This window comes from Amblyomma mixtum, chromosome 3, assembly GCF_055824585.1.
Source record: "Amblyomma mixtum isolate Tamu chromosome 3, ASM5582458v1, whole genome shotgun sequence".
NCBI lineage: Eukaryota > Metazoa > Arthropoda > Arachnida > Ixodida > Ixodidae > Amblyomma > Amblyomma mixtum.
Genome location: NC_143014.1, coordinates 93,912,029 through 94,056,207, shown reverse-complemented (window position 1 = coordinate 94,056,207; position 144,179 = coordinate 93,912,029). Strand labels below are relative to the sequence as shown.

The 144,179-nt window shown below is 45.6% G+C and overlaps 3 protein-coding genes and 1 pseudogene across 5 annotated transcripts; 2 read left to right on the top strand and 2 right to left on the bottom strand.

The window, feature by feature from the left end:
• The first annotated feature begins 15,661 nt into the window (after positions 1-15,661).
• On the top strand, positions 15,662-16,669 carry LOC149350987 (uncharacterized; annotated as a pseudogene).
• A 17,979-nt stretch (positions 16,670-34,648) lies between these two features.
• LOC149350986 (protein BANP-like) lies at positions 34,649-105,605 on the bottom strand. Its single transcript, XM_089580170.1, has 10 exons — positions 105,575-105,605; positions 103,630-103,676; positions 66,670-66,842; positions 60,321-60,499; positions 58,270-58,313; positions 55,448-55,526; positions 51,600-51,763; positions 48,798-48,933; positions 39,869-39,983; positions 34,649-35,191 (listed from the first exon to the last, which is right to left on the bottom strand). The coding sequence occupies exons 2-10, from the start codon at positions 103,670-103,672 to the stop codon at positions 35,030-35,032; spliced, it is 1,095 nt and encodes a 364-aa protein (XP_089436296.1). The 5' UTR covers positions 103,673-103,676; positions 105,575-105,605; the 3' UTR covers positions 34,649-35,029.
• A 5,855-nt stretch (positions 105,606-111,460) lies between these two features.
• Positions 111,461-132,475, bottom strand: LOC149350985 (queuosine 5'-phosphate N-glycosylase/hydrolase). 3 transcript variants are annotated; one of them, XM_089580169.1, is made up of 8 exons: positions 132,178-132,474; positions 132,001-132,101; positions 128,123-128,350; positions 127,397-127,546; positions 125,963-126,086; positions 119,407-119,592; positions 116,813-116,880; positions 111,461-112,260 (listed from the first exon to the last, which is right to left on the bottom strand). In XM_089580169.1, the coding sequence occupies exons 2-8, from the start codon at positions 132,097-132,099 to the stop codon at positions 112,111-112,113; spliced, it is 1,005 nt and encodes a 334-aa protein (XP_089436295.1). In that variant the 5' UTR covers positions 132,100-132,101; positions 132,178-132,474; the 3' UTR covers positions 111,461-112,110. The 3 variants fall into 3 exon arrangements, with proteins under 3 accessions (XP_089436295.1, XP_089436293.1, XP_089436294.1); XM_089580167.1 differs by having other exon boundaries at positions 132,186-132,473; XM_089580168.1 differs by lacking the exon at positions 111,461-112,260 and adding an exon at positions 114,159-115,420 and having other exon boundaries at positions 132,186-132,475.
• A 37-nt stretch (positions 132,476-132,512) lies between these two features.
• On the top strand, positions 132,513-134,457 carry LOC149350984 (uncharacterized). Its single transcript, XM_089580171.1, has one exon. It carries the CDS (start codon positions 132,845-132,847, stop codon positions 133,667-133,669), a length of 825 nt encoding a protein of 274 aa, XP_089436297.1. The 5' UTR covers positions 132,513-132,844; the 3' UTR covers positions 133,670-134,457.
• The last annotated feature ends 9,722 nt before the right edge of the window (positions 134,458-144,179 follow it).

Genomic DNA, 144,179 nt, shown 5'->3' with positions numbered 1-144,179 from the left:
TCCAGCATATAACCAGCCTAACCAATGACAATAAATGAGCAGCGGCTAAAAAAGAAACCAAAATGTATTTTTAAATCAATCAAACGTGAATTAGAAAAGTAAATAAATGAGCAGCGGCTAAAAAAGAAACCAAAATGTATTTTGAAATCAATCAAACGTGAAATAGTAGCAGCTGTGACGTAGATGGTCTTCAGATTCAGCCAGTGAAGTATGTATTAGAGATAATTGCGTCACACTTGGAATACATTATTAATCGAATTTTCTCGTCAGGTATCTTTCCAAAAGGGCTGCAAACCGCTAAAGTAACTGTAATATTCAAGGGTGGAGACAAAAATAATATAGGAAATTACAGGCCGATATCTATACTTTGTCTTTTCGAAATGTATAGAGAAATTAATACATGATCGGATGACCGGTTTTATTAACAAACATGACCTCATAACAGCCTCTCAGTTTGGTTTTACGAAAGGGAAATCTACCGAATCAGCCCTCCTAGCTCAAAAAGAAATAATTTTGGATTCATTTGAAAAACAATTATATACTTTAGGCATCTTTATTGACTTTTCGAAAGCCTTTGACCAATTAAATCACGCTACGCTACTTTCAAAACTTGAACATTATGGATTCCGCGGCGTTTTCTTGCAACTACTTCAAACTTATCTTAACCACCGCCAGCAACAGGTAACCATCAATGGCTTCAAACCTAAAACCTGTTTGCGCAGGCGTCCCGCAAGGCAGCATACTAGGACCTTTACTATTTAACCTGTACATCAATGATATAATCAACATTGACAAAACTGCCACATATATTATTTATGCGGACGACGCGAGCATTTTTTTTACTGGATCCACAGTACCTGAACTACAAGAAAGGGCTAACAAGATGCTTGATAAACTACTCACTTTGAGCACATCTTCATCTTTGAAAATTAATGCGACAAAAACGAAGGCTATTATATTCCGCTCTAAAAACAAACCTCTTGATTTTAGTCCTGTTCTAACACTCGGTTCCAACACATTAGAAATTGTCTCTTCCATAAAAAATCTGGGTGTTATATTTCATGAGAACATGCTCTGGAATAATCATATCAATCATCTCATTGGTAAACTTTCTAGAGTAGTAGGGATCATCTCCAGGGTGCGCTTCTTATTGCCTCAGAAGCCTAAGGTGTTATTATATAATTCATTGTTTTATTCCAATCTAATATACTGTCATTTGGTATGGGGCACGACAACGTTCTCGAACATAATAAAATTAAAAAATCTGCAAAAAAAAGTTCTCCGCATTACTGCCAACGTAGCTTACGATGCCCACACGTCTCCGCTTTTTTCCTCATTAAGAATAACACCTGTCAATGAACTTTATAACACGTTATTAATTCGTCGTTATAAAACCCACCGAAAAAACAAGAACCCATTTTTCGACATTCTAGCTCGCTTAAAGGGCAGCTGCAGCACTTTTTTGAGAATCTCGCGATATTCAAGGATTCAAATCTATATAGGATGTAGGTAAAACATGCCAAGTGTTTTTGCACTAGCATTTAAAATAATGACGTAATCGACGACTGAAATTTGCGCTTCTTCTCAATGCACCAGAGGAGTGCAGAAAAACTCAGCGTGACGTCACGGAAGGTATGATTTCAAATTACCGCTGTCATCAGCCACACCCTGCCCTGACACGTTAGACGCTGCCAAACAACTCTCAGCAGGGTTCGCCTTCGGTGGCGTTGGTTTTTTTTCCTTCAAAGCAGGCGTTTGTCCGTTGGAAATGTACCGATACCTTCGATGACGTCATCATGCGCCCCCCACTTGGCATTGCGTGCTGCGGAGAAGCTTGAAGGGCGTCCGGATTTTAATCGGAGATTACTTCACTATTTCAAGTGCTAGCCCAAAAAGACTTCGCATGCTTTACCTCCCAGTTTCACACATTCGACCCTCTTAAGCTCGTTGATTTCTAAAACCTATGCTGTTTCCCTTTAACCCCCAAAGACAAACCGTACACTACGCGAGCTAATGATGATTGGTACATACCTCGCTCCCGCACTAATTATGGTCGCCAAATGCTTCGAGTTCTGGTTCCCCAAATGCTTAAGAGTACATATAACTTCTGTGGTGCTTAAATGACCGTCTTAAAGAATTTGAATGGATGCATTTGCTGTTTTTTTGTTGTCTTTGTTCTGTTCATTAATAAGCCTGTATAGTGGTCCTATGTAATTATTAACCTTTGCTGCACGCAGATACCACATGATGTTTTTTACTGTTTATTTGTAACTCACCCCACTGATGTAACCACCTCTGCCCTGTACAGGGGGGCACATTCCCCGTCAAGCCTCTTTTTGGCTTTTTGTATGTGCCCACCCAACATCACGATGTTAAAATAAAGCTTGATTTGATTTGATTTGATTTGAAATTAACCATGGCATACCTGGAGTGAAATGAGAAAGCGAGTGCCTGGGGCACGGCTTTGGGAGATTTTTCCTACAGCGGGGTTCTAATGATAAAACATTCAGAAGTACGCACCCTTCACGACGGACATGCTGAAGCCGATGCGAAACATGTGGTGTCCCAGATTGGCTGCAAGGAGGCGCCAAGTATGAGTGGACGTGTGGCAAGAATGGACCGCACACACAGCCCATAATCAGCTTCGCCGAACACACACAGCAGACAAGCCAGACAACCATACCACACACCTCACAAAACTCTATAGACAAGGCGGAAGAATACACCCTTCGCCGCCGTCTACAGACAGACACTCTCGAAACACCACTCCACCAATGGTACCCCTCACTCTATAAACCAGAGTGCCCACACTGTGGAGAAATAGCTACGGCTTTTCACATGGTGTGGGCATGCCAATTCAATCCTGCCATAGACAGACTTCCGAATCCCAATCTGGAGCAGTGGGAGGCCATTCTGCACAGCGAGGACCCCGACCAGCAACGAGGACTGGTTCGCTGGGCCCACGCTGCGGCGCAGGCCAGTGGACTACCGCAATAGGCGGACCATCCAAGGCTCCGGTAATTGCCATTCTTTAAATTAAGTTTTCAATCAATCAATCAATCAATCAATCAATCAATCAATCAATCAATCAATCAATCAATCAATCAATCAATCAATCAATCAATCAATCAATCAATCAATCCTGTTACCTCTATGTAGTACGCTAATAAATCGAATAACGTGTGTCCATTGCTGTTTCCACGCCCGGGAGTTTTGTTTTCCGTATTCTATGAATGCTTTGTTGTTACAACCCAACTGCTTATGTTGGCCGGGGACGTGGAGCTCAACTGTGGGCCGAATAAGAAAAGTAGGCGTAGGGCCCTTTGTCTTATTTCCAGTCCCAGCAATCTGACGATATGTTGACAATGTTACAGACTGTAAACATTCGAACTGAAAAAATGGAAAAGGGCCAGTTGGATTTATAATTCAGTCAGTTGGCGATCTCAAAAAAAAAAAAGGAGGAATTTCAGAAACATCTAGAAAAGAATAACGGAGGTTGAGCACAAAACGGTCGTCCTTGACTCAGTCGCGAAGGAGACGCAGCGCCTCCGCCAGTCGATTGACCAGCTTACAAGTGAAAACGATCAACTGCATGCCCCGTAAGCAGGCTGAGCATGGAGACAGGAAACGGCGAGGCAACCTTCTGTTCTACGGCCTATCAGACACCGAATCAGAGCCCTGGGCTCAGCCAGAAGAAAGACATGGTCAATGTGCTCTCATCCTGCTTGAAAATGCCACCCTCCGGATCGAGAGAGCACACAGGCTCGGCGGGTGTACGCCAAATAAATGCAGGCCAATTACTGCCAAATTCTCATCTTCAAAGATCAAACAGAAAGTGCTCGTCGATAGTTCTAAGCTGAAAGAAAAATAAAAAGTGGTAGTGGTTTAACGTAGTTAAGCGAAGTAGGCGAGCGAAAGCATGCACGTTCTTCTTCAACTGGAGGGGATACTTGCGCGATAGCTTTAGTGGGTTAATGCCCATATATACAGAATTGATCATTCTCTAATTAACATTCATAGATCGCGGCGAGTCCACATATACCACTACCAGCGCAGTGGCACGGCGGTTAAACCAGTTAAACGATGCGCCACTGCACTGGCAGGTGGCTGTTTCTGTCGTGGTAGGGGTTGTGCGACCCATACGAGGGGGTACCCAAAAGAAACCGGACTTATTTTTGTTTGAACTTATTTGTTCACATTTTAAGCACAGACCTTCAACCTCCTTCAAAGTATTCCCCACTTGCAATGATACGCTTTTCGAATCTTTCATTCCATTTTTCAAAACATTGTTTAAATTCATCTTTTGTGATGCTTGACAGTGCCTCCGTCGTTTTTTTCTTCACCTCAGTAACATCTGCGAAACGCTTTCCAGTCACCTATTTTTTCATTCTAGGAAACAAAGAAAGTAGCACGGGGCAAGGTCGGGAGAGTATGAGGGTTGAGAAATAGGGGTCATGCCATTTTTGGTCCAAAATTGTCGTACAGACAGAACTGTGTGAGCAGGGGCATTGCCATGATGGAAAAACCAGTCACCCGACCACCACAAATCTGGCCGCTTCCACCGCCCACTGTTGCCCAATCTTTTCAAAACATCCAAGTAGAAAGCCTGGCTAACTGTCTGACCCTGCGGAACAAATTCTCAATGGACGACTCCTCTCACGTCGTCGAAAAAACAAATCAGCATTGTTTTGAGGTTTGGTTTCACCTGACGAGCTTTCTTGAGGCGAGGTGAATTTGAAGTTTTCCATTGGCATGATTGTTGCTTTGATTCAGGATTCGATTCAGGAACACTTGAGTTGTCCCCATAGCATCGTCCTTGTACGTCTTTCTTAATATTTCAAGAGTTTCCATTCAACTTTTTCCGGGCAAAAATCAAAATTTCACCGGCGCACGCTGTTCACGAAAATCAGCCATTGCAAAAACGACATTCACACAAAACAGTCGTCACTCCAAAACTCTGCCTAAACTAGTCTGACATCCTTCAACGATGGCACTCGGCTTACTGACTCTGGAATGTTCGTTCTATGCGCTCTATATATACGCGGTACCACAGAAGCTTTGCCAACCAAAAAATTTAGTCCGGTTTCTTTTGGGTACCCCCTCGTATGTTGCTCTTCCCGAGCAACTTCTCGCGGTCATCATTGATTTAAATGCCACCTGCCTCCCACTGGCTACAGCTGGCGCGACGCTTCTCCGGACTTACCCGAGCTTCCTCCCATTGGCTGCAGCTTGCGTGACACTCCTCCGAACTAACCCGAGCTTACCCGAGCTAAGTCGGGTAAGCTCGGGTTAGTTCGGAGCACGGGACAAGACAAGATTCTTGCTCGGGGTTGGTACGTGCGGAGTAGTACGTGCTTTCGTACTAAAAATTACGGTTAGTGGCGACTATTCTACTGCGGCTAGACTTGCTAAGAAAAAACTGGTCGATTTTGGCAAAACCCAACCTCTAACCTCCACGCTTTGCTTCAAAAAGTTGTACATAGATGAAAAGTGCTACACCTACAGTCCCTACCCGCCGCGGTCGCTCAGTGGTTAAGCTCGTCTACCGAGCCGGAGTACCCGGGTTCGAAACCGACCATGGTGGTGGTGGTGTAAAACATTTATTTATACTATATATACAGAGGTATTGCTTGGACCGTGCCTGAAGGGCCCGGCCCTCACAATCACTAGGAGGGATCCCTAGTCCGGGACCCCTGTGGCCTCCGCGGCGGCCCGGGCTCTTGTCACCAGGGCTCGTTGGTCCTGGAGAGTTGAGCAGCCGCGCAGGGCAGCCTCCCAGTCCTCTCGGGTGGGGTGGGGTGGGAAAGCAGGATTGTCAGGGCATGTCCACACCATGTGATACGTGTCCGCAAACACTTCCCCACAGTGTGGACACTCGCCCAAAAAGGCCGAATTGAAATGTTTGAGCACTGCCGGGCACAGTACCGTGTTGGTATAGAGGCGAAGTAGCCAACGCTCCTCTGTCTTCTTGAGGCCTTTACAGGGGGGTGGGTATCGGCCGTGAGCGTTTTGATACAGGAGAGAGATCTCCCGAAAAGTAACAGCCGGATTAAAATCAGTAGCCGGATCAGGCGGCGAGAGAGGCGATGCCCGGTGGTGAAGCGCGCGGGCGGTAGTGTCCGCTACCTTATTTCCCTCTATCCCCGCATGTGCTGGGGCCCAGATGATGGTGCGCCGGGTTGGGAAATCCCGGTACTCACATCTGTGTAAAATTTGGAAAGCACGATCTGGAATTTGGCCCTGTTCAAAATTGCGGCAAGCTTCCCTTGAGTCGGTGATAATGACTCGGGACGCTGGATCCGCAGCTGCAAGTGCGATAGCAACTTCCTCCGCGAATGTACTGATGGGGGAACGGAAGGTGAGGCCCTGAACTGGGTTGTTTTGGTGGACAACGGCAGCCGTGTACCAACCCCCACGGTGTGGACCGGCCGCGTCCGTGTAAAATACCCCTGGTCGAGCACCATACTGCTTGGAAATGGCCTCCGCTCGCGCGAGGCGGCGGCCATCATGGGCATCTTTTTGTAATGTTATTGGGGAGGGGGCGAACCTTTAGTGCGAAGCGCCAGGCCTCGGGCATGGATACCCGCTTCTCCTCTTGGGTTGTGTAATTGATGTGGAGGCGGGTCAGTAGGCGGCTACCCGCACGTGTTTTGCTTAACCGCAAGCATTGATTGCTGAGATGAGCCTCGCGCAGCTCCCCAAAGGTGTTCGTCATCCCCAGGCCGAGGAGACGTTGGCTGGATGTTGCAATTGGGAGGTCGAGAGCTCTCTTATAGATTTTTCGGAGAATCACTTCGAAAGCGTTCTCATCGCATTTGCGCAGGTGGAGGTACGGTGCCGAATACAGGATTCAACTGGTTACGAATGCATTGGCCAGACGCAGGGCGTCTTTGCATCGCAACCCCCCTCGTTTGTTTGATACCCGGCGGACCATACGGCCCACCTGATCCCCCACCTTGCGGAGTTTCTTCAGCGTGGTGTCAATCTTGCGGTTCTTTTGTATGTAGAGTCCCAATACTCTGATTTCATCGTGTTCAGGTATCGGGCCACTAAGCAGGGAGAGGGCAATTTTGGTTGTGCACTTTGGATTGGGACGTATGTGCACGAATTCCGATTTTCTCGGGGAGCTCTCAAGGCCGCAGCGGTGTGCATAATTGTCCACAATAGCCGCCGCTTGCTGCAGGTTGGCCTCGATTTCTCCAACCGAACCGTGTGTTGCCCAGAGGGTGATGTCGTCCACGTACAGGGCATGCTGCACACCCGGGACCTCACCCAGCGGGGTAGGGAGCTTCATCATGGCCAGATTGAAGAGAAGAGGCGAGAGGACTGCTCCCTCTGGAGTCCCTCGCACTGTCTTGGAGTCGGATATATGATTGCCGATCTGTGAGGAATTGCTTAATGTATTGGAATGTGTTGTACTCACAGTTCACTTGGGACAGGTGGGAGAGGATGATATCATGCGTAACATTGTCGAAAGCCCCCCGCAAGTCCAATGCGAGGACCACCTTGTCATCGCTAGGATGCTCGACGGGATCAAGAATCTCTCTATGAAGTTGCAGCAGCACATCTTGTGCGGACCGGTGTGGGCGGAACCCGTACATGGTGTCTGCAAAGGCGTTGTGCGTTTCTAGGTAGGTGGATAGTCTGTCACGGACCATGGTCTCCATCAACTTCCCCACACAAGAAGTGAGAGATATGGGCCGGAGGTTGTCAGTGTTGAGAGGTTTGCCTGGTTTGGGTATGAATGTGACGAGAGCCGTCTTCCAATCCACTGGGAGAGGCGTATACCTCCCGTCCAGATGGCATTGAAGTATTCCAGCAGCCGCTCGTAGGCCGGTTCGGGTAGGTTAGCGAGAAGTTTCACAGTTACCTTGTCCCTGCCCGGTGCTGTCCCTAGTTTCATTTTGGCCAGGGCCGCTTTGAGGTCGTGAAGCTGGAACGTTCGATACAGCTCTGCGTTCTCAGAACCTGCATACGAGTACGCCGGACCACGCGAATCCTGGTCTGTGTACAGATATTTTTCTCGGAGCGCGTCAGCCAGTTTGGCTGTGTCTCCGTTGAAATTGCTCGTTGAAGATGTTTTTGTGTTTCGGTGCGGGTTTGGGTCGGATCAATGAGGGCGCGGAAAAGGCGCCACGTGCCACGGCGGCCGCGTTTCGACGAAGGCGAAACGCAAAAGGCGCCCATGTGCTGTGCGATGTCAGAGCACATTAAGATCGCCAGGTGGTCGAAATTATTCCTGAGACCTCGACTACGGCACCTCTTTCTTCTTTAACTCCCACCTTCCTCCCTTTCCTTACGGCGCGGTTCAGGTGTCCACCGAGATATGCGAGACAGATACTGCGCTATTCCTTTCCTCAAAAACCAATTATTAACTACAATCCCTCTGATGATTGCGTGCATGAAATTCGTAGCGTCTTCACGCCACCGGTGGTATGCTCTGATTCCGTGCACGAACTGTCTAATGCCTCCACGCCGCCCGCCGAATCCACCCCTGAATAGCACTGTGCGAGGGACAACGGACTCAAGTTACCGGTCATTAATCCACTTTCGCTTATATTCGCGAATATTCAAAGCATACTTCCAAAACGCGACGTTTACTCGGCTATCGATGCTTGTGACGCCCAACACCATACGCTATGTCTCAGTAAGACATATTGTTACGCTACATAGCCGCGAGGCGAAGACGACGTTGTTTTGATGCTGGGCAGTTGACGACGACGAGGACGTTGCAGCTAGTGCTTGAGGTGACTTGGTTTTGTGTACTTTCTGACTGCGGCCACCAGTTTTATGAGTTTTATGTGCGTCTACTAACCGCGATGCGAGTGCCAGCCAGCCAGTGTGTGTGTGTGTGTGTGGGCGTGTGCGTGCGTGCGTGCGTGCGTGCGTGTGTGTGTGTGTAGACATCCCGTGAAACTCATTGTATTATGCCATCATCAACCTTCATTCGCACTTTCCTTTTCCTCCTCTTCCCTTTCCCCTGTGTGGAGTAGCAGGCCAGGGCCATGCTACCACCGGCCGACCTCTCCACCTTTCCCTCATTAAAATTCCTTTCTCTCTCTCTCTCTCTGACTGCGGCCTGTCGCGCCTGCTGCTGAGCTAACCCTCGTAATATTTGGTGGAGGTTGTGCTGGGTATCACACCAGAACCCTGCCCTGGACCTCCGCAGCGGTCGTCAGCTTAAAGCCATCACTATGCCGTCCAACACACCCCCGGCCGCAGCGTCACCACCAGCGCCAACCGTTGTCGTGGCGCAGTCTCGCGACCCGGGCACCTTTTGTGGCAACGATGACGTCGATCGATGTCAAGGACTGACTCGCCATGTATGAGCGTGTCAGTAAACATAACCGCTGTGACGCAACCCTCATGCTTGCTAACGTGATTTTCTACTTGGCGGGCACGGCGCGTGTCTGGTTTGTGACGCATGAGGGAGACCTAACCTCTTGGGACAACTGTAAACAAAAGCTCCGGGACTTATTTGGCAAGCCAATTGGACGCAAGCTGGGCGCTAAAAAAGACCTTGCTTCTCGAGCTCAGTCGTCTACAGAGTCATACTTCTCCTACATACAGGACGTCCTCGCTCTGTGCCGTGAAGTAGACAGCGCCATGTCAGAGACCGACAAGGTAGGCCACATCCTAAAGGGGATCGCTGATGAGGCTTTCAACCTTCTCCTGTGCAAAGATTGTGCAACGGTCGACTCCGTCCTCCAGGTATGCCGGCAGTTTGAGCAAGCAAAACACCGCCGTTTTGCTTCTCGTTTCGACTGCCTTCCGAACACGGCGGCGACATCCTCCTGCGAAGACCTGCTAACACTGCAACAGCCGTCCCATCCTGCCAATTTGACCCGAATTGTACGCAGAGAACTGGAAGCTATGAATCCCGTCCCTTTCGCCCCTCAGCCGGCCGCCGCTACGATTGCGCTGATCCAGGCCGTCGTTCGCCAGGAGTTTGCGAACGTGGGCCTCAATCCTGGCCTGCCCTCTGCGTTGCCCTGTTCGCCAACCACCACTCCCCTGGTTGCTGCTGCTTCACCGACTCTGACCATCTGCCACGTTACCGCTACCGGAATCCTGCGGACTGGCGCATCTCGGACGATCAACCACCCTGCTTCACCTGTCCGCATGACAGCCACATTTCCCGCCACTCCCGCAGCCGTTGGTTTTCACCACCTCAACTTCGCTCTGCTTACGATCGTCGTGCCGACTACGGACCTAGTTGTAATTATGATCGTCAGGGCGACTATGGACCACGCCAGATGTCTTCCCGTGCTGAGTTTCCACACGCCTTCGACACTCCGACCCCGCGAAGGTTCAGCCGCTCGCCTTCACCTCAGGTCCGCCGCTCCCGTTCACCGCAATTTCAACGCCCGTTCACTCCACCCTTACCTTGTTATCACTGGGAAAACTAACCAATGCAGCTCCCGGAGGTGACGCTGCATTGATGACCCAGCTCGAAAATCCTCTCCTGACCCTCGTTCCTCGCGTCAACCTTCTCGATATCTGCGTGGACGGCGCACCATTTATCGCTCTGGTTGACACTGGCGCCCAAATTTCTGTCTTGAGCTCCTCCTTTCGCTATCGTCTGAAGAAGATTGTGACACCTGCCGTTTCCTCAGCCATTCGTGTCGCCGACGGAAGTGCTGCTGCCGTTGTTGGAGTGTGCACTGCGCGTGTTTGCATTGCCGGTCGTACTCCACCTGTCCTGTTCACTGTCCTCGACGATTGCCCCCATGAAGTGATCCTCGGCATCGACTTTTTAACGACGCACGCGAAGCTTATTGATTGCTGCACTGGCCTTCTTCGTTTTGACTTGCCGCTCTGCTCTGAAAGCGCCGATATCAAGCCGCCCAGCTTACGTGCCGCTGAATTCACTCGCCTGCCGTGCGACGCTGCAGTCTATGTTCCAAAATCCCCGTTTCCCGCCATTCCTGATTGTGCCTACGTCATGTACCCAATCAAGGACGTTGTCCTCCAGCGTAACGTCATCCTTCCACACAGAGTCCTGCCGCACCTACCTTCCGATACTGAACTTCAGTCTATCTCCTCAAGTTTACCCTGTGGCATCGCACTCGCTGAACTGGTTCATTTGGCCGAATGCACAGTTTCTGCTCTCACAGCTGAGCCTAACTCTGGTCTCCATACCCTTCCCCGCTCGGTCGCTTCACGCCCGGATCCTACTTCTGCAATGATCGCGACGGATTTGCCACTGACCACGCCAACGCCCTCCGCGCCCTTTTAGCTTCCTACGTATACAGTGACGTCTTCGATTTCGGGAATCGCTTCTTGGGCAAACTACTGTCGTTACCCATACCATCAATACGGGCGATGCCAGCCACAGAAGGCCCTATCGGGTCTCTCTTCCTTAGCGCCATGTCATCCAGACAGAGGTGGACAAGATGCTGGTGAACAACATTATCCAGCCTTCTAGCAGCCCTTGGGCGTCCCCTGTGGTGTTGGTCAAAAAGAAAGATGGCAGCTGGCGCTTCCGTGTCGACTATCGTCATCTTAATCAAGTAACAAAGAAAGACGTCTATCCTCTCCCGAGAATTGATGACGCCCTCGACTGTCTACATAGCGCCAGCTATTTTTCTTCTATTGATCTCCGTTCAGGCTACTGGCAAATCGCCGTTGACGAACGGGATCGTGAGAAGACTGCCTTTTTCATCCCCGATGGCATTTACCAATTCAAAGTTATGCCTTTCGGCCTCTGCAACGCTCCTGCCACCTTCGAGCGCATGATGGACTCCCTCCTGCTTGGCTTCAAATGGACGACATGCTTGTGCAACCTAGATGACGTTTTCTCCCCCACGTTCGAAAGACAACTACGCCGTCTTGCTACCATCCTTGCTGTCTTCCGTCACGCTGGACTCCAACTGAACTCCAAGAAGTGCACCTTCGGCCAGCGCCAAATTAAGGTCCTCGGCCACTTGGCTGATGCTTCTGGCGTAAAGCCCGACCCTGACAAAGTTCGTGCCGTTCGTGAGTTCCCCACCCCCCGTTCCACAAGCGATGTGCGAAGTTTCGTCGGGCTCTGCTCGTATTTCCGCCGGTTTATCCCAAACTTCGCCGACACGGCCCGTCCCTTACCACCCTCCTGAAGAAGGATGTACCTTTCTCCTGGGGCCTTGACAAAGCTCGCCCCTTCACGGCACTTGCTGCGGCCCTCACTGCTCCACCTGTGCTGGCCCATTTCAACCCATCTGAGCCTACGGAACTTCGCACAGACGCCAGTGGCCATGGTATTGGCGCCATCAGCGCAGCGCCAACACGAACACTTTCGTGTGATTGCCTACGCCAGCCGTCTGCTCTCTCCTCCAGAACTTAACTATTCCATTACGGAGCGGGAGTGCCTTGCACTTGTTTGGGCGTAGACAAAATTCCGCCCCGATTTGTTTGGAAGGCCCTTCGGCGCAGTTACGGACCACCATGCCTTGTGTTGGCGGTCCTCTCTTAAAGAACCTGCAGGCCATCTGGGTCGCTGGGCCTTGCGCTTGCAAGAATACACATTTACTGTTGTCTACAAGCCCGGCCAGCTGCACCAAGACGCTGACTGTTTGTCCCGCCATCCTGTCGATCCTCCTGATTTCTACACCCGTGATACCGACGATTGTGTTCTGTCCGTATCGGACTTTCTATACATCGGTGACGAGCAGCGCCGTGATCCATCTCTGCGCCTCATAGTCGACCGCCTCCGCAGCGACCCTTACGATCCTGCTCTGCGCCTGTTCGTGCTGCATCACGATAATCTCTACCGACGCAATATGCACCCAGATGGCACCGACCTCTTGCTCGTCGTCCCGACCCATCTCCGCTCCACAGTACTTGCCCAACTTCATGACGCTCCTACTGCAGGGCCCCTCGGCGTGTCACGCACGTACGACAGCGTACGCAGGCGGTTCTTCTGGCCCGCCCTGTCCGCGGGTATGTTGCTGCTTTCGATCAATGTCAGCGCCGGAAAACGCCCCCACTTCCGCCTATAGTGGGCAGCTTCAGCCCATCGACAGTCCGATTGACCCATTTTTCCGTGTTAGTCTCGACATCCTTGGTCCTTTCCCCACATCAACTTCTGGGAACAAGTGGATTGCCGTTGCGACCGATTACACTACCGTGTACGCTATCACGCGCGCTACCCCTACAGGTAGCTGTGCCTCCGATGTCGCCGACTTTCTCCTCCATGACGTCGTCCTACTTCATGGCGCTCCTCGTCATCTGCTTACGGGTCACGGCCCCTGCTTTCTTTCTAAAGTGGTCCACGACCTTCTGCGCTCATGCTCCATCCGCCACAAGTTCACGACGGCTTACCATCCTCAGACCAACGGTCTTACTAGCGCCTTAACAGCACCCTGACGGACATGCTATGTATGTCTCAGAGCACCATCGTGACTGGGACGTCAGTTCACCTTTCGTGACGTTCGCCTACAGTTCCACACGCCATGATACCACCGGCTACCCCACCCCCCCCTTCTACCTGCTCTTTGGCCGCGACCCATTGGTATACCCTTTGATAGCTTACTGCCTCATGACCCTTCTACCAGCAGTTACACTTGTGACGCCATTGCCCGTGGTGACGCAGCTTGTCAAATCGCTCTGGATCGTCTCGACGCTTCACAACTCGCTCAAAAACGTAGGTACGACCTTCATCACCGTGACGCCCACTACACTGCCCTTCCGGCTCCCTCGTACTCCTCTGGATCCTTGCGCGCCGTGTGAGCCTGCGTGAGAGGGTGCTGCCTCGTTACGTGGGTCCTTACCACGTCTTGAGACAACTGAGCAATGTGACGCACGAAATCACGCCCCTGCACCCCCACACTCCTCCCGCGGACCCCTCCACACAGTGCACGTCTTAAGCCCTACCATTCAAACCCATCACCTTAGGACGCCAAGGGACTGTGCTTCCTTCCCGCGAGGCGGGGGGGGGGGGGGGGGGGGGGGGGGGGGGTTGTGTTACGGTGCATAGTCGCGAGGTGAAGACGACGTTGTTTCGACGCTGGGCATTTGACGACGACGAGGACGTTGCAGCTAGTGCTTGAGGTATAGTGCCTAGAATATACTGGCTAGTGTGACGACCGCCCGCGCTGCGCTATGGGAGAGGGTGGCGCCGTTTGCAATGAATGCCCACCGACGGCGACAGGAGGCGCTGCTTGTCGGGAGGGTGCGGCCGCAGCAGACGACGCGGCCAGCGCGCCTTTCTTGCAGCAGAGCGCGCGCCTCTCTGCAGCAAGCGGTTGGTCTGCACGTGCGTGATTTCATGGAGTGAGTCGTGGATTTTTGCTTTCCCTTGCCTGTCTATAAACGGCACAGAGAGATGTCGAAGCCAAAGCGGCAGGGCAAAGAAAAGACTTGCTTTGTGCCGCTGTGCAAAAGCGGTTACCGCTCGAACAAAGAGCGCGTTTCTATGTTTACTGCCCCATCTGATGCTATACGGCTTGCAGAATGGGAGAGAAACATCAAAAGGGAAGACAGAAGATTGACGCCAACTGCTGTGGTTTGCGAGAAACATTTTGAGAGCACTTGTATCGAGCGCACGTTCAGTGTCACCGTAAACGGCGTTACCAGTGAGCTCCAGCGTGAGAAACCGCGTTTGAAACCAGACGCCCTGCCTACAATATTTACGGATTATCCGAAACACCTTGTGCCTAAAGTGCCAGCAAAGAGAAAAAATAGAAATTTGTGCGAGCAAGAGCCTCCAGCAAAGCGCCAGAGGCGGGCCCCGTCCGGAGCCTCCGAGTTGTGCTTAGCTGTTGAGAGTGCCGAATCGGTGGACCCGGAAGGATCTGGTTCCGACAACGGAGCTCCTATGATTGAAAAGTGCTCCACACCTTTTGGTCGTGAAGCAGCAAGCGCCGGTGGATCGCAAAATGATGGTGCACAGAGACTGTCAATTACCACCGAGCCTCTGCATCCATTCCACAACATCTGTATTCCAGTGACATGGATGAAAGTGCCGTCTGTGCCAGCGGGTTCATTAGCTTACGCGTATTGTGAAGCTGAAAAAAATAACTTCGCCAACCTTTTCATTGAAAAGATGGTATTGTTCGAAAAGCCTTTGCCTGGTGGGCAATCAGTGGCCACGGTGTACCTTCGGGGAAGAGAGAAGTCTAAACAAATCCTCACAACCTGCCAAGAGGCCGAATGCTTGATCAAGGAGGTTTCCTTAACAACTCTTTGCGGTGGATGCGGCATAAAGCCTTCTTCAGGAACGCACACTTTCTACAGAGACATGATTTTTGCTGAGAAGTGTTCGTTGTCTACGAAGTCTGATGAGGAGTCGTGTGCTTTCTGCAAGTACCAAAGAATTCTGGCTCAAAACCAAGCATGCAGAAAAAGGGAAAAAGGAAGTGTAATTGCTGGGAAATCTGATGAAAAGAGGCAATGCAAGAACATTTCTCGAAATCTGTCAAGAACGAAGAAAAAGTTGGAAAATGCAAAAAAACAAGTGGCTCACATAAAAGGGCAAAATGAGGCTCTTAGTGAAGAAGCATTTGATAAGAAAATTAAGTCTCTTCCCTCAAAGCAGCAGCTGGCTGTCAAGAGTTGTTTCCTCGCTGCGCGACGAAAGTCACAAAATGGCATGCGATACGATGACAAGTGGATCCTGGAATGAATGTTGATGAGGATGCGTAGTCCAAAGTTATATGAGCATCTCCGCAGAGAAGCCATTATGGTTTTACCAGGGCGAACTTGTCTGCAGAAGTACCTGCAGCGTTTCAGGGGTGGTTTTGGCCTCAGTCCTAAGATCTTCAATGCCTTAAATGAAAAGACGAAGACCATGGACGTTTACAGTCGTCATGGGGGCCTCGTCATCGACGAAATAAAGCTATCGGAACACCTGAGTGTGAAATCAGCTGGTGAGTATAGCTTCATTGGATTCGTGGAAGAGTACTTTGTTCATATATAGAAAAATGTGTTCTGATAATCATTACGATATTCCTCAAGTCCCGCAGTGCTTTGTAAACATTCATTTATAAGCTCTACCACGTGTTCCTTTTTTGTTGTTGATATACTCATCATTGATACATATTCTGACCTGTGCTGAGAGATGTCGGCGTTAAACAGCGTGTTCCTTCTTTGCTTTTACAATTAAGGCGATATTGAAGGCTTCGTTGACCTCGGAGATCATACACCTGCTGACCAGAAGAATGTGCTGGCAGACCATGGCATGATTGTGCTGTTTCAGCCATTTACTGGTAAGCTGTTTTTTTTTTTTGGTGCTTCGCAACCTTATGTGTAAAACGCGCATCTCAGAGATAACTTCTGCCTTTCTGCAGGAAACTGGACTCAAATCCTAGGGGTGTTTGCCTCAAAGGGCAATGTGAAAGCGCCAACACTGGCAAAAATCATTCTGGAAACAACTGTTCTTGCGGAAAAAGCTGGTCTGTTCGTGGATTCCATAACCTGCGACGGCGCCAGCTGGAATAGAAGCATGTGGCGGCTGTTTGGAATACATGGTAAGATTGTATAGTTTCACGTAATATACAAAATTATTCTCACAGTGTGGTGATAGCTCAGCTTTAAAGTTGCCTATGTTTAAAAGTTTTGATGATGCACCGATGCTAAGTTTTTCTCTTTTTTTGACAAGGTTCCGCAAGCCACGTTCGAAGCAGCACGAAGCATCCAGTGGATCCAAAGAGGCAACTCTATTTTTTGTCTGATTTCCCACACCTACTGAAGAATGTGAGAAATGGGTTCATTGCAAAAGGGTACCTGACACCAGCTGGACATGTTCGCAGTGGCATTGTACAAGCAGCCTTCGAAGTAGATCGGGAAAATGTTACGCTAAAGGTGATGCCAAGCATAACAAATGCACACATTAAGCCCAACTGCTTTGAGAAAATGAAGGTTGACATCGCATTTCAGCTCTTTAGTGACCAGGTCATCAAAGGACTTTTCATTTATAGAGAACAGGTTGAATCCTCGTATAGGACCGTGCAGCCAACAGTAGATTTTGTAAAAGAAATGAATCGCCTGATTCGTGTGATGACGTCGCGAACAAGCAAGAAGGCACTTCAGCCCGACAGTCCAAACGTGCACTTTCTGAAAGGCTTCCTTGAGTACCTGCAGGAATGGGAGCAGCATGCCAAACCAGCCGGAGGTGGCTTTCTTACGGAAAGCACATCTGCTGGTCTAAGGGTCACCATCAAGAGTACACTTGACTTGTTGTCCTACCTGACGATGACTGTGGGTTTCAAGTATCTCTTAACATCTAGATTAAGCCAGGATAAGCTGGAAAACCTTTTCGGCATAATTAGGCAGTCATCGGGGTGCAACGACCACCCGACAGTTTCACAGTTTCTGATGACTGTCAACTTACTGGCATTCTATAACCTGGCAAAACCCCCTAGAGGAGGAAACTGCACCCCAGACGTAATCAGAGCACTTTTAAGTCCAGATGAGCTGTGTGAAGAAACGAGCAAGCTCCTTTCAGAGAAAATAGATCACCTCCTTGACCGTGGAAATGTCAATGAAGCTGATGATATAGTTCAAGCTGTCGTGTCTAGTGCTGACCATGCATCATACACAGAAAAAAAGAGCAATAGTGCTTTAATCTATTATACTACAGGCTATGTAGCAAGAAAGATTATTGCCAAGAACGGTTGTCCACAGTGTGCAGGCTGCCTTTGTGTAAGCAAATCTGAAGCTAGTGCCGATGTTGCTTCGTATTTTACTAGCCACTTTGACAATGGGGGCCTCGTGTACCCTAGCCAGAACTTGTCAACTGCCGTAAAGGCTATGGAAGACGCCTTTACTTTGTTTTTTAGCAAGAACAAACTCCATGAAGTGAGTCTAGTTGAATTTTTGGGTCAGCTACAGGCAGTGCCTTTTCCAGAACTTGGCTGCCCAGAGCATGAAAAGGCAGTTCTAACAGATGTTGTAAAGTTTTATGCTCTCCTGAGGGTTCGGTTTTTTGTCAAAGGTCTCAACAGGGACAGGGAAGCGCAAAGGCAACGGCAAAAGTTGCTTAAACTGCGCCGCTGCCAGTAAATGCTCCTAGTCTCCATGTAATTCTGCTGTTTCCCTGCGTTTGTTGTTCATTGTAAATAAAAACGAGTGTTGCGCAATTTTGTTGCCTGCGTTGTTCACATACACAAGATATGAAAAACTTAATGTGTTTACTTGTCAGCAAATGTAGAGTACACAGAGAGAACGCATAAATGCAAGCCCATATAACTGCAGCATTTCAAGTGGTTTTTATATAAAAAAAGAGACCATTAAGGTAGTGAAAACATTTATTTAATCATAGGGAGAGGTTTTGGGGGTCGTGACCTGAAGGGTCACGCCCTTACAACCACTAGGTGGGATGCCTAGTCAGGCACCCCATTGGCATTTGCCGCAGCCCGGGCGCGCTGCGTTAAGGCCCTTTGGGCCTCGAGGGTGCAGCAACCGGATAAGGTCGCCTCTCAGTCCTGTCGGGTGGGATTTTGGATAGGGGGTAGGGATGGGTTCAGCTGTCATTATGCAATCGTCGCTAGAATACAAATCCCGTGTTTCCTGTGTGAGCACGGATGTTTGAAACTCGCGAGTTTCAAACATCCGTGCGCGCAACCGAAGTTCGGCGCGCAACCGTGGTTGCGCGCCGGACTTCGTACAAGCTTTCGCAAGATACAACCGTTAAATACGCCGCCACTTGTCAAATGCTCAAAACAAACCCTGAAACTTATAGGCAGATGCATCCGTGACAGCTGAAAGCTGTGGTCTGTTAGAGCTTAATGAAAACAAAAAATTGAGCAGTCCCCTTGCAGCAGTCGCAGAGCGCGGTAGGAGCGCGGCCCGCACCCACCCGCTCTGCAGCGCTCCTCGCGGCGGCCGCCGGCATTCATTGCTCCCGGTGCCAGCCGGGAGGCCGCGGTCGACACACTAGCCAGTATATTCTAGGCACTATAGCTTGAGGTGACTTGGTTTTGTGTGCTTTATGACTGCGGTCTGTCGCTCCTGTTGCTGAGCTAACCCCTATAATAATATTATCTTACTGAAATTCGGCTGTCTGCGAAGATTGACAGCAGTAAATGGTTCGACTGTAAACACACACACACACACACACACACACACACACACACACACACACACACACACACACACACACACACACACACACACACACACACACACACACACACACACACACACACACACACACACACACACACACACACACACACACACACACACACACGCGTACACGCACTCACGCACACGCACAGCACTGGGAACACAGCGGTGGAGGCCTGCTTCTCTGACGCTTTTTTTTTTGTCTTTCTCAATCCATTTTACAAACGCTATTGGGGTTTAACGTCCCAAAGCAACTCAGGCTATGAGGGACGCTGTAGTGAAGGGCTCCGGAAATTTCGACCACCTGGGGTTGTTTAACGTGCACTGACATCGCACAGTACACGGGCCTCTAGAATTTCGCCTCCATCGAAATTTGGCCGCCGCGGCCGGGATCGAACCCGCGTCTTTCGGGCCAGCAGCCGAGCGCCGTAACCACTGAGCCACCGCGGCGGGGCCATTTTACAAACGCTTATAGTGGGCGTTTGCTATCGTCCTGCGTCCTGTTCACCAACCTTTGACGACGACCTTCATGACGTCATCCAAATGACTACAGTCCGGTACCCAAATAATTCTTTAATTTTACTAGGAGACTTCAATTTCCCTAATATTGCGCAGGCTGCATTCCCACTGTAATTTTTTTCCAGTAAAGGCGATAGATTTTTAGTGCGCAGCACTTCTAGCCGCAATCACGGATTTCGCCGATGGCAGTCCGAAGCCTGGGCCGGCTTACACCTCTCTCGGTTTTGAGAAAAGGAAAGGCGCATGGCTAGTTCACTTTGTCGGTGGACACCTCAAGCGCACCACGAACGTCAACTAAAAGCTTGGTAACGCAGTGTTTTAGTCGGCGTTCGTGGCGCGCTTGAGGCGTCCACCGACAAAGTGAACTAGCTATGCACCTTTCTTTTTCTCAAAACCGAGAGAGGTTTTACATCGCGGATAAGATTAGATTGGGAATAAGACTTCTTATTTGCTTCGGGCAAGCCGCCCCTGCTCTCTCGCTCCGTCTGCGTGAACTTGAAGCGCGGAGTGGAAGGAGACGGTGGCGACGCCGCGTCGCGCGTCTCAAGCCCGTTTCACATGCTGCGAGAACGAAAATATTCGTCTTAGCCGATGGGAAGGCGGAGCGGCCTCAGAACGCCGGTGCATTTTGCGTCGCTTATAAAGATATATAGCAGGGCTAAGAAGTGCTAGCGCACCTACTTCGCATTTGATGAACTACGCAAATCGGCTGTAATTATAATTTGCTCAGTGATTTCAACTTGAACCAGCTTTCAATGCAGGCAGCTTGAATTACGTCTACCACTTCTGCATCTTGGATTTAGTACTCACCACTACACCTGAAGGAAAAAGGAGGAGACGGGCCTTTGCTACCGTGCCGTGGGGAGTGGTTTACATCAGCCCTAGCGAACCCGCACCGTGTCTCACCTCTCTGCACACACACATTTCACCCTTAACCCGAACAATGATCCCACTCCTACCCACAGAATGTTACACGAGTACGGTGCATCATATCAAAAATGCTGCGGCGAATGCCCCTCAAAGAACCCAGGCAGCACGCAAGGTCTTCAAAACGCTTATTTTAGAGATAAAATGGATTTTCGACCAAAATAAACGCTTCCAAGAAGTCTTTTACCGTCAGGGTTCGACCTGTCCTAACAATACGCCTAAAAAAAATTGGCAGTGGCTTAGCTCGGCTATGCCAGGATACAAATAGCAAAAGCTAAGGGCATGCGACACAGCTGGCGAAGCGAGCGGAGGCAAGCGCAACGACGAGGCAAGCGGTGTGATGTCACAACGGCGGCGGCGGCTCCGCGGCGAGGCGCGCGGTGTGACGTTATGCCAGATGGCGCGGCGAGCGCGCGGCGTCCGCTAGCTGCGGTTGCTAGGCAACGGCTGAAGGTCGGTCTCTGTGCCTCCTCGGAGCACCGTGCGAGAACACGGGCCTGGGAAGAATTACTTCCAGGCGTATCATTGTGAAGCAAGGTACGGCGAGGGCTGGCGAAGGCGGCAGCAGCCGCGGAGGCATCGGCGCCGGCGTCGAGGGGCCGAGTCTACCCTGGGGTCGCCGGACGACAGAGTGGTGCTGCGCAAGGTCAAGCCGTTGCTGTTAATTGAAGACGGCTGTGTCCTCGACAGAGGCCTCGTGCTTCGGACATCCGGCGGGGGTGTACGAGGACGTTCGTTCACCTGCTGGGAGGCAACGAGCAGAAGACTTGCCGCAGTGATCAAAGTGACACATCAGTGTTTGATTTCTCTGTCTCTACCCCTTCCCATCGACCAAGCTGCGAGAGAGCCCAGCACCGCCCATGCCGTGGGTGGTACCATCAGCGTCCACAACTGCCCATCCGATTGGACAGCGTTCTTCGAACTTTATTCACCATTCAGGGATCTGGGGAATACGAACCTTATTTAACGGGATGTTTTTTTGGTGACCACAGCACTCCCATCTCGACTGTAAATGTGTAAAATAAACCTTCTGTACAGTTTCCTCCTCAATGGAGTTCGTCGTCGTCCTTCGGAGCTGGGATCTGCGGCCCTGAACGACCCACACAACTCTAGGGCCCCTCCGTCCTCAGCAACTGGTTGGCAGCGGTTGGATCGACCATGCGGCATGGTGCTTCTGCGGGTGAGTGCTCGGACTTTGCTTGAGATTTGCCAGGCTTCAAATGTTTGGGTTATAACTTTGAACTGTTGGGAATCGAGGGAAGTTGTTCGATGAGGCGTGTGTGTGTTAACCTCACGACAACAGTTGAACAGCAAAGCCGGGGCTAGGAGCAACAAGCATGGATCTCGTGACATGGCCGGAGGCAGATTTGCTAGCGTTGTGCGAGGAGTTGTGTGCGGTTGTACAGGAAGAGATGGAGAAAGCCGATATTTGTAAATCGCTTAGAAACTGCCGATGAGGAAACAATCATGCTTATGTGGGAACTACTCAAACCCGAGCTGAAGAAAGCAGAGGATAAGCGGAAAAGAGTAGAAGAGCAACGGCTAGCGGCAGAGCAACGGAAGCGTGAAAGAGAGGAACAGGAGCTGGAGTTGAAAAGGTTTCAGCTTACAGTAGAGATACTATGAGTCGCAGTCAAGAATGAGGGATGCAGAATTTGGACAAAAGCGGAGAGTGTGGAATCAGAGTGCCAAGAACATGCACAAGAAGAAGGTAGTTTTAAACGGTGCGAAAAGGCGCAACAGGCAGAGCACAAACGTACACTGGCAAAAGTCGACCAGAGCATTGGCAAGGGAGACTGGGATGTGGATTTCTTGACAGTTTTGAAAGTATCTGTGCGAAGTCTAAATTGGACAATGAGATTTGTAGCTACATGCTTGTGTCCCTTTTGCCGCCTCAGCCTGCTAATGTCGTACTGAGCCTGTCCGATGAGAATATGGATGGCTACGAAACAGTGAAGACAGCTCTATTCCGTCACTTCGGAGCTAGGACAGAGTGCCTAGGCGACCGGATGCGCTCCAATGCTAGAGTGAAGGAACCAATTAGGCGCGCAGCGGCTTCTGTCCAGAGAAAATCCGCTAAGCATCAGATTGTCGCGGAGTGTAAAGATCTCGACGCTGCGAATAAGAATCAGACGCGTAATCGGCCCAGGTGGGAACGAGACGCGAAAACTCTAGAGAAAGGTTCCGAAGACGCCAGAGAGACCGTTGCCGCGCGGGACCGACGCGACGCTAGGATAGAGGGACCAATGCAAGCGTCTGGTCGGAACGAAGGTGCAGCAGGAAAAGGGGAGCAGTTGACACCAGAGCTGAAGGGAAAGACACGCGAAACCTTTGCCGAGCCGGGTCACCGCGTTGACATGAAACGGGGGTCAGTGGATGAGCGCGACACCCCGAGAAAAAAGTTTGCTCGGGCGTCCAAGCGGCACGGGCGTGAAGGGGAAGAAGTAGAGGTGCCCAAATCTACAGGTTCCGAAAGGGAAATTGAGAGTAGCCTTAAAAAGTGTGCACAAAATAGTGCAGAACGGTCCCACCGCAGGGTGGATGGCAAAGATGAGCCAGGCGAGCTCAAAGGCAGTCAGGAAGATGCGAAAACGCAACAAGACAATCCTCAGAGGAATGAGTCGCATAACCTAGAGGCAGGGAAACGTCCGCCGGTCGGTTGCGTGGAGTCAGTGCGTAGCTGCGACGCCAAAGAAATAGTTGCTCGTCAACCCGGAGAAAAGTGCATCCTTAGTGTGTATGGGAAACCTAAAGAGATGGTTGTTGATCCCGAGGTGCACGAGGGAGGCTCGCAGCAAGGAGAAAAGAGCGCACCACTGCCGGAGCAAATAGAAATGAAAATCTCTTGAGTTAGCAGTGCTAACTGGCACTGACGTAAAAAGAGATGGGGTTGTTCCAAAGCCTAAAGGAAAGAACCGCACTGCGTATCAGAGAGTAGGTTCTGATCGTGCGACGCGTGCGGAGAGGTAAGAGAACAAAGCCCACAAAACTTCCAGGAAGTTGTCCTCTAAAGATGAAAATGGCAGTAAGCCCAAAAAAAGGCCGCGACGTGCGAAAATAGCGGAATCGTGTTGTCTTAGGCATGATAGTGAGTCGTCCTCCTAGAAACAGAGCATCGGCTTCTCGAAAAAAGAGATTAAAAGTAGAAGTAAAGAATTCTGACTGCAGAAACACTCAACCGCGCGATTCCTTGAAAATGAGTGGGACGAACCCCCGGCGGAAAAAACGGCGTCGAAAGCCACCACGGCAAGTTTGTGGCGCCAGGCTACAGGCAAGGGAATCTCGTTTGCGTCTGCCGTGCCAGCAGACGGGTCAGAAGGGGGACAGTGCAGCCAGCTCAAAGTGTGAAGGGGGGACAGGCAATAGTACGGTTAGGCACTGCACGCGCTACCTAGGCTTTTATAGTGTCTGGAGAGAGCACAGAAACGGAGACAGGGGTCAGGGAGCGACTTACGCGAGGGGCGACTTCATTCGTCACGCTTCCGCAGCGTGAGGGAAAGTCAGACGGACCCGACCCCTATGGGCGCGGCTGAAATGTTAATCCCTGAACACAAAAGAGAGGGGACTTCTGCTTATCCGTCATCTTTTTTTGTGAGCTTTCCGAACAAGTTGGTTGTGTTGATTGAACACGCGATGAGAGGCTCCAGCTCAGTGAAAGTTTCTGCTGGGTCCTGGAAAGTAAACTGTTGGGACCGAGACTTTCTTTTTAGTTGTTGTGTTTATGATTTTGCGGTATAAAGAAAGGCAGACAACAGTGAAAAGCAAGGTTAGTTCAATTTGTCAAAAGCTTAGATCCCTCTCACATGTGTAGTGAACTGTCACGTTAAGACAGAATGTGATGTTATGGCAAGTCAGGTAATTGAGAATAAATTGTGTCAGGCGAGTGCATTTGCGGTGCGATATTGCACAGGATTTTTTTTTTAAATTGTTAGCCGACAGTGTTAGTAGACTCTGACGGAAAGAAGCCGGCAGAGCATAGTGTACTGGCACGTGGCTTGAATGACAGGGCGAAGAATTATATCTGCATGCTTCAATGTAGTCTCAACTTCGAGATAGCAAGCTTTTCGACAGTGTTTCCTCGGAAAGCTCGTGTAGGACAAGCTGGGCAAAATGTTGAACTTAGACAGATCCTTTTAGTTGAAAGCGGGTATTGGGGTGATTTCAGCTTTGCAGTTTTCATAAAAATTTTAGTTGTGGGTCAAAGCTTTGAGAGACCATGCCTAAATCGTGCTACCTGGCGGTTTGACTTCGGCGGTTATGAGACTGCACGTAGTCTCGCTTTATGACAACGACTATTGCTGTCAACTGCAAGATTTTTATTTTATGCGTTTGACGCATTAGTATAGCATAACAGCCTGGCGGATCTCGGGCGAATTTCTTGCACGGCCTGGGAAGTGGCGCTATGTTGGGTGGTTGGTTTCGACTAATGCCTCCATTGTGCGAGGATTGGGACTCTGTTGTGTGCTCGCAGAGAAAATCAAGGCAGGCATCCCACGCCACAACCCAAGCTCATCTCTCCTCGGCAAGTGATTGTGACCACTGGCCGATCGAGATTCTCCTGGCCACGGAGGAGCTGTTAAGATCGGAGAACACGGGCCTGGGAAGAATAACTTCCAGACGGGAGTCATTGTGAAGCAAGGTACGGCGAGGGCTGGCGAAGGCGGCAGCAGAGGTGGAGGCATCGGCGCCGGCGTCGAGGGGCCGAGTCTACCCTCGGGTCGCCGGACGAGAGTGGCGCAGCGCAAGGTCAAGCCGTTGCTGTTAATTGAAGACGGCTATGTCCTCGACAGAGGCCTCGTGCTTCGGACATCCGGCGGGGGTGTACGAGGACGTTCGTTCACCTGCTGGGAGGCAACGAGCAGAAGACTTGCCGCAGTGATCAAAGTGACACATCAGTGTTTGATTTCTCTGTCTCTACCCCTTTCCATCGACCAAGCTGCGAGAGAGCCCAGCACCGCCCCCTGCCGTGGGTGGTACCACCAGCGTCCACAACTGCCCATCCGATTGGACAGCGTTCTTCGAACTTTACTCCCCAGTCAGGGATCTGGGGAATACGAACCTTATTTAACGGTATGTTTCTTGGTGGCCAGAGCACTCCCATCTCGACTGTAAATATGTAAAATAAACCTTCTGTACAGTTTCCTCTTCAGTGGAGTTCGCCATGGTCCTTCGGAGCCGGGACCTGCGGTGCTGAACGACCCACCCAACTCAAGGGACCCTCCGTCCTCAACAACCGCCACAGCGAAATCGCAAGTTCATGGCCAATGTAGCTTCCGCTACAAAGACTTTAGAACACGGCTCCTCTCTCTGCCCTCTCAAAGGCGTCTTAAAAGAGAATGAAGTTTTGTCGGAAAAGACAGCTTATTTTGGCGCGCTTTTTGGCCCCAGTATGGATATACGGGGCAGAAGACTGGTTCGATGTCAGCCCCATCCAATTTTGGCGGGCTTTTCGGCCTTGTGGTGTGCGGAGTTGAAGGCGGGTTGAGATTTCTGCATAAAGGCGAATCCAATTCTGGCGGGCTGTTTCGGCTCGGCGTTTTTACAAGTGGGCAGTTGCCTGCCTCGACGCTGGCAGGCGGCGGTGGCTCCGCCATCTTGGCGGCCTCCACGATATGCACGCCTGAAACGGAGCGCGCTCTCTTCAGAATAGCTGCACCAAGCCCGATTCATGATGTGCAGGTCTCATATCGTGGTGCTAAATTTAAGGGGCGCCTGTGTTCGCACGTAACCCTTGCCGCAAATATGCCGTGTTTCAGCAGCGCATCCCTCGTCGCTCGTCCGGCTTCTCCGCTGCACGGCGGCCACTGCTTGTGCCAATTCGGTGCTCTCTCTTGAAAAAGGCCAGTTCTGCACATGCTTTGCACGTGTTGGCCTGCCTGCAAATCTGTATGAGCAGACGCGTGCTTTTTCCCGTGCGCTTGAACGCTGACGAGCTTCAGAGGATAAGGAAAATGTACAGGGCCGATAGAAAGAAATGCGAACAGCGCGGCACCCATGCTGCGCAGTTGGAGCTTCTATACCTCTACACTATCATAATGGCTTTTGGCGAGGACCTCGAGATTGTGCAGTGGAACTGCCGAAATCTGTGCCAAAATAACACCCCCCTCCACCAGTATCTACTCGCCCGCCCATCTCTGCCCCATTTTCTCCTTCTCCAGGAGACCCGGACGGCCCGCACTGTCCCAGGCTACCGCGCCTACCATGCCACTACGGCCACACCACTTGCGTCTATTTATGTACGTAGCGACGTGCTCGTGGAGCCGCTTGATATCCCCTCCGTCCTTCTTAAATATTTAGTTGGTGTGGTCTATTACCACCCTTCTTCCCGCGTCTCACTCGCCCTTTTGTCTTTCTACAACCCCCCTGTCACCTCCTCTTTATTTCCCGCCCTGGGCAGGTTCCTTCACTCTCTTCCTTCTAACTCCCATCTGCCTCACAGCGCCCCACGACACCCGATCTCACTTTCTCTCGGGGTTCACTTTCATTTCACTGGCAAGTGACAGCCGAAACTCTTCTCAGTGACCACTTTCTTGTCCATATTTCCACCTCTCTTTCCCACATCCCTCGATGTCATCCGGTCACTCATACTGACTGGCACGCCTTCCGCGCTAATCTCGCCTCTGACTCCTTTCAATCCTACGACGACTGGACGTCGCGCATCACTGCAGCGCTCACGTCCAGTAGCCGTCGTGTTCGCTCTTGTCACCCAGTCCCAGACCCAGATCCTCACCTACTCCGTTTATGGCGTCGCCGTAAACGTCTTCAACGCTCCTTCCGCTGCCAACCCCACAATGCCCAACTTTCCTCCCGGATCACTGCTCTGCGGGCCGAGATCGTCGCCCACTGCGCCTCACTCGAGCACTCTCGTTAGAGTGCTCTTTGTGACCGTCTTGACTCTGCATTGCACTCGCGATCCACATGGTCTCTCTGCAAATCCCTCCTTGGCACTAAGCCTGCCCTTGCTCCCACTCTAGCTAAAGCCCTCACTCAAGGGACTCCCTCCGATGTTTTTGATCAGCTCGCTTCTCTCTATCTCCCGCCCCCTCTGGCACCCTCCTACCCGGTGTAGTGCGGTGGACCTAACCCCGATCTGGACCAATCCTTCACTCTCCGGGAGCTCGAATCGGCTCTCGCTGCTAATGCTACACGCTCGGCTCCCGGTGAGGATGCCATTACATACACCACACTTCGCAACCTTCCTGACTGCGCCAAAGAATTCCTCCTTAAAACCTACAATGAGGCATGGGACAGCGGCTGCCTGCCCAGCTCCTGGACCTCCTCCCTCATTTCTATGATTCCAAAGCCGGGCAAGCCTCCCTTTCTCTCTAACCTCCGCCCAATCTCCCTGACATCATGTGTTGGTAAGACCCTTGAGCGAATGGCCCTGACTCGCCTCTCTAATTTTCTCGAGACGAGGGAGTTCTTCCCTCATTCTCTCATCGGCTTCCTACGCCGCGTCTGTGCACAGGACATGTTTCTGGTTCTCCAGCACACGTTTCTGTCACCTACCCCCACTCAAATTCACGCACTTGTGACCGTCGATGTTCGCAAGGCCTTCGACGGTGTTTGCCACGACCACATCCTTTCCCAACTCGCCTCCATAGACTGTGGCTCCCGCATGTACTGTTATATCCGCTCATTCCTCTCTAAACGTGTCGCTCGCTTAAGAGTCGACACCTATCTGTCCGACCCCCACAACCTCACCCGAGGCACTCCTCAAGGTGCTGTTCTCTCTCCTACCCTTTTCAATCTTGCTATGGCCCCTCTCGCCTCCCAGCTAGCTGAAATTCCCGACCTGCATCATATATTTTACGCCGATGACATCACTCTCTGGTGTTCGTCTGGCTCTCCCGGTCACGTACAGGACACCCTGCAACGTGGCCTAGATCTCATCGACTCCTTTCTCACCACTGCTGGCCTCTATCATGCTCCTGAAAAATCCGAGCTCCTTCTTCTCAACCATTCCTCATACCACCGCTCACACAACCACTTCGTCTCTTTCCACCTTTCTGGCTCTCCCATTCCTGTCGTCACGCAGTGCAAAGTTCTTGGCTTTCCTTTGCATGCAGCCAAGAACGTGCAAGCCCTCCACCACGCTGTCACCACCTGCCACTCCGTAACTCACCTCCTGTGGCGCGTAGTCACTCGGCGCTCAGGTCTCCACGAGGCTCATGCGTGCCGAGTTGCCCACGCGCTGGCCCTCAACAAGGTCTTGTACTTTGCACCCTACGTTTCCTTCAATCAGACTCAACTTAACGCTCTTGAGACTGCCCTTGTGGGCCTCTACAAGGCAGCTCTCAACCTCCCTATCACTACCTCTACTGCCAAGATCTTTGCAACAGGCCTCTTTCATCCTCTCCGTTCTCTGCTCTCTCTCCATCATGACTCGCAGCTTGCCCGGCTTTCCCTTACCCGTCAGGGTCAGTGGTTACTGACTCAAGCGGGTATCTCGCCCATTCCCTGCGCCCCGTTTACCTCTCCTATTCCCACCCCGGCTCCCAATCTTCGGATCCTCCCCCTTCCGTCCAACATGTCCCCCGTTCTGCACGCCGGCCGTCGTCATGCGGCCGCACAGCACCATTCCCCTCTCTTTGATACCCAGGGTGTAGCTTACACGGATGCCTCCTCCGTGGCTCCTCGAGGTTCCTGCGGCTACGCCCTGTACCACCCCCACCTCCCCGCTCCTGAAACTCACACCAGCGGGCCTTTTCTACGCCCTCCGGATGCATTGTCCCTCGAGGTCCTCGCCATTGCGCATGCCCTCCAGTCATTTGCCCTCCTTCCCTCTCTTCGAGAATACACAGTCTATTCAGAATCGCAAGCCGCTATACACCACATACAGAAACGCACCCTAACCCCTTTTCTTCAACAGGAGGTCGAACGAGCGGTCTCCGCATTGCAGCCTTTCATCGTTTTCCTCCGCTGGGTCCCTGGGCATTCAGGGATTGATGGCAATGAGCTGGCCCATCAGCTCGCCCGCGGCACACTTTTCCGGGCACTGTTGATGCCCTGGCCCAAGCCCTCGGAGGACGGTGGGAGACTCACCCTTCGCCGCACCATAAAAGAGGTCTACCTCGAGCTCCCCCTCAACAAACGCCTTTACCCTCCCCCTCATCCATCACTCACAGTGCCGGAGGCTCGCCTTCTTCGGCACGTTCAAATGAATGCAGTCATCACCCCGTCTCGCCTCTTTCTCTATCGCTATCGATCGGACCCTTCCTGTCCCAACTGCCCCTTTATCTATGCGGACCTTGCCCATTGCCTCTTCTATTGCCCGGCTGCTCAGCAGTCGGGTTCCTACCCCCCACCTTCTTTATCCATCACCACCTGGCTCGACTGGCTTGGCGCGGAAGGGGAGGAAGAACAGCGACTTCTGGTCGCCCAGGCGGTCGACATGCTCGGCCTGTAAATTTTGGCCGAATAAAGGTCTGCTACTACTACTATGTTCAATGTACTTGTACCTGGGTGGTAACAAAAAGACGCTAGAGTGGTATATTATTGTATCATGGATGTTTCTAGGGTGTTGCGAGCCAAGTATAACATGATGAAAATGAATTCAAACAGCGCAGCGCGTAGGCGTCGCGCTGTTCGCATTTCTTTCTATCGCGCGACAATGGAGAGAAATTTTTTTTTCGCAGCGCCAACTTGAAAAAAGAACTGCTAGTGGATCATGTCTACTCCGTGGAGCAGATTGTTGACGAAAACGCCGTTAACATAACCGCGAAACGTGTGTCGCAGTAAGACGTGGAATTCGAGGTAAATACTTTTTTTTTTGTCACAGTCATTTTTGCAAAATACTCAATTTTGTTTGGCGGCTGAGCACTTCAGTGCACAAAACTTTGTTGGCCAAATAGTTGGAATTTCGTTACGGTTTTCACTGAATAGTAATGAAAGTAATGCTTATTTGAACATACGCGGGGCTGAAGAGAAAAACGAAAACGCACACAAAATGCGCCCACCAGCTTCTCGCTTATAGCTAACAGCAAAAATGCTCTAGTTTGGTCAATCACTACCACTGAGATAAAAGGTTGGTATATTTATTTTAATGCCATTACAGTGCACGCCCTCACCAAAACAATTTATTTGCAGAGCCATCGCTCCTATGCAAATGCTCATTCATGTTCAAGCAAACATTTTGACTACTTTTATTTTTAGAATTCTTTTACATGTAGTAAAGTAACTTCGGAAATTGAGCCGGGCGTCACATGTCGGAACAATCAGGCGATCACTGACCTTGCCTCACACGCGTCTGCACAATGCAGTTATTGATGTCAGCCTCCAAAATAATTTTTTGCATTACCTGACCGGTGGAGGGCTTTACTGGCAAAAAATAAAAAGTTTCGTTAGCGCGAGCTCTACTGCTAAACACTGCATGCTTAGTGAATTATAACAAAAACTGGTCAGAAATAATATTACACATGCAACATACCAAGCATGTTTACCAACAGAAAAAAGCTTGCTGTCTCTCGTTCTCAACCATTTCATATCCAACAATTCCGGAAAAAAACATTTTTGAACAGGAATAATGAGTGTACGAATGCATTTTTTTCAGATATTGGAAGATTCACTATAAGAATATCTCATCGGCAGGCTTGAATTTTTTTTTACGTTTTTGCTATCGTTAACCACTCGATGCGAGCGACGGAAAAATTTTGCTGCACATCGAAAGGGTGGACTATTACCTTCAAGATTTTGATTACAGTACCTGACAATTTTCCAATATTAAAAATTTTTTCCAAGAATGTAAGACATGTCCATAAAATCTGCAGAATTCCCTGGGAAGCTCTTGGCTGCTAGTGTTCAGAGAACTGACAGCCCCGACACAACAAGTTTCTCCACTCTTTGAACATCGCAGAATTCCAGCCATGATTCACAACGAATGGCAAGACCTCTTTGTGCACCTGCGAGCAGGACGGCACGTGCTCACAATGAAAGAGAGAGTGCCAGGAGTGTGAGCAGCACGGATACCAGTCTAGACGTTGCTGACTCAATATGCTCCGCTGGCGACGTGCCCTGACAGAAGTTCGGAAATGACCGCCAGGGGAGAGGCGGTGCAGGTGCAGTGGGGGCAAACTTTAGGTGCGCTTCCCAATACTCATGTTAAGGACAATGCAGTGAGCTACGGAAAGGAAATGATAGGTGTAATGTTAAGAGAAAGGAAGAGGGCACAGTGGGTCAGGGAATGACATCCTAGTTAATGACATCCTAGTTAACATCAAGACAGAGAAATGGGCTTGGACAGGGCATGTAATGCAAAGGCAAGATAGCCGATGATCCTCAAGGGTAACGGACTGGATTCCAAGAGAATGCAAGCGTAGCAGGGCATGGCAGAAAGTTAGTCAGGTGGATGAGATTAAGAAGTTTGTGGAGACAGGGTGGTCGAAGCTAGCACAGGACAGGGTTAATTGGAGAGATATGGGAGAGCCCTTTAACCCGCAGTGGGCATAGTCCGGCTGATGATGATGAAGAAGAGATGTATAGTCTGTTTCATACTTAGAGGCAAAATGGGAGTGCATGGCTGCCGCGTTTTGCGAACCTCTGCCGCTGACTGCCGGCAAGAATCAGCAGGGAAGGCACATGCACAACAAGCATGGCTGGCCACTCTTTCTGTGCATGTGCCTGGTGTCGTCCATTCTTGCCGGACTTCAGCAGCAGCTGTTCTTGAAATGTGGCAGCCACACACTTCCGGTTTCCCTCTAAGTGTGAAAAAGCCTGCACATGGAAAAGCATGAATAGACTATAGTCGGATACAACTCAAGAACGAAGCGGCAGATGATCTCCAAAGGAGGCCCTCAAGCCAATGGCGTAGATTGATTTTGATGGTACTGTGGTTAATCTGATTAAGTCGTGGTTATCCCCCTTTCAATTACCACTTCCTGCGATTACAAGCTAGCCAGCACAAAGGGATCAATCAGTCAAGGGGAAAAGAATCAGCCAACGCCATTGACTGGAGGGGCTCCTTTGAGGTGCATTTGCGCTTTGTTCTGAAGTTGTATCTGACTGTACTTGAGTGAAAGGGCAAAGAGATACTGCGGTAATGAAGCACAGAGCACTACGGGGGTAACAAGAGGTATGAAGTACTAAGACTACCCATACTACCCTTTGTACTAAGTACTGAAGTACTACTCTTTGGAAAGGAATAACGGTGCCAGGGCTTACTTTTGGGAATGCGGTTTTGTGCCTAAGGATAGAAGTTCAGACAGGCCTAGAAATCAGTTGCAAGTACTTTGCAGCAGTGTCAAACTCAAAGCTCTCTCGTCCAAACAGGGCTACAGGAACATAGCAATTCAACACAACACAAATAACATCATAACAGTGCATAACTATTTTCTAAAAGTTAATACAGTAAATGAATAGGTAGTTCTTGCTGGTGCTTTTCAAATACACTTAGTGTTTACACTGCTCAAATACATAGAGTGAAAACGAAGCGGCAGATGCCCATCAAAGGAGGCACTCCAGCCAATGCATCGACTGCCCCGCCGTGGTGGCGCAGTGGTTAGGGCGCTCGACTGCTGTCCCGAAAGACGCGGGTTCGACCCCGGCTGCAGTGGCCGAATTTCGATGGAGGCGAAATTCTAGAGGCCCGTGTGCTGTGCGATGTCAGTGCACGTTAAAGAACCCCAGGTGGTCGAAATTTCCGGAGCCCTCCACTACGGCGTCTCTCATAGCCTGAGTCGCTTCGGGACGTTAAACCCCAATAAACCAACCAACTAAACCAATGCATTGACTGGTTCTCATGATTTCATACCCAATCCCGTAGCATTAAATCGCAGGCGACTGGCAAGTGCCTCTGTGAAATGGGATTAAGCTTGACATCATGATAATTGGTTGACACCACTGGCTGGAGGGCTGCCTTTGAGGGGCATTTGCTGCTATGTTATTGAGCTCTATTCTTCTAAAGTGCTGCAGGAACTTTATGTGGTGAGAAACGTTCCAATTCCACCTAATGCAACACTTTCGCGTGGTCTTAGGGTATAGTCATATTTTGTTATTAAGAGGTTCTAGCTCAAGGAGATGACACTTGTGAATATGCAGCCTGTTCCTACCCGATTACCAGTTGTAGTATTACAGAATGCGTGTATTTCTAATTTATGCTGAGAAAAATAGCATACCTGACATGTTTAAGAATTATGTATTGTGTTGTATAAATTTGAAACTTTAGCTTCATGTATGCACCCTGTAGTTACAGGAAAAATGTCAGTTACAAATGTTCATTTGAAATAAAATATACGAATTTCCTCCAATTATGTCTGACCCGAGTCTTAGTGCCTAGGACACTGGCATGCATTCAGTTACAGTAATCACATGGCTTACTGTTGATTGAATTTTATGTGCTGAAGCTGTGCTTTGGGCATGAGGACATCAGAGCAGAGAGCTCCGAAAATTGACCACCAGAAATTCTTTAACTTGCACCGACATCACACAGCCTCTCTCAGTAATTGCTTTGTCAGCATGTATATGCAGTTGCTGTGGCTGGGGAATATTACCTGCCACCCTGATCTCAGCAGCCCCGGAGCACCTATAGCTACTGAGTTAGCGTCAGGGGCAATTGCAACTTCCATTAAATAGAATATCAAGGTGGGAATGTGCAATTTCATTCACTCTACTGTTGGTATCTGTATTGAGTCGACCTGTTGGTAACGGGGAGGACACTGGACGTTGAGCACTGCGTTGGCTTGGTGTTCTTTATGCAATTTCACCGTCATATAGAAGTGCAATACTGAGGTTATGAGTAGTTCGATGTGCCATGAAGAAAAAAAAAAAAAACACTGCACAAGCAGTTCACGTCGAATCTGGAAATCCACCACTAAACAAATGCAATGAAGCGGTAGGGCATTTGTCATCATCCAGTTGTCTGCCATAACAAATGGCTGGTGGCACCCTTTATAGGCCAAGAATCTCGCTAATATTCCATCTAGTGCTTTTTTGGTTGTCTGCTTTCTATAGCCCACAGCTACAGAAGTTATGTTTCCCTAGAACTGCTATTACACACACAAAAAGGTTCCTACATGGCTGAAGTTAAAGCACTGACAGCACAGCAGGTGGAAAAAAAAGTTGCGGTTTACTCGTGTAAAATTAAAGTGATACAGGCTACTTGTGAGCATCAGTATACTGTGTAATATTTCTCTGATAGAGTATAAGACAGACTAAAAAATTGCAATGTGGATAATTTATGTACACATATTTACAGCAACAGTAGTAACATACTGAACAACTTACTTCATCACGATTCTTGAAGAACAAAGAAGCACTGATAAATTACTAAAAAGAAACTGGCTGACAGTATCACATGCAAATGATTCACCACTTGCCATTAGGAACACCAGACATCACCACTCGTTTCGATGCCCTGTGGCCTCAGACAACTTCACCAAGAAAGCCGGATTGAGTTCGACATGGTTGAGCACAATGTCTGTAGTTTTGTCTTCTGGCCCAAGTGTTGTAGCAGCAGTGATCAAGTTACCACATGGTAGCTCCCTTGAGCCAGTTCTGGAAGAGGGGCACTTGAAGCTAGGCACTGCTACTTTCAGTACTGTCACGGCTCTAAATCCTCTCCAGGTTCATTGTGCTCAACATCCGTGGCACTGAGAACTTCTGTGCTGGCTAGAATATGTATCTGAGGGCCCTGTTCCATTTGTGCAAGTTGCTCTGCAGTCGCCTGTACGACCTGGATGTCCCCATGCTCAGTGCGGATGATCTGTGTGGGAGATCGTACCAAGAAAGACATTTTGACACAGTGCTATAACAACTCAAACATTTTTAAAAGTAGCACAGCTCTATAATCCTTTTTCTAAGTGGCTTACTTCCAGAACCTGGCAAATGTGGCAAATACAGGTGAAAATTCAAGATAAGTGAAAAGAACACTCAAAGGAGCCAGTGAAAGCAGAGCTATAACTAAGGGTTGGTCTTTTCGTTTTCTATTTTTTGAAAAATCATTGGCCTTTTAGCATGCTACATTAATTTTTTTTTTTTTCAAGGAATATTATTTTCGACAAATTAAATACTGACTTTTCTCAGAGATAGTGATTTTCAAGGTGACTTAATGTAGCAATTCTGTGTGGTCAAAGTCATTTGAAGTCTATCTCGGTATTTTTTTCAACCTGAACAATTTATTTACCAGTAAATAACGTGCAAATGCTAGTACTTGGAGCAGTGCTTCTAGAAAGAATTGCTACCCCCTCATTAAAAGAGTAACTCAAGTTAAATGAGATAGCTGGCAGACAAAAACGTAAGTGGAAGTTTACTTTTAAGAACTAGGTCTACATGTTATTGCTGGGTTGTCATGCTGCATTGAGTGTGAGTGCGGGGCATCACATGGTCTGCGTGTTGATGGCAGTGATGGAACTGCCACTCAATTGTCGCGGTAGCCAACGCATACTTTTTCGTGACGCCCATTCGTGGATACGTGTTCAGTGTCCTACATGCATTTGATTACCCCTAATTAACCGACTAACTGCTCTGAGCAGGCGATGATAGTAAAGGAACAGTGCTTAGCTAGAAGACAGTGAGGAGATGATGCTTCCTGTTATGCAGAGGTGTGCAAGCTAGCAGAGCAATACCTGAAATCACATAACTGCGCTGCTTATCCTACAATACCATCATCCCAACATGCCCCTGGCTACCCTATTTAGTTAGTTTTCAACTTTAAGTCAGTGTAACTCGCATTCAGCAGCCAGCCAACACTTTTCGGTTAAAACCGAATAGTATCGAAAAGTGAGCCTGGCGTAATTTTACCGCTTTTTTTTTTCAGTTTCAACTGAAAAGTCCAACCCCTAGCTATAATGCAGGTGACCACTTACTGACTTTTATGGAATATTAATGCAGGAAAAAAAAAGTGCCGCAGAACAAATACACACACCAGCACCACTGCAATGCATAGCAGTTTAATACACCATATCTCTTTCTAATCTGGCTGATAAACATAATGCTGAAAGAGTAACATCTTTTCACAAAATGTTACATATTATGTGTCACCAAAAGTGAGTTTTCTGTTTACCTCCTGCCCACATTTCTGCTAGACCTGATTACTCTTGCAAAGCTTTTCTTCCATTGATGTGTAAGCTTCGTTTCCTTCCTCACTATTTCTTGTAGCAATTTCATCATGCTACAAACTCCCCGATTCAGTTGTTACCATAACGAAACCTAAAATCTCGTTCTACAGTCATTGATTATTTTGTCAATTTTATGATTTATTCGTTCTGTTGTCAGCGGTCAATGAGCTCCTTGAAGGAGTGGAGACATCTAATTTTTCGGAGAGTGTTTTGCTCTGGAATGGTACATACGACATTAGTAAACACGGATCACCAGGTGAAATTTGTCAGCGCTCAATGAATAATTTGTAACTGAATTTTTTTTCCTCTATAGTTTCAGTTTCGGTTTCAATTGCCAGACAATGGTAGCGACGTAACAAGTGAGCATGAGATCACGCGAGACGCACAAAAACTGCAGTATAACTGCTGCTTTGTCATTTTAATTGATTCGAACTCTTACACTAAACTGCTTCAGAAGCCAGAATGACAGCAAGTAAACAAAGAGCTTTTATATTGCAGTTTTTGTATGCCTCACGTGATTTGGCGCTCACTTGTGATGTCACAACCATCTTTCAACTGCTGAAGCAGAAACTAAATAGAAGGATAAATTAAATTATCAGCTAGATAATGAGCACAGGCAAATTTTGCATGGTGATTCATGTTCAATAATGTCTTATGTAACATTTGAAATACTAAATTCGAACTACACTACGAAAATTTTGCCGTATCAACTTTTAGTTGTTTTTGTTGCCTTATTTATTACATTGTTGCACTAAAAACTGTTCGGCGTCTCGAGTAGTTTTATATTCCCCTTATGTAATACCCTTTGTGTAAATGCCCATCGGGCCTTTAAGGGTATAAAAATAAATAAATAATGACAATGATGAATGATAGCTGGGCTAGCAAGTGGCATAACATGTCAAAATAAACAACACTAATGAGATACCAAGAAACTGGAAGTGCTGCAGGGTATGACTGGCACTAAAAGAGCTGGTGACATCTGGTCACTGGCTGACTACTAGTTATATCGATCTCAGTGGTGTCTGTCTTTGAGAGGCTGTTCAACAGCATTGTATGCGCATGACTCCACAGCTGAGCCAAGAAGGAAAACATCCTCAGGGAGCTTAAGATGGGCTTCGGAGCTTGATGCTGCTTGGATGACACCCTGTTTGTGGTTACCCAGGACTGGAAGACAGCAGCACAAGACAACAGATCCCTCCTGCTAGGCTTCCCAGACATTCCTCAGGCTTATGACTCTAATGCCTACAACACCTTCTGGATATTGTTAAAGAAGCTCTGACAACCAACAAAGTAACTGTGCCTCCTACAAGAAGTGTACAGGGGGAACCTGGAGGTCACACAATGAAATGACGTCAGCTCAGAACTGGCAGAGGTGCGACCAGAAATAAGATAAGCTAGCTGAAGTCCCCCTTACTCTTCATGTCATCTGTGTCTCCAATGACACAGAAACTTGAGACTAGCAGCCAGAATTTCAACCTCACATACATGGAAGATGGGACAACCCTAATGAGACACCTTCTGGCATTCTTTTACATCAAAAACACCGTGATCTTGGACGCTTTTGGACATTTGTTCAGAAGAAGGAAACAAACTTGGCCTTGCTTAAAACCCATGAAAGTCGGCAATTGTGGAAGGACATTGCCCCAGCACTGTCACCACAAAGCGACCTGTGCAACTACAGGGGAACACAGCAGAGTGGGAAAGCACATACACATACTCTGCATCACGCTCACGAGCGGCAGGCGCTTCCTATGTGAGCACGAAACAAGGCTCCAGGCAAGGGCAATGCAACAATGGGCATATCTCGTGCACAAAGCCTTTTGGGCCTTCAGACGTTTTCAGGTTGTTCCTGCACTTTGGAAGCCAGTGGCTTTGAACCACACTGACCTTTGTAAATGCAATGCCATGCCTCTCCTCGCTGACACAACGAGCCCTTGAGCCCACCAACAGGACACCGGACAAACTACCCTGGGCGTACACAGATATGTCCCCAACGTGGCTATCCAGGGTGATGCTGAGTGGTTCACCTTTCAAGACCGTGAGGCCAAAGCCGAACTCTTATTCGAGCGACAATTCAGCACTCAACCCAACTGAGAGAAGGGCACAAATATGTGCACCTCCGTTGCCTATGCACCAAGTGGATTTTAAAATGGACAAGACGTCTCAAAGAGATGCGTGAAGTCCCCAGAGTGGCTCTAACAATGGTCCTCAAATTTACCTAGTGCCTAAAGGTCTTATAACAGAGAACAGAAGTTAAGACATGCAGCCGCGGTGGCTCAGTGGTTATGGTGCTCGGCTGCTGGCCCGAAAGACGTGGGTTCGAATCCAGCCGCAGTGGTCAAATTTCGATGGAGGCGAAATTCTAGAGGCCTATGTACTATGCGATGTTAGTGCACGTTAACGAACCCCAGGTGGTCGAAATTTCCGAAGCCCTTCACTACAGCATCCCTCATGGCCTGAGTTGCTCTGGGACGTCAAACCCACATAAACGAAACCAGAAGTTAAGACAGCGAAGTGGAGACAAGAAGTAGCAAACAAGCCATCCCTGGCCTTGTACTGTACCGAGCAAAGAAAAATCAGAAATGAAAGCATGAAAAACAACACGATAGGAAGTGGCCTCTTATGTGAGATGAGGGCCAGCATACTTAGGACCAGACAGCACCATGCGAAATTATTGCTTGGATTTGATACGAAATGTCACCAATGCCTGACCCCTGAGGAGACCACTTGGCACATTAAACTTGTGCGTTCGCACCTATTGCCACCACCTCTGACCCTAGAAGTCATGATGGATGCTGAAGACATGTTAGTGATGCCACTCAGACTGTGATAGAGTGCGTGTGACATGAATAATGGCAACAATGCCAGCAAGGCGGTTGAGAGAATAAAACAATGCTTTGAGCAATGGTGGTGGGGCTTGCCGAATAAATGTAAATGATGACTGAAACAAGATGAACAATGCACCCACACTGTACGGTGAACATATCCCTTTTGGCCTTGTCCATGCTTGCTGTGATCATAATAGCCATAGATACTGCAGTTTAGGCACCACCAGCACAGACTTAAAGCCCTTGCAGATAAACAAAACGATACCAGTGACTAAAGGGAAGTCTCTGTCTGTACAGAAGAGAGGAGAGAGGCAAGAGGCCTGTACCCACACTTGAAGGCTGACAGTTGTAGTGAAATTCCAGCTTGTAACATTGTGTTTTGGATAGAAAAAAAAGGAAACAAAATCAAAATACAAGACATGCTCCTCTTTACCACTCTGTCTGGTTGGTGCAACAAGATGGCATCCACTAGCATGCAAAGCTGGCTGTTCTCACCTGTGGCTGTAAGCTGGCAATGTCACGCAGGGTATCTTCAGATAGAAGTGCCAGTTGCTCAGTAGAGTCCTCCACAGACTGAGAGCCAAGTGAAGATACACCAGAACTTACCCCTCTGTAAAAAAAAAAGAAAAAAAAAGTACAATGTAGCAGCCAAATATCCACCACATTCCTCTGTCATACTCAACAGCCATTTGGCAGAGTAACATACTGAAATGAAGTCTCCATTCTTGTGCCGAAACAGCTGTGCAAGAGAGTCCAGCACTGCAATGGTCTGTCAGCATGAAGTGTACTGGTTCCAAAGGAATGAAAAAAAAAAAAAAATCAACTAGCTGAAGTTTCAACTCTTAAGTTTCAAATGTTGACTGGGTGTGGTGAGCTTGAAAAAAAAGTTGACCCACACGGTTAAACAGAAAGCCTGAAGACTTCAAGAATGTTTTTTTTTTTTTTACCTATGTACACGATGTGCATGGCAAGGTACTTTTCAGATGGACAAAATTCTCAATCAAAATTCCAAAACTCAGATAACCCAATCTTTTCAGGTGGCATTTTTTGTTTCCAGTGGAAACATATATTTTTCCACATAAATATTATATTGAGTCTTTAATAACGATAATTTGTTAGTTTTCGAGTGCAAAATAAGAGCAGTTAACTTTTTAGAGGGATTTGCAAAATTTTGTACAGTGTCATAATTGATGGAAATAACATCGAAATGGCAAGAATTGTTATGTCAACACCCAAAGGACTGCGAAATCAATTTCTGTTTTAAAGATGCACATTACGCTTGAAATTGTGAAAAAAAAAAATTTTTATTACTGGTGGCAAAATCTGTCTGCATAAAAATTTCGAACAACGTGCTGCCTCGCTCACTGCTCCGCAAAATATTATTTACTGAGTGTGCTACATGGTGTAAAAAAAACATCTTATTCGTGACAATAAGTATGTTAAATTCACCTGAAACAAAGAAATCACTGCTAGGTGCAGCACACACTGAGAAAATACTGCGAGTTTGCTTTGCACACAATTGTGAACAAAGTGCTTTAAAGGGTTAAACCAAGAGCTAATAGAACATTCAAAATGAATGCTTACATTACGTGCCTAGTTGATAAATGAAGCATCAACAGGTGACACCAGCTACTCCAATGTCAAAGCGCAGCTACCCCGACATGCCCGGGACAGCTTCCAGGGTACCCCACTGCCCCTCTCACCCTAATGTGAACTTTGAGCAGATGGCTTTTGTTTCATCAGGTAGACTGGCCAGCTGCTCAGATTGCAAACTTTTCTCTGTCTTTTCATATAACCACATCCATGTAGTGCGGTGAAATATAGAGCCAGTTAATCCCAGTAAAGCAAGTCCAGTGTTTATACTACGGCCTCAGCATGCCGGGTGTTTCACCTAAGATGTTCTAAATTTTTAGAAATAGGATTTTGGAGTTTGAGGAGTGCTTTCTTCAGCATAACATTGCCAGTGGTGTAGCGCATCAGAATGGAGTTATGATGTGCTCACTAGTAGGATGGTTAACTAATATTGAATTTTAACTATTGCTGTTAGTCTCGTTGTTCATTGAGAGGCATGTAGCTCACCATAAGTAATATTCGTATCAGTTTTTAGAATTTCGAAAAAGCAGTTACCCTCAGTGCTGTGGCCCAACAAATTGTGCCTGCATTGTGCCAAAATAAACTTGCTTTCAAGAAACTTGCAGGAAAAGCAACCCCTCCAGTGCATGTAGCTCGATGAAATAGCACAATTTGTTCGGCCACAGGGCCGAAGGTTACTGCATTTTAGAAATTCTAAAAACTGATATGGATATTACTTACAATAGGCTACACACCTCTCAGTAAATATAAGGAGACTAACTGTAAGAGTTATAAAGTTAACAATTCAGAATTAGTTAACCGGCCAACTAGTTATCACGCCTTAGCTGTTTTCTGATGTGATAGACTGCTAACAATGCTACGTCAAAAAAATAAAGCACTCTTCTAACAAAAAAAAAAGCCTATTTTTAAAAACTGTGAAACACCGAGTGTAATAGTTTCATGAAACACTTCATACTTGAACTAAGGTAAACACAACCAAAGCAGAACTTCTTCAGGCAGAAAATTTATGATCCTGAAAATAGTTTTTATTCGTTACAAAAATAACAGTCTGCACGGCAAAATATCTCTTCCAGCAATGTTTTTCCTACGCAATTTTGCCTTGATATAAAGTAGGGGTAGAACTTTTCGGTTTTCAGCAAGTGGAAATTGAACTAATTAGGGAAGTCAGGGGCGTGCTGAGACGGTGGTATCGTCAGATACGCTGCACAGTTGTGCAATTTGAGGCATTTTTCCACTAGTTCACATGCCTATGCAGATTGGGAAGCAACACCTCATCGCTGCTTGCTGGCTAAGCACTGTTTGTTCACTATCATCACCTGCTTAGAGCTGTTAACTGGCTTATAAGTTTTATAAACTGCATGCAGTACGACAACCCAAAGAAAACTTTTCCACCTAGTTCTTAGAAGTAAACTTCCACTTGTACTCTTGTCTGCCGGACATCTTGCCTTACTATTTGATGAAAAAAGCACTTCTTTCTGCACCTCCAAGTGCAAGATTACTGGCAAACGAACTGCCCATGCTGACAAAAATGACGAGATTGACTATGACTTCTGACCGCACAGAATTGACATATTAAATCACCGAATAAAGTCAGTATTTAATTGACAGAAAATAATACTAAAAAAAAACGCATTCTGAAATAAAACCCGAAAAAAGTCCGTCGAATTTCCGAAAAATAAAAACCAAAAAGTCCGACCACTAGCTATAACACACACTATAACGCACCTTGAAATCCTCTCCAATTTAAAGGCACACTGAGGACCACTCCATAATTTTTTTTTTTAGCAAAAATCAAGTGTGTGGCTTTTTGTGGCTACGGTGATGCATGTTTGGTAGAAAATGAAGCATTCATTGCTGAGAAAATTGGATTTAAAACTGAGAAATTTTTTTTTCCCTGCCATTCGATTCAAGATTGCAACATCAATAATGAAAAGGACTCTGAGATCACTGTTTCTAAGTGAATGATGGTGCAGCCTAGCTTCAGAGATCTACAACAAAAAGGTATTGATGTCATGGCAGTTTGTCTGCAAAAATGGCCGGTAGCAGTAATGCCCCTATTCCATTTTTAAGTTCCTGCTAGCTTATAAAATCTCCCATTTCAGTGAAAGTAGCCTCCGCCATTAGAATGCAGTAACCTATCGATACAGGACAACAATTTGCTCTCGGAGTCCTTTTAAATGATTGCAGTGATGTCAGAGCAGTTATTTCATGGAGATCACACTGGTGCAACAGCACAACCTTTAAACAAGAGGGCAAAACTCCTGCCATGAAGGCAACGCAAGAGTTACGCAAGACTGGATGGGAATTGAGCTTACAAACTTACACGCAGCACCACTGTTCATACCAGTGAAAAAAAAACCTTTCTAGCTCATATCACTGAGACAACATGCGTGTTCAATTAATTCTAGCTGAAACAGGCAAGTGCCACACCCAAATGTAGTAATGAACAAAACCCACAGCCGGATGACCCCTCAGTACAAAATTTGAGATAGAACAAAACAGCACTTTGGTTAGAAGAAGCAGCAAGGCTTGCCTCTCTAAACGACGCAACAACTGTTAGAATTATAACTGTTAGTTGATAAAGCCTGAATGAAGTGAAGCATGACGAGATTAATCTTGATGTATGACATGTGCTAGCATAGGCTTTTGAAAAATAAACAGTCGCCAAATGTTACTGACACTTAAAACACACAATTTCTTTACCCTCTACCTTTCTTACTTTATGATTACCATATAATTACAATAACAAAAGCCATACACTTTCTACTTTAGAACAGGTAAATAATGCTCTAAATTTTCCTTATATGCCTTCAGGCTAAAATTAAAGCCTTTCAAAATTCTTCCCATTTTATGTTACCACGTGAAAGGTAAGAAAGCCAATGAAAGGATTACACATGAAAGTAACTTTCACCTTAAGAAATTTTATTTATTTATTTATTTAACAAATAACGCAGGCGCTTACAACAGGCCCTAGTAGGAGGGGCGAGAAGAATACAATATTGCAGAATATGAATTCACTGCAATGACAGCACGAAACATAAGTAACAACTTATTTGCAATGAGACATGTTGAACAGTAACAAGAGATAATTTATACCAATTTGAGACATGACTATGTGTAAGAAGTAATCGATTTGTCAAAAGATTCAATGGTTATAATCACATCAGAAGGCAGCTTGTTCCGTTCCTCAATTGTGCATGGATAAAAAGAGTACTTAAATGCATTTATTTTGGCGTCATATAGAGTTAGAGTTTGAGCATGATGATGCCTCCTTGTATGTCGAGTAGTAAGGGGCATAAGATAAGGTTGAGGACTCACAGAAAATTTGTTGTTTTTGAGCAAAAATAGAAATTTTAGTCTCAATTTTCCTTCATACTTGCAGTGGTTGGATGGCATGTTCTTATTAAAACTGGAGAAGAGACAGTAGAGCGATGTTTTGAAAAGCTGAAATGACTTTTCACCGGACTGGTTCCAGTGCTTCAATATTCTGTTTGGTGTAGGGGTCAGACTGTACAAAAATACTCTAGATTTGGTTGGTTTACTGGTTTATTGGGGTTTAATGTCCCAAAGCGACTCAGGCTATGAGGGACGCCGTAGTGAAGGACTCCAGAAATTTCGACCACCTGGTGTTCTTTGACGTGCACTGACATCGCACAGTACACAGGCTTCAAGAATTTCACCTCCATCGAAATCCATTGCACAGTTTGTTTTTCTAATTCCAAAAATCTAGAGCGCGAATCATTTATCATTTTTTCAATATCAGCCTGCTGCTCCCTAAAAGCTGCTATTTCTGAAGTTAATTTGCTCTGACCTTCGACCAGCTCCTCTAGCGATTCACGACTGCTTACTTTGTCAGGGCCAGGATTCAATTCGACATTGTCACAGAGCAACAATTTGCACACGGAATATACATCAGAGGCAATTTCCAAGCACTTCTGTGGGCACGACAAAACCAAAAGGCACAGATAATCACTCTTTATAGTAGAATAATAGTCACAAACCTGCACAAGGCTGAAGAACAGCCTGTTAAGCAACCTGCTCTTGGTCAAGACGCCATGCCCACTGAAGTGGAATTCTTGCGGGGTGTCTTTTAAGGCTGGATCTGTTGAGGTCACGTGGTGGGTGAAAGGTGGTGCTCCTGACGTGAGGTTGTAGTGCAGATGACTGTGCACCATTGGTGACAATGGTGGCCAAAGATGCGTGTTGACAACAGACGCATCGAAGATGCTCGATGATCTGGGGAGATTGAGCAATACAGCCCGCACAAGGCAGAAGAACAGCTTGTTAAGCAACATGCTTTTCGTCGATGCACCATGCCCACTGAAGTCGAATTCTTGTGGGGTGTCTTTTGAAGCTGGGTCTGTTGAAGTCACGTGGTGGTTGAAAGGTGGTGCTCCTGACGTGAGGTTGTGTAGTGCAGATGACTGTGCACCATCAGCGACAACGGTGGCCAAAGACGTGTGTCGACAGCAGACGCATCGAAGATGCTTGATGATCTGGGAAGACTGAGCAATACAGCGTGCACAAGACAGAAGAACTGCTTGTTAAGCACATGGTCGCTGCACCATGCCCACTGAAGTCGAATTCTTGCGGGACGTCTTTTGAAGCTGGATCTGTTGAGGTCACGTGGTGGTTGAAAGGTGGCGCTCCTGACGTGAAGTTGTCGTGCAGATGACTATGCACCATCGGTGACAACGGTGGCCAAAGACACGTGTCGACAGCAGACGCATCGAAAACGCTTGATGATCCGGGAAGACTGACCAATATAACCTGCACAAAGCAGAGGAGCGGCCTGCTAAGCAACATGTTCTTGGTTGACGCACCGTGCCAATGAGATGTTTAGCTCCAGATGAGACTTCCTCATCTAAAACCTTTCATATGGCTGCAGGCAGCCTTTCTGGCAAGATGCTTTAAGTTAAAAACGAGCTTTCAGCATATGTTTACATTAATAGTCTGAAGACAGATCTTTCAAGTTCTGTTGTCAATCTTTGATTAGACGAAGAGTGCTGTGCACTGAAAATTACATCTTGCTACCCAGCTGCTACAAGCTCGCCGCATAAAATGTCGATTAGCAAGAAAATAGAGATGCATAATGTCCCCTGCTCAGTTTGTCCTTTCAGTGACCACGCTGCTCAGCATTCAAGTATCAACAGTAACACGTTCTGCTGGGCGAGTTGGTTCATCTTGGTAAAGTAAAAGCTTTTAGTGCAAAACGACTAAGAAAGGACGGGGACAGAAACGCTCCTTTGTGTCTGTGTTCTGTCCCCGTCCTTTCTTTTTGTCATTTTGCGCTAAAAGCTTTTACTTTATCAACAGTAAGAACAAAAAAAAAAGGGTAAAAACCGAGCTGTCTGCCTCCAGCTGTCCGCCTCCTGAAGAGGTTAACTGAAATTACATACGTCTTGAAATGAACTGCACGAGAAGAACTATCACTTCAAAAAATTTTTTTGGGTCAGGTCTCTAAGCACCTGCTGCAGGAAGCATGTTCTTTGAGCAATGCTACAGGTTCCTGGGCAGTGCACTGATTGAGCACAAGTAAGATGTACAAAAGTGAGACAAACCGAGGACAAGCAAGAATGTGCACGTCAGTAAGCAAAGAATGGTAGGGCCCTCAGAAATGCATATAAATTTAGTCAATAATTTTCCATGGCCTAGTGGGCTGAGCATCTTCCTCACATGTGGGAGGTACAGGGTTCGATCCCCTGTGCCAGCCAGTACCCACCGGTGATACAATGGGTACAAGCTTTCCCCTGGCCTAGTGCTCAGCTAAACTGGGATGAAATTCTTAGAAAATGGGTCTTTGACCTCATCTTGAGTGAACATAGAGGGCCACAGTGGGCTTTACAGCACAAGGCTGATTTCGGTCCCTCACGGATAAGTTTTCATCAAGAGAGGGGTGAGGTTGACCAAAGGCCCTTTTCCAAGCATTTTTGCCAACGAAGCTAACCATGTATAACACCCCTGTCACATGGTAACCTCAATGCCCATCGAATCAACGGCCATCAAAATTTCCTAAGGCCACCCAGATGCACCATTGCCACATGGCAAATTTTAAAGATCATTGAGTAAGTAATGAGCATGCAATCTTACAGGTGGTACTAAGGGTATGAATGCTGAAAAAAAAAAGAAAAAAAAAGTGAAGCTGAGTAAAACAAGCCAAACATTAGAGTAAGTGCTATTTTAATTAAAACCTTTTTCGGAAAAAGCTATTCAAATACTTCACAGTTCAGCACAGCCTAGAGACGGTGATAGCGGGAGATGATGGGCAGCAATGCGCACTTCTTTTCAGAAGCATTCACTTTTTGCCGGCAAAGCTGCCACAGATCAGTGATCGTCTTTGTTGCTTTCATAGCTACTATTGTTGCAGCATTTGTGGGGCACTTGTTGCACTCGGTTGTAGCAAAGTGCGCCAACAGGCAAAAAGCGGAATTCGGCCGACTAGTGCCAAAAACATTGTGCCTGTCTTCAAGATTATAGACCTCGATACGCCTGCGAAGGTGCTGATGCAGAATGCGGCAGGCGCTACAGAGGATAGACTGCCTGAGACAGCTACAGGGAAGAAGACGAGAGGCCATGTGTGGTGCCCGACGCTCACCACAATTTTCTGCGGTTTGTTGTGCGTTTGTGCGCTCGCCGCCCTCCGGCATGGGCAGACAAACGTGTTTGTGTGTGCGTGCGGCCAGCAAGCGGCCCTACCAGCAGTGGATGCTGCAGACTGTGTAACGGCTCGAAGTGGCGAAAAAAGCCAGCAGCTGGCATCAGACGGGCTGCCAGCAGAGGAGGCAAGGCGTTGGTTGCAGGAGAGTGCTGCCCTGCGAAGGACACCTGATCCCCCTCGACACATCCCCAATGAGGCCATCGTCCTTCCCATCGTAATGGCTGCGGCTTCCTGGGAATTCGGCGTATGCCCTCGGCCGGCTGTGGGAGCAGCGACGGCGAAAAGACCATTGGGAAAGGAGGACCCCAAGAGAGAAGCTGAGAGGCTTTAGAGAAATGCAGTGGTCGCAGAAGAAAACAGACAGAGGAGAGATAAGAGCCGCACGTCGGGAAGAGAGGCAGACGACAGGCAAGCCGATGCAGCCGTGGCCTGCTGGTGCAAGATGAGTGGAGTGAAGGAAGCCCCGACCTGCCGGAGGGACAACAAGCTCTCCTAAAAGCCAGCAGTTAGTGGACCCCAAGTTTCGCCTTCAGGCAGAGAAATAAATAATTTTTTTCCGGGTTACTGCCTTGTTCACTCAATTCTCCTCGCTTCAGCAAAACCCCTAGAGAGCAACAAATTAGGTTGCTTTGTGAGTGACCCCTGACAGGCGGGAACGTCACAAGTGCATAACAGACCTTTTTAAGAAATAAACGCCACATCTGCTTGACTTTGCATATTTAGCTCTAAAATGAGAAGTCCACTTACTACGAACTTCAGATACAATGAACAGTAAGCCCATGTGACCGTCAGGTTTATTATAAGTGGGCTCAACTCTGTACCCCTAAGAAACAGTGTGCTATGAAGGAAATGCCAAACTTACAACACATTTTTTACAGAAAACCACATGCAAATAGTTTTCCAATAAATGACAAAAATGACCTAATAACAATGCAAAGATTCTGTTCATACTTTAAAATGGTATGTTTAGGAATCCACTATGGCTGACTATCACTCACTTTACCACAGGCAAGGTGAGAAGGTAACCGCGCTGCTTATGAAATAAGCCACATTTCAGGGACATCCTGGATTTTCTGTGGGACTGATCTGTTGTTAATCCTCCTGTCTGCAAAATGAATGCATGAAAAGCAAAAGCTCCAGCATAAGATATTTTTAAAAATGTGAAGGTGGTACCTGTCCCGAAAAGCCTTGACTGCAAGGGACATTCCTCGATTCTTGCGTCGAAAGGCCGTGCGGCATTTAGAGTCAATGTTTTGCTTGATCCGGTGCCAGTCTTGGTCAGTGATACTGAAGTGATGCATTAGGTGACCTGCAAAGCCATTTGGCACTTCTCTCACTAAAACAGTCAATTCGGATAGAAGAACATGCAAACAAAATTTGTACACAAAGGTGAAGGCAAAATAGCTGTTCACAGAGTTCAGTGGTTAACAGCAGCAAGACTGCATAGAGGACTCCATACTGAAAAAGTAATTCATTTGGATTACATGTACACTCGGCAGAGGCCCTGTATGTCTATCATAAATGCTTTAAATGCTCTCCATCCCACAGATAGTCTAAAATCAAGAATACTAGCTTCCCAAAGCTGAACACACATGCTCCCAGAAGCAGCACCAGGCCTCTTCTGCTTATACAAACACTAACCATTGTTGACCTAGAAAAATCTAATAGTGGTAGCTTCAAGGACAATGTGCAGAAAACAGACACACACATGCACATGAAAAGAGAAAACAATTGACTTGACTCTTTCGTTACCACGCCACTATGCATCGATCACCAGTGATCAACAGACTCAAAGCAAGATTTCAATGCTACAGGGGCTTCTGAGCATTTTTTGCGCTATCTGGTTTGTTGTTTAGACACACTACTTTAGTTTCATGAGTGGTTTGTAATTTTTCCTACAAGGCAATAATTTTTGAAACGTCCTTGAAGTTGAGGCTCCGGCATAGTGTGCTTGCAGGATGCCATCAGCTGCAGAGACGGCGCGCAATTCTGCTGCATCCACGGCAGATTTTTTAGGAGCTTGAAGCAGCGGTGACTCTGACGATGATATTGCATTGTCAGAATTTGATGCTGATGAAGAAACTGTGCAACCACAGCAAGAAACCTTTCCTCCCATAGGCTTCGTTTCCCATTTCTTGTTTGTTTATTCGCTAATAGAGCCGGTTTATGCATTGCACTGATGTCACGAATGACATGACTGGTTTCTGTAGTGTCTCGACATCCTATAGGTGGGCAAGCTCTACTCGCATCTGCCCAAAAAAGAATAGACTCCAGGGCCAGTGGAAATCAGGCAAAGTTGTTTGCAAAAGCTGCAGATGTCTCCAGACTGGTCCTAAACCAACCGAAACAGCTTCCAAAATAGTTTATTGCAAAACAAAAGCATTTTACAGCATTTTCAAGCAATTTATAGTCAAACATCTTTATAACGAACATGAATATTACGAATTATTGGCTATATCAAACTGTTCCTAAAAATTTTCAACAAATACATGCATTTCGCATTTTTTACTTTATATACTGAACGCGGTTTGCACTGAAACGGGTAAATCGAACTGCCGAGTGCCAAGCTGTGCCCGCTTTGATGGCAGGTGGGCTTTACCTGACTATACGGGTGACTAGTGGTAGAATGACAAGCTTCTTTTGCCTTTCTTTCTTTTGCCAGCAGCGCCACAGGAGATACAGTGGTGAGAACAGCTGGTGGCCAAGCGGTCAGAACCCATTTGCGTCTGTCACACCCATAGATAGTGCCTCGAAACCAGTGACATGGTCGTTTTGTTGCATTTCAGCTGCCATCCTCTGCTGAACAGCAGCCACTCTCTGCAGCGGAGGTGCTGACAATGGTGATATCTTTTGTCCTGGCGCCCAATTTTTTACAAGACACCGCTGTAATGCGAGGAAGCAACCCTGCCTGGCATTGGACCTGCCACCGCCACATGCTGCAGTGCTTTCCGGGGAAGCCAACCAAACTGACGTTTGCCACTCTGTTTTCTGTGGCCTCAGCAATCGCCACGAGCGGCTTCGAAATGGTGCTAGAACTACAGAAACTACAGAAAGGTCTCTTCTAGTTGCTGTCCTTTTGCTGATTAAATTTTGCTTCTCCAGCATGAGTTTCTGAGTTTTATAATACAAATATTCGCTATAAGGAGGCACCACTGCATTACCTATTGTAATTTTGATGTGAGTAGATCATCACAAATGGTATGGTGGATACACTTTTAGTGTTTCTGCAATTTTTTTCTGCTTCTTTAAAAATACTTTTAGCTAAAACTGTTATACAACATCGAAACTAACATTCATGAAGCTATATTTTGATGCATTACATTTTACTCTGAAAATTTTTTACTCGGCGTGGAAAATTTATATTACATACAGTTTGAAAATGACATTTCTTTATGCAGTGTCAGAAAAAATTTATAGCTAGAAAAGTTTTTGAGTTATAAATTCAAACTTTTGGCGGCTTGTTAATAAATAAATTTTAAATATTTTGTACACTTCAAAATGTTTTTAATAATTTTTCTCCAAGACACTGTCAGGTCAATGCATTTTTTTTTCTAAATTTTCAACTTTTTTTGTGTTTGCCGATTTTTTTCACAACAGCCACACCAAGAATTTTTGTTGAAACAAATGTCTTAAGGACGCACATTCTATTCCAGTCATTGTCATGTAAATTTCGCTTTCTTACAGCTTACATACTTTGCAGGAAAAAATTATGTTGAAGACCTATCAAAAACAGTCATTTTTCCCGCGGCAACGAAAGAGTTAAGCACTAACAATTCAAGCTTTGCAAGCATGCAGACCTGGGGTTAGGAGCTGCTTTATTCATTTTTCCTTCTATTGAATATGCAGCGTACAATGAAAGAAACGAAACCACAATAACTTCACCACAACAGCTGTGACTGCAGCCATTCACCAGAAAAGTGCAAAACGCACAATCCAATCTAGCTAGAAAAAAAAAACTATATAAAGAGAACATACATTTTATTGCAAAGATGCGAAGTGGGTCTAGCTGTCGCTTTCCATGACGACCTGTCCCTGAGATGTTGGAGCTTGCCTGAACTTCCCGGTCAAAAAGAAAGTCCAGCAGTGTCAAGGCCATTTTTTCTGGGGTGTTGGATATCCGGTTCACCATTTCCAAATCCCTGTGTACAAAAACTTAATTATTTGCTAAGCTTGAATTTGAGGGCTTAAGTAGCAGCCCAACATATGAAGAGATTCTGGATGCAAAAATCAGCAAATTCATGTGCCGAAAAGAGTACAAACCACACCGTTTTCAGTCACACTGATGTTACATAACAGCCAGATGTTTGCACGGAATGCACAGCACACAGTTACGCTGAACAGAAACAAAAAAAAGTGAGGGTGGGGGTGGGGAAGAAGTTCAGTACCCATGAAGCACGGTGCTACACTGAGAGTCAAACCTTGTCTGCAGGGGTACACTAATATTGTAGATGCTATGATCTACTTTATGACTGGTCATACAGACCAGTGTAAAGAACAAACTGAGCCTCAGGCAAACAGATAGCTCTCCTTCACACAGCAAAGCTCCTCTTATTAGCTGCGACTGTTCTTCAGGGTTACTTATGGCCATGGCCATGAAAGCATAGGCAAACGATACAAATAAATTTTGTTTCAACCATTACCAATTACAGGTACCTCCTTTCAGGAAATGAAGCCAGAGTTTATCATTCCAAGCTTGTGACTGAGTTACAAACCATACAACATACAGCAGAGCCCCGTTTAGAAGACCTAAGCTTCTTTTGACCCCGTGTGAAGCACCAAGCAATAGAAAGATTCAAGTATTTGCACCCTACACAGGACACCACAGACTAGAGAACAACGACAATGAGATACAATGAGAACTAAAACGAGCAATGAGACCACAACACCCAAAGTGAATTTAATAGCTGCAAGTGTTCACAGGACACTTGCCATTACTGAATAGAGGACAAAGATATCTGCAAATGCAGGCTGCATGTTACACAAGGGAATGCAAAGAACATCAACACTGACTTTTAATATGTTGGCTGGTATTTTCACAAGCACAAGCTTTGTTTTCTGGCAGACCTTTAATTATTAACCTCATTTCCTACTCGGTTATTTCCCAAAAAGTGAAGGTATTATTCGTTCCTGTGGTGTGCACTTAACCCAGGAATCCATTAATGAAGTTCTTTCCACAATAAAAGGAATGATTATTGAACTTATAAGTGACCTCCTCCGAGATTATGTCAGAAACCCCACTTCAGTAAACTCAGATATAGTAAAGTGAAACTGCAGTCCCATTTCGGCTCTCATAGACACTGCACATTTTTTTTTTTTATTTTTAATTTACAGTAAAGACATCTTTAATAAAGAAACGGTCACTGTAAAGAGCATCTGGCCATGGTGACATAATTCCCACAGAATGATGACAACGCAGCAAATGTGCAGTCTAGGACATCTTAAAGCCACAGACGTTTAATGTCAAGCTGACTATGAATGTAGAAAGAAGGTGATGCGGGCCGCTGAGAAATGAAACAGTAAAAATACAGTGAGGAGCAGGGAAGAAAGAACACAGCCCTGGGCTGCATGAAGCATAAGGCTAAACTGTCATGAGACTTTGTCCTCATTACTACAACATTCATTTTGCCTATACCAGGCTCTCTGAGCTCGAAGATTCGATAAATTGTGCGCTGCTAAGATGACTAAACGTCTAACAGCATACTGCAGCGAGACCACTCAGTTGCAGGCACTGTGTTACAGAACAAAGCATGCTATATGTACTCCATCAAATACATGCTGAAAACTACAGCAAACCGATTTAATTATTTTATTTATTTATTTGGAATACTGCCAGTCTCTGGTTGAGACCTTAGCAGGTGGGCATCACATTTATCAGAGCTAGAAAAACATCACATTCCTAAAAGCAGCTCTACAAAAGACAACAATAACCTAGACAGCTCATACAGCACAGAAAAATTAAAAAGTAGTTAACAGATTTGCACAAGTAACTTTAAAAAAGACACACAAGTTCAAAAATGTAAACATGACACAACATACTGTCTACTTCATGAAATAGACAGATTGAAGATAAAAGGTTTCTAACTACATCACTAGTGTTTAAAATGCAGTGCCTAGTTCGGAACAATAAGTTGAAAATGAATCAGCATTAGTGATCGATACATCCATGCAGTTCATATTCTTGTTACTAGTGAGAAGAAAGTGTCGCTGTGATATCGATACTGGGTTAGCGAATACGCGTGCTGGTTCTTTAATGCTCGTTTATGTGACAGTGAAATGTACTTTGATGAATCGACCTAATAAAATGATGAATCGACCTAAATAATAAAGGTGTTATTAAGAAGCTGATACAGGAACTTCAGTCACGCGCGCTTTGCCCTACAGATAGTTCTGTTGGTGAGTCTGTTTGTATCTGAATAAACCTCAGTGCTTTACGTTGTATTCTTTCAAATCACCAAGTACTAGTTACAGACTGAGGAAACGAAACTGTGTTGGCATAATCTAGTACAGGTCTAATCAACTGATGTTGGCAGAGCTGCATCTTTGAAACCGTGGCAGATTTGCGAGTTCTGTATACAGGGTGTTTGTAAAGCATTGCCTTAGATTTGAGGAAATACAGTATTTATTTCACAGACCAACATACATGTATATTGAATGAGGACCTTCATAAGGTTTTCCAAATATTTCTGCTCTAAAAATCACACATTTGAAAACAAATACAAAAGTGAAAAGCACAAGGCATACATACGTTTAAAGCATGCACAAAGAACAACAATCTAACACTGACATAGGTCATTTCTACTAATGTGACAGTGCCCTGTATGCAAGTATGAAAGTGCAGGCCCAGGAACACCTCTTAAAGTAAACGCAATGCTGTGTCATACTGCCAAGAAACAACGCTTCATTTAGGCAACCTACACTGAATATAGTAGAGCATTTATATGCACCAAATTATTTGCAGCCGCAAAGTATACAGCCTGTATTTGAGACCTGCACTGCCGTGTTCACAGACCAAAAGCACAAAGAACAAATCTCAAATCCAGCCTGTGTGTGCTTGAAAGAAAAAGTTTCTGTCACAACCAAAAGAGACAAGCAAGTATATGCCCAACAAGCTGAGCACTGTAGTTTTGTAGCTTAGAGAGTGTACAGCACAAGCACTCTGTTAGGTGACTAGCCTCTTGAATTGAAGCTTTATTACGCGGACAGCACTGCAAAAACATGCAAATGCGCTTTGCAGAAGTGATGTATAGCACCAATGGCATGACGGGGAGACACTGTGTATACCATGCTTTGGAATTCCAGCACAGTGGAATTCCAGAGGCAGTGTGCCTCCCACTGTACTGAACGTTTTTCTCCAGCTACCAAAGTGGCTACCACTAGCATCTTTAAGGTGAACAGCCGAGCAATTGCACTGCCACCTCAGGAGGTGGTCCATAGGGCTATATCAAGGACTGTGAAAGAATCGGCAAACTGCGGGACCTCTGTAACATGCGATTCAGTTATGCAAATGTTCTAAACTATTGACACTAACACAGAGGCCAGTTGGTTATACTTTTTTGAAATTTTCTACACTATCTTTTTTCCCATTTTAACTCTCTCTTGTTTCTTCAAGCACATCATACAGCAAGCTAAAAGACATCAGGAAATGGTCTACTGGTCTGGAAGGCACAGCATAGGTGTAGCAACCAATAGAACCTATGCAGCCTAAAACTTGATTCTTGTCCACTAACAGTAATACAGTAATACATTTTACTGCAAACATGAAAAATAAAAGTCAGCCAGATATTTGACAAAATATGCAAAATTGTGCAAAAAAAAAAACTCACGAAGGGGAGATTGGCACCCTAACACGCATTTCTGGGTCCTCTGTATTTCCAAGCCAGGAGCCATTTGGGTAGTCGTCAACTGTAATTCAAGCAAAAATGCAAACACCGGGACTGACCTTTGCAGTAGTGAAAGCGACACTTGACTTTCTGAAGCAGATTTTGGAGACAAAAAAGAACTAGTTTGGAACAGCCATTGGTGTTTTTGGTGCAGACAGCAAAATAATAAAGAGAGCCACGAAGAAACAAAAACACTGCTAAAGTTCGTTGCAAATATCAGTAGCATTTTTTACAAAACACATTGAACACAGCAATGCACGTGAATTTCAAGATATTATTTATATGCTGGCACTGGCTGCTGACAGAGTGCTTGCTGTATGAACTGGGCAACAACTCAGGTGTTCCATTTCAAAAACTTTTCACCTCTACATATGTAATTTTTCTTTCTTTTATATTATGAGGAAAGAAATGCTACCCTTCATCATCTTTTACTCATCAAAGTGCAGCTGAATGCATATTAGTATTTACGTTTATTTCAAATTATTTCGAGGCCCAGAGGCGTGACAGAAAGGGTTGGTACAAAACTAAACATTTTAAAAACATTTGTATGGTAAGACAAAAATTAGCAGCAAGCATGGTATGCAGTAGTTTTGCAGTCATTGGTGTCCAGAACAAGAGCAATAGAGATAATTACAGTTGACACTTCTACTTGGGATAACTGGAATGGTTGAAACTGTCTTCCATTATGACCTGTGAGCAATGGGAGAGGCTTACCAAATGAACATACAGTGACTACATAACCACAGCAGCATCCGTTCCTCACCTTCAACGGTGCAGAAACAGAAGAGACCCTCAGCCACCCTTCACACTCTTGTAATGCATCAAGTGAGAGGTGTCATCCATGGTGGCAGTAATAAAGCACTAATGCGCCCTTTGGGACAACTTTAACCATGTACTGTCCACACTTCTATGTACTGTGCAAATTTCCTGAGACACTCAAGGCTAAACAAATATTATTTTAGACGTCTGCAAGAATAATTCAATATGCAAAATGTAATCTCTGAACGCCAAAATTACAGCTAGAAAATTGTTAATGCACATCTACACATAAAAAACACAAGCTATGTACTTAAAAAATTCAGAAAACAAAACATACCACAATGCTCTTACAAAAACAGCTCCAAATGTCAGAAGTTTCGACTAAGGTCTTTCATACACCCATGTGGAAAACTTTTCCTCAAAGCAAGGAAACAGGCACCTACCATGGGTCCTGCAGATGAAACTAAACCCCACGCCAAGCTTTGTAGCCACCACTGCACTATTACAGTTTGAAATATTAAGCATGAAAATGTCCACTTCTATTTTCTCCTATTTTTTCACAGCAAAATATATACTGATGAACAACTGCTAAAAATTTGAAGAATGCATCAAAATTTACAGTTTTTACAGCTCTAACTAATATCCTTTTTTGAAGGTTTTTGAACCAATACTGCACTGAGTCAATGGCAAATTCAATGCTGCTATATGGGCAGCTCCAGTGGCCATCAAGTCAACAGTCTATTGAGTAAATGGAGAAGTACACAACTCTATAGAGATTCCCAAGGACTTTGAGCAGCAGTAGCATGCACTCTTGAATGTGCAGCACTTGCACATTCATACATGCACATATGCTGCACATATGCAGCATATGTGCACACTGCACATATGCTGAGGAATAAAACCAGAGTAATAGAATCGCTGAAAAATCATGGAACTTTGAAACATACAACCTATTCTGCAGAAAAGAAGACAGGCTGCCCACAAAACACTGCAGCAAGCATAATATCACTGTTGCCAGTGGCACAGAAATGACTGGCACCTGCTTCCTCCAAAGTGCATGAGTGCTATTATAGTTTGCTCAAAACAACAAAATTAATTTCAAGACAACATCAATGTAATGAATACACATTTTGTTTTTAACCTTTTCAGGTAAAACTAGTGGGCTGGTTGTTTGCAAGCTTGCATAATTATTGGCAGCCTCGGTGTGAGATAATAAAATATCTTGACAGCAATCGAGTCTGCGATGTAGAAGTAGCATAATTTCTTTGAGTTTGATCGATATTGAAAATATCAAATGCTTTTCCCTCAACAGCTGTTTGAAAGTGCCTGTGTAACAGGAGTATAAAACATGAATAATCTGAGGCCATCCTCAAACTCAATGCAGTTAGTCTTCTCAACATAGCTGTATGTGTGCATATGTGCACAAGCTTAGTATTTTCAAAGGCATGCTGCCTGAAGAACATGCACAGTCTGATGGCAATTTTCTTTTTGGCTCCAGGCACTTTTCCTTCCCCACTTCCAATAAGAATAACTAAAGAATAACCAATGAACTGCACTCTGACTACAGTGCCTATGCTGTCTGCCAAATTCCAAACAAAATAGACAAAAACAGTGCACTCTTCAAATTGGGCAACACATCACATAGAAACAGCATCTGAAATCACACTAGTTATCATACAGGGAGCAAGTGATAACAACACACTTGGCATCCCTTTTCAGCGGCAGCTTGAAATGACCTCAATATTTATTAAAAGTGGTATTCTAGGTGCACTTTGTTCCATTTGTTGTCTCTATCACGAATGCACAAAAGTCAACACTGCTTTCACATGGACCATGTGTTTGAACTTTTCATCAAAGTGCTTATGCTGAGCTTAGCAAAATGGGATGCGTTTAGTCTGTTCACAACTAGCTATAACTACACTTTTCTAAGAGAAAGTGCACTAAGAAAATTTTTTCTAACCGCACATATTTACAGCTAATATTGTTTGAAAGAAGAAAAAACTCACCTGTTCCACCTGTTGGCGATGGGACACAGACAGTCACAGTGGTTCTATATCAGGAAAAATCAAGCAAGAAGAGCAGATACGTTATTTCAGACCAGAGACGTTACTTCAGGTCAGAGTACAGACCATAGGAATGCATGTAGCAAAAGTTTTCAAAGTAGTTTTCTGACTGCACAGTGCACGTATGAGGTTATCCCTTCATGAAGAAAAACCAAACGCATCACAGAACAGAATGTGCAAGTCAATTCAGAGTCAATGCACTTTTAAAACATCACAATATGAGCACGCCAGAGCTACCCCCGATGGAGGTACGAGGCAGGAGCACAGCAGAAACAGATGTAAACAAAACATTCCAGAATTATTTTCTCATCTCTCAGTGCACCTATGAAGGCAGCAGTTTGTTAACCACAGCAGAGTGCTTTTAACAAGAGCATGAAAAGAAATTCAATGTCATCCTGAAGCTATCTTTTTGAAATGTCACGATAAATGTGTGTTGTGATGCTGGACATACCCTGAACAGATGCTCCGTCTGCTGGGTGTTTCTCTATCGCACAAGCTGGTGGAGTCCAACATGCTGATGCGTGAGCTACATTCGCTCACTAATACAGTCATTCAAACTAGACTGCCTGGACACGAAAAGCAGTTCTCAGACATCAAGATAAGCAAACAAAAGTGAACCGCGTATCTTAGCAGATGATGGCACAGACGATACACCCGGCCACCTCTGGCATCTGCAAGCGCCCCTCATGTTTTCAAACACGGTGTTGGTCTATGTACAACTTGAGTTTGTGAAATAAACTGCAGTTGCAGATTAAAATTGGTCCCATGCATATGTGTTCCTTTAGTGCAAAAGCATCTCTTTTAGTGCGAAAGCCTCCGAGTAGAAAGTGTAACTGGCTCACTGGGTCAGTGGACACCTCAACTGCGCTTAGAGTAGGCAGTGGCGTTCACCTACAAACTGAAGCAGTTATGCGCCTTTGCTTTTCTCAAAACCAGCGGGAGGTTTAGACTCTGCTGATTTTTAGAAAAGGAAAGGCACATAACTGGCTCCCTGGGTCAGCGGACACCTCAATTACGCTTTGAGGTACATGGCGGTGGTGCCCACCTGCAAAAGACCGTGGTTTCGCATTATATTTCGCGCTTAGTAATGCTAAACCGCCAGCAAATTTTTTTTGTCCCATATCTCCTTTTAAACACCAGAAATTATAAATTCAACCGACCAGTTAAAACTAGCCCAAATTCCCACCTAAAAATAAGCAGCATGGCCAAGCATGTGTGTCAATATAACAAGTGCAGAAACAAATGCCCAGAACAGATATGAGTGAATGTACAATGCGTTTTCATGACAAGCAAGCTTTGCCTCTGATGCATTAGTAAGCAACGAAAAATACAACAGCAATCAATCATGAATATGTGTAAACCACACTAGTTTCTTTAAAAAAATATCGTATTAACACCCTAGCACTTCTCCACACATGCATACAGCAACAATTTTATGGCTACAACTGTACGAGATCAGTGAGGTGCATTCTCTGAGATAAAATGCCGCTGATATTGGCATTTTATAATGTCCTAACTGAAAACTAGCTCATCAACGTACTGCTTGAAGACATTGCTGACCAGGTGGGCCTGAACTGTAAGGAACTTGTGGGTTGGGGAGAGGGGGTCCCCACACAGTACTACGGTCACATAGCTCAGGTGGGCCTGGGAATGAGTGGACCTATGGGGACCGGGCTTGGGGTGCAATACAGCTACTCTGGCACTCCTTTGACCCGAGAGAGGGCAAAAAGTCAGAAGTTTCCTTGCAAAGTGCAAGGAAATCTATGAAAACTCCTGGCATCAGTTGAAAATTGAGAGGCTGAAGTCTGCTGCTCTAATCTGCAGAGTGCTATCAGCCATCAAGAGTTTTGTCGCTCAGCTGCCCGACAACCTACGGCAGAGTGCACTGTCAACAGCACGCACACTTGACGCATGTTACAGCTCAGGACATGTCAGTATAAACGCCACTGCGCTGTGGAATAAAACGCCTTTTCTCGCTATTACATTCTTTTCACCTTGTGTCAGATGAAGAAGTGCCACTGCAGCTGGCCGCAGGTGATGGTGTTTGCAGCATTGCTGTCAGATTGATGATCCTGTCACCAATTCTGGTGCAGCGTGCTTGAACAGTGTTTAGCTTGTTGGAGAGGCCATCCAACCTCTGACACAGGTCAGACGTTATCTCTGAGAGTTGTGCCTGCAAGGTCCACGCATGCACAGTTACTCTAAATGAACCATAATATGCACACGCACATATCTACTGCCTAAGCACCTGGCAAACCACAAGGTAAAACAGGGTGCTTGTAAATTTAAACGAAAGGGAAGAAAACTAATTTTGGAGCAGACAATGCAAAATGCCGGAGGGAATTTTTTATTTTTGTCTCACAGTCTCATGCTGGCTGTGAAAACTACCAGCAGCTCAAAAAAAAAAGTGTTACTGCCCAAAGCCAATAAGAAGCTATTTTACTAACATGATCTCTCAAAATATAATGAATACAATGTCTGCTGCCCATGTAAAGGTCATGTGCAAATGGATGTGATACAAGCGCACCGAAGAAAAGCATACTCAGCAAGCAAATGCCATTTGCCTGTTCATATCAATTGAGAACAAGTAAAAGTGACTACCCAAAAGCGTAAAATTCGAGCATTTCACGAGGCAACAAATGAATAAACCCACGTGCCAGTCAACCAACTCCACCTTCCGTAGTATGATGCAACATAAATATGGATCACACTACTTTCCTACATTAAGATTATCTTGCACAGCTATAGTTTTCTTTGCATTAAAATAATGTCTATAACCATATAATGGTCAAGAGACCTAATTCCACATTTTAATAATTTCAATAAAGAACAAACCATTTTCTTTCCAATGACATTTACACAACAATGCATAGGTAAACCAAGCACTAACAAAATCAGGAATTTGTATTGTACAATAAAGCAGTTCACTTGATTGGCCATGCATACAAGTGCCTCATGATAAATATAGAAAACCACTAACTACTTGAGATCACTCTAGGAGGTGCAGGAAAAAAAAAGGACCAATGACAAAATATGTGACAACAGAGACGCTATTGCCAAGCCAAGACTTTATTGTAAAGTAGACGACTAGCCAATAGAGAAAACCACAGAGAAGATAAAACCATAAAAGAAGAGAAAGAGAACCAAAACATTAGACTGACCACTGACCAAAAATTAAAAAAAAACTGAGCTTTAATAGTATGCATGATTGGTGCAAGTGATGAGGGTGTAATGGCATTTTTTTTTTTCTTTTGCTCACATGTTTTTTGTGTTATTTTGCTTGTTGACTTTCTTGTTTTCCTGTGGACTGGTTACCAGCATATTCTGTCTGGTTAACAACAAAACTATTGGCTGGCAGCAGCGCATGTGCTGTCTTTTCTTTCATCCTTGTTCTTTATTTCTCTGCACTGCCTGAGGTGATGTTAGAATATATTCATCTTCATCTGTCTCCTGACAAAAAATTACACCGAAACATGTAGTACAAATCTAAATAAAAAGCTTTCTTTGTCTGATGTTGAAAACTGTTAAAGAATCGTGCTTCTGATGATCCTGGCATATCGCAAAATCCGCAGCTTTCTGACAACGTAGCACATCCATCTAGTAGCATCATTAAACCTTTCCGGCCCAAATTAAAACTGTTAAATATAAAAAATTGATATCCACAGACTAGCACACTTAGCAGGAGGATAATTCTAAAAGATCAGAAAATCCAAGTACTCTCGGTTCTTTATCGGATTTTTTTGCATGATTCCAAATGGAATCAGCAGGACTCAGTGGGTGCGAAATGCTTAGTTTTGTTATTTCATTGCAAGTTCAATGAAATATCAACAGCTTTTAAACTACGCTTGTCTCTGCTGAACAGACGGTGCCACGGTTCTTGACAAGAATATGCGAGAATGACATGACATGCAGCTCGTACCTCTGATGTCATTTTTTCATTGTGTGTGGGCCAGTGTGCGGTCCTATGCAAGAGGAATCCTCGAGCTGGTTGAAAACAAGCACTGATTCTTTTTAGAGATGCCGTGTAAAAGGCAGAGAGACCACGCTGCCAGTATCCACATTTCCAGCATTGAGCTCACAGAATCTACCTTTTGGGACTGACTAAAAATTTGTAGCGCGAAATTCTCAAAGATTGATTTGGTTTGGTTTATTGGTTTTTAACGTCCCAAAGCGACTCAGGCTATGAGGGACGCCGTAGTGAAGGGCTTTGGAAATTTCGACCACCTGGGGTTCTTTAACGTGCGCTGACATCGCACAGTACACGGGCCTCTAGAATTTCGCCTCCATCGAAATTCAGGCGCCGCAGCCGGAGCTTTCTTTTGCATGGTGCGAGAGGGGACATGGCACCAGGCGATGGTGACAGCAAAACGTACACAGTTTCTATATCCCTTTCCTACCTACTAGCATATGCTGGACAGGTGAAAGGCCACTAGCATATGTTGATGGAATGCTAAATGTAGGAACTACTACAAAAACGGTAGGACTTTCACTTTCAATTCAAGGCTGATTGCCTCCAATTTGGTGATTCCAACTGGAACCACTGGGCCTGAAAGGGTGGAGAACAGAGATCAGAGCTTCTGCTGGTCACAATGCCACATTTCTTTCACCAAAAGCAAAAGCAAATGAGACAATAAACGAGGAAATAACTTTAAAGGGGGCCTAAAAACTTTCCGAGAAGAGTACGCACACGGGAATCCCCGCATGTGTTGGCAGCCGGCAATGGGTCTGATTGGGTGGGGTCGGCAGAGAAGCACTGGCTTTTTAGAAAAAAAAAAAAAAAAAAACAAGTGATGGGAGGAGAGGGAAATGCACAAAAGCACTAAAATTCAAGTTTTAACTACAGATAACTCAGCTTTTAACAAACGAATTCAAGAAGTTCTTGCTGGAGGATATTTCTGAAGCGGCGTCCTTTAACATTCCAGGCATACCACAACTTTATAGAGAGCCCCTTTCAGAGCCCCTTTAATACTGATTTTCTTAGCTTTCACTTATTCTGTGATTGCTACCTCTAATCTCATCAGAATTTCACATCGAACAACAGTAGAATGATTCCATCTTTTGCACATGAATTCAGAGACGTCGAGGAGTGCAATAAAGCTCTCAATTTTGTCTTTTAAAAATACTTTCGCATGAAAATTTTTCATGTCATATGCATGTTGGAGTTCAACTTTCATTTTCACGACTACCAGGCATCCGAAAAAAAAAAAAAAAAGAAAACTAACAGGTTTATTGCACAGGACAGCACTTTGTGAACACACTGGCATAAAAAATTTATACACTTTCTCCTTAATTACTTAGTGTCCCGGGAATGACTTTACGAAGGTGTTAATTGCAATCACTCAACAACAATAGCAGCAAGCTTCAAATAAAATGAAATTATGGAATCCGCATAAAAAGTTGTATACACCTGCGCTGAATTTGGTTTGCACAAGTAATAAAAGTAGTTTTAATTGCTGCATACTGCCTTAAAAGCCTTAAAGGGACTCCAAAAACCTCATCACTGCTCTTTCCCGTTTTTCCCATTTCTTTTCTAGCTTAAAGTATGTCGTATTTACTAATATCCCATCAATGCCACCCAAGAATGCCACCACTGGCCAGTCTCCTTGTGTGAGAGGAGAGGACAGCACATCTAAAGCATGTCACCAAGAAAAGGAAGCTGAGATCATTGATACGTCCCCATGTGTTGTCACCATTTTATGCTTTTATCCGTTTTATGCTTTCTCATTGACAAACAATGAAATGCAATGAGCAAGAAAGCAATGAGCCTGGTTTGAACTTTCTTAAACATTAATGTACAAGATCGCAAAAAGATAAGTGGCAGCGCTCTTCAATTTAAGCTAGTGCTCTTATCAACACAGCATTTCCAAAGAGTAGCTCATGCTGTGCACAACAGGTGATGCCACTAGGACTAGCACCACCTCTGGCCTTTTGAGATGCCATTTACAGCTTTGGTGAGCAGTGCAAACAGTCGCTCAGCACCTTGTGTTGCATGCCAAGTGTCAAGCGTGTTTCTAATGGCTGTTTCTGTGCGCTTGTCGATAGCATTTTAAAGCTATGCATAGTGAAGTGGAGGAAAACGTTCCTGTGATAGATTGGCAGCAAATCTGGTGCAGCTGCTCATACACAAGTACTCTGTGGCTCAGACTGTTCATTTTTCTAAGGGCTGCCTTGCATGTGCAGATTTCTGGCAGAATATCTGCAGGTTGCTGTGCCAAAAAATGAATGACAGAATATAAATGCCACGCGCCAACTTAGTTAAGTGCTGGCATTAGCTACGCAAACAACCGGTTATCTTCAGCGCAGTAATGTACTACTGTCTGCACAACTGCACTGTCACACTATTCTGAAAAAAGAATCCTGTCTGGACATTAATGTGAACACATTTATAATGAAGTCATCATGTGGAAAAGGCGGGTCAAGTGCATTCACATTCGATGACACTTGACCTAGTACACTGAATAATCGATGCTTTTAGAATCACACATATGCACGAGACAGTAGGTAAGCGTTGCATTGAAGGATTTTGTATATTTCAGCATATTCCAGCTCACCACACCTGCGGCAGCAGAACTCCAATATACAAATTTTTCACTCTTACTTTATTTAATCAGGGCCCAGCTGTACTCCAAAGGGCACTTAAACTGTAATTTGAGCAATATGCATAATTTTTGTTAAGAAGCGAGAACTTTAACAGAAGATAAAATATGTGGGTGATAAGTGTGTAATCACACTTTGTAAATTTCTTACTGTGCTAAGCAGTGAGAACGTAAGCCTGTACACACTCCTCCTTCTGGCCTAAATACTGACCAATGAAAAGGAATACTGCACTCATAATTTACACAGCTTGACAATGATTTCCACTGTACACTACAAGTGTTAGATGCTGAATTGAAAGAAAAAAAAAAAAAAAAAGGCTTGCACCAGGCTAATAGGACTTCAGACATTCTGGTAGCCATAAATAAGACAAGCCATTCAAATTATCAAGTCAAACTTATTCCAGCACTAACATATACTCTGCACATTCGCACAATACTTCTGTGCAGTCTGCCAGCTCGTTATCCACTGTGAGAGCCGCAATGGCGCCTTGCAAGCGGGTGCCAGCGTGCACAGCAAAACCGGAATGCCTACTACAATGGTGGCACAATCACATGACCAAAGATGGTAGTTCCCATGCTCTTGTGCAGTAAATGTCTGTATCTGAATAGTGTATTTCGTTTTCAAAATGTTGAAATTTACAATAGCCTTCAGTACTTAGCAAATACCAATGTAAGACCGCAGTAGCGGCTGAGAAGGCTGCATTCGATTACCACACTGCCAACCTTTTAAAGAAGTTTAACCTGAAAGTGCTGTTTGAATTAGATGATTCCAGGAAGCACTAAAAAAGCACAATGGAAGAACCAAGCTATTACAGCTGTTTATTTCACCTGAAGGTCCTGAGTGTATAGGCCCTGCATTAAGCGGATTCAGCAGTGAAAACCTATTTTAAGCTATAAATGGGAACAGTTGAATGAACACAGAGGACAAAAAGCTGGCCTGTACTGCTAGGATACCTCATTCTAATGACAAAGAGACCACTCAAAGAGATCACTCTTATTGAAAATGGAGCTTTTATAAGGTAGAAAACACTACAAAATGAAATGCAGGTGTTGCCACCACTGGGCAATTTAGCAAGAATGCATGCATTGACATCGATTTTTGGGTGTGGATTTCAGAGACAAGAGACACCATTCACTTCAGAACGTCAACCACCAGTGCTTTTTGGTAAGGACATCATGAGTTTGAACCGAGTAGCAGGAATATTTTTAAATTCAATTTTTCTAAGCCATAAGTGCATCTTTTGCTGCCAGACAAATGCCAACATAGCTAGAAAGAGCCAGATAATATATTTTACTGACAACAATAACTGGATGGAGTGTCCTCAGTGTACTTTTAAATCAAAAGCTTCAACCGTCTGCAAGAGGTGCTGCAACACAACAGGATGAGTGACAGCTATCACTACATAAAAGTCTCAGCACGCAACTGACTACAGCAACAGTGATAACTAACATACTAAACTAGACCAATATAATAACAATAAAGGCAATTGGTTCTCAGAACCGACAGTGGTTTACATGAATGTTTGTTTCCTCAGGTCCTGGCTATAATAATGTGACATTTCTTATTTTGCTGCCTTATTCTTATTCGTCACTGGGAACATGATGACAGACACATCAGTGTCCTGTATTTATGTTCACAATGATTTGAGCTTTACTAGCTGCTGTCCAAAGCAGAACCTATCCTTTCAAATGAGATGACCTAATGTGTCACCATAACATTAAACCGTCAGACGTGCAAAAGACCTACCGCCAGGTCGTCTTGAGGGGTGCTGCTGGCAAGGCTGGTCTCCTCATCCATGGGCAAGCCAGCCATTTTGGCCAGCAGAAACTGGCCACCTACAACAGGCACCAGCCGAAGCGGCGGGCTGTCTGCCTGTTCTGCCAACGGGTCCACCAGCACAAGCCCTGGCAGACTGTCCCCTGCACCTGTCATACACACCTGTCAGCTCGGCTTGGTTTTTCAACAGTGTATATGCTCTACACATTGGCAACATAGTCTGAGCAAAATCATGCACAAAACTTAAAAAAACCTGTTTCTTAAACGCACTGCAGTACAACTGAATGCCATGCTTTCTGCCTACTAACATCAGGCTCAAAAAGAAAAAAAAAAGAACAGCATGTCAACACATGAAACATGTCTTGCTATTCAGCCATTACAGTATTTATTCGAATCTAGGCCGACAGTTTTTTTTTTTTAAACATGAGATATGAAACTCTTAGGTCTGTTTAGATTTGGGGATTTTGTCGTATCAATAAAATATGATGACAACACACAAAAACGAAAAAAAAAAAGTAGCACGCAGGTGGCATCCCCACAAAACACCAACAGAAGATGGCACTGTAGCCGCTATTATCCGTAGCCTACGCTGATATAAGCACACATGAGCACTGGCTGCACCTCCATGAATGGCTGCCATTTCGACCCCCTTTCCTCTTTGTGTGGTGGCGTGGGCACGTGATAAGGAGGTAAGAGAAAACGAGGATGAGTGAGCAGGTTAGTGGAAATAAGTGGCGTTTGCATGCTGTTCCTACTGTTGTTTTTTTAGTTCCAATATAATCTATGTCGTTCTCAATTGTTTTTTCGGCTAGTTAAAATTCAGTTTTTTTTTTTAATTTTGCCTTCAACTTTCGGGTGTCGGCTTAGAATCGAGGACGACCTAGACTCGAGTAAATACGCTGGCTTATATATTATGCAAGCACGTTCTTTAGAATCTTACAAGTGCAGGGTGAATGTATATGTACAGCACTTCTCAAAAATATACAGACCACCGAATTTGCTTCTAGGTCTTGCTGTGAGACTTGTTTTGCATTGTCAGTATATGGAATATCTTAAAGGTAAGATGAACTTTCGTACTCACGCTTTCAAAGCTTAGAACTTGAAGAAGTGTTAGAGAGCCTCACTACATACCTTAGAAGCAAACCCCTTGGGCTGCATAATTTTGACTAAGGCTCCATTTCATACATAGCAGACAACGCTGCGGAGGCTATGGAAGTTGTGCATCCATGAAGCCATATTACTCCACCACGTATCATTCGCTCTTCTTGAAGCCTCGGTAAGTGCTTAGGCGAAAACTAGGAGTGGCATAAAACGAAGTGGCAGCAATGAAAATCGCGGTAGAAGCTGTGAGGCGCTCAGTGTTCCGGCCCTCTGGCTATAATTTTCACTTAGTATGAGCTACTTTTTAGGCGCGGATAAAGTAAGCATGATTCGCATTACTAGCCGGGTATCCTACTGCCATACATAGTTCTTGCTTCTTGAAGTCTCAAAGAGTCACATGACAAAAATGTGGCAAGAGGTAAAATGAAGTCCTCCTGCCAATCATGACACTAAAAATTTGTCTCACCGAAATATGCCTGTTCACTTTGGCTGTATTGTGAACTACTTTTTTGGTGTGGACTTGGCCAGTGCAAACAGGTGCGCTAGCTTTGGCAGCGTTGACTACTATGTACGGAATGGAATACACATAGCAACATCTGTCACATACACGTTACCCTATCTAAACACTGGCACTTGTTTGCCACTCTCCACATGCACAATAAACACAGGCAAGAGTAACTTGAAATACTTAAAAAAAAAAACAATGCTACTAAGTTGCACCTTCGCACAAGGTTTACTTCTTTGCAGGACTGACAAAAAAAAAAAAAAAAGTCAGGAGTCCGCTCATGTCTGATAGGTGACAATTTCTGAGATCTAAATGGCGGGGCTTACGCTGCCCCGGGTCGGCACACGCCGACCTCACCGTGAACACCCGAACGTAATTCAACCGCGCAAACCCGATAAGTTATGGCACGCAGAGTTCGTCTGAGCCTCCCTCTTTCGCCCCTAACACGCAATGGGAAAACAGATCGAGAAGCACTTGCCTAAACCGATGGCAGAAGAAAACGGCGGTGCTCACTGAAGCGGGCATGGCTCGAGGACCAAACGACAAAAAGCTTCATCTTCAACGCGATATAAACATAAACTGGCGTTTCGGCCCAGCCGCAAAATGCAAACAATAAGGTACCGCTAGTTTCAAGATAAATCATCGGCCCTGGGCACGCTTTAGCCCAAATACGGCAGCCAATGCCAACGAAGCGCTAACCTCGGTTTAAAGCTTATGGCACGCCGGCTCCTCTGCCTCACCTTTATCACCATCTTCGTCTACTCGCTAAATTCACGTGCCCCGCATCACCATCTTCGTCTACACGCTAAATTCACGTTCCCTGCATGCGGACGCGACGCACATTACGACATGGTGTGTTCACATTCGCAAATCAACTCTCTGCCCCATTTACGTGCTCGGTGATGTGCCGACGACGGTGAAGCCGTGAAACCGAGACATGCGATCTACAGCAACGTCAGGACGTGCAGAAAAAAAAAAAAAAACACCATGGCGATTACCCCCATCGTGGTAGTACAGGCAGCGTTCCATGAGCGCTCGTACACTGCTGGACCCGCCGTACGTTCGTGACTCTGGCCGCCCGCACACGTGCACAGCTTGAAACACGACGCTCGGTCTCGGCTGCGTCCTTAGCAATTCGCAACGCGACTGAGGCGCCACGTCGCCTCTGGCGGCTTTCCCATAGCTGCTGCGGCTGCTACTGCGCGGTAACCCGCCGCAGTGGCTCAGTGGTTAACGAGCTCGGCTACTGAGCCGGAATGCTCGGTTTCGAACCCGGCCGCAGCGGCCGTGTTCCGACGGAGGCGAAATGCAAAAGGCCCCCGTGTGCTGCGAAACACTGCTTGAAGGGATGCCGGCTATACTTCAGGTGGATTCTTTATGTCACTCAGATGCTGACTCAAAAAGAACTACAGGAATCGATGCCTAGGAACGGGAGTTATTCAATGAAGAACTTTCAAAATACAAGCGAACAAAATGCTGCCCTCAACTCGAATTTTGGCGGGCTTCTCGTTCGCATTTCGCTCTCCCAATGACGAAATTGTGAGAAGACCAATCAAAACAGCCTATCTGAACACGTCATGGAAGTTTGCACATCATGGTTGCCTGTTCGTCGTAATTCATTCTTGCCAAGGCTGGCAGCGTCGTTTCCATGGTTACAACCAAGACCTACTGAACTACAGACCTGCCCATTTGGAACTGCTCCAGCGCGCATGTTCTAGTTCATGCCTTTTGCCGCTAGGAAAAGGCACCTACGGGAAGCGTGGCGCTACATTATACCTGTTGAACAAGATGGCCTCCTCCATCATTTTATTTCAAACAGGTAGTTTCGTCGTTTGTCCACGTAATCATTAACATCCATTTATCTATGATAGGCACGGTGGTGCTGACGAAAAGAAAGCGGATAAAAAGAAAGACGTTTTTTATACTCATCCAGAGCGAAAAAAGTCGTTATTGTGGATATTTTTATCGTTGATGTTAAGATAGCAGAAGAAGACGAAACAAATGTATTAAATATCTTGCTCAAATTGGCAAACGATGATGATGATCACAGCAGACGAACAGGTCAACCGAGCTCCCTCAACGGCCAATAAGCTAACGAAAGTTGGCGTACGCTGCTCCATAGGACCCCGCCAAATGTGCAGGTCTGTAGTTCAGTAGGTCTTGGTTACAACAACCATGTGGACGCCCAGCTGGTCCAGAGATGCTTCATCGTCACGTCGATGGCGCAGATGGGAACATTGATCAGTGGCCGTCCCCGACTTATCCAAACTCGAGCGCGAGATACTTTTTAGCATAGCGCGTGCTGCTACCGCCCCCGCGTACCGTGCCCTGCCACTGCGTGCTGATGACGGGAACGTGGCGCTATCTGGCGGCCGCGCCCGGTGATCCTCCTCAAGCTGCCGATGCGCACTGGTAGATGTGAAACGAATGTCTTTTTCTTTGTGTCCTTCCTTGCATAGAGTTTCTTACTATTACCTAGAGGGAAAGCTGGCGACCCCTCTATGGGAGTTTGCATGGAGACCCCTCGAGACCACTTCAGCCACCATGGGCGCTCAAAGCATCGTGGGGTGGTGAGCTACCGACTGCAGAACTACAACTTTTGGCCAAAAAATAATAAAAAATAAAGCTGTTCAATAACTACGAATGTCCTAACATTCAATATATTGTCTAATGATTACAACAAACGAGCAGAAAGCATTTAAGTGCAAAGTTTGCCCAAAATAAGAGATGACTAGCTTTCCTATTGGCCAAGTGATGAACACTAAAAAAACGAATATTTCGTAATTAACAGGCGCACTTTTAAAAGCAAATATGTTTTTAAAAAAATGTTGTTGCTTAGATACTTTAAGAGGTTTTTTAATGGCATTTCGGAAGAGTAAAACCTTTTATTGGCGTCGTGTGTCGTCGCGTTTTCACTACTATGGCTTTTGCACGCTGCGTTCGCGCGAAAGTCGTCTGCGCACACACGGACAGCGTTTTTGGAATTAAACATCTTAGTAATGACACTCCGTGTTCCCGAAAAACTACGACTGTCTCGCAACAAGTAGCTCACTGCCCCATGATGCTTTGAGCGTCCATGGTGGCTGAAGTGCAGCGCCGCCAGCTTTCCCTCTAGGTAATAGTAGAAACTCTATGCTTCCTTGGGACCGAAACGAACGTTTGTAGAATGCAATGGTTCGATCAGGTCGGTTCAGCCAAGCCGTTCTCAGATACATAGAGGGTAACCTAGATGTGTACAGGGAGGTGCCAAGTCCTTCGACGCAGAACAATAGCCAGAGCCTCTGGTGTTTTTTTTTGTTGTTGTTTTGCTTCATTTGAAGTGCTTTTACGTAAGGCAAACGTGTTGGTTTTGTTGATCTAATACAAAACCAAAAAAACATGGCAAAATGTATATTCATTTATTACCACAGATTGCGGTGTATTTACTGTTTGTCCCATAATCAAGCTCCCGCCCGATGATGTCACATCCACTGCTGAAAACCGCCACCGTGTGGTGACACCATCAGCGCCATGAATTTGTTTTCGCGAGCTAATTAAAATATTAAAAACCGGAATATACGCGGTACGACCAATGCTAATAGCATTACTATAACTGATTCTATGCAACCAACAGGCAAAACAATGCACTGAGAATGTGTTTCGCAAAGTGGAGCTTTGGGCCAGTTGGTGATTCATGGTTTGCAGGTTGGCTTACAGCGAAACAAACGACGACAAGAGAGGGACGCAGGACGAGCGCTCGTCCCGTGTCCCTCTCTTGTCGTCGTTTGTCTCGCGCTAAGCCAACCTGCAAATCGTGCTTCGCGGCCCCTTTAAGATCCCAGGTGGTCAAAACTGTTGTTGCTGACCTCAGTAAACATGGCACATACCCAGACGGGAGGATTGGCCAAGGTTTAGTGGTGGATGCCAAGGAGAATCACATAATTAAGGAAAAGAAAGGCATGAGGCGGAGAAGTCCAAATTATTCCGGAGCCCTCCACTATGGCACTCCTTTCTCTGTCTCCTTTCACTCCCGCCTTCCTCCCTTCCCTTCTGCGCCATTTCCTTTGCTCAAAAACCAGTTTTTGCTACTGCACAGGCGCGCACGATCACCATTAGCCTGACTACGCCCACTGCAGGGCAAAGGCCCCTCTCATGTCTCTTCAATTAACCCTGTCCTTTGCCAGTTGCGGCCACCGCATCCCGGTAAAGTTCTTGATTTCGACTACGATGTCGTTAACCCGCGTTTGACATTTCAGGACGTTTTCTTGAGCGCCATTTCAAGGCGTCTGGCGCTGTATTGTTGCAACCGCGAGCCACACCTCACGACGACGAAGTGAACCAGACGCGAGGCGCGGGCTATTCTTTTTTTCCCCTCTAATCGCTTGTTTCCAGCAGTTTACCGCCTGAGTCTTGGCCACTCCCCCGTAGTGGGTATGTGCCATCCTTATTTGAGGCCAACCAACCATGTGCACGGGGTGCTAGTGTGGTGTTCAAGGCGGTCGCTCGTCGGGAAAACTTCGCTACAACAGCTAGTGCTCCAAAACTGTTTGTTTGTTGGTTTGTTGGGTTTTATGGCACATAGGCAACTGAGGCCATCATGCGCCAAGCTCAGGGTATGGGGGAATTGTCATGTGCAGAATTTTATAGGAATATTAAAATAATCGCCGGTGTAGAGAGCCTATAACATTGGTATGTGTTATCCAGTGACGACAGATGAAAAGAAAAATTTATAAATGGTTAATGATAAAATCTTTAAGGTCAGGGGCTCCGCGGCCATCCTTGGCTGGGCAAGGACGTTGAGCCTCCCAACCAACCAGATAAAAACCTCAGTCCCTTTCTCAGGAATGAGAAGGTGGCTGAGGTGCATAAAATTTAGATTATTGAGCAGACCTGCTTCTCTTAAAAAACCAAACACGCAAGCTGTGTTAACAATTGCATCTTCTCCCAACAATAACATCGGGTGCATAGGAATGTAGTAATTATAAAACTGTGTAAAATACTTTTTCCTTAGTTTTTCTACTTTTGTACATGACAGTAAAATGTGATTTACTGTTAATTCTTCTCCGCAGTTCTCACAAAGAGGTTTTGCTTGTTTTGTCAATAGAAAGTTATGAGTAAGATGTGTATGTCCTATACGAAGCCGGCAGAGAATTACTTCTTTAAAACGTCCTGGTGTGTGCAAGACTTCCATTCATCTAAAACTGGCTTTATCAAATGTAGTTTGTTATTTACTTCATTGTTCCAAGTTAACTGCCATTTTTTTTCGTAATTTACGGTGTACTAAGTGCATGCAATCATTAAAGGGTATGTTTACTTTATTTATTTGCTTGCAACGGGCTTTAGCAGCACACAAGTCTGCTCTCTCGTTGCCTTGAATTCAGTGCTCCAAAACTATCGACTGCTTATTTCAACCGCGTGGCAGTTAAAAGAAAGTAGGTTCAAAGGCAATCAACTTTGTGCGTCCGACATTTACATGCTGCAAAATTACAGAACGTATCACAGCACGCATCGTTTTAGCATCGTTGTATGCTAAATATTTAAGAAAAAACAGCAGCTGGTAACACTGGACCACGGTCCACGTCGTCCTGTATTACTCCGCTGGCCAGTCACAACAGTAAACGAAATCAGATTTTTAATGTTTGACTTTATTAAAAAAGAAAAAAATTATGGAAGACACTTTGTCAAGACAAAATTGTGAAAGGCGGAAGCCTGGCCCGGGACTCTGCGGTGCCGGATGGGCCTCGCCGCCCTCCCTTGAGCGCTGCCACAAGCGCCTCGCGACAGCGACGTCCGGGCACGCCGCCGAGCACACGGACGCCGCGCGCGCCGATGCGATGAGTCAGCCCGCGCAGCGCCGCTCCGACATCGACGCCCGACGACAATGACGTCACACACGCAAGCCAATCAGGAGGCGCGCACATGCGCCTAGCGACAGTGACGTCACGGCTTGGAGGAGACCAATCAGGAGGCCGGAACGACTGGACAGCTAAAATTTGTTTCTGAGGAAAGGAAATGACGCTGTAACTGCCTCACATCTCGGTGGACACCTGAAACGCGCCATAAATGAAGGGATAAATGAGCGAGTGAAAAAAGAAAGAGGTGGCGCAGTGGAGGTCTCCGGAATAATTTCGACCACATGGGGATCTTTAAAGTTCACTGACATCGCACAGCACACGGGCGCCTTTTGCGTTTCGCCTCCATCGAAACGCGACCGCCTCGGCCGGGTTCGAACCCGGGAACTCCGGCTCAGTAGCCGAGCGCCCCAACCACTCAGAAATCGCGGCGGGTCTATTAAAAAGGCCAGGTATCAAAATTCAAGAGCTCATACTTTTTTTCTTGTGATTAGCTCCTTGTTTAGGTAACAAGAAAAGTTTTAACAACGGGATACTTTTTTTCTCGTGGAAGAATTCTGTGCGGCACTCCTGAACGTTGGCGATGCTTCACTGCAACTGCATCCAACTGTAACATACGTCCGTGCGGCAAATGCGGCCAGGCAAATAACAGTAATGAAACTTTTTCAGTATAGCTTTGGACAACTGGCAGCAGGAGAACGCTCTTTGTGTCAAGTGGTTTGCATCGATTTCGCCAAAGCCTTTGATCAGGTCGCTCATGGCAACCTTCTTTTCAGACTTTGTGAAATAAGTGCCGGTGAGCATGGGTAAGCGAGTAACAAATTGTTGGTTGCAAATCGAATACAATTAAAAGAAGTTGGGAATTAAATCGAGTAGGTCCGAAATTGAACTAAAATCGCTTACATACACACACGCACGCACACACACGCGCGCGACTGCACGTTAAAGAACACTGGGTGGTCGAAATTTCCGGAGACCTTCACTATGGCGTCTCTAGAGCATAGCCCATGGAGGAAGGAAAAAAACTAGAAGGGTGCATGACGTCACGCGCTCAGCCTCTGCAAGCTATCCTCCTCTGACGCCGCTGCCAAGGGCCCTTTTGCGCACTGACTCATGGGAAATAGGCCCTCCACAGTTACCAGACTGCCAACCAACGGTGCTTTTTAGTGAACGTCCGTGCTCCGATGTAGCGCAGAAGCAGCAGAAGTGCAGCGCCCGTCTTGCAGCTTTGGCGGAATGCGTACCGAGCTCGAGGTTGTCTGAAGGCTCCGCATCTCAACACTTCTGTTGATTACACTCAAGTTTTTAGGTGCACTGTAGAAAACTGCAGGTAAACTTTTCATCAAAGGATTCGTCGGTGGGCACTGCGCATTAGAACTAACGTCGCTGTACGCTATACGTGTACGGTACAGTACTCCAGTACCGATGTGAAGAGGCGTTTTCATGGTCTTGCTAGAAGTACAAATTGCTCATGCCCGCTTTGAATGTCGCTAGAATTCAGAATTTTTCACAGCGGCGTGCGGCCACGACCTTGTCACTGTTAAACTGTGGTTGATAAAGAGAATGGAATTCCTTTCGTCGTTATACACACATACGGACCGTTTATTTCAGCGTATGCTATAAGCGCAGAATTCGAGAATAGGCGAAGAAAAAGAGCCTCTAAAAAAGGGCGCAGTGGCTTCCAGAGCGCTCACGGCGGACGGGCGTGAGCGCTCCGGCGCGCTGCGAAAGATTCTATTTCTCGGGCAGGCGGACTTCGGCCCGCCCATGGGTCCGCCGTTCTCCGCTTTTCTCGAGGCACAAGTCGCGCTGAATACGCTCGCGCACATACGCGGTTCCGGCGTGAAATGCAGCAGTGAAGTATTTATTTCTCTCTCTCGCTGTCCAGAGAGAGTGCCCACGGCTTTACGTCTGCCCCTGCGCGGGGTCGCCCGGCCCTCGGCGTTAGCTTGTTTGTCGGTTTCGGAGCCGATGCTCTGAGTTGACGCGGTGCTCTGGGCTCACGCCGTTGCTCGAGAAGTGGCTGCCCTTGTCGGAAGACGACGGCAGATACCGCCCTATAGAATAGTGCAGCTTTTATTACTGCGACCTGACAGGCGCTGCCATTAGTGACAGTAGCAAGAGTTTTCTGTTAATGATTGTAATGAGGCCCCCAGGACGGCGTTCTTCCGTACGGATCCTGCATCCCGGCACGCAGCATTTCATTGCGCAGCTCAGACGAACCCAGCCGCACTCCACGAAACACACGGGCGCACTGCGGCACTGGCCTCTCGGCAAATACAAATCTCCAAGCTCCATGGCCTGTGTGCGCTTCTCAAATTTCGAGCGCAGCCGTGTTGGTCGTGACACAACAAAGCGAGAGCAAAACAGAAACGGAAATCCGGCTAAGAGCTACCGCTGTCTTGTCACGTGAGGGCCTATTTCCCATGATGCTTCCCATTATATTTTTTATGACTAGGCTTCAAGATTTTGACGTCATGCTCCCTCCTAGTTTTTTTTTTCCTCCATGGCATAGCCTGAGTCGATTTGGGACGTTAAAGGGGCTGCGAAACACTGCTTGAAGGGATGCCGGCTATACTGCAGGTGGATCCTTTATGTCACGCAGATACTGACTCAAAAAGAACTACAGGAATCGGTGCAGAGGAACGGGAGTTATCCAAAGAAGAAATTTTAAAATAGAAGCAAACAAAATGCTGCCCTCAACTCGATTTTGGCGGGCCTCCCATTCCCACTTCGCTCTCCCAATGACGAAACTGGGAGAGGAGCAATCAAAACAGCCTATCTGAGCACGTCCCGGAAGTTTGCACATCATGGTTGCCTGTTCGTCGTAATTCATTCTTGCCAAGGCTGGCAGCGTCGTTTCCATGGTTACAACAACCACGTGGACGCCCGGCTGGTCCAGCGACACTTCATCGTCACGTCGATGGCGCAGATGGGAATATTAATCAGTGGCTTTCCCTGACTTATTCAAACTCGAGCTACTTTTTAGCATAGCGCGTGCCGCTACCGCCCCCGCGTACCGTGCCCTGCCACTGCGCGGATGGATGGATGGATGGATAGGAGCGCCCCCTTTGAAACGGGGTGGTGGCAATTGCCACCATGCTCAGCTTTTCTTTATTTATTATTTTATTTTGTTTACTGTGTTGGCAATTCTCATTACCAACACAGTAAACAAAATATGATGGGAACGTGGCGCCATCTGGCGGCCGCGTGCGGTGATCCTCCTCAAGCTGCCTATGCGCACTGATAAATGTGAAACTAATGTCTTTTTTCTTTGTGTACTTCCTTGGGACCGAAACGAACGCTTGTGGAATGCAATGGCTCGACCAGGTCGATTTCCGTTCTCAGATACAGTGTTGTTTCCTATTTCACAGACGTGTACAGAGAGGTGGAAAGTCCTGCGATGCAGAACAATAGCCATGGCCTCTGGTGGTGTTTTTTCGGTTTTGCTTCCTCTGAAGTGCTTTTATGTAAGGCAAACGTTTTGGTTTTGTTGATCTCATACAAAACCCCAAAACACGACAAAACGCATATGCATTTATTAACACAGTTTGCAGTATATTTACTGTTTGTCCAATCATCAACCTCCCGCCCGGTGATGTCACATCCACTGCTGAAAACCACCACTGTGTGGTGACACCATCAGTGCCATGAATTTGTTTTTGTGAGCTAATTAAAATATTAAAACCGGAATATATGCGGTACGACCAATGCTATAGCATCACTGTAACTCATTCTATGCAACCAACATGGAAAACATGCACTGAGAATGTGTTTCGCGGCCCCTTTAAACCCCCTATAAACCAGACACGACTACGAATGAAAAGAGAGTCGGTACAATATAACGATTCTGACAGCGATTTCATTCAATTTTTTAATTTCCCGCCCCGCGTCACAGGGTTAATCGACGCCACGTACCATATTCGCTCTCTGTTATTGGCTGAAGCCCAGGCAACCGCATCGCTTCAGCCAATGGCGAAGAGCGGTAAATTTTAAAAAAATGAAATGGAATCAGGAAAGAATCGCTGTGCAGAACAAATTTATTCATCAACATATATCATTATAACTGATTAGGTCTTTTCTTCGTTCAAAGATGCGTTAGACATTAATATACATGAATCACCGCGTGATACTCGCCGACGACCGCTAAATAATTTACAATTGAATTTCTTCTTGATACTGTTTCCGTTTCATTAACCAAACGATTGTAGTTGACCTTCAGGTGATTTGAAGCACGACAAAAAAAAAAGGCAATATAACTGCCGATGCGTCGTTCGCTGTCATTCCAGCTCTCGATGCAAGTTGGTTTAAGTATTGCAGTGAATTAAAAGTACATATCAGCGTTTTATATTATTGCAGGTTTTTTCGTGCCTCACGTAACCAAGGGTCAACTACACGTCACAGTCATCGTTCGGTTCATGAAACCGAAACAGCTTGTGAGAACAAATTCAACAATAAATTGTTTCGCGGTCGTAGGCGAGTATCACGTGTTGATCCATCCATCCTAACGTCTAACACATGATTTGAAGAACACACAGAACTAAACTGAGGCGTCGATATTCCTTTACAGCAGTGTTGTCGGTAACGCGTTACAAGTAACGGTGTTACCGGTAACGCGTTACTTTTTTCGGTAACTTGTAACGTCCTCGTTACCATTTCGGAACTGTAACGGGTAACGTACTTACGTTAACAATTTTCCGTAACGTGAGGTGCCACGTTACTAGTTACTTTTAATTTCAATTGTCCCCCTCCGCCTCTTTTTCAGAAAAAAAGCACGCCGAAAATGATGTTGCAAATGAACAAAATCTACAGGTGCTCTCGACGATCCTTGTTGCGCCTCGCATGCATGCGAGAAAACACCTGCCCTTGACAACGCACTCAAGTAAAAAAAAAAAAAAACACGAACACGAACACGCATTCACACACTTGTCTTCACCCCCAAACCACTCACACACACAACTCTCTAAAGAGTGGACGCATGCCGAGCCACCAATGGACCACTTGCAGAAATCTGTAAGTCAGTTTCTGCGTAAGCTTGTTTTCAAACCAAAAGGTCTCGGCCCCAGGCGACACTCTCGCATTCTTTGTGGAAGCAGTTCCCTCTTCTGAGTAAACTCGGGAATGTCGCCAGTTTACTTCGAGATGGCCCCGAGAAAGCCGTCGAAAGAGTACAATGGTACAGCACAGAAAATGGGATTGCAGTCAACCGGCTGTAGCACCGAAGGAGAGGAAAAGAAAGAAATGGACCTTTGTTCCCGTGCCGGCAGTAGTGAGCTACCTCATGGTAAACTTTCTAAAAATTTTCTGCTCAACAACACTGTCGCTCCAACTTTCCCCCTTCATAGTCATACCCCCCCCCCCCCCCCCCCCCGTTTTCTCCCCTAGCCAGAACAAGGAACAACCCACTCCACACAGCACTGTGACAAAGGATGGCCTCCCTCCTTTTCCTGCCTAGACTCTGTTGCAAGCAGAGCGCGACGATTCGGAGGTTTCATAGACCTTTCCACAAATTGCAGCGCCGCGCCATCCCCTAGCGGATCCGCGCAAAGCATGATGGGAGAAAGGAGCGGTCGCCGCCCGCGTCGTCTGCTGTCAAGTGTGTTGCTGTGTTGTGCCGCCGTGCTCAGGCGTTGTGCGTCTTCTCGTGCGCGCTGTAAATGTTGCAGCGCACTGCTGTGGTGGTTATCTCTTAGTCTTTCTGCAATTATGTGGGGATTTTTTTAGACATTCAACATGTCTGCAGATTAGAATCGCGGTGGCGGTCAAAGGTGCTGCGTGCCCGGACAACACGAGAAAGGACATCAACATTTCATACCACGTATTCCCCAAGGACAAGAAGCTGAAGCTAGAATGGGTGCGCAGGATAAATCGGCAAGGTTCGCAAGGGCGATTTACCCTGTGGAAGCCTTCGAAACACCACAACATATGTGGTACGCATTTCAACATTAGCGGGCGCAAGGGATACATGGATCGTCTCTCCACGATCTTTCCATACCGAGTGTATGCGGAACGGACGCCTGCTGTGATTACGCAGAGCAATGGGCACATGCGAATCTCCAACTTCGGCTGGTGACCGGGGCAGAGGGCGTCGCGACTAGGTACGGCCAGAACGCCACAACCGGCAGCCTGAAGGCCGCCCACAATGCTGCTGCATAATTTTCGTTTCTTTGGGGGGGCTTTAATGAATAAAGTTATTCACCACCACCATGGGCACATGAGCGGCGAGGGCTCTGTGTATACATGCATTGGGAGAACGCCGGTCTTTGCGTCTGCTGGTGCTCGGCTGGTGATCCGTGGCCACGGAACGCAACATCCGACTGTGTCATGCTTACTGTGTCAACCAAGTGTGTCATGTTTAGCAAATAGCTCGTGTTCTGTCTAAGGGAGTGCTTGAAGATGATATATTACAGCAGTGAACATTTACCGCGTCAGCATGAAATTTCCCCAGGAGTGCGCCGATGAGTACAACTGCACACATACTGTTGTTTACATCGCTGCGTACGAACAGTTAGTAGGTACTCGTTTTCATGACATAAAACGCAATCGGCGCTTTAGTTCTATTAATCAACCTGTTTTCTTTTCTACCGGCTGTAGCCGTGCTTTTTTTACGCAGTGCGATAATGTGTGGGAAGCGATGATGCGATCGCGCGCCTGAGAAACACTTAACCGCGGGCTGCTGACATCGCGCAGGACCGGCGCTTCTCGTTTTTTGTCCCGGCTTCCTCCGACGTGACCAGCACTTTATTTTAAACTACTTTATCCAGAAGTATGTTTGGCGACCGTTTGCTTTAATTGAAACGGCCTAACTTGTTATCCACAAGCTAGCGACGGCGACGACTGCTGCTGGCCGTAAAGCACGGCTCGGCAGTCTGGGTCACACCGGCGTTTCACGTTCATCATATGCGTGCCCAGCGATGTAAGCAATAATTAATTTCAGGTCACTATTGCCAAAACTACACTCGGTGACCATTTTCATTCGCTAAAGCTAGTGATTCGCTCATCACAACCGCCGCAATCACAGATCATATCCTACGAACTCGCTAGGCCTAGTCGTCGCGGAAGGGAAGGGAGTCGTCGTCGACTGAAATTAATTTGGCCAGCGCTTATCGCTGGTGACTGTTCAGGTGTGCAAATGTGAAATATGGCCGTTCGGTTCGCTCATTTAGAAGCGCGAACATATTTGCACCGCCGCCTCATCACCGTGCTTTCGCTCAGCCGCCGACAAGGCTGACCGTCCGCCGATCGGATTCGTCGGTGTCGTTGGCCTCAAAAACGTGTCCCACTGCAATCATATTATAGTAAACTAGATATTTCACTATAATCACATGCTGCTGTTGACCGTGATAGTGTCGTTGTCGGACTAGTGTGACCGTCGTCATCGTTGTACACTGAAAACGAGCTGAGGCTTTCGAATGCGCTTGGAAAGTGTCGTGTAGCACCGCGCGCGTCCGTCGATTCCGAATGCCATTCCAAGTCTCGACTGCCATTCGACTCAGATGTCATTCGAACGTTCCCATGTAGCACAGGTATAAGAAACAGCGATGGCGACGAGATGGCAGAGGAAGGCTTTCCGGTGATCAGGCGCAGTCGGAGAGACGGACGAAAAGACGCGAGCGCGGCGCCGCGGGCGCCGCGGCGCTCCGTTTTCCCAGAGTGCTTTGCGCGGCCGCTTGGTGGCGCGGCGGAATTTGTGGAAAGGTCTATTCGCTTGAAGAATATGAGCGTGTCGTCTGGATTTGAGATCTTTTGGTTGGAAAACAAGCCTTGCAGAGAAGACGAGTTACCGGTTGCAGTTACAGCGAAGACGCATTGATATTTATGGGCATGGAGCAACGGCAAAGTAACGTGCGATATTTTTTTTCGGTAACGGTAACGCGTCACCTTTTTTTGTAGGTAACGTAAGGCGGTAACGAGTTCTTTTTTTATATAGCGTAACGAGTAACGTATTTACTTTTTTTCGGTAACGCCTACAACACTGCTTTACAGCATATCAGGCACTAAATCAGCAAGGGAGGACCATGTAGTAATAACTGCACGATACAACTTCAGTTCTGAATCACTCTGCTATGTTGCAGGAAATGAGGGTGAAGAGGTTACAGTTGGACAAAGTGGAGGGCGTCTTTTGCATTTCCTCTATGAAAACCGGGCGCTGCGGCCGGGGTTCGACCTCACGACCTTCTGCTCAGTAGCCGAATGCCACAGTCAGGTAATGAGCAACCGTGGCGGGTATACGTCAGCTAGAGCCACCAGCGGCAGACGGTAGCATACTGATTTACGGAGTGCAACCGAATGCATTCCGGGAATCAGTCTGGTAGATGAAGGGATATCACACACACGACTATATATGGGCAAATCAGAAAGCTGTCCCCTCCTCAGCCGCCCGTCCTTCATGCCAAACCATGCGTCAAACCTAGGGAAACGAAGAATTCGGAATGCGTTCATGAGTCACAGCCTAGCTTGAACATGCACCGTAATTTTCTGCCAATCATTATTTGTATTATTTGGCATCAATAAAATTGCGCAAAGTTCACTGAATACCCACATATTTTAATTGCTAAGTTAATATTGCACATATGCCGGATATAAATGTGCTGTCTCTATTTTCGCTAAATGGGAGGCGATGACTAAAGCTTACTGAACTCCTGCTTGGAGCGAGCGTAACCTATTGTATCTTAGTAGCAGAAACAGAAGAACTATTTTAATTTGCTTAGCACACAATAAATAATAAGCTCTCATCGGCACAGGCCCCCACAGGCAAAAGTGCGCATTAAGCAAGTCACTGGTAATCCCGCGATGCGCATACTATAGTCGGATACAACTTAAGTCTGCAGTGAAGCTCCGCCCACATTCAGCCTCCACGCACAGAATTCCTCCACGACGAAAAAGTAGTCCGCTGCTTAAACGTTTCTTGTTACCAAAACAAAAAGCTTATCGCAAGAAAAAAATTATGAACTTATTATGAATTAGAACTTTGATACGCGGATTGTTTGATATACATTAAAAAGCTGATTTCGTTTACTATTGCGACTGGACAGCGAAGTAATACAAGACGCCGCGAACCGCGGCCCAGTGTTAGCAACTGTCGTTTTTTTTTAAGTTGTATCCTACTATAGTGCATACAGCACTAATGAAACAACATGGAACACCGACACTGGAAGTGAGAAGAAAAATTCAGCGCTTAAAATTCATGTTCCTTCTTAAAAATAACCTTCTTGCTCTAACTCCTGACCCGTACATAATACCACGTACGGCACGTCGAACACGACATCGACACGATGACTCTCCAACGCCATACAGCACCAGAACTAATGTTTTTAAATATCATTCTTTTCCTCGCACGATAACAGATTGGAACAACTTACCTCTGCCTCTTCTAACCAGCATTGATTCAATTGAAACCTTGAATTGCTGATCTCAAATGTTTTTCTTGTCTCTTTTTGGTTGCCCAAACTGATCGTGTTTTTCCCTTGCTGCATGTTTGACATTTCATTTTTGGATATTTAATTAATTGGCTTACTTCTGTTTGTTTACGTTTATGACTTTCCCAAATGAAGAGCTCCGTTTGCATTTCGTTCAGTCCTTGTTTTGTCTATACTCTATCGTCCAAAGAACAAGTGTTTTGAAATTATTATTTGCTATTTTCATTCTGTACACTGCTGTTATTTATATGCCCCTCCTGTTTGGGCCGTAAAGGCCTGAAGTATTGAATAAATAAATAAATAAATAAATAAATACTAGCACCTGAAGACGTTTCGGACTGCAGCACTGCACTGCAATAGACCCTTTGCAAAACTCCGTAAGTCAGTTTTCCTTCACAGCAAAAACCACTACCACGGCGACGCTAGGGGGGCAGCTGCCTGCAGCGCTAAGCCTACAAGCCCTCGTGCACACGGGGCCCGAGGGTACAATGAGGTCGCGGATATGCTAGCTCGAGGGCACACAAACCGAGCGGCATCCTCCCCCGAACCTACTACGGAGTCCGAAGTTCCCGCCACCAACAGCGCACGCCTCCAATACATAAGAACGCTTAGACAGCAGTACCCCCCCCCCATAAGGAGCTAAATGCGCAAGAAGCTCGCGAAAGGAGGCAACTTCAGACCGATACCTTCCCCGAAGAATACAGAGGCGACTGCCCATTGTGTGACGAAAGGCCTACCACGTGGGGGTTCCAGGCAGTGATGCCACAGCTGCTGATTTATCAGTAGATCTACTGATTTTTAAAATTTTCTGCTGATTCAGTGATAAAGCGCTTGAGTCTACTGATTTTCTTGCTTTTCTTCTAAAACGAAAGCAAAAGCTGCTACCTTTTAGGAGAATGTTCAGTTACCACTGAGCAACGTCAGTTCTTCCGCTTAAGGTGCCTTGATTTTTACATTGAGAGTGTCGACCAAATTCTGAAGCGTATCCCTTTTCAAGAGCCGGTTTTAAAACATCTCGAAATCCTACATCCCACTGTGTCCATGACGGGGAAGGCAGCGTCTCTTGCACCACTGGCGCAAGCCTTTCCGAATTTAGTCTCCGGCAAAGCCTTGCAATTTTTGGATACCGAATGGCGATATTTAAGAAACGCTGATATCCCTACAAGCGAAGATACCTCGTTGCACGAATTCTGGGCAGTCGTGTTTTCTCAAAAACATTGTGATGGAAGCGCCGCTTTTCCTGCATTGACCGAGTTTGTGACGGCTATACTGTGCTTACCGCATTCCAGTGCAGCAGTTGAGCGGGTATTTTCTGCTGTAAACAACCTGAAGACAAAACTGCGGAACAAGCTTATCACGGAGGCTATCTGTGGCCTTCTGCACATGAAACGCCTGATGACGTCTTCAGCATGTCACAGCTTCAACATTGACAGGCCACTGATAAGGAGAATGGACGACTGGCACAAGGATAAGCATGAGTGTATTCAATGCGGCTTTGCTGGCACAGCCACTTGTGGAGTTTCACAGCATATCTAGTCATATACATGGCCATTTTGAAGTTGCCTGTTCACGCGCAATAAAGTTTATTTGCGTAAGCTATAAAGGACTCATGTTTTCTTATTTCTGGATTGTCATCATCGTGATCAACCTATATTTATGTCCACTGCAGCACGGAGGCCTCTCCCAGCGATCTCCCAAAAAAATTTCAGGTACTAACTACCATCTCACGCCTTTGATTATGTCATCAGAGGGCTTCACTGTTTTTTACTTCGTGCTTGACAATGGCTCTCTGGATCCCCGGATTTTTTAAAAGTATCCCCAAGAATCTCGTGGCCAATTTTTGTATTATTTCTTAGAAGCTACAATACAACAGCAGAGTACTAATATAAGCGCTGAATTCGTGGGCTCATAAACTGAGTACAAAAATTGAAATTAAAAATCTACTGATTTCTACTGATTTTTCGCGAAAAAATCTACTACTATTTTTTTATGTGTCGTGGCAACACTGGTTCCAGGCCCCGAAATCACCCGATCTGATTATACACAGAACTAAGAAGCAATGGGATCCCTCTCTGCTCAGCTCGGCCCTTGAACAACAGCGGAGGCTGACTGCACAGGCCACAGCGGCGGACAAGGCCACTGCGGTCTTGAACTGAAGACACCACTCAGTGTACTTTCTCTTCGAAACTTAATCCATTTTTGGTCAATAGAGAGTTTTAGTATAGCGTTAGCGTGTTAGCGGACCTAAGGGAAATTACGTTAGCGTGCCGCAAGCAACTTATCCCCTCAGACAGTTTTAGTACAGCGTTTCGAAAACGTTAAACGCCATCTGCTTGACATGGATGCAAACGGCCCTTCTAAAATGGTCGACACTGCCGCTAACTTGCCAAAGTATATCTCCCGAGTTTTTTAAATGAAATATTACCGCAGCGCTTATTTTCGTCCGCAAAATGATACCGAAATTAAAATAAAATGGAATAAAAAACTTAAAACCGTGGCGCCATCTAATCAAGGCAATGTTAATGTTCCAAAAACTTGCAAATTTAATATAAACTCGCTTTACTTCATTTAAGTCTATAAAACACCGCGAAAAAGCTCCAAATCTATTTTTGTTTCGTTCCGGTCGTTTGTGCTAAATTTCGGCTGCGTTTCGGGTAGTTGCAGACGGTAGCAGTGTAGCTTGAGGCACCATTAGGCTTGCGCGCTCCAGAATCGAGAGCGTATCTCAAAAACTAGGCTGAATTGCAGCTTAAACTTTATCTTCGAAGCAAGGTAAGTCATAGCGAAAAGCAACAACACCAGTAGTTGCCGGTAAACATGCCGACCGGAATCGCAAGGACTGCTGAATTGGCTGAAGCGGGCGGCTCTCGCTTGGAAGGACGCCGCCATGTTTTCACGCTAAGGGCGCAAAAGCCGCAACTGCCGCAACGCTAACTTCTGAAGATTGCGTTCGTATGCTAATGCTATTTCCCCATTAGCGTTCTGCGCATGCGCACTCTGGACCCGCTATTCCGCTATGCAAGCAATTACGCAAAGCCCGCAATATTAACTGTTTTCTACTAACACCTATACTCCACAGCTGCAGTTCACCCTTCCTGGCTTATCCCCACAGCAACAAAGGGCTGAAGCATGCAGGAAAGGGGTGGTGGGATCAAGAGCTGCACGCCATTTCTGTCCCCAAAACCGGTTTGGCCGCCACGGTAAAAGGGTTTGCGCTATGCAGAGAAGCTGACTTCCAAAGCTTTGCAAAGGGTCCATAGCGAATTTCGTTTTTCATGACTGGATTTCTACTTGCGGAGCCATCCGCTGGCCGACTTTTTGCCTGATTGGATCATTTCGCGGACTTTGATCGTGGGGATAAAAACATTCGCTATTTTGACGCCGCGGTCATCCCTACTGGATGGCCGTCTCTAATAATGTTGTCAGAGCACTGCACGGACGTAATTATTGGCCCGGGCCCAGTACCCTCTACCGTTTCCAGTCCGTGCCCGGTCCAAATTCTCTAATACATTCCCGGACCCGGCTCGGGCCCGAAAAAACAGAAAAGCTATAAGCGTGCTACAGAAGCGAAAATGTTTTTGTTACTACGGATTTCAGAGAAAAAGGGGGCGCCTCTGTTAGAACAGAGGTATAAATTTATCTAGCTTCTGCTTCTGGTCGAGCCAGTACTTTTTTATATTTTTGCAAAGAAGTACAGTGCCTTGAACGCCACACATACCAGTTTGTTGAAAATAACCAACTGAAGTCCGTTTTATGCCTCTACAGAAACCACAGTACACGGGTGCTACGAGCCGAGCTTTTATTGGGTGCACCCTCCAAGGCCCAGATTCGCCCGCACGCGCAGCTTCCTCTATGCTCCGGAAAACCCGGGGGAAGTACATCAGCACGAAACAGAATAAATAATACTACTACGATTGTAAGGAAACATGAGACTCCTTAATGTCGAGCGTGGAATATTACAGAGCCAAGGCGCGTGCTGGGGAGGAGGTAAGCGTGATGCACTCAGAGCTGAAAATCTAGCACCAAAACAGCGAAGATAGCCTCACATTCCTGATCGTCTCAGGCTATATCCGAATGATTAAACCAAATTTTCTTCATTTTGTGCGCGGAAGCCGTACCTACGCTTCATGCATAACGATTTCGCAAAGCTAAGGTCGCAAGCAAAAGAAGTGTCGATACGACTTTCAGTGCTTCAGAGATTTGCAAAGAATGCAAATGAGCTTAAGGAGTACATAATGGTATATATGCTGCTTTGCCTGCATTATTTTGCGTTTTCTGCATTATTTTCATCTTTTTGCACACTCAGCCTATCACATGATATATTACAAAAAATTAATAAGTTCGTATTCTCGAAATAGTTGAAAACTGGCTCTGTTTTCACCCGCTGTTTGTTAACCCCATGAGAACGTAAGAGCGGGTGTTCAGTGAAAGTACCCGTTCACTACACAAGCCCGAGCACGGCTCAGGCCCGCCAGCATACAGGCCCAAGCCCGGCCCGGGCCCGCAACCCAAATCCCGGCTCAAGCCCGGCAGAAAAATTGCTCTACTCAGCTCGGGACCGAGCTTTCGGGTAAGCCTGAGCCCGTGCAGTGCTCTAATTGTTACACAGGGTGTGAAACAACCTGTCTCCCGCCGCCGTGCCTCACCCACATTGCTGGCCGGTTCAGGTAGTCATGTACTTACAGGGTCGGTCAAAAGTTCCCAGGCCACAGGGTTTGCTTTTGAGCAGTATAGTCAAGAATTACGGCACCCCCGACGCTCTAAATATCTGTAGAGGGTAGAAGAAGTATCGTTCTAACCTCTGAGAACCTTGACTGATTTATCGGCATCTTAAAGGAGCTCCGAATAGAGAGAGAATGATGAACGGAAAAGCAGGGAGGCGTGACGCCCAGTAGGCTACCCTGCACGTGGGAAGGGTAACGGAGGGAGAGATAGGGAAGAGAGGACAGTAGATGACTTTTTCGCGTGTCCGTAGTCCGTAACTAACAGGGTACACTGGGCACCCTCTGGTGGTGGTGAAAAACATTTATCGTGTATTAATTTTTACAGAGAGGTGATTGGGGTAGGCCCTAAGTTTACAGCCTTGAACTCAATCCCGAGTCTTTCAAGGATTTTAAAAGCGCCTTCACAGCTGTCCTCTGCGATGAGGGTTTAGTCCAAGGACCCAGAATCTTGGCCTCTGTTAGGGGACGACCAACTAAGCGGAGAAGCGTTGCAGCCAGGAGAACACGCTCACACTCAAACCGAGGGCAATAACAAAGTAAGTGCTTAATTGTCTATTCGCACCCGCAGTTCTCACATGCAGGAGAGTCTGCCATCACGACTAAGTGGGAGTAGGCACTTGTAAACGCCACTCCCAGCCATAAGCGACACGATAGCGTAGCATCGCAGCGGGAGAGGCCGGATTGTTTGTTTTTATGGAGCTTAACGTCCCAAAGCGACTCAGGCGGACGCCGCAGTGAAGGGCTCCGGAAATTTCCACCATCTGGGGTTCTTTAACGTGCACTGACATCGCAAAGCACACGGGCCTCTAGAATTTCGCCTCCATCGAAATTCGACCGCCGCGGGAGAGGCCGGACGATGAGTTGAAGTAAAGGGTCGAGGCAGTGTAAACGGTATGCCGAGTTTTCAGGGGTAGACCACGACGCCAAAGTCTTGTTTCGTCCAAGCACTCGCAGATGTCTTGCTGCGTCGGCTCTTGTCAGTGGTATCCGGACAATATTGGCACGGGCTCCGAATAAAGTATGCCCAGGATGTTAAAAGCCGCCGCGTCACGAATATCCTCCAACAAGAATTTTTAATGCGTTTTGTGGAAACTGAGTTCCCTGTAGCCAAAATCTGAATTTACGCGTCTTCGCGACTTTCTCTCTCCTCTCGTCCCTTCGCCGGCTGCCGACGCACGCGGAAGAAGTGTGTGTGTGTGGGGGGGGTGGGAGAGGGGGGGGGGTAGGAGGAGTTTACGGCCGCGGCCATATGCGTGACGTTAGAAAGAGACAGCATGATAGTCCTCCGCTGCTGACGCAACGAGCGGTTGCGAGCGGTATCGGGCGAAAGCCCGGCACCGCAGCTTGCCGCGAGGCGTGTAAGCGCGAATTTTTAAAAATATATTGTAAATGATCAGTTTCCTGCACGCGCCATGAACACTCGGTGGCCTGTACTCCACATAATGCATGCGTATAGTAGACAACCTCAAACACCCTATTCAGGGACCCTTTAAGTGCCAGGATATACCGTTGAAAAGCACACCCTGTGGCACGGGAACTTCTGACCGACCCTGTACGGTTCGTGCGCACGATGAGCTGATCGTGCATACAGCAATTACGTACAGAGTGTGAACCCAACTGAAAAGGCAGGAATGAAAATACAGGGCAAAGAGACACAGCAAAAATCAAGCTCAAGTTCTGGACTTGCCCTTTTTAGTTTCGAAGCATGCAATATTGCCTCTGAAAGCAGCTTATTTTTGGCTATTCTGGGGCTGCATACGATTATCACATCTGGCTACATTTGGGCTACTTTTCCATATCGTTTGACGGCTCATAAGTACCGGCTTCCAGTGCGCCCCCTACCTGGTCGACTACCCTCGGATGTCACCCAATGCGCCTCAGATAACCGAAGTACGGTCTGGTAGAGGGAAACGTGAGTAGTGATGCACAGCACACACCCACATACGATAGGTGATGGAGGGCACCAACGACGGAAGCGAAGAACACACGCGTTCTGCGCGCGGCTACGGCGCGACCCGCAGTCCCCCGCGCGCGCCGACAGATGGCGACTGGTGTCGAGAGTAGAAGCGCGCCCGAAGCCTGCGTGTGAGGATAAAAGAAAATACGATGCGCCACTGTCGTATTCATGTAAACGCGGCTAGAGATTACAAAAAAGGGGAGTCCCCGCCGCCGCCGTCAGTTCGCCTTCAGCTTTCGAGTGTATGTGTTGTGTTTTATGGCACATAGGCGACTTAAGCAATCATGCGCCACTGTCGTATTCATGTAAACGCGGCTAGAGATTACAAAAAAGGGGAGTCCCCGCCGCCAGTTCGCCTTCAGCTTTCGAGTGTATGTGTTGTGTTTTATGGCACATAGGCGACTTAAGCAATCATGCGCCACTGTCGTATTCATGTAAACGCGGCTAGAGATTACAAAAAAGGGGAGTCCCCGCCGCCAGTTCGCCTTCAGCTTTCGAGTGTGTGTGTGTTGTGTTTTATGGCACATAGGCGACTTAAGCAATCATGCGCCAAGCACAAGGTATGTATGAAAAATTTTCTGCGTTGATTTGTATAGAGATGTGAAAAATCATCGGTGGTGTAGAGGGCCTAAGACGTTAGTACTACCTAGTGCTCACATAGAAGAGAAATTCTTTAAATGGCTACTAGTAAAAGCTTAAAAGAGGGTTGGGTAACCTCAGCAGCTATCCTTGGCTGCACAAGGATGTCGAGGCTCCCAACGACCTAAATAAAGAGCTCAGCCTTCTTCTCAAGCATGAGAAAGTGCCTGAGGTCAACCAAAATTTGAGCAAAGTGGCTGGTCAGAATTGAGAGATTCTCGAGAAATTCTGCTTCTCTTAAAAAGCTAAAAACGCAAGACATGTCAACGATTGCATTATCCCCTAAAAGCAGGGTTGGATGAAATGGAATATTTTTGTTATAAAATTGAATGAAGTGCTTTCTTCTTAGTTTTTCAAGTTTCACCCATGTGAATAAGATGTGGTTAATCGTTAATTCATCTCCACATTCTTCGCAAACAGGTTTGTTTTGTTAGTAGGAAATTATGTGTGAGGTGCGTGCGCCCTATACGAAGACGACAGATAATCACTTCTTTGAAACGTTCCTGGTGGGCGCAGGACTTCCACTCACCTACAACGAAGTGTAAGTCCTTAGTTGTAGGTGAGTGTAGTTTGTGTAGTGAGTGAGCAAACTAAGTGTAGTTCGTTATTTACCTCATTATTCCAAGATGACTGCCATTTTTCTCCTAATTTACGCTGTATTAAGTTCACGCAATCCTTAAAGGGCATATTTACTTTATTTCCTTGCCATGAGCTTGAGCAGCGCATAAATCTGCTCTCTCGTTGCCTTTTATTCCGACATGACTCGGGACCCAACAGAATTTTATGTTTTGCCCTTGTGCTGTGGCTATTACTATGTTGTGTATAATGTCACTAAGTATAGGAGTGGTTGCATTTCTAGATTTAAGAGCTGTAAGTACGCTTAGGGAGTCTGTATAAATGATACTGTTCATGAGGTTCTCGTTCACTATTTTTTGTACAGCTACACAAATGGCATAACATTTGGCAGTGAAAATGGATGCACACTGTGGAAGTCTTGCTGTTTCTTTCCAATTCCCTCGCACCATTTCACTTCCTACGTAAACATCCGTTTTTGAACTGTCAGTATAAAATTCCGTTGACCAACTATATTTTTCTTGGAGTGCAAGGAATTCCTGTATGATATGTTGTTGCGGAGTCTGTTTTTTACGAAACTCTGTCAGAGAGAAGTCGCAAACTTCAGGAAAATTGTACCATGGAGGTAGTGGATCCCGTCTTTAGGCAATGTCAGGCAAAGTGTCCTACATATTGAGGCCCTAGCATATCTCTTCGAAACGCAAGACCAGTGGCTGGGTTGCATAAGGTTTGTTGGTGAATATTATTCTAGAAGGACATTTTGTTACAACTGGATAGCAGATGTGTTTTGGTAGAGATCTTACTTTAAAGACATACGCACACGTTAAAGAAGTTCTTCTGATTTCTAGTGAGGGTACATTTGTTTCTGCATAGAGGCTTGCTATGGGAGATGTCCTGTATGTGCCACACGAGAGGTGTAGGCCTGAGTTCTGTACTGGGTCTAATTTTTTTAAGGTATGATGGTCTTGCTGAACCGTACACAATGCACCCATAATCTAATGAGGAGTGTACCAAAGAGCGATAAATGCACAACAGAGACCCAATGCTTCCTTGTGAGCACCTTGAGTATCTTTACAGATTTGGAGGCTCTCTTTTTCAGTGTGTTAATGTGCGGCAGGAATGTGAGTCTTTTATTGAATGTTACGCCTAAAAATTTATGTTCTTGCTTTATTGGTATCATTGTTTCATTTAGGTGTAGGATGGGGTCATTCTGCAAGCCTCTTCTGAGTGAGAAAAGGACTGCTACTGTTTTTTGTGGGGAGAACTTAAACCCGTTTCTGTCTGCCCAAGTTGCTATTCTGTTTAATGTGAGTTGTATCTGTCTCTCACAGGTTGTTAAGCTGGATGAAATGCTTGCAATTTGAAGGTCGTCAACATATACCGAGTACATCACGGTCGTAGGAATTATTTTTGCTATAGAATTCATTTTAGCGACCAAAAGCATAGTACTTAAAATACACACTTGCACCGGTACCCCATTCTCTTGAATGAATTTTTTAGAAAGTGTTGAACCCAGATGTACTTGAAATGAACGTTTAGACAGAAAATCTTTCAAGCAGTCAAGCATCCCTCCACGGATACAGAGATCTGCTAGGCCGTGGAGAATCCCGAACCTCCAGGTAGTGTCGTAAGCCTATTCCATGTCAAAGAAGACTGCCAGACAGTGTTGTTTGTGTATGAATGCTTCGTGTACTGTATTTTAAAGGCGGACGAGATGGTCAGTTGTTGAACATCATTTTTTAAAGCCACATTGATGGGCGTCAAGAAGTTCACAGAATTCCAGAATAAACATTCAATACACTTTCGAGAGATTTGGCGAGGCAACTTGTGAGGGCTATGGGTCTGGAGCTACCAGCAGAGGTTGGGGCTTTCCGGGTTTGAGGAATGGCACAATAACTGCTTCTTTCCAAGCGTCTGGTATTTTTCCCAGTTTCCATATTTTGTTGAAGAATTGTAAAAGTGCTGCTACTGAAGCTTCGGAAAGGTGTGCCAGCATCTTGTAATGTATTTCATCAGGGCCGGGTGCTGTCTTTTTACCAACCGACAGTACTGAATGGATTTCTTCGAGTGTAATTAAGTTATTATATGGCTCATTCGAAGTGCCACTAGTTGGAAGCCTTTGTTTTTCAGCCGTGTTTCTGTACTTTAAAAATGACTGTGTAATGCGCTGAACTAGAAATTTTAGAAAAATGTTCCGCTGGAACGTCTGCCTGTCCTTCAATACTTCTTTGTGTACCTGAGGCTGTGAGAAAAGGTATTGTGAAGGGGGAATGGCTGCAATTTATTTTGTGCACTTGCTCCCACATTTTCTTTGATGTGATTGAACTAATTATAGATGATACATAGTTTTTATATTGTTTTTTTTTCAGCGTTTCTACGAATATGCCTCGCTTTGGCTCTTGCCTTTTTGAAATTTACAAGGTTTTCGTATGTTGGGTATCTACGGAAAATTCCCAATGCTTTATTTTGTTCCTTTTTTGCTTTTTTACATTTTTCTGAGTACCATGTCTTATGATTTTGTCTCACTACACCCGAGGACTAAGGAATAGATAACCGCACTGCAGTAATTATACAGGTTGTGAACATATTATTCAGTTCGTCAACACCCAGATCATCCGAAAAAAGTTTTTCTAGACTGGCATTTTCACGGAACAGTGCCCAGTCAGCCAAGTGTAACTTCCAACAGCGAGGTTTGCTCGGGATGATTGACGGTGAGGATGACAGGCTAATAATTACTGGTATATGATCACTTCCGCATGGGTTATCCAGAACATCCCATTTAAAATCAGTAAAAACAGATGGGGTACAAAGTGATAAATCTAAACAGCTCATTTTTCCGGTGCTTGGGGAGTAGTACGTGTGTTTTCCTGAATTCAGTAAGCAGACATCATTGCACTGAATAAAATCTTCTAAAATGCGACCTCTTGTTTTAGTTTTCTCACTTCGTCAGAAAGAGGAGTGGGCATTAAAATCCCCGACTAACAGATATGGCTCTGGTAGCTGTTCTAGAAGTGTTTCTAAGTCGTTAAGAGTAACTGTTAAGTGCGGCTGTAGATATATGGAACATATTGTGATAGTTTTAAAATAGATAACAGTGACTATGACAGCTTCATATTTGGTTTTTAATTTGATTTCATGGGTTGCAACACCGAAAGACTTGATATTTATTTTTTAAATGTTTGTATGTTTTGAACCTAGGCTAGTTTCCTGTAGGCATAAAGCCACAGGAGAAAGTGAGTTTAAAAGATCCGTCACGTCACTGTAGTTTTTTAAAAGTCCCCGACAGTTCCATGTTGGATAAGTTTTGGGGGTGCAGTTAAAAACCTATGTTCCCGGTTTTGAGGGTCCTTTCTTTTCTTTTTTGCTAAATAGAGCTGTGCCGTCGCTGCAGCGGAGGCGAGTTTTGTGTTGTGTCCATTGCCTCACTAGAGGCCCTGGACGGCCGCGGGGAGCCCACGGGTGTCCGGTTTAGAGGCCTCTCCTGACTGGAGGATGCCTTGGGCGAACGGCTGAAATGCCGGTGGGCCCTTTTTCTGGGGTGGCAGGGCCGCCTTCGCTGCGTCTGCCGGGGGCGGTGATGGCCCTGCCAGAGGCTTTGCCTGGGCAGTGGCCTGAACCGGGCGTGGTGCTCTGCCCCTGCCCACCACATCCGCGAAGCTTGTCTTTGCAGTGAATACAAATGGATTGGCGAGTGCCAACTTTATCCTGGCTTCTCTGAAAGTTATGTTTTTTTTTTGTATTCAGTGTTATAACTTTTTTTTTCTTTTTTCCATTTGAACAAGATCTAGAGTATGCAGGATGGTCTCCTTTGCAGCTGGCACAGAGGAATGTTTCTGCTTCGCAGTTCTCAGTTGCGTGCTCCTTCAAGGCACATCTCGCGCAGGTTTTGTGACCGCGGCAGCTGTTTGATCCAAGGCCATATCTTTGACAGCTGAAGCATCGGCGGGGGTTGGGTATACAGGGTCTGTTCTGAAAGTAGTAGGACTGGTTTTTTTCTGGGCGAACGGGCGGACAAGAGGTGGTCTGCGCGTGCAGGATTGTTGAAGGGGGATATTGGGAATGCTGGGGAAAATCGGCAGTCGGCTCTCGGCCGTTGAAGAGAGGAGGTCGCTTGTACTGTGAACCCCTGTTGAAACGTCTCGTCACGCAGAATCATTGAGCGTTTACTGGATCAGCGATACGCGATCAAATTTTGAGTAAATCTTGGTAAAACGGGCAAAGAGACTCACAAAATGATTAAGGAGGCCTACGGTGACGCTTCCATGGGTATATCAGATGTTTTTTGAGTGGCACAAGCTGTTCCTAGAAGGTAAGGAAAGAGTGGAGGAAGACGACCGCTCCAGACGCCCTTCGACCAGCAAGACCAACGAAAATGTGTAGCGAGTGAAACATTTACTTAACAGTGATCGTAGAATGAGTATCAGAATGATTGCTGATGACTTGAGCATTCATCAAACCCAAGTTTTTGAGATCGTGACAGAAAACTTATCCATGAGGAAAGCGTGCGCGAAGTTGGTGCCGGGAGTGTTTTCAGAGGAGGAAAAGGCCAACCGGTGGATCTTCTTCATCATGTGAATGAGGTCCCCGATTTTTTGGCCAGCACAAGGCGGCAACGCTGCCTCAGCCCCCGTACAGTATCGACTTGGCCCCGGCAGACTTTTTTCTATTCCCGAGAATAAAATCGACGCTCAAGGGGAAACATTACGGATCAGTAGAGGTGGTTCAACAGGCCGTGACGAGGGAGTTAAACAGCACTCCGGTCCAGGCGTTCCTGGAGGCGTACGAAAACTGTGAAACTCATTGGCAGCAGCGTGTAGGTGCGGAAGGGTGCTACCTTGAAAAATTCTAATCGTTTGTACTATTCTCTTGAATAAATTTTTTTTTTAAAAATGAGTCCTACTACTTTCAGAAAAGACCATGTATATGGACGGACTTTAATTTTCAGGTAACCTACGTCTATTGTTTCTGGTAAAGTGCTTGCATAGAATGTGATGATCAGGTGCTTAGTAGGGATTTCTTTGCAATCTTTGCGGATAGTTATTCGATGGACATTTACCACATTTTGGTCAATGAGACCATCCAACATTTCCTTTTCTGTGAGGTGGAGGAAGTCAGGGTCAGAAATTACACCTCGAACGGTGTTCATCGATCTATGGGCAGAGATAGTGACCTCTCCAATAGATTGAATGTTTGAGAGCTTTGCTTGCTGTGATTCATTATCCAGTTGGAGTAGCAGGTCTCCACTGCCTGTTTTGCTCACTTTGTACCTTAAGCCTAGGGCATATGACAGACATTTTTGTACTTGGAAAGGGGACAAGATTCGGGCTGGTTTTTCTTCAAGTTCAGAGTGTACCACATGATACTTAGCGAAGGTTTTCTTGGCTTTTTGCAGGAAATCTGCAGTAACTTCAGTCCGCCTCCTTTCGTCGGGGCGATTACTTTTTGTCGAATTGGAAGCCTTAAAATGGATATGTTGTTCGGCAATGGTGCCAACCGCCCACCATGGAGCACAACAAGGGGACGAGACAGGAGCTTAGAAGAAGCCCTGCTCACGCCAGCTGTACACCACTACTATAACCTAATATGGCATAACACGGGGTTGTCAACCACACAAGGTTAACCCTCGCCGCCAGGAAAAGGAAAAATGAAGAGAGTAGGAAATAGGAAAGTTGTAAGGAAGGAGATAGGAAAGTGAAAGATGGAGAGGAGAACAGGAAAAGGCAACTGCCGATTTCCTCCGGTCGGGTCAGGCCGGAGGTGTAGTCTGCAGGAAGCTGGGGCCAAAGTGGTGTGTTGCCTCCGCCGAGGGGCCTTAAAGGTCCAAACGCTCGGCATTGGCTCAACCACCAGGATCCCCTTTTCCTCAGACATGGCGATGCCACGCATGGCTAAGCGCGGGTGCTTGGGTCCGTGGTGGCGCACTGCTCACCATCATCCCCTTGCGGGGATGTCCCTGCGGATGCTCGGGAACCCGTGGTGTCGCAACTCACCAACGTCTGCATGAATCAGACGCCCCTGCGGGGCTTCAGCTTTCGAAGAGTGAGGTTGCGGCGCTATGGAGTCTTCACCATTGTCTTCACCGTCCAAGTTTAACCGCTAGTGTCTACATCATGCAAGACAGCAAAGCGGGCTGGAGGCGACAGTTCACTGCCAATGAAGTAAGCGACCATCGTAACGCAGCAACACACTCAACGACAAGCAGTGCTCTCGCATTTACACATAATAAGAATTGCTTAGGTGCCCTTACAATTTTTTGTTTGCTTTTATTAAACAGGCCAGGTATCAAAATTCTAGGGTTTTTTTTTTCTTGTAGTTAGCTTCTTGTTTAAGTAAGAAGAAAAGTTAACAGACCACTTTTTGTCATGGAAGAATTCTGTGCGCCGGTCCTGAATGTGGGCAGAGCTTTACTGCAGACTGAGGGCGCGCTCACACTTGTCCAAAAATTCGGCAAGCGAAGCGGATATTTGGACAATCTGTTGACGCCCCGCGAGGCGGAACTGCCGCGCCGATGCTGTTTCTCGCTTTTCCATACCACGTCGCCGCTCGCAGCGTACACAGATATAGTGAGAAAAGAGCATAAATCGATGCTCTATACACACCACAAGCTTATGCATGCTTGCATACGCTAAACGCAGGCGCATTCCCACATTTAGTTCAGCGTATGCTATCAGAGACGAACGATAAACTCAGCCTAGTGGTGCCATCTAGTTGTCAGGACGGGAACAATTAGTCAACAAACTGATGCTCTTCTCAAGCCTAAAAGCGGCAGGATCATCACTCTAAAACAGCAAATTTATCACTTATATGTTTTCTTATAGGTGAGGTGAGATGAAGCGAAAGACCGGTGCCCTATTGATGGCCAGTGAACGCATTGAAAAAGGCAGCAACAACGAGAATTCAGTACGAAGCAAGAGGTCCGGCATGGAGGAAGGAAAGAACTCCTGGGGTCTGGCTTCGAAGGGTGCCGCCATGTTTGTCACTGCGGAAATCGGTCTGGACCATGGAGAGTTTTTTTCTTCCTCCATGGTCTGGACTGATCGGCCTCGTCGCTTTCCGCCCCAGTCGGCGTCAAAAGCGGCCGAATCCGGTTCGCTCGCCGGGTTTTGGGGCAAGTGTGAACGGGCCTTTAAGTTGTATCCAACTATAATATTGAGTGTCTACGGCTTTAAATGCTATTGTAATTCAGGTGGCGCCCCACTAACCTATGCATTAGCTTCAATGACATTATTTAGGTAAGGCAGGGGTTCTCAAACTGGGTTCCGCAAGCACCCACACTGGCCTGTACCCCCTTTCCGGCACACTTCTGGCGGGCGTGTGCGAAGCAGACGCAGAACCTGGTTTGTTAAAACTCATTTCAAAGCGATAGCTGTTAGCTCGTTCCTCAGTTACGAGCCGTCGGTGCCATCTGCAGCACAGACCTTGGCAGCGCGCCAGTAAGAGCACCGCATGTTTGTTTTGACGGTAGCGCCGGCGGTGGTGGCTCTCCCAGCGAACTTGGCAGTGTGCCAAGACATTGCCGCACCCAGCTGCGCCCATGTATGCCCACAAGATGATGTGGAAGGGGCATGGCGCACATGGTGACGTGTGGCGTGACAACTGAAAGTGAGGGCCCTACTACCGAGCTAAGACAAGAACAAAAAAAGCATGCGCGTCTCATGAAGTCCTTTTCCTGGCGATTCGATGGCGTCGGCTGCGCAGAGGCGAAATATTGACGAGGGAGAACGTTTGTGAACATAGCGTTCTTGTCTTATGAGCAAGACATAGGCATTGAATAAAAAAAAATCTGATTGCTGAAAGTAAGAACGCAAACACGTACGAAAGCGAGCGAAACAGCAAAAAAAAGAGCACAAAGGGTTCCTTCACAAGGAACACCGACAGATTGTACGATAGATTGTGACGAGGGAAGGGTTCCTTGAGGCAAAAAAGTTAGAGAACCCCTGATGTAAGGAGTTCCCCAAAACTCATCTGCCCTAAACCTCCATTACTAAACATGGGGCGCATTAATATCACAAAGGTTAATGCCCGTCAAGCTTAATGCTAAGTCAAGAAACACCAACTATACATGCATGTGAAAACTCATACTATAAAACTGACCACAAAATTTGCCACCTTTTTTAATTTCAACCACTGAATGTAGCAATTAAAGGCAATTTGTGAAAACAAAAAGATGTCATATACAGTAGAGCCCACTTATAACGGCCACATATATAATAGAGAGTTTTAGTATAGCGTTATGATAACGTTAAACGCAATCTGCTTGACATGGAGGTGAAAGGCCATTCTAAAATGGTTGCCACTGCCGCTAACTTGCCGAATTATAATATTTCAGAATCTTTTAAATCAATTATCACAGCAGCACTTATTTTCACACGCAAAATGACCCAAAAATTGAAATAAAGTGTAATAATAAACGTTTTACAGTGGCACTATCTAGTAAAGACACTGTTAACTACAAACCGTTAGAGCGATATTTTCCATCATATGGAGTCTAATGTTCAAAAACCTTTGTAAATTTAATATAAATTGTAGCGTTACATCAATTAAGTACATAAAAGACCGCGACAAAACTTAAAATCTACTTTTGTTTCGTTACGGACGTTTTGTATTACGTTCAGGGCAGTTGCAGACGGCTGCAGTGCAACTTGAGGCCCCATTAGGCTTGAGTGCCTCAGAATCGAGAGCGTATCTGAAAAACTGGGCTGAATTGCAGCTTAAACTTTATCGTCGAAGCAAGGTAAGTCATAGCGAAAAGCAACAACACCAGTAGTTGTCGGTAAACACGCCGAATGGAATCGCAAGGACAGCTGAATCGGCTGAAACGAGACGCTTTTGCTTGGAAGCACGTCGCCATGTTTTCACGCTAAGGGCAGAAAAGCCGCAACTGGCGCAACACTAACTTTTGAAAATTGCGTGCGTATGCTATCTCTATTTCCCCGTTAGCGTTCTGCGCATGCGCACTCTGGGCCCGCTATTCCGCTATGCACGCAATTACGCAAAGTCCGCAATACTAAAACTCTCTAATGAATGCTCCCTTATTACAAACAAGTGCAGTGCTACCATCAAATTATGCATTAGGGCAACGGTAACTAGTCTCAGATACAACGAAACACTCTGGCCGCACTACTCTCATCTCTTAGACCCCGCAACACTGACACGGAACGAATATGTCAACCCACAAAAGCAATCAAATGATGGCATTGAAAGAGTAAGTAAACGCCATCCAAGCGTGCGCCGATGTCCTACGAGGTCAATCATTGCTTGCATGTTTGCCGGCTGTGCAAGCACCCCAAGTAGAAGCAGAAACACAGTGGGCGCGAGATAGGGGCAGCGTCAAAAGCGAAGCTACTGCGCATGGTTGCGGATCAACCAACAGCAACAACCTGAGAAGTCTGAATGCCTTGCTGGCCACGCGATGTGCGTCACCTGCCCCATCGGCTGCACCTTTTGTACAGCTGCCACATGCAGGCAACGCCAGATTGCGGACAGTTCAGCTGATCCATTATGCCACAAGCGCTGCGCTACTTCCGTCGCTGCATGGAGTCAGGAGTGATAGATGAAGGTGTTGCAAGCACACGTGATCAGACATGCAGATTTCTGGCAACACGTCGTTGATGCATGGCTGCCCATGTGTTTCCTTGGATAACTACGTTAGTGTGAGAAACATCACAGAGCTGCTTGCTCTGAGGAAGCCATTGTACATCAAGCATGAGCACTCCCCTACCACTAGGAATTTGATATGGCCGACCCACCAGCCACCGTGGACGCTGCAACCACAATTAGTTATATCCTGTCCCCAAAGTTGATTGTTGCTACCAAGGGTCTCGGTGAGGAAAATATGACCGCCCTGAAGAGCCTAGAAAGTGCAGTGGCAGGGTCTGCTTTCAAGAAGTAGACATGAATAATACCCTTTTTTTAAGAAAAAAAAAAAATGCCGCTTTTTGTGGACTTAATATTTTTTTACTGTAATAAGGAGCATCAGCTTACTATGAACATCGGATACAATGAATGAAATCTGCGTGACCGTCGGGTTCGTTATAAGTTGGCTTGACTGTACATTGTAGAACGAGTGTCATGTTGGTTTTTTTAAAGTAGTGATAATGCTTGCAGCACATTTCTCTTCAACACAGTATTAATGAAACAGATAGCAGTCCCCACTTTAACATATTTAACATAAGCTTACCACAAACACTTGCATGATAGCTACACAGAACAGTGACAGCATGGCACGGCATGGGTGGTTTAAAATTCCAAAGCAGTATGTGGGCTATGTGAGATGTCACAGTGGAGGACTCTGGGTTTTTGCATTGTGCCCCCATCAAATTTAGGTTGCTGACCTTGCGCTCAGACCAGCCAGACAAGGGATGTGAGAAGGGATGAGTGGTGTTTAATGAGTGAGCACCTTATACCCATAGCTAGCTAATTTTTTAAGATGGAAAGCTGGATTGCCTCATCTCCCTAGTTTTTGGAGATTTCAGACACTACTACATGAAACTGGACTGCATATTTTACGAAAAGTAGCAAAAGTACCAAGAAAGGAAGCTATGCACAGCGAGTCTGAAAATGAAGCAAGTATTTCAAAGACTACCCTCATATGATTCTCTGAGCGGCAACTAAAAGCACAGTCCTGTTGGGGCAATAAGCATTGCTTTTATCATCATACAGCACCCACACTGATTTAGGCACAACTCTCTGTAGCAACCAAAATATAAGCCTTGCTTTTGCATGATTCAGTTGGTTACATTTTAAGCTGTGGTGAATGATGGACAGCACTTTCCAGGGAAGGTGGTGGTATACACCCAGCAATGACAAAGTAGACTGTCTTTTGTGTGCACATCATTTTAGTTCTCATATAGCAAGATGCAAAAAGGTTCCCTAGCACGGAGGAGGGAAGAACAGTGGGACAAAGAGAGAGGCAGCACTTGTGTGCCTCCATTCAGTCCATTATTTTAGCTGAGTTAGTCTTTTGAGCTATGTGCCAAGTGGATTATGTCAACTCTCTTTTGGCCGCATCGCAAGTCCAAAACATCTTTCCCCATTGCTAAATGCCTTTTGTTTGTGGATATGCCATTGTGGCCATTATTTGAGGGATTCCACAACACAAAAATTTACTTCTTCAAAAGTATGCAAAAAAACCAGGAAGTGGATGTGGGTCAGTTCGTTCTATTCATAACAAACACCATGCAAATAGTACAAATAGAAGTGAGTGAAAAAAGGATTACGCAGCCCCTGCATTGTCGTTTCCACTCTGCTGTTAGAGCGCTGCTTGCAGTCATATGAAGCAATTAGAAGCACTACAGCTACACACATTCTGTGCGTCTGAGACCTCAAGGCTCGCAGGTGAGTTCAAAACATATTCATAGCAATCAGGCATGTATGCATATGTGCTTGGGATGAAAAAAAGACTGACTGCTTGCATCATGACTATCTAGCATAACCTGTTGAAAGCTTAACTACCAAGAGCCTGGGTGTAGCACCAAAGGGTTAGTTAAAACTATGCACGGCCAACGCATCAAGAGGGCCTAATCCTAATGCTGCGAGGTACAGGGTCGTCCACTCTTAGTTAGAATGCGCTGGCGCATGGCCGCACTCTTCAGAGGGCCACCGCGTGTGACACAGTCGCTCACCGCAGCAAAGTGGCGCAGGAGAAGGTGTACCTGGACGTGGTGCTTCGCGTCATCTGCCACTTCACTTCGATGCGCAGCCGTTTCGGACGCAGTGACCCTCCAAAGAGCACGGCCATGCGCTAGCGCATTCTAACTAAGAGTGGACGACCCTGTACATGGCGTCGTAACCCATCAAATGCCTGCAGGGGCCAAATCACGGAACATTCAAATCCCTAACCTTCTCACAAATGGATCCATTAGCACCACTCCGATTGGCTGATATGTCTGCCAGTCCATGCCGGCCAACAGGAGCTGGTGTGCTCTGCGAGCGTTTGAGACTGTTTTGAAATTGTGATAATTCTGTAATTCAGCTCCAGGTGACCCATACAGGGCACCTGGACAAAGGCTTGATGCGAGTCATAGCACTTCGAAAGCAATGTAGGCTACAACATAGAGTGCACTGCCCCATTTGTATAGACCTCTGAAGTAAAGCACATGGGGTATGAGTGCCTTAAGCATGACACCATAAAATACTGAGACAATTACAGTGTGAACCAGAGATACAAAATAATGATTACCATTTACTGTCAGCTGAAAAGATGATGGAATGTCGTCCGCCATCCTCCTGCAAGAAAGTGCACTTCTCATGAATAATCATGCCCACAAAGAGAAAAAACAAATACAACACAACACCGGAACTGTCAGACTGGCTTCATATTGCGTGAAAAAGAACGAAAGAATAAGAGAACGGAACTGACATTTCATGGCTATGCTGTAAAACAACACTTTTCGCAACTGCTCTTTATTGTTCACAATAAACGCTGATTCAGCACAGCACGCTGGAGAAAGATGATGCGAAAAATGATGCCACAAACACTCAGTAAGCCAACAAATTGCAATAATGCAGAGCTTTATTGTTTGCTTGGCCAAACCCACGCTTGATGATCATGCACTTCCCAATTCGTAAAAGCCAACACAGCCTTTCCCCATTTACAACTGATAAAAATTGTGCGAACCACCACTACAGTTGTGCCCCGTTAATACGACCCCCATTAATATCGACGACTTGAATTATGGACAGTTTTTCTGGGGACCAAACTTTTTCAATGTATTTATTCCTCGTTAATATAGAAACTCATTGTCCGGACAATGGACAGGATGAAAATTCATAGATCCCATTAGGGCGCATGTATTTTTGTAGCGTTAACATGGACAGCAGTGAGAACAAATTCTTTACTGCTCGAACTAGAGCTTTTTTTTTTACACTATTTTTGGTATAGGATGCCAGCGAAAGGCAGTGCACCCCCCCCCCCCCCCTTTCTCGCCTGAGTGATGGCTTTTTGTGGTTTCATGCTTTCCAGTGCCCAGTTGATGAGCCGTATACCATTTGCCTTACTGCATGAATGGCTGTGGTGAAAATCTCTGCAGGTTTTGCTAGGTTGAAGACTGTAGTCAGCAGCTGACAGCAGAAAGAGTACAAATGTACCAGTGGGTGCAAATAGTCATACTAGGAGATAAGTAATCAGTCCGTGAGACTCCAACACGCATCTCATGGGCCACTAAGCGCTGCAGACTGCAACACATTATTTTGAAGATAACGGAGACTAGGTTAACGGCATTGGAGTTCGCAAGATTTCGTGTCATTTCCCCTTCACTGCTCTCCACTAAGCACATTTTTTTTTTTTTACGACTCGTTATTATGGTCAGTTTTGCTCGGGAACCAAAGTGTCCATATATTAGCGAGTATATGCAAAAGAATAGATTATGAAGTGCAGCTGCTACGCACGATCTGAAAGGAGAAAGACCTGCATAGAGACAACCTACTTCACGTCATTATGCGACAAAGCTGGCACGTTACTACCATGCACGAACCGAGAGGCACACAGAGTGCGCAATGACAAGCATCAGATTACAAGAACAGATACAATGGAAATGAACAAGTACACTCCATGTAAAACAGTTCGACCCTGAAACGGAGAAAGCACCAGTCAGGAGTATGTACAAAGAAGATTACTGGACGAACGCTTACTAGACGACAGTCTTTTGCCTGAACAGCAAACCAACTTTTGAATGAGAGCCGAATCTGAACGACAGCCCTGTGTCGCAGGTTTGATAAGACGCACCGCCCGATGAACTCGACAGCAACCGCTAGCAGAACCACTATTTAGGCGGTAAAGTGTTCACAGACCTTCATTAGCAGAAAGGAGTGCACTTCCGCAGGCACCTAAATTCCGATTTAAGAATGTCCGTGACGAACGCCAATACAGTTGACCCCAACTCAAGTGAAAAGCAGCACCAGTAGCAGACGAGCTGCGTCCTTTAGGGAATGCAAGCCGTAAGGGCGGCCAGGCAAATAGGCTAACATGTCGCCAAGGGCTGAAATGAATCACTGTGCACATGTTAGGACGACAGAAAAGCGCACAAAGGCCAACAGTTCTTCAAAACAGCAAAAAAACTTTCCAGCGAGCGTGCACGAAATGGTAGCAGGCGCTGCCCCGCAAAATCTCAAACGAAATCACGTACCTTCTCGATATCGCGATAATGGCGTTTCTTCTCGACGAATTCGAGACAAGTGACAATGACGTCATAATATGCAATTCGGTTTTGTTTTTACAAAAGATGCAATAGCAGATAGCATAAATGCTCATAATCATTGTTAGCGTTTTGGTTAGCCTTTAAAATGATTCAATTGTGGTTTGTTGACAAGATGTTTTTTTTTTATTAACACATTTGTGCGCATATAGAAACCGAAACTGATAGTTTTTATGACTTTATTAACTTCATAGTTAAAGTATGGGTTAAAGCATTTCAAAGAAATATGCTGAACCTCCTCCCCTCATCGCTTGCCCACAATTCTGTCCTTTCTCCATGCTTGCCCAGAAGGTTGCTTTTTGTATGTAGTACAGCCTTTGTCAAAAGTAACCAGGCTGCAAGGTTTGCTTCTAGCTCCCACAGTGGAGCCATTACAGCCTCCCTGAAGTTGAAATGGTTGTTTAAGGTAAGGACTGGGGGTCTTCTTACCTTCCAACACCTTTTGGTCGTTAGGAAAGCCACAAAGGCTCCACTATACAAGCTAGAAGCAAACCATGCAGCCTGGTTACTTTTGACAAAGACGTACGGTACGTTCTGCGCAAGCATGGTCCACGGCGAGATACTTCACATGTGCGTACAATCCAGTTACTTGGATCTCCAACTCATTTGCGAAAAACTGTCTTCTACAGTTGGCAGAGTTTCTTACTATGGCCGCTGGTTTGTTCGCGCGAAAGATTCGGATCTGGCGTGGGTACTTACTGGTGCGTACGGTACAGTAAAAAAAAAAAAATGGCGTGGTTCAGCTCTGGTTAAACCTGGTTGATTGCGAAAGCCTCTCCTCCTCCGATTTTCATGACGTTCGGCCCGTTCTTTTGTTTCCTCGGCACGTCTTCGTCTCCTAGCTTCATTCCGTAAAGCATGGCTGGACTCACATTCTGAGCTTGTGGCTTGCTATAGCTGCTTCTGATTCTCGCCGTTTTCGCAGACATTCTTCTCGTTGTTCCTCTGTTTCCTGGGCACGTTGTTTCCGCTTGGCTTCATTTCGTTTAGATGCCTAATCCCAGATTCTGAACTCGATACAGCTCGTTTAGCTGCTTCGGCTTCTCGTCGTGTCCGCAGTTCTTCTCGAACGTTGTTCTTCCGTTTCTTGGGCACGTTGTAACCTCTTTCTTGTATTCTTCCTAGCTTGCTTGGCTGTCGCCTTAGAGTTAAACTGCTCATCAGAAGCAGTAGAGCAAGTAGATTCAGATATAGACTCTTCGACGGTGACTTCCATGGCGAGACTCCTCGAGCACAGCACTAGCGGCACGACCGGCTCCTCCTGGCTGCGGCGGAGAGAGCAAGTGACGTCACGCGTCGCCAGAGCAACGGAGAGGCTGACGTCACTCCATCAGTTAGGCACGGCGGCGGCTCCTCGAGGAGCAGGGGGATCCACGGACCACGCGACGAGCGGTTAGACCTAAAGTCCCTAGATCAGCTTTGCTAAGTAGCGACAAGTCCCTCCTCTCCTACCGCCCTTTCCCCTGCGGCTCGCGTCGTCCGCCATGTTCTTCCTGACGCGCTCCGATGGCGCGGTTGTATGCACTGGAACGGCGGACCTTGCCGAGTCGCTGCTTTGCTGTAAGGGGCAGTGAAAAATGTAGTAAATGAGCTTGGTATGAGAAGAAGGGAAACGTGCCAGTAATGCGCTCCGAATGTGATTTGCGTTCAGTTTTGTCGGAGACAGCGAGTGCGGCAAAACTGCAGTTGTGGTGCGGCGGCCTAGTTTGCGGGAGAACACGGACACGCGTGCAACTTTATATATAGCATATTATTGCAGATACTACCAACGGCGGTTTGTGGCGGTTTGCGGGGCAGCTTTGCTGGCCGGTGAGAGAATATGGACGGGACAGCGGTGCATTTCAGTTTCTTTATGCCAAGCGTCCTCAGAATTATGGGCTGTGCAGATGAACACGCTAAAGTCCCTTCATGAATTTCTAGGACAGACAGGGAAGCCGATGTCTGCGGGGGGCCGGTATGCAGGAAATAATTACGGTGCTGCCTCGCGGATTACTTGTATGGCGGGAATAGAATGAAAGGAATATTATGGGCACTGGATGCTGAGACTGACCGTTGGTTTCGCACAGCAATAAAATTCCTTTGCGCCCGCGTCACAAACTTTTGGCACGTAGAGCACTTGTGCAGCAGACACTCCAATAAATCAGACATGCTATGCGCGAGTGTGAACACATGTAAATTCATCTAATTGGAGCGCGAGTTATGTACACACCGCCAATTTTAATAGTACCGCGCGAGCGTCGACTGGACAACGCCTTATCATGGCGCGGAGCGCGAATCAAGCGAGAATAAGCTCATTTGTTTCAGATGCACTGGTTCTCGCTCGTTTTGCCGCTCAGCGCTGTCATCAGGCGCTGACAAGCCGGCTGGTCGACGGTCGCGCGGTACTATTAAAGAATTGGCAGGGCGTACCGCAGAACACTTCGCAAGAGGTTACGGTTTCAGGGCGCATTACTGAGCGAAAAGGTTTTGGCTACTTGATCTCAATGGACCAGCTGCAGTAGGTGCCGGAGTGGGGCCGTAGGCTGAAATACGCGCGCATACTTGCACTGACATGCATGTTTACGAAATGACAAAGGCGGACAGCAGCGCGTAATCAAACAATCGTCAAGCATAGTGCGAGCTGGGAGCTTTAGCAATTCTGACTCGCCAGCCAAAGTTTGCTACTAGAGCATCGAATCTCAACGATGGAAAACAGGAATTGAGCTTACATCGTATAACTTGCTAGAATTCGTCAGCTTGAAATTTTTTCTCCCAATCCTGTGGAGCCACGCTTTCTGTCGCACAATATCGTTCTTCGCCAGCGGCACTGAAAACAACGCCAGACCTTTTCCTGACTGGGTTGAGTACCCGAAGGTGCAACAGCCCGGAATTTCGGCTGCTGCTGCGGACACAAAAAAAGAGCCCGATAAACTAAAGTGACTTCCAGCAAACAGCGACAAATATAAAGTCACCTCCACTGAATGTCCGTGGCCAGCACAACTATACTGTCACGTTGTAGTGACGGCAGTCCAGCGGTCAGGAAGACAGCAACAAAACTTGCAAACGAAGCTCTTTATTTGTGCTGACTTGCGCCCGCAAAACAACTGAATCACTCGGCGGCGCCGTAAGCAACAGACGTGCTCGTCAGTAGCCGAACTACGAAATGCCGGCCGCTCGCGGCATCGCTCAATTTAAAGCCGGCAAGGAAACTTCGAGACAACCAGGTCAGGATCATCTACAGTAATCTGGAAAAACGTAGATGCAGCTGTGCACGACTGCGATCAGTGGAGGTTAGTCCGGGCGCTTCTCGCGTCACGAAGAAACGTAGCGTGCAAGCGCCGTCAAACTATGCAGCCAGACGACTTAGGAAGAACATGGCGGAACGGAACTAGTTCCCAACCGGAAGTGGGCGCTGTCCAATAGTGTGCGTCGGCGGCGCCGCAAACGTTTTCGGTACTTAGCTTTTTTTAGAAAAGCTCATAAAGGGACTTTAGTTAGACCTGGCGTAGTATTGCTTTCGCAATAAAGAAAAATGGTGGGGTTCAGTTTTTCTTAGCGTAAGGTCTGCGTTCTGTGTGGCTAGCGAGACTGGCTTACTGACGAGCTGCATCCGCCGGATGATCGCATTCGGTCTGACGCATACGTCGAAGCGAGCGCGCAGACGGCCCAGCCACTGGCGACTTACTGTACAGGGCATTCTGCATTGATCTGTCTGGGTTATAAAATCTTCTCCTGCGCAAACTACTTGCCAGTTTAGGATCAAGCACAGACCATAGGGTAGCTCATGATAGTCTGCGTTTTTCAACAACTAATTTAAACATCAGAACTTCCCTGATTTATCTGGAATTGGCAAAAAACTGCAGTCGTCTGCGCGGAGAATTTTCGTCTAGGCGAGCGGAGCAGCAGATTTGACAGGCTGCGCCATCTGGGGTACTACGAGACCTACCTCAGCTCCGAGCTGGGATATTGGTTGCCTCGCAGTTCGCCTGATGGCGCAGCCTCTCAAATCAGCTATCTCGCTCGCCTTGAAAATTTTGTGCGCAGACGACACCAGTTTTTCATCGATTCTGGGCAGTCCAGGCAAGTTTCGATATTAAATTATTCACCAAAAAAAGCAGACTATCATATAGCCCTGTGGTCAGTGCTTGAGCCAAAATAGACCAGTGGCATAGTAGAGCTTAGGCTCTAAAAAAAAAAAAAATAAAGGCAAGCCCAGGCTTATCCAACCTAGTGAAAATAAATATACAGGTGGTATCCTATGCCATACCAGAGAGCTCTCTCAGAAAAACATGTAGCGAAGCTTCATTTAGTCTTTGCAGATGATGTCGACACTAGCTTGCCAAGCTGCCCAAACTTGCTTTGTTGAACCTCTGGCTCACAGATGATAGCGGGTTTCCGTTGTTCAAATAAATAAAAACAATACTATTTTGCGCAACATTCAAGAGTAGGGTTTTAAAGGAGTTAAACTGAACAGGACGTGTGAAAGTACTTGAGGCAGCACCGCCTCAATGGCAACCGCATGCAAGATCTTATCGTCAGCTGCTATCGGCAGCCCCATGTGTGGAGTGGGGAAGGGTACCGGTTCCGCGCGTTGACGAAGCAGCAGCGCAAGGACTTTGCCGCTGGTGATCCGTCAAAGGTTGAGGCTTCACACATACCGTGGGTCTTTCAGCTTTGCAAGTGAAGTAGTGCTTTCACACTAAAATGTGGCATACGTGCACCATATTCATATCACCTGCACATCAGTACTAGTGCTGCAAATATGTAACAAAAACATCTTTGTAGCTAAGAAAAATAGCAGCGCTGAAGCTTGCAACCACAGAGGAGGAAAGAACATGACACAGCGCTTGAGTCTTTTTCTTCTTCTGTGGCTGCATGTTTTAGCGCTGCTATTTTTCTTAGATTCAAAATGCACCAACTAGCCCAAAAAGTTTTGATAAGACATCTTTGCTCCTGCAAACACGGAACTCTCGAAAGTGATGCTCATATTCACGTTTCACACTTTAGCTGCAAATTTAAAGAGAGGGAGTTCGACAAGCACTGTCCATTGCAAAAAGGCAAGAGTCACGGGCCTGCTTTGGCTCATGGTGCTTATTTTCTTGCAATAGATAGCACATGCAAAACCATGCAGCTATATCAAATCAATCTGCATCTTTTACATCAACAACTTGGGCTTCATCCTGTTTGTGTTTTATGTAGAAATAAGAATGTACCACCTTTTGCAAAAGTTCCCAGGCCAATATGCCTGTAGTCAAGAAGTCTCAAGCATATTTTGGTGAAACTTAGGTTGATTTTTAAACGCAAGTTTGCGAGCTACATCAAAATTCAACATCTTTGATGCAAACAGTGAGTGGCAGCAACCACTGCACTGTCATACAGCCAGCCTTGCCAAGGAACTTCTGCAACAAATGGTACACATGAAGCTCTGCAAAAAAAAAAAAAAAAAAGGCATGTAGCCCTCAGTTGAATGTGCCATCTGGTCAAGCTCTAACACCCAATCAGGCCCAGCATATTCAATTTTTATAACATGACCTCTTGTGAAACATGCAGCTAATATCTGTGCATGCATTATGCAGTGTGTGTCTAATATCTGGCATGTGAATAAAATACAATAAGATACCAAATCAGGAACTTTTGCTCAATTTTGGTACAAAGAAAAGTGTTCTGAAAGACTGCAAAACGCCAGATGTTACCTGTAATAGTAAGCAAATCTTTTCAGTCAAAAATAAGTAAAAATGTTCAATACCCATGAAACATGAAATTAGCTATGCCCATTGAAGGTCGCAAATCAATGACAATGAAAAGGTTTACCTAAAGCTATGCAAAAGGTCTGTCATATAGAACGGCATAAAAATGTCTTTTTATTAGTGGAACAAGAGACAGATACAGGCGTTCTCAACAATAACGTTCAGCAGAACTGCATTTAAGTACTGTTTAGAAACGATCAACAATTTTCATAGAAAGCATGCTTCTACACTTTGCACAGTTATGTTCAGGATTCAGCACACTTGAACCATTTAAAAGTTCCAAGACACTTCTAAGCAATTCAGTTTCCTTGGAATGATAAACTTACATATGCACAAGAGAAAGAATATTTGCAAAGACAAAATTCTCTCAAGGCTGGAATAATATTTGTTATACTGCTGTCAGATGGGCAGCTTTGGTGGCAATTGAGATGATCGGGATCAAACTTGATGGAGATCCGGCATTGCTACAAGGCCGATTTGATCATGATTAAGCCTGATTCCGCTAAATTCCAAGCCGGTTCCTGAAGCACAATTGAAGGCACAATTGAGCACATAACGACAAGAAATAATTTGAATATCTCAGCATGCCTCCAGGACAAGACACAAGGAACTCACCACTACCACAGCACCAGAACAGATAAGAGACTAAATTAACCTAAATGCCATATGGTACCAAAGGACACACTACAGGCACTATGGGTTGGCACATCAATGTCGCATGTAATCAATATCCAGCAACATTCAGTAGTAAATGCAGCGAACCCGGTGAAAAGGCACATGCTCAACTTCATCTGCATGTCGCCTGCGGTAGTCCCAAAGGCAGTAGTCAACTAGCACGGAGTTAATTTCCCCAGAAGGTAGCATTCTTTTCTTCAGCTCTTCTCGGACCAGCTGTAAAAGACAATGATCATACTCTGCAGAAGTCATCTCCAAGGTTATGAGAAGTTATGTTAGCAGTACAAGCTACCAAAAACATACGAAAAATTCTACACCTCTACACTGACAATAAACGTCCATCTAGTGAGATCGAAGGAAGTTATTACAGAGAAAACATTATCAGGGAGGCCTTTTCAAAGCTAAGGCACAGCTGTCATTGCCTGTTGTTGCAGCTGTGGTATGTCCATCATAACTGAAAACCCCATGACATCATCTCTGAGCATTAATGCGACCCAGGTCTGCAACCTGTCTGATAAGCATGCTGGCCAATGGGAAGTGAGCCCTCCATGCAAGGGCACAGTTATCTCATTCACCTCTTTTCACTAGGAGAGGGCAAAAAGCCAAGGAGTTTTTCTGTGGAAGGGACACAGTTCTAATGCACACATAATTTGGAAAGTACGTGCTTGGTGAAATTCGGCACATAAGAACACATGAACAGCAATACACCTTTGCATCAGTCAGATAATTTTTTGGTAGAACAGACAAGCTGAAACACACCACAACATAACAAAGCCCAAAAAAACATAGCAACAAAAAACAGTTTCAATACTTTGCAACATGATTCGGGCACAAAGAAACCCATACTGTTAAACGGCAACATCTGACAAGCTACTCATATGTAAAGTGACTAACGCATTCATTTTAGTACATGTGACAGCAATTTGCCAAAGCATTTTACCTGAGAATTGCTAGAATCTTCTGTTTGCTCAGCGAGTGTTTCTAGCAGTTACATAGACTGGCCGGCAAGAGAAGAAAAGTAGTAAAGCAACACTGATTGAGAAGTGGCAGTAATAGAATCAACGAGGACACAAGAATAAAACAGAACAGTACAGTGATGTTTCCATGAGCAAGCAGGGTTTGTCTTGCTAAAATGTCATGACTAAAATAGAACACTGCCAAATAACATTGCTGTAAAGTGCTGCTCATTTTCGTCTTCATACTTTGCTTAGTTCTTTGTTTATTCCTGGTGGCATGCAGCCTTAACTTTCTGTTAGCTCTACGAAAAATGACCAGGTTGCACGGGAAAAATCATCATGTTTCCAAAATGTTTGAGACAATTGTCAGCCTTATCTTGAAAAGTTGCTGATGCCTTTAAAGTGAGCAGAGACAGTAGCAAATGGCATTCTAATCTTACGGCGATCACCAAGTGCACTTTTTTTTTTTTGATACCTCAAAGGCCCCTGGTATGGGGCATTACATGAGGGAGGCATTACATTACACTTGCTGTTATTGCCACCACCGAGCTGCTTTGTTCTTTGCGAGCACAAGACTGCACTAATAAACAGTTTTTGTGTTTGACATAAGTCTGCCTGTCTCCCTCCTGGACTGCCTGCCATCACCGATATGAGACAATAAAGCATAACATCAAAATGTTCACTAGAGTTCTCTCAATGCCCCTTTTAGCAGGCATTAAAGTAACACTAGGTGCAGCTGACAGTGCTTAGCAAAACAGCATGGCATATGAGGAGTGCTCACCAAGATTTGCCTCCTGGGTTATAAAGAAAAACAGGAAAGAACGATTAATTCAGCACCAGCAGTAATTAGAATTAGAGAAAAAACAGCGCAAACCATGCACACCACGAGAAGCAACGACGACGAGACACAAGCGCTAACTCACAACTGAAATTTTATTGAAGCCAGGAAGCACCTTATATAAGGTGAAGTTTCAAGGGGAAAGAAGGGTGACAAGGATGAGAAGGTGAACAAACGCAACCATCTCGGAACGCTTGTTTGTTCACCTTCTGATCCTTGTCACCCTTCTTTCCCCTTTAAACTTCACCTTATATAAGGCGCTTCCTGGCTTCAATAAAATTTCAGTTGCGAGTTAGCGCTTGTGTCTCGTCATCGTTCCTTTCTCGTGGTGTGCATGGTTTGCGCTATTTTTTCTCTAATTCAAGTATGCACAAACTAGCCCAAAAAGAAGTGTTAATACAGTAATTAGAATCAAGGGGAGCACAGGAATGCACCTTTTCAACAGTGCAGCGAAGTGACGGAAATGAAAGCTGTTGCATTCAAATGAAAGTTTGCAGTGCCTTTCCCAGATGCACATCATTTATCAACATAGCCACCACCAGCAGCAATGCATTTCTGCCATCAGCACACTAGTCTCTGCATATCATCAAAGAAGAATGAGGGCACCTTTTGGAAGACACCACAGGTAACACCTCAAGTTAATAATCTTGGCTGTAAGGTGGGTGAGCCAAACAGAAAACCTAATTCTTTTATGATGGGACACAGAAACTAGGACACCAGTGATGAAACTATATTGTTGGTGGAGGGGCTTTATTGGAAAGTGGCGCACTGCTAGAAAAGAAAAGATTCAAAAAAGTTATTTTGAATTTAACACCTTTCAATTCCACCATTTATCAAAAATGTTACACACCAGGAAGAAAAACTTACTCAACACCCCTTGTACAAGTAAGAAATGGTCTACTAAATCTAGGGTATTCTAAATTAGAGTGCCTCTAAGGCATCTTGTGGACATAGAATTTTTTATTCAATATAAAACAAGGTTTTTTGTTTCTCCAGACATCACCTTTCATGGTTCCTTCCTCTAATAATGCCATAGTGATGGCACTTTAAGGGGGACCGCGGCACTGAAATCCCCAAGAAATGGTCCAAAATTCCAAAAATTGATTTTTTGACAGCTACTGTATCCGCTAGTATGCCTCAATTTTTTATGCTTTCCCGAAGTTTCATTGCTGAAATCAACCGAAAAGTACTCTAAAAAACTGTTTCGTGACCATGGCGGCTGTGCATTGTGGGGAAATGCTCAAACAGTGGGTGTTTTCCGCTATTACAGTTTTCTTCCTGATACTGACTCATCTTGCATACTAGCAGATTTCTTCATGGCTGTGTTATCTATTTTGACACTGTTTGTTTTGTTGTGCTCCTAGGACATAGTACAGGCCAAGACATTTTGTTTTTCAAATGTATGAATTTTAAATTTCTTGTATGAAATTATCTTCCCACTTTAGATTTGTCAATAGACATTGCACTGCAAAAGCTCAAAACCACAATTTATGCTTTGCAAAAAAAAAGAAAATGTCTTGACCTGTAGCATGCCAGTAGGAATGCAATGAATGTTGAACCAGCCTTCTGTCACATTTTCTTACTGCAGATTAAGAGGAAAAATACACATTATAAAATAATTTTTTGTAGATATAATGTGAAATCTTGTGTGAGAGGTCATAAAATTATTTGTAATATGCTCAAAAAATTCAATGTAAATACATCAAAAAATAAATTTTTGCTGAAAGCTGCATACCCCCTTAAACGCATCAATTTACCTGAAAGAATCTGCAAGTGGAACCCTTGTAAAACTTCAACACAAGCTTCACTTACACACAGATCATTCAATTATACAAGATGATTTTCTTTAACCTTTACAGATTTTTATTTAAAAAATTGTGTGAGGTACACCGGCCCAGTCTATTGAGCTGGATTGTACAGCAAGGCAGACATTATGTACCTCATATGGATCAATAATTAGACGATTAATTAACTAAACTAATCAACTTTTTTATTTCTGATCTTAGGGGGCAAGGTTATATTGCGAAATTGATAGTTGCCAACATAGAAGGTAAGCCGTTTTTAAAATTTTCTTAATCGGCAATGTGGTTCAAAATATTGAATGTCAAAAATACACATTTGAAAGCTTGTCGAGTTTACTTTCACACATTACATAATCATAAAACGGCTCTCTGCATGTGGCATTAGCACTAAAATCAAGTTAAACTGCTTTCTGATGCATGATGCAGACTGCTCGAGCGTTCTACACAAAAGTGACGCAGACCTTCTTCTACATCATCAAATAAATCAACTGCGCCTGTCTTTTATGCATAAGGCCAGACAGAGAGTGGTGACATCGCTGATTGTGGGCTCAAGTGTTAACACACTGAAACTATAAGACCTTTCAAACTCCCCCAGGATAAAGCTGCAACAATGACAGCTGAACCAAACATACCCACCCCCAACTCACCATGAGAGGGCCCAGTCTTCAGCCAACGCAGGCCACAGGGCCCAAGCCTATGTGAACCACATTACCACAGATAGCATTTCCTCATCGACCAGCACTCTCACTGGACAGACTGCAGACCTGAACCACATTTGTCCATGTGCTATGTTCATCTCACATCATAAACCCTACAAGCCGTCCATAACACAGCTGTTACTATAAACCAGTGCACTACATAGGGCCCCAGTTTCTGACAAAGCCATTAACTGCAGCATAACTCAAGCAAAGAGGTGACGAATCAGGCATGTCATACACGTCATAATAACAAGAACTCAACATGCATTAGCAATAATGCGCATATCAACAGTGCTTGCTCTGCATAAGAATACTGTGATAAAAGAATTGGAGTTTTTCCCTCTGGGAATCGCAACCTGTTCTATGATCAAAAACATGTAAGAGGGATACACATAACTTGACATCAGTGAACATAAGACCAAAACAGCAAGTTTGGTGCTCTGATGTACTTCACAGCATTTTAAAACTGCTTACCTCACATGCATGAATTGTTGCTCCACGGATCTCCATTTCCTCTTTACTTCCATTTTGGAAAAGATTTCCTGTTGGGAGTTACATTACACCTTATTATGCTTCACTGTCCAGCAATAGCTATATATATATAATCCATCAACTGAAGCTTTTGAAGGGACACTACAGGGAAATAGTAAGTCTGCTAAACTACAAGATTAGTGTCCCAAGATTGCAAATATGTCATTCTGATTCAGAACGAAGTTTAGATAAGCCAGAAAATTATACGAAAGCGGTAGATACGCAGCGATACCCGAAGAGAATTCTAATCAAGTGGCCTCATCACCAGCTGCAATCAGCTCCTCACTTTCCCATGCAACACTGTTTTGATAAGCAAGTAACGTTGAAACAGGAGTTAAACAGTGTGGTGAGTTCTGCCAATGCCAGTAACCAGGCAACAGGGTTTGCTTCTGAGCCATATGATGAAGCCCTTACGGCACCGATAACGACCAAAAGGTTTCTATAGGTGAGGGCAAGGGTTCTCCTTACCTTCCACAGATTTAAAGGTGCACTAAAGAGGATTCTGAGCTTGTTTTTTTACCGTGGGAACTTGATCTACACACTCCAAGCATTCTTATAAACTTCGAATTATTGTCCTGTATGGCCGATTTCCCAGTTGAATCGAATGAAATGTCCTGGCTCCTGCCTTTTCTTTTTTTTTTTAACTCACCTCCGAGAGTAGGAGGAGTTAACCAACGCGTTGAGTGCCTTTCAGCCAGTCGCGTGGTGGCTTCACTGTCACTTTTATTTTGTTTTTAGGTTTCCGTGAATAAAAAGTTTCAGTGGCAGACAACATAGCCACAAATTAAGCCAACGGAAATAAAAATACACGCGGACTCTTTGCTTTACGTATTACTCCGCCGATAGCAGAACGGCAAGCCACCACGCAACTGGCTGAAAGGCACTCCACACGTTGGTCGACTCCTGCTACTTTCAGAGGTGAGTTAAAAAAAAAAAGGCAGGAGCCGGTATGCTTAATTTGTTTCAACAGAGAAATCGGCTGCACAGGACAATAATTAGAAGTTTCTATGAATGCTTGGAGCATGCTTGGAGCTTGCACCTTTCAAGCTTAAGGGGTGCGACAAGTGCTCCACTACACGGCTAAGAAGCTTAGTCCATTGCCTGGTTACTTTTAGAAAAGACAGAACAAGAATGCGAAGCATTGCTTGCCCCACACACTGATCAGATGGCCTGTGTAAAGCAGTCATGCACAGAAATTTTGTAAGTGTAAACCAAGCACAAGCTCATGGGATCATTCGTGCTCTCTCAATGGCCTTGTGCTCTCGTCATGGTTTCTGAATGGTCATTTGTTGTTAAATATTGCAACAAATGGGCATCTAATTGGTAGGTAAAGCAGTTTCATTTTTCTTCATTTTTTTCTGATTTGCTGAGAGTTTGGAGGGTTCCACGCTATAAAAATGACTCACGTTGTCTGAGAGTGTTGATGAGGTACAAACACTGGCAATGTGCAATTTTCTCACCAACACAGTTACCTTTTCATGCAAAAATAAATGCTGATAATGTTCTGAAAGGGTAATCTGTCAGTCTGGCTTAGCTTCCTTTTTCCAATATTTCCCTCTGGTGTGCATTTATGATGTCATACAACAAACGTTTCCTTGCATCTTTTCCATTTTCACCAGAGGCTACGAAAAAATATTTAAAATTAACATTAAAGCTTAAAATGACTGGCCTCCATAGTACCATTCGATCAGAACCACCAATCTAATCAATATTTTGCGTTACAGCACAACGTGCCTTTACACAAGGTTCTGTACTATCACTGAGCTTTCGCATATATGTAGGCCCTGTACTTTATCCTTTGACCATTATACACAATACTGCCAATTACTGGACAGGAAATGAAAGCTGTTGTTCAACTAGACACATCTGAAACACTACAATCTAAGTGCAAAGGTAAAGTGAATATTTTTTTGGCCAAATCCACCTTTTCTCTTTCAATGTTTGTAAATTTTGCACTTAAACTTCCATACATTTTGTATACAAAAGTTGCAACTGTACTCCCAAGTTTTCCCCCATTTTCACTGCCATTAAGCAAGCAAACCATCCCTAACTGAGGCACTTCTGGCAGAAGAAGCCTTCATGTCTTTGTAAAGTCATGCTACGCATGTGGAGTAAAAGGGGAGCAGAGAGATATATGAGAAATCACTGCAGAGCCTTCAAATAGTGTGCTATAGTGAAGATAATGCAGAATAGCCCCAGTTCATGTTTTGATGATTTCAAGATTTTGCTCCATATTTTGGCTACTTAGCAAGGACTCAACTGTTGTAACTAGTGTCTAAATATCTCAAGATCAAATTTTATGGATGCATTTTAACATAGTGTTATCAAAACTTTGACCCTTCACTTTACGTTTGACCTTTCACTCACTATACAATATTCATGGGAGGGATATAAATTCATGTAACAATAATGCACTCTTGTAAAAAAAAATACTTTCAAGACTTCAGCAACATGGCAGAGTACAAAAAGTGCAATTTATGATTCAAGCACTTTTTCAATTCCACCTAGATGGGACCCTAAGAAAACATTAAATTCACCTTTAGCAAGCAAGGCAGTCAGGTGTGGAGAGTAACGTAAAGCTCCAAAGTAGGCAAGCACTTGAGGCACACGGTAGTCAGCAAATGCTGTTAGTGTGTCTATGTCCTTGAAGTCACCCAATCCTTGGCCATCAAAGCAGCTCCAGAGGTCAGACACAAGAATCTGAGCCCGTTTGTAGAATGACACTGTATAATTTGAAAAAGAATATATACATATATATGCTTCATTAGCAATTACATAAAGTTCCCAGGAGGCTACAAGAGAATCTGAAGAATACAGGTAAAATGATGAAATAAACAGCACCGCACTAAATGAAAGCAAAAAAAAAACTGGTCCAAATATACAAAATAGCCTCCACAAGAGCAGCAAATGCTCAACACAGCTACAAACTGAGTCCACTTCATGCACTCAGTAAAGTTCAAACAGTTTCACGGTATAAAATACAACAGTGAAAAAGCGCTTATATAGTCCCCTTTTCTTTTCTAGTCTTTAAAGCAGTTATCGTCAGCATGCAGACTTCAGACTTACCCAACTGACTAAAGTTCTACAATTTCATTATAGCAAACTAAAGAAAATAGACACAATATTCTCTGAATATGTCCTTTTACAAGAAAAAGTGTAATCATCACCTGGTTCCTTATATACAGCACCTCAGGGAAGTGGAAGCAAGTATACAACCATTAGTTACGGTGTGACTCGAAGCCTCTTTATAGAGAAAGCAAAGTCATGTATTCAGTCCACTGTGGTACAGTGTGTCGGGTTTAATGTCCCCTTAAAGCTCCTTTGGCTGAAACCGTAAGTGAGCCTCTATGAAGACAGCACATACCACAGACAGAGCAAACCAACTGTTCTTGTGAAAGCAAAAAAAATCCTCCTTGTGGTGACTATAGGCCTATAGGCAAATATTCCATGATGAGAGCAGCACAGGGAAAGAATGAGTCACTAAGTCATGCAGCATATCACGCACCATAAAAACTCATTTCTCTTAGGAACAGCAACTGTGTTTCAGTTGGGAGTAGCGTAGCAAGTTATATCTTAAATGAAATATTAACCACATGAGTAGGACAAAAAAAAACTGCCCTTTTACTAGCATTTATGTTCTTTGTTGCCCTGACCACAACAAACCTTCAACACATAGTATTCCAGTGCAATTGTATCATCAGAGCTGCCATTTCCTTCAGGCCCTCACTTTGAACAGAGAGCTAGCTGCATTCAGCTGCCTTGACACTACAAGTGGCCAAAACTTGCTATTCTGTAGCTCTTAAGTTTCATTTATGCTGAGCAAACGCACATGAAACTTCCAACAATGCTGACATTCCATACAGTTTGATCTGGCTGCACTACAGTTATGAGAAGCATCAGATAGATCCCCATGTGTGATACTGAAATTAGTGCACACACAACAGACTGCTTTGATCTGTAGTGCTGTCCTAGTGACAATGAAAAGTTGCAGAAGAAAAACTATCTCCACAAATAGCGCATTCAAGTGCATTACTAACAAGTGTTGCCTAGGAATTCAACTGTCCAAAAATTCCTAAATAATAAGGAGCTCAAAATAGAAATAAAATCTTTGCAGGAACAAATTCTCAGCTGTGGCAGACGTCAGTTACTATAAAAATAATTCTGATCAGGTACACAATTAACTAAAATATAATAATTATGTTCTAAATTAACACAGCCTGACGGTTAGCACCAACAGGGAGTTCAAAGCCATAGATAAAACGATGCAATATCAGGTTTTGGCACAAAAAAAAAACGCCATCATTCTCCAAAGATCTGCAGCGCAAGGAAATCTGGTGCTTATTTCTGCACAAAATCGAAATTGGGCGCATAAAGCGCACAGGAAACTCAAACACAGGAACTTGGAAGGAGCACAGGAATAGCAAGCTCGAAGCACACAGGAACACATTGTCTGCTGATGACATCTTGCAGTAACTGTGATGACTAATTTGAACTGTCTGAGCTATTCTACCAAGTCCTGCACTTTCTTTTGTTTAGTCACTGCCAACTTCATGGTCGTTGTTTTTGAGAGCAATAAAAAAAAATTACAGGCTATTTAGCAGGGTTAGGCCAAATGCGAATTAGGTGCATTCATACTTCAGTACTTGCTTCGGTTTCAGTTTGAGGCTCGGTTTAAGAGGGGAATGCGATAATGGCGTGGTCTGGATCCGCTGCACATGGATGGAAGTTGTAGAAGACGACGATGTTCAAAGCACAGTGCGAGAGACTGCCAGTTAAACACATAGGATGTTTGGCTGCGGCGATGACATAGTGGTCTAATGCAGCGGCCAGCGAAGCTGATCTGTTCGTGTGTTCATGCCACCGCTGGTTCAAAACCCATTAGTGGCCATACAGTGTTTTGCCTAGTTGGCCATAAAGCCTGCTGGCAGGTTGTTCACAACCTGGTGGGCAGGTGGGCCACCTGCTAGAGGCTTCAGACAGACAAACATCGGCAAAACCTGAGATTGAGAATTTAGCACCAGAGCACTAAAAGACAGTGCATGCTATGCTACAATTGAGAAGGCAGTTCGAATTTGGTGTTGTAGTCACTGCAAGATGTCATCAGTGGACGCTGCATAAGCATCGAGCTTCCTGCGCAACTGATGCACTCAATGCCAGTTTTGTGTGGAAAAAAGCACCAGCGTTACATGTGCTGCAGAGCTTTAAAGAACAACCTTTTTCTTTGTTTCAAAAACTAACATGGCATCACCCTGTCCACAACTCTGAACTCCACACTGGCACTAACTCCGAGATAATGTTAATTAAAAAGTTAACTAGTTAATTAACTTAGTACTTAACTTAGTTTTATAGTAACCGACATCCGTCATGGCTGAAAATTTGTTGCTGAAAAAAAAAAAAAAACATGGGCTGTTTAGCTTGGGGCTAATCATGAATTATTGTGCACCAGCACGGTTAGCCCCGAGGTCTCCTCGATTTGGCCGCACTTTCTGCACTAGTTCACAAAACTGCCGTGCCAGTGCAGTGCCAGTTCTTGCAGCGCGAGTGTAGCCTGGCACTAATGCTGTCGGTGCAGCGGCCAAATCGAGTGCAAAAGTGCAGAAACGTTCGTCTGCTGCGGCCGTGTGTTGGTGTTAGTTGCGTAGTTTGACATATGCGCGGGATTGTGCTAGCTCTATTGAACAGTGCGCATTTCTTCGAAGTGGCGCATCTCGTGGAGTGGCTCAAAAATTTGTTAATTCCAAAAGTGGTGAAGAATTTGACACCGTCCTTTCCGTTGCATTGTGCAAAGTGGCCGGTCGATCGTCACCGATTCAATGGGTACTTTGGAGAGGCAACAAACTTTGAATTCGAGAGGTTACTCAGACTTGCGCTCGAGACGACCTTTGACAGTTCATACACGTGATCTGGGATGTTGTCGTTCTATCGGAAAGTGACTGCCCCAATTACAGAAAAGGAAAGAGTTGCCTGATAACTCGGATTATATCTGAACTCAACAACTCGTGTTCACTGTCGGCGGTCGGTGACGGCGGAGCGACTATCGGAGACTAACTGGCAGGCGAAGGTGTGCGCTGACGTCGACCTCAATGCCAGTCGGCCAGTGGATCACTGCTGCAAGCGGAGGAGTCAGTACAAACGTTGCGATCATCCACATATTAAAAAACATCTCACCATCTGCCACTTATGCAAATGCTCCATCATGTTGCCAGTAATAATATTTACACACAAAATAGAGATGGTGTAAAGCAACATGCGAGGCTGGGCAGGAAGATCAGAACCCATACGCACTGCGCCATGCCAGCCAGTCGCTTATGCACGTACACAGACACGCACGCACACGCATGCATACACACACGCACGTGCGCGCACTATCATTTCAGCTGTTCAGTGAGGGCACGGTGCAGATGCTGAGTCTAGCACGGGTATGCAGCCGTCTCAACCATGGTCTCAACGTCGGCATGGCCATGGAGCCGTCTGCTACGGAGCGCGCCAAGCACCTTGCACTACTTGCATGAGAAGAGAACTCGCCGGAAGGCTACAATTTACTCCACCTCGGGGATTCCCCTAAACATTTGACCAGAACATCACTGTTTTTCATAATGCTTGTGCACAGTTTCACATGAGTGCCCTTACATGCAGTGCAGAAACTTAGTCAGCCAAGTAACTGCCCCAAGTCGGTGAGGACAATGAATAAACAGTGCTTTGCTAACAGACGCAGTGGTATGCGCCAAAGTGCACAACTGCATTAATCCAACAGTACCTATGTCTTTCCACGTGCCTGGTTTCAATACTTTAATTTTTTCCTTAGAGTAACTCTTACTCAGTAGTCAACTAGCTGCCACGTGCATGTCAAGGATACTGACCTTCACTGGTTAAAATCGAATTTTGAAATTTTAATTCAGCACACTTTTTAGGCCTGTGTGAATATTTTATAATTTCTAATATCACCCACCCACAATCCGCTCCAGTCTCCTTTTTACAAATAAATGTTTATTCTCTCCCTCTCTAATATTTGGTTCAATAGTAAAGTATTTGATATTAAATCTGATCCGACTGTTTGATATTCGAACTCTCCAAGTATTCTGGAACTCTTGCTTCATGTGGTTTCGCTTCAGCGTACCTCCTCTGGAATGTCACTGCGACCGCGCAATTACAGCCATGACTCCGCGCCATGTGTCTGCGCTCCCATGCATATGTCGGAGCCAGTCTGCGCATGTTCTCGGCAACAGACGCGAGCAGGCAGAAGTGCGGCGCCCAGATTTGTACCTGCCAGGTGTCTGTGGCCGTGCTACCTGCAATGCGCACACGCCGGAACTGGCACGGCAGCATTCATCAACAGACCTTTCCAATAGGGCTTGTTGGGCATCACTACATTGCTCGCTGGGCACCCTACCCTACCGCGGTGGAAGCAGCAGTGGAACCACTTTGCAAAAGCCCAGAGAGGGGGCGTCCCAACGACCTCTTCGCCCAATCGAAAGATCTATATAGAGTTTTAACATAGCAGGATCTGCTTTCGTGCGCTTGCACTGATTTGTCCTGACGGGGCAGGCGTGCAAACATCTGGCCGGCGCCTCCTCAGGGCGATCTGTGCATGCGCAGTGGCTCCCTGCAGAAGCGGATCGCGCCATGCAAAATCTCCCTAATTGGAGGACGCGCGGCTCCCTTGACTTCTGCAGGACGAGTCGGAGCTGACTGCAGGTGCCACAGTCGCTCTTCTCCGCGTGAAATTCACTTATCAATCATGGTGGCGTGAGCACGAGGGAGCTAGCATAAGGCACAAGAGATGGGCGCCCCTTCCCAACGCCTGACGCAGTGTGGTGCTGGGCGTGCAGGTACGTGGTGCATACACCCAGCATCCATGGCATCAGAACTTAAAGGCACAGCTGCACAATGACGCAATTGCAATTAAACCCAGCAGTCGGAGGTCCCACAAATAAGTCCCACACCCACAAATACATCTGTTTTGAATGTAGGTCAACTCCCCCAATTTTCATTTTGGCTATTTTTGCAGAAAGTCGGCACAGTCTGACAAAGCTTCAATGCACTTTTTAATTTTTTCATGTAATAGTCTTGTGTGTTAGAAAAATACGATTTGGAAAATGCCTATTGTACCACTCAAAATTTTTCATCTGCCAGAAATATTCAAAATATTTGCTTCGAAATGATTTTTAAAAAAATTACTATTAGGTTCAAGTTCGCTTCTAACCAAAAAAGTCTAACCGCTACTTATATATTAATCTGCACATATTAGCAAGCACAAGAATGTGCTATTTTACTTGATGAATTAAGGAAAGTGCGAGACATTTAAATGTGAATACTTAAGAATATGGCATGCTGCTCCAATTGTGTAACTGTCATCCCTCCCCAACGGCGCGGTACAGGTGTCCACCGAGATATGAGACAATTACTGTGCCATTTCCTTTCCTCAATAGTAACCAACCATCCTTCAGATACTCGGAATAACTAGTGTTCCCAGCATGAAATGCCGCTTCGTACTTTTGCCTCGTACTAAAGCTTCGCACCTTTCATGTAACTTATATCCTACAGTACTCAAACGAACACTTCAGGAGCTTGACAATGATTCTGCTGTATTATTACACATTTTAGTCCAGCTCATTCTTTTGCGAATGTGCTCAAACGTTAGAAAAAAATTATTCTTTATTTCACAGAAATTGATACAGAGGTGCATTAAGTTTACCTCTATATGTCGTCATATTTTGTGGTTCAATTCTTATTAAGGAGAGGGGCAATGCAGTCAGCTCCTGTATTTGGTCATTCATATCTTTCTAACACCAAGGGAAAAAAAAATATGAAATACTAGGGCAAGAATTAATTGGGATCATTTCCTAGATCTAATAAATTGGGAAGATTTATGCAAGCCAACACCAAGCTTCTATCTCAGAGCTATGCCCTTTAAATCTTCTGCTGCAGCTTGCCAACCTTTCCCTGTATGTATTCACTGTTCTCCTTGGTATTAACAGTGATCGACAGCAAGCTAAGTGAATTGATAAGATGAACAGAGTGCAAATTAGAGGGCTCAAAGCTAAACTACTCAGCAAGGCACCTAGAGCAGAGCTTTCGAATAAAAAGACAAACCTTTCACGCCGTCAAATGTTCCTTCATCTTGAAAGGAGGTGAAGTTTTTCACAACCTTCTTCAGCAGCACTTGGCAGCATTTATTGCACTCCCGGATGCAGTTAGCAAACGATCCATCATACATCTGAGTTCAGGAGTTGGAGAAAAGAAGAACTTCAGACTCATCACAGGCCAAAAGTGAAGACAATTCTGCAAGATGTTAGAAATAAATCCAACCATCGTACCAACAGAAAAGTAGTTTGCTGCCTAACTGTACACAAGGTTACTCAGCTATTTGCTTTTTCAGATAGTTAAGAGATGTCAGATGGTGGAAGATGAAAGCTGGTAGAGTAGTCTTTTTATTAAATCAGGAGGTTCCTCCTTAAATAGGCATTCAGAAATTAAGCAGTTTAGATAAACCACCCATACATTGGTGCAATGCAGAGAGGAACAAAAATTTTAAGGATTTAGTGCTTGTAGCTTGTGCAATTATACAGGATACAAAATAAAATGCACTTCTTTCAATAATAACAATGGTCGTATTGAAAGAGCCTGTGGTCACGCAGAATAGAACTGGTTTAATGGAAAAATACAAAAGCAGGTTAGATACCAAGAACGCAAGGATCAGCAGCACACTGATGACACGATTGCTGCTCCAGGGAACTATCACCAATTGTTTGTTCTTCTCCTTTAGTGCAGCCTGCAGACACCTAGCCTGCCATAAGCTGCCAACTATCAATTACCACAGAACCCAAGCATGGCATTTTGAGCCCCTTTTGTTCCAAGCCAGTCTCACTCAGTGCATTTGTTCAGGTACAGTTTCATTCACCATGATTAGTGCAGAATAACCGGTGTGAGCATCTGCCTTATTCAGCAAACACCACACAACACAGATGTGGACTAAATACAAAAAAAATAAAACCAACGGAGCCAGCTCCATACCTTTACTACAAGATTAGTAAGGTGTGCATTAGGTCATCAAGCATAGATTAGAAATTAGGCACTTTGAATTGTTCCACAAAACCTTGCCACTCAGTCATGAGTGTCCTGCAGTTTACATTCAAGCTGCACAATTATGCAGTGGAGAACTATAAACTGTCGAAGCTATCTTTGTACATGACTGTCTTTTGCTTTTCTACCAGACTACAAGAAACTAATAGTTTTGAAAGTAGGCAACCTGTTTTTATTTCAAAGAACTATAAAATTGTTGGCTCAAAGACATCTTGTTGACCTTACTGACATTAAAATATAGTATATATTCAAAACAATGCAGTAAAAAAAAATTTGGTGCAACGCTCTAACATAATTATGATCTCAATAATTTACTCAGTAACAACAAATGACACATAAAAACCTTTAAATAGTAAGAAAGGAAATGTGCTCCAGCATAGTGCATTTAACATGTCTCATTATAAAATTGTACACATGAATAAGAGATGGCCTAAAGACACCCACACTAGACAATACATGGCCCCACTCTTGCAGAACTCTATGTCTTTCTTCAAGCAGGGGGATTTCTACGCTTGTGTCTGACCGGAATATATGCTTTACTTGTTCCAGGGAAATACTGCGGCAGAAGTCAGCACTGAGGATCGGCACACCTTCCTGAAACAGGCAAAGCAAATAAGAAAAGCAGAACTGAATACATACAGCAAGAAGTACACATTAAATAGGGTGCTTTAAAGGCTTACAGCCTTGAGTTCACAGCAATATCAGTTAAACCTGTTTTGATACATCAAATGTACATACTCAAGTACAGGTCCAATTTTTTCGTTATTTGCTACTTAGAATTGTGTTTCGTCAGGGAAGTCATTCAATAAATATGCACCAGCAGCAGCTACTAACATGTGCACAAAATAATGTGGCCCACATTGCCATTACGATATTTTTTCTCAAAGAATGTCATCGTTTGTGCTCAGATTCTGTACAGGATACTAGCAATGCTTCTATGCCAACAATCTTTGACAAAATATGATTGCCGAGTAGATACAACCAAAATCATGCATAATGTGATTGCTCCCTATGATGAAGCAACTCTTGGCCACACAGTGACTGCGACCACATTCACATTTTTCCAGTCCTATCTTGGCCAGCTTCAACTCAGTCCTGCCTTTAGTACTCCACAAGCCAATCTTTGGCAATAGCAATGAAAGTGAATGTTGCTTGAAACAATAAACTTACCTCCAAAGCACGAGCCACAACAGCACATAGCGAGTAGTAGCCAGAGTGCAAAGCACCGTTCCAGCGCACTGCAAAATACTCTGCGCTGTTGTCTGCCCAGAAGTTAAAGTTCAAAGCATCGATGAGAAAAACCCACTGAGCTGCAGAATCATCTGCAACCTTTGGATGCAAAGGGTGGTCCCGCCAAGCATGAGTCCCAACGAGTCCTCTGTTGTAGCAATCCAGTACCTGCAACGATCACACCCCAGAATTGTATACTAAATTTCGAGCCAGCCAATAAATCTACTTTTATAGAAGGAAACTTCAAAAAGTGACATCTGGAAGACAGGTAAATGAAAATGTAAATAAAACAGTTTGAGAGCTGACCACTTCCAAAATGCAACAGTTATTGGCTCAGGTTTGCCTCCTACACAACTAACAAGTCAAACTTATGGTGAAGAAACAAACAGGCAAAATGCATGCCAAAAGGGATGGCACAAACAGCTTCTTACATGCAGCTTTAGAGTAAATCATGTCAAAGTTCGAAAGCAGCAGTTTCTTCACTACAGTGATTCTGCTGTTTATGCCCTTTGCAAAAAGCTAGAATTTGAACATTTGTATATTATGAAAAGTGCCTGAATAGCAATTTCATTCTGCTACAGCTAGGATTTGTACTTGTGTACTTCAAGAGTGACTTTGCCATTCAAGGCTTTGCCATACAAGGCTTTTGCCCACTTGAAGAAATTTTCCTCAGTAGGTTTTCTGAAGGCATTCTTAAAAGTGGTGATGCTTCACTAATAGAAGTTCTGGAGTGGCAGGTTAATGTTAAGCCCCCAATACTCTCTGCTGCCCCCCGCAAGCATGGTGTTGTTAGGTGTACAACACTCAATACAGTGAAGCAATTAAGACATCCAGTCAGTATTTGCATTCTGACCTTTCACTTCAAAAGCATAGTTTTAGAACTTATCCTTAGATTAATACCCGTGCCACACGGGCAAGTTTAATGCCAGAGCTTACTGCCTTAAGGTTTAATGGCATTAGCCTTACTGCCATTCGCGACCAACTGAGTTTGCCACAACTCATTCGCTCGAGCAATGCGTACTCTCGTTTTCATTCCACATGCAGAAAAACATGCAACTTTGTTGGCAGCAATTTCCTAACCAATAGCAAATGGTTACTTCATAACTTTCATTCAGATGATGCATTTCTACTGCATGTTCAGTGCGAAGGGCGCCATTTTTACCAGCATTTCTGGCAGGTACTCTCGCCTTGTGTGCTAACACGCGAGATTATGACTACTTTCGCGACCTGTCAAGCAACAACAGCGGTGCTTTCTGCAAAATAATTTTTACATTACATTTCAACAACATTGTCGAGATACTGTGCTCCTATAGTCAGATACAACTGAAGTCTGCAGTGAAGCTCCGCCCACATTCCAGCCTCCGTGCACAGAATTCCTCCACGACGAAAAAGTAGTCCGCTGCTTAAACCTTTCTTGTTACCTAAACAAGAAGCTTATCACAAGAAAAAAATTGAGCTTTAGAATTTCGATATCTGGATTGTTTGATATAGTCAAACATTAAAAAGCTGACTTCGTTTACTGTTGCGATTGGCCAGCGGAGCAATAAAAGACGCCACGGACTGCGGCCCAGTGTTAGCAACTGCTGTTTCTTTAAAGTTGTATCCTACTACAGCACTGTTTATATACAGGTGAAATTTCGGCTTTAAGCATTTACTGCCATTTCTTATGCGTGTGTGGCATGGGTATTAGCCATGTTATGGACTTTAAATAATGACATTAAATGTGGACGTGCAGAATAATGGCATTAACAAACTTAAGGCTTTAAGCATTTACTGCCATTTCTTATGCGTGTGTGGCACGGGTATTAGCCATGTTATGGATAATAAGCATTAAGGAAAGCCCAAAACAGTTAACACTTACATGAAAACACTACTTAGAATTAGTACAAGTCATCTTCTAGTTTCCATGCGATGCCTTCAGCTTTGTGCATTGACAAACTACCTTTTCCTGAAGCTGCATTTTCTAGGTATATATAAAGTATAACCTTATTTTAGAAAAATAAGTTCACTGTGCAGAAGTCGAGTGACAGAGTTTACTTGCAAACGAAACACCCTATTCATAAATTAGGATGCCATTATTTTTAAAAACATCAGAGGTGGCTGCTATCTGCAACATTTTACAATGTGGAATCAGGCCATCATAGAATTCTTTACAGATTAAGCAAAAATAGTTAGTATGAGATCTGGACTGTAGTGTGGGTACAAAACTGTTTGCACTTGCAGATTCATTCCAACCAAAGATGGTTTTCCACTTCACAGTTCATTATGTGCATTGTTACAGTTTACCAGAGTTCCAGGACTGCCCTTCCACACACATAAAAAAGCTTACTTTTTTTGTGTTGGTCTCAAGCTTCTTCCATTGATACAACAAATATTACGGCACCTTTCGCAATGATATGGCAGACAGTGGAATTTTTTTTATTGTAGAAATGCATTCTAGGGATTGCACAAGAGATTTCCACCTATTTTTGCATCTGTACTGCAGAGCTCACCCATGTCTTCAAAAACATACACTAAATGCATGGCCACATTAGCATTCACTGCATACACTGTGCAGGTAAGAAGACGGGCTATCCATGTTAGCCAGGCTTCGAAGAGTATAAATATGATAAGGAATAAGTTGGCTGTAACATTTGATGTGAATGAGTTTCTGCGACAGTTGCAGTTTTGAACTTTAGTTGAAACAGGCATTAGAACTATCTTACTGTCTCAATACTGTGTCACTAGGTGTATGTGCGCATCCCCACCCCTGCCCATTTCTGACAGAGCTTAACAGGGCTGGAAAGCAGGGAAAGTATGCTGCTCTCCTCTGCCACCATATTTTAAAGTCCTCTATGCTCCCACATTTTAAGCTGTGGTTGGGTTGGGCTAGTTGACATAAATGGTGTGACACACCTGCCCATAATTGTGTTAATGGAACTTACTTTGTACATATGCTGTGAAAGGACAGCCATTAGAAATTCAATACGGCAATAATGCACAATACATTATTTGCAAATCCGCAATGCATAAATCTGTATGCATATCAGTGCTCACAAAGAAAGGCTCAAACAAGTAGGCAACTGCAACTACTCACTTGGGCCTTCCTGCTCATGAGTGGACACATTTGGGCACTACTGAAAGCATTAGACTTTAGCTTTTATGCATTGTCTACCAGTGCCACTCCGGCAGCTATGACATTTAGAAGAATACAAGCTTTTCTTCGATATGCTCAGGTCACACATGACCCGTATACAGACTATATAGGACGCGGGTTCGGATCCCACCGGCGGCATGTGGTTTTTTTCTTCTGCGATTATCACTGGGAGTTAAAATAAATAGACTATTAATCTCCCATCTAACCGCCCGCTTCTACGCGCTAAAATTTCGCACAGAGGTGACATTTAGCGGTCAGTTTTGTTTTATATTACGTCTGGGTGGAGTACGTCCCTCATCAGTATGCATGCGAGCCCCTGATTTCCCTTCTCTTGTCTGCTCAAACACGTGTATTAGGTGTTTTATATAATCGAGTTCTTCAGTTATTGCGCACATATTACACCTGATACCTGATAAGGTGCACTACTATTGGCCTCGCTTATGGCAAGTAGGAAAATGCACATTTCTGACAGCTGCACAAGCGCTGAAACACTTCGAAAGCGACAGCGTCAATGTCAGCCAGTCCGCGAGCTCGACCAGTCCGCGAGCTCGTGCTTGTTGGTTTTGCCCCAAGCGAACACATACGTCGAATCATGCATAACGTGTGCTGTAATTATTCAGTAGCACTACCTTACATTTTAATTTGAAATTAATCGCTAAATGACAATACAATCAACACTCACGACATTCGAAACCTTGCTGATGCCATTGAGATCAATGGTTACATCCCTAGCGTTCTTGACGATGAAGTCTGCCGAGTCCTTTGGACTTAGCACGCTCATTCCTAGAAAACAAAGCGATATTTAAATGAAATGTCTTGACAGCAACCAACGAAAATGAAAATGGCGGCGTATTATCACTTGCTTACTGTCAAAGCACGTGCAAGGCGTGTGAAGAATGCTGCCACCGCGGCGCACACTGCTGAGCCTTCGTCCTTCGTTTCGAGCTCTTCGGAGAGACAAGTGCCCTGGCTGGGTAGGGAGCTCCGACGTTTTACCAGTTTTAGTACGCTCAAACCGGCAACAATAATGCTTTCGTACGCATACCCGCGCCACTTCTAGCGCTACAGAACGAACTCCGACAAAGGACAAAGCCATCAGCTGACGACGGAGCCCCTGCATTGGCTGCACGCAACGCACGTGACGAGCGCTCCACGTGACTGAAGCGATCCAGCCGCAGTCAAGTTGACAGGCTGATTTAAAAATGGCGGCGCGCAACCGGCGAGGCGGCGAGGGGAACCACAACAATCCTTGCGCAACCACCGGTGCACGGCGGCAAAGGGCAAGCGTCACGTGACGGCGACGTACAATAACCCGTGAGGGGGTGAATGTCCGGCGGTCACCTGTAAACAGTTGCCCCGCGGTCCGCCGGGCGGCCCACGATACCGCGGCGGTGGCGGCTGCTGCGACCCGAGCCCGGAGCGAGCAGCCAGGTCAGTGGCCGTGATGCTGTCGCGCAGGTGTTCCTACGTGGCGCGCTGGCTTGCCCCGCTGCCGCCGCGATGACCCCGTTCGCTGCCGGCTAGCCATGGCGCTCAACTTCTCGGGCGACGACTACGGCAGCTTCAAAGGCCGCCTGGGCCGCGGCTGCTCGTGGACACGCGAGGAGACCCTGCTCCTACTCGACCTGTACGAAAAGGAGCGGCTCACCGACGAGCGCGCCGACTTTCCGCCGCACAATACGCCCAAGTACCAGAAGGTGCACCAGGCCATCTCAGGCTTCCTAGGAGCGCACGGTTACAGCAGGACGCCCATGCAAGTGCGCGAGCGGCTCAAACGGCTTAAGCGCGACTTCCGAGAGAACCGCCACGGCGAGTTCACCGACCGCGTAGGCACAATCCTGGCCAAGCGTGCCGCTCTAGGTTCGCCGGCGTCTCCTCCTAACGGGTCTGTGGCCGCTACCGTCGCCGGCCCGCAAAGCTCGCCCGAGCACTCTCTCGAAGCGTGCTGCCCCGCCGTGCTGGTCAAGACGGAGCTGGGTGCGCCCGAGCAGCCGCAGCAAGGTAGTACGCCGCGCAAACCCAGGACCGATTGGCAGCCACTGCCTACTGCAGGGGTGCGAGCGCCCGAACCCAGCGGCAAAGTGGAGAAGCAGCGGCCCACGGTTCCAGAGGAGCAGGCCGCCGAGCGACCGGCCGCATCGAGCAACGGTGGCCCGCGCGCTCGTAAAAGCCTCCAGCAGCGGGTGGTGCGCCTCTTGGGGCAGCTGCTAGCCGAGAGCAGGCGACAGACGCAAGCGGCCGAGGCCTTCCAGCAGCAGCTCCTCTACCAGATGCACCTCATCTCGTGCTCCCTCCAGGTGTTGGCTGCAGGCAGCCCCCAGGGCCCGCTCAAGCGCGACGATTCCAGCTGACCCTGTTCTCCGTCCACTACTGCAAGCAAGGGCCCGGGACTGCCACTACGGGCCAGTGGCCAACACTAACTGCGTACAGGGTTTCCAGCTCAGGCCAGCTGGCACCCTCAAACACAAGTGTACGGAACTGCAGCCCAACACCGTTAGTGACTACTGGCGCTTGCCTCGCTGTCGACTTGACAGTTGGTAAGGTCGTGCACTGCAAGGCAAGATGTGAGCAAAGAGGGTAGTGTGCAGAATGTTGCATGCAACTGGCAAGCTGTGTTCTGTCCTCCATACTTGCATCCCTTGTAGTGCATGAGTTGCACTCCCACAAACCTTTTCGAGCGGTTTTTCAGTTGGCACATGTGCATATACCTCATGGTTCTGCTGTTTTAGAATGCAGCTGTCATCTCTTGGTAGCTGCATTTCATGTTTACCGTGAGGCAAAGCTTGAGCCATTACAAGACCTTAAGGTGAGGTTGTTGCTGTTCTGTGGTTTATTATGAATATCTATTTTTCTTAAACGCCTGGGATTGTATGGAGGCAGAAACCACTTCTGTGAAACTCTTGGGAGATGTGACGCCTTCTGTGTATAACAGCGCCTTGAAGAGAAATGTTATTTATGGTCAGATGGTTGGCAAGACTAATATTAGTATATGTCTACATATATACATTATATTTATTGAGGGGCAATACTAAGAAATGCAGTTTGTATTCATAAATCTGTGGTGTATTTTTAATGCTATTTCTTGAGCAACCAAAGGAATAATTGCAGTGCAATTCGAGAAATAAAGCAAGTTTTTACATTTGTGGTACTTGTTATTGGTAAATGATTCACAGATCTCATACTGATGATGGTATTGAACAAATCTGGGAATCTGGTTGCATGGCTAAAAGAATTACAAGCGTATAACAGGTTGAATAATCTGTTTGCTTATTGAAGTTGACTGGTGCCTGCTGCAAGACTGCTTAAGTTTTTGAACATCTGGTATCATCATTGTGCCCCAGTGGTTTTTTTGCAGCTTTGTACAAATAACTATTACTTGTTACTTGCAGCACTGAAACATGTTCTGCTCAAGGCTTCTGCATGTAGTCATTCAGACTGACCTGCTGTGGTGGTACTTGAGTTTTAACCTAAACTAAGCACTGCCTGCCCTGTGGTTGGGTGAAATGCAGTGCCAAGAACTCTTGCTTCCTGTGTCATGAGAAGTGGCGCAGTTTGATGCAAGGGGTTAGTTCTCTAGTCATGCCCTTCCCTTCTTGCAAGCGAAGATTGTTACAGCAGTTTGACTCAACTGTAAGCTCATGTGAATAGCTTTGAACAGTCTTGTTTGCAAATGGTTGTCAGTCTTGGAGGCCTAACAGGAGTGTTAGAGGCTGTGATACACATTTTCACACTTGAAAGGATTGAAATCTGTGGGTGTTCCAATATTGTGCTTGCTGTTCAGTGTTCTACCAGGCCAGATTCAAACATGAACGTGCATATGCAGTGTTCCTCCAGTGTGTCGATCAACATCGATACAAAACCCCCACCATTGTGGCCATGGAATGCAGCTGCTGAGCCCGAAGACGCGAGATTGAATCCCAGTCACCATGACTGCATCTCGATGGAGGCAAAGTGCAAGAACGCTCATGCTCTGTGCAATGTCGGCGCACATTAAAGAACCGCAGGTAGTCTAAATTAATCCAGAGCATTCAGCCAGAGAGCCTCTTAGCCCACGTGCAGCTTTGAGATGTTAATTCCACATATTATAGCAATGTGCAACTAGTTTTAGAATACATACTTTACAAGAACCTTTTCCATAGAACAATGAATGATATTAGTCGGTCACTCATGCTGAATGTAAAGACTCGGAAGGTAGTGTTTTGATTATGGATAGTGTTCATGTTTGATTCCAACCTGGTAGTGCTTAGTGCTTTTCTCTTTTGGTAACTTAAGCTGCTGTGGCACATCTAAAATTGATTTTGCTCATTACGGTACCTGGTGCTAGTATAGAACTGCCACTGCCAATCCTTGGCCCATAGCTGGAAAAGTAGCACTGGAGCTTTTGGACAAGATATTTGAAGAGCTGTTGCATTGATGTCCATGCCTGAATCTGCAATGCAGGTGTTTTCTTTTGTGTGTACGTATTTGTTGTACACTTAAGCAGCCTCCTCTTAGCATGGCTGAACACCATTATCTTATGTTAATACACAAAAAATGGCATCGCTGCATAGTTCCTAGAATGAAAACACCTGAAAAGTCACACCTGTGATACTTTCACCTGCTTGCAGTGAAAAGTTTTTTTTTTCAAGCATAATTGAAGTCTGAGCTAACGTTGGACAACTAACCAAGTATCTCTTTGCTCATTCCTGTTGAGAGGCAAAGGCCTCACTTTCTGAACCTGGCAAACTTCATGCAAGCAGTAGTTCTGGGCAGTGTGGTTTTGCATGCATTAAGGGAGACTTTCGGCAATTTCACACATTGTTCATTTTTTACCAGTACCTGAAGTAGGTTCTGCACCACTCCTGCTGCTTTTTATGCACATTTAAATACTATTCTTCATAAGGGAAGCACCTTTAATGAGCTGTTTGCATTTCCTATGCTTCAGGCTGACTTTACATCATCTGCAACACTGTTACAAATATCCCTATGGAAAAGTTTCTAGCTTTACTCATGACAGAAAGCTGTCTGCTTGGCTGAACTTGTTCACGCTGGCTTAGCTAGCTAACAGGATGAATCACTGGTTAAACCAGCGTGCTCAAGCTATCATGGTCAAAATGTTGTGCAAGGTACTGGTATGTCACATGCTATAGTTCACTTTGATTCAAGTTGCCCGTAATGGCATTTTTTTTTTTATAAAGTAAAAAGGGCTGCATGAGTGCCATCAACCATTTATGTTGGTATGCTTCCTGGCACTGCTTTTCTGAAAACGAGGCTGAGCCATGGCAGAACTCAGGAGATTTTTTTTATACATTCATCAGCCGTGGAACCAAAGTTGTCACATTACATGCAGCTAAAGGAACCTCTTGTAATTTGGATGTTTCATTTTTGCACCCTTACTTTGGTTCGAAAGCTATAAAAGTGGCTGTTCATGTTCAGAGAAAATTTGTCTTGTGATGGCAAACATAGGAAGTCTGCTGATTCTACAGCAGACTCTTTGTGTCTGTCATCCATGTAGGTTAACCGTGGCTGCATCAGCATTATAATTTGTAATCAATTGAGCTACTGCAGACGGAGCTGTGATAGTATTAGTGTTCATGTTGGAAGCTCCCCCCCATACTTGGTTCATTTGTAATTTAATTTTACTTTGCAGCGCTCAGCAGCAACCATGCATGCTGCATGTGGTGAGCTGCTGATGTGCTTTTGGATCAGTACTTATTCTTTATTCTGTCATTTGTTGTTATAAGTTGCTCAAGTAGTCCTAACTGCTAATTGACCTTCGTCTTGAGGTTTATTCTCACATCTTTCGAAACGTGCTCAAGTCTTTAACTACATAGCACTCACCAGTACTTTTCCCCATCAAGGCAATTCCAGATGCATACTGCTAGCTTCAAGTGTGCCCCAAATGAACCTAGGTCATTTTCCATTTTTTTTTGCTTGTTGAAAGTAAGCTTCTAATTTGTAGGTATTGGTGGTGTACACCAGTCCATCTCGTGGCCTGCAGTTAGCTTTTGGTGATGATGGCGATGGCATAATTTTAATGGTGCATGAGCAGCTTGGCTAAAAGGTGCCATGGCTGGCATGCTTTTTGGTCCGCATGATTCAGATGAAGTCCGAGCATTTCACACAGGGAAGCAGAACACCGTGCCAGGGGAAAGCCAACCCATTGGAAAACGAGTGGGTAACGGGAGGCATTGGGCATCAAGCCTCTCATCTCTCGCATAGGAGGTGGATGCTGAAACCACTAGGCCACCACTGTGGTCAACTGCCAGTGACACAAGCACCTTATGCCTTCGCCTAGCCCAAGTTTCATGCACCGTGTGTGAAGTTGCCTCTCTCTGTCTCTGTAAAACATAGCAGATATATTACACGAGTGAGGGTTTTCTGCTGGCCTAAAAACTTATTTGCTTTGTGGAGGGCAGATGTTCGCAGAAAGTCATCTTCCAGTGTACTCAAATGCAGACATTTGTGTGTTTGGCATTCTGCTCGCCCGAAACCTGACTGTAACGTTGTGGTCTGCCCCTGGAGGTTGGACACCCCGCTCGCATCACTTCAACCTCTTGCTCCAACATCATATACCATTCGGCCTCCCCCGCAGTGATACTACGCTGTTGTGCCGCCTGTGGCTGGGAGTGGCATTCACAAACGCCTATTCCCATCTCATCTCAATGGCTGACTCTCCTGCGTGTGGCCAGTGTGGTTGTGACGAGACGATCAGCCACCTCCTCTGTGACTGCCCTCGTTTTGAGCGAGAGCGCGGTTGCCTAGTTGCTTCTCTGCTCCGCTTGGACTCGCGTCCTTTAACAGAGTCTAACGTTCTGGGGCCTTGGACACAACCTTCCAGACAACGGAAAGCGGTGAAAGCGCTCCTGAATTTCCTAAGGGACTCGGGGTTGCATTCCCGCCTATAATCTTCAAGTTTTCAGTGCGCGCCCTCTGTCCCTGTGACATGGTGGTCGCTGGACACTTAGAAAACTCATTTCCTTGCCGCTCTTTTTCCTTTTTTCCCCTTTGTTCCCCTCCCCAAGTGTAGGGTAGCCAACTGGGCATCGCCTAGTTAACCTCCCTGCCTTTCCGTCCTTTTCTCTCTCTCTCTCTCTCTTGAAACTGCCTGTTCAAGTCTTCTTTCCACCAGAGTGTAGCCTAGTGCAAGTACAAAGAGAATGTAAAATAAGAAAGCTTCTTGCTTTTGCATTTTAGAACACACTAGCCACCACATTTCACCTCTGGGCTGTAGTAGCTTAATCTGTAAAGGTGTGCTGGTTACTTGCCATTTGAGAAATACAACGTGATCAGTCATGAAGCAGCCTCCAAAAAACCCAGTAGCAATCTGCAGGAGCAATAATTACCTGTGAAATACCCTGGAAAGCTCTGACAAGATTTAATGGCATTTCAACGAAATGCTAAACTCTTGGAAAGTAGAAAATAGACTTTCTGGATTCTGCAAATGGAGTTGTGCAAAAACAGCCAAGCATGACATCTGTGAATTGGTTTCTACTAGCGGCCGTTAGCAAAGCTAGGTCAATTTTAGTTTTATCTTGTTCGGAAACCATGCAGTATTAAACCTGCATAGGCAAGGTGGACTGTGTGCAACGCATATAAGTGAACAGAATCCGATAAGTATTTTATTTATTCATTTATTTATTTATTTATTCATACTGTCAGCTTATGCCAAGACAGGAGTTGCGAATGTTGAACAATATAAAACACAATACAAGCTACAGTGTACAATCAGACATGGGACCATTCACTGCATAGCATTTAGGGTAGAAAGCACAACATAACAGAAACTCATCAAAACTGGTTTCCTTCAAACCATTCACAAACGAAAGCCACGAATGTAGCGGAAATAAATAATCAAAAGCAAAATGCAATACACTGGTGTAGATAACATTCAATAAAATTTTAGAAAAAAAAAGGCATGTCGAGCGTCGCGAGGAACGTCCGGCTGTACAACTTTTAAGCCCGCGAAATTTAAAACAGCGCCAGTTGACAGCTTGCTTGAGTGCTCCGCGAGCAGCGCCAAGTCTGCTAGGGTAGAGGTACAATGACAGTGATCTCAGCATAGACCTGACAGAGGCCAGCTTTGCGTTTCCTGTGCTACCCATGATAGGCCTTCGTGCTGGCGGTTGCAGATAGCGCAAACATAAAAACGGGCTGTCATCAGTCGATTTTTCCACGGTGACGGGGAAAGAGCGCTCAAACTTCCGCTTTCTTACTTTTATTCGCTTGTACTCACCGAAGCCCACGCCAATGCGAGGGCAGTACGGAAAACCAGGCCTCTTTAACGCGTTATGGTTGAGGACTCCGTTCATACTGTGCTGTGCTTTCGTAGGAAAGCTTGCGCACTTGCGCCGGGCGTGGTCACATGATATCTTTTTTAAATTTCGCGGGCTCTCCTTTGGTGAGGAAGAAAAAAAGACGCTCGGGCTACCTACTTGGGAAATTGACAATATTTCATTCGGACGTTCAGTTGTCACGGCGCTCGACAACGTTCTTATAGTTATCTGAGTGTTTAAAATAGCGTTAAGGCGTTGGATAATTCACGGACGTCTAACGACGTGATGGACATGCAGTTGGTTCCGCTTCTCTCAATATTCTCGAAATATATTTGTATTATTGGTTTGTAGTTATGACTGTAACATTATAACGTGGAGGAAAAAAAAACCAAGGACGTCACGCGGCCTGCGTTCGCAAGCCGAGTGTTTATGAAGCCGTTTTCTCCCTCAGTTTTTCGGTCTCCCATTCAGTCCTATGTTTTGATTTTGGTATGTTTTAGTGCGCGCGTAAGCGTGGGCCGCGGCGCGGGCGTCTACAGCAAGGAGGTTGATCTACAGTCAGTTTGCCGCTCTAATTCGCGCATGCGCGCGCGCAGCGGGGCTAGATTTTACCGCACGCTATCACGTGGCGTGATCACGGGGGGACAAACTCTCTTTTGTTAACTCTATCTTTACTTGTTAAGACTAGGCTTCAGGGTTGTCGCCGGACGCTCCCTCCTCAGCTTTTTATTTCCTCCATGCATTATAATGACGTTTGGAACACTTATTAAAACAATGTTTGTTTAGAATGCTAAAATAATGTTTTCTATATAACTTATAACGATGTTAATTTTTAACGTTCATTCAACGTTACAAAAGAACCTGTATTATTACTGCTACTTACATATAACACTTTTCTAACGTTCGTTGCTACCTGGGTTGTAATCCGCTGCACAAATTAATATACCGTGTGTTTCAGCTAACACTTCCAAAAATTTCAAAAAAAGGCCAGTTGAAAAAGAAAACGTTTTCTGGAAGAAACTGTCACACACGGCGGATGTCAGAAATTTGTTTCATAGCTAATTGCAATGATTACACCATTTGCTAATTAACATTTCAATTCGCATATTCTGGAGGTTAAAGTAGATGGCGAGTTCGGAGATATAGAGAAGACGATGTCATATAATTTTTTTTTTTTACGAAGAAAAACTGTTCCTCCCAAAACCGAAACAACGGGCATGATGTGTGAGTGGGAAAATCAGTGCAAACGGAATGTCCGCTGGCAACGTGTTGCACTATTGCACCCCAGCGTGCACATATTTTTCTGCTTCGTCACATAAAAAAAAACGCCGTATTTCGCGATAACATATCCTTTTTAATTATCCTCTTTCGCGATAACTATCCTTTGCCAGCAAAAGACGCTGTGGCCACTGCCCGCCAAAACGTGTTCACTGCAACACACCACCAGCGGACGTTATGTGGTTACGTTTGCACTAGCACTGAAACACAGCGACAGAGCGCATCTCATCATCTCATGCGCTGTGTTTCGGTCTTGTCTGGAAAAAAAGCGCCAGATTTTATCGCACTTCCAGGGCTTTAGGGACTTCTTCTTCCTTTTCAAAACTTTTTCTTTTTTCTTTTTTTCAAACATCGTCTTCTCCGTGGCTACGATCTCGCCGCTGGCAACGCTAATTTAAAGTCGTTCAGTGAATACTAGTTCATTAGCTCATTAATTAGTATCATAAGTCCGGCGCGGTTGACGGTTTATGCCTGAAAAGGTTTTCCTTCTTTTTCGACCACCCTACCTTCAGGTATTTTTGAAAGTGGGATACATACTTTTGATAATTTATTAAACGCATACTGTACCAAAGTACCAAGGAAAGCAAATTGAGGCATACAGATTAGACACGACAGTGCGAAGAAAAAAAAAAGTGGAGCAAAGTAGAGGACGACGAATGTGTGCACGAAGGGGGCGGTGGGAGAGGGGGGGGGGGGGTCGATCGTGTTGGAACAATGCATTTCTTGATCTTTTTCATTGAAAAAAATGAGTGCCGATGTAATTTCCCTACAAAAAAAAATTGTTTTTCAGGTAGCACAAAATGAGATAGAAGACGTCTTCAAAGCAACTATCCGAAACGAAACAATTTAAACGGCTACTAAACGTCCGAAGAACATTCGTTTTCAGTTCTCAGACATCTTAGATCGGTCATATAGGTCATCTAATGTCCGGGTCAAAAGAAGACGCAGAATCTGTGTTGCAGCCATCGTCAAGGAACTTCCAAAGACGGGCCACAGCAAGACCTTTCCCATGTCCAGCATTCTTGGACAAACATTTTGAATATTGGAAAACTGTAAGGTACTGATATGAAAATATTGAAGATATATTGATCCATTCTTCCGGTATGTATCAAAATCTTTCTTTTATAGTGTTTCCATCGCTCGAATCGAGCAGTGAAGGCTGCCATAGAAAACTAACATTTTTTACGATAGCATAAGCGCTAATAGCAAAAAAAAAGAAAAAAAATGCAAGCCCGCCGACAGGAGATCTGCGAGTATATTGATTGTTGTAGTGAAATTTTGCACTATATGCAAAAATTGCGTTCATGAACTCTTTCCCGTTCAAAAATGCTTTGGTCCAGAATTGCTGTGTATGCTACGAATGCGAGCAGTTTAGACGTCTGCTATGCAGTAAGCACCCATATTGTGCAAGCAAAATTAGAACAATCCTATTTATTATGTTCAATAAAAGGTAATCTCCAAAACAAAAGGCACAACTGCCAGCATCCGAGTTGAATGCAATACTGAATCGTGCAGCAGAGAAAAAAGAGCACACCTAAACAAATCGTATCACCATCATTTGACGTAGATGAATGGTGCAACAGAAAAAAGGGAGCATTACCACACAAGCTGCTAAAATTCCATTAGGAATCTTCTGAGACCTGCTATACATTTACTCCAGTCGCGTTGGCACATGTATGCCCGTGCCTGTAATGTCGTAAAACATGCAGACACGATTTTTTCCTGCATGACACATCGATAATTCTTTCATCCCGAAGTAGCTTCTCTGTGCCAAAAAGTTCTTGACGAATAGGCTGCAACACAAAAACAAAACAGTTGAGAAAATCACGCATGAGTGTGTGTTGAAATTGTTTTGCGTTGAATGCGCATCCTGCTTGGCGTGCCAACATGGCGGCTTCGACAGGAAAAGTAGCTGACGCTGTCACACTGTTAGCAAAAAAAAAACACCCAAAAGGGAGTAAATGGCTTGTCCTCTAACGCACACCCAAAAGGAGGTTTTTTTTACTCCATATGTATGGTGTTCTTTATTTACTCCCTTATATAAGGGAGTTATTTTGGAGTGAAAAGGTAGTAAATTTTTTACTACCCACAGAGATGGAGCCCAAAAATGGCATCTTGTTTATTTATCCTCATTCAGGCTCATTCTTACAGCAGTGACAGCGGCGCAAACGGGCAGTAGCTCTGCGGGCCGCCGGCAACCCAACTTGGGAAACTGCGCTGCCCTAATGTGACCCCGCGTCACGCATTCTTTCCGCCGTCTGCTAGCCCAGCGGCGGCGTACGCGGCAGGAGTCGTCTGCTTGTCGTCTCCCTTTGCTGCACGAGCTCGTTTGGTTGGCCATGTTCGTAGATAAAGGTATGTAACATTATAATCAGTAGTTCAGAACTAGTCTTCACGGTTTTCAAAAGTAGTTTTCACGGTCATGCACCACGCTATATTTGACCCAAAACCAGAGCAGAAAAGATGAAAATACACCTGATGGTAGTTTGGAATGGCAGTGTTTGCTTTCATATTCACTTCATTAAGGCTTGAATTTTAAACATGGCTGAGGAAAAATGTGGCCTCATGAGCTCAATCAAGAGCTCAGCGTTGACAATATGTTCTATCACAGTTCCATGTCCATGCAACACATAATCTGCTGCAACACATTGAGAGAACCACACTGTAAAAAGCCTGTCAGAATTAGGCCTAAGCGGGGGCTGTAACGGGGTGGCGACACAAACAAAGGAAAGTCAGGTATCGTTAAAGCACTGGAGGCTTCACAGGAGCAATTCAATTATGTAACGTACTGTAGCGGAAAACGGCGACAAGTCGATATCTTGTACCGCGGCAGGCGCCCGAGAAGGAGCAGAAGTCAGCAAAGATCCAGCGACGATGGCAACCAAGCGGTCGTCACTTACCGCCATTATCCGACAACTGACCAGAAGCAGACGAGACGCTAGACGGCGTGGCGGATTGCACAAAATGGTGTTTTTTTACTCCATTCCGGCACTGATGGAGTATTTGGCACAATTAACTCCCTTTCTAGACTGGAGTAAATTTTGGTAAATCCTCATTTTTACTCCCTTATTCCCCCATGGGAGTAAAATGGAGGACAGTCCACCTTTTTACTCCCCACTCATGGAGTAAATGTTTTCACAAATGGAGTAAAAAGGGTGGCCGCCACCATTTTTACTCCCTTTTGGGTATATTTTTGTTTACAGTGCAGTTCAGCTCCGGTCCAATGCAAATAAAAGCTGCGCTCCTCCACCTATCCAGAAGGCGAGGAGACTGAAATTGGCTAAATTGGATTCTGCACTTGATAAAACTAGCAAATCTGGCAGACCCA

Bases quoted from the DNA above. Each gene is read 5' to 3' on its own strand.
- LOC149350986 (XM_089580170.1), bottom strand. From the start codon at position 103,672: ATGGCGGACGACATTCCATCATCTTTTCAGCTGACAGTAAATG. The intron at 58,314-60,320 runs GTGAAAAGAATG...TTCCTGATATAG, and splicing joins ACTTCTTCATCTGACACAAG to AACCACTGTGACTGTCTGTG. The intron at 39,984-48,797 runs GTACCACCTTCA...TTTTTTTTACAG, and splicing joins GTCAAGGCTTTTCGGGACAG to AGGGGTAAGTTCTGGTGTAT.
- LOC149350985 (XM_089580167.1), bottom strand. From the start codon at position 132,438: ATGCAGGGGCTCCGTCGTCAGCTGATGGCTTTGTCCTTTGTCGGAGTT. The intron at 128,351-132,000 runs GTGAGTGTTGAT...TGATCGTTGCAG, and splicing joins TCAGCAAGGTTTCGAATGTC to GTACTGGATTGCTACAACAG. The intron at 112,261-116,812 runs GTAAGCAGTTTT...TGTCTTTTACAG, and splicing joins CAACAATTCATGCATGTGAG to CTGGTCCGAGAAGAGCTGAA.
- LOC149350984 (XM_089580171.1), top strand. From the start codon at position 132,845: ATGGCGCTCAACTTCTCGGGCGACGACTACGGCAGCTTCAAAGGCCGC.